Genomic DNA, 115,389 nt, shown 5'->3' with positions numbered 1-115,389 from the left:
ATGCAATACTCTATATGCAACCTAGCCAAAGTGCTATAAAGTTACATCATGACTTCCTGACCCTTATACTCAATGCCCTGACCAATGAAGACAAGCATCCGATATGTATTCTTTACTACCTTATTAACTTCTTGCCATTGCCAGATGCAATGTACATGGACTCCAATATCCCTCCGTATATTCATGCTTTTAAGGGTTTTGCCATTAACTTTCTTGCAAACTGATTAAACGCCCTCTGCCATTTCTCTGCCCATTTCTGCAGCTGATCTATACGCCACTGAATACTTTGACAGTCTCAATGTCCACAACTCTAGCAATCTTGATGTTGTCTGTAAGCTTACTAACCAATCCATCTACATTTATGCCCAAGTCACTTCTATACAGTATATCACAAACAAATGATAAGGATCAGGATCAAGACAGAAAAGGAAAACAAGCATAAAGGAGGAATGGAATAGGAAAGTACATATGGAATATTGGCAAGATAGAGCTGGAGCATACTAGAAGGGTGGGATGTATAGAATTTAAACAGGGATGCTGAAGTGATGTAACAGTTATGCAGGAAAAATCCAAAAAATGGACGACTTAGTGAGGAAGATTGAAAAGATTTGAATCATGTCTTCAGAAGAAATGAACCAGGTTTTTGTCAGAGATAGAAGAAATGTGAGAGGGATAGAGCATGGAATGTGGCTGCATCCAGAAATTTACATTGTGAAGATGACTAATGAAGAATAGAATGGAATGGAATCCTTTATTGTCACATGTGACGAGGTAGTGAAATTCTTTGCTGCATACCCAATGTATACAAATAGCAGCCACCTACGGTGCTGACAAAGTTACAACGCATGGCAGCTCCTCCTTTTCTTCTCTCCCCCCCCTCCCAACTGCGGTTCCCCCATGCTGGGTCCGCATTGTCCTTTGTTCTTACCCCCTTCCCCAATTGTCCAGTGTTCTCCCCCCACCTCCCTCACGGCGGTCCCCTCACGCCATGTCCTCCAACATGCAAGGAAATAGGTTTGAGCTAGAGACACAAGTGACTGCAGATGCTGGAACTATAAGCAAAAAAAACAAAATGCTGGAGGAACTCAATTGGTTAGGTAGCATCTTTGGTCAGAAATGGACCACTTCAAATCGGGACCCTTCTTTAAACATCCATTTCCTTCACAGATGCTGCCTGACCCGCTCAGTTGCTCCAGCACTTTGTTTTTTGCAATACATGTGAGGTACATTGGAATAGGAGTGCAATAGATGGACAAGGTGTAGGAGAAAGAAGAAAGGAGAAACAGATGCGGGAGAGATGGAACGGGCGTCAAGTGAGGTGATGTTTCTATGAAATGGCATCAGATGAGGTGATGAGGAGCAGGTGCATGAGGGGATCCCATATGTGTTTGGTGATAAATGAATTGTGTGAGAGATGGAATAACTATGGAGGAGAGCAGCAACAGGTAGGTAAAACATAAAAAGGGTGTATCGGAAAAGGGATCAACTGTGTGTGAATTGGAATGAGCATGCAGGAAGTTCAAATGCTGGGTGGAATAAATGTAACAAATGGAGAGGAGGGATAAAACTGATGTGGTGCAGAGGAATTGCCAACTGGGTTTGGAACAGATGGGGAGTGAGATGAAACCTGGAACAGAAGCACAGTTTAGATAGAACAAATGTGGCGAGGAGCGTAGAACAGTACAACACAGAAACAGGCCCTTGGCCCAAATTGTCTGTGCCGAACAAGATGCCAAGTTGACTAATCCCCTCTGACTGCACCTGATCCATAATTCCTCCATTCCTTGCATATTCATGTTCCTACCAAAAGCTTCATAAATGCCACTATTGTATCTGCCACCACCACCAAACCTGACCTTTTCTGGGCACCCACCACTCTCTGTGTAAAAAGCATGTCCCGTATATCTCCTTCAAACTTTGCTCATCTCATCTTAAAGCTATGCCCTCTGGTCTTTGACATTTCCACTCTGGGGAAAAAGGTCCTGACTGTCTATTTATGTCTCTTATATTTTTACATACATCTATCAGGTCTCCCCGCTATCACCAATGCTTCAGCGAAAACAATCTAAATTTGTCCAACCTCTCCTTATAGCCAATACCCTCTAAACCAGGAAGCATTTTGGTAAATCTTTTCTGCACTTTCTGTCACCTGAGAAAGAACATGTACATGTCAATGAGGCTTGTTACAGCTCTGTAGGAAATGGAATAGGCATGGGATGAGGTAGAACAAGTGTTTGGGGAAAAATAGACATAACCCATAAGAGCTGGAGCAGTTGTGGGAGAGAGGGGACTATGTTTGAGGTGAGATGGAATGGATTGGTGTTGTGATGGGACATCTGGTGGAGGTGGTGTTTGCTAAAGATGTAACAAATGTGCGAGAGATGGAGATATGGCAGTATATGGGAAGGATGGAAGGAGTAAATGAGAGATGAGTTGTGTGAGTTGCAGGATAAATAGAAGAGGCATATAGGGCAGTTGACAGTTGGAGCATGTCCACAGGAGATGTAGGATAGATGTGTAGAATGAGAATTAATTGAGATAGGTCAGGCATGTGAAAGGTAGAACAGGTTTGAGAAAGGTAAAACAGGAGTGGGTAAATTGCCAGTGTTGTGGTGAAAAGGGAATAGCTGAGTGGGATAGGATCGGTACTGTATATTAGAAATATGGAATAGGTTTGCAAGAGAATTGTAAGAGCTGTATGAGGAAAATTGGGCAAGTGTGTGGTCATGTTGGAACATGCATGTTACAGAGATAGATCAAGTGTGCGAGATGGAACCGGTGTGTGTGGAAAGGTGTAGAAGAGATGGAACAGTTATTCTGGGATGTAGCAAGTATGGAGACAGATAGAAATGCTATGGTAAGGACGAACCAATATATTGGAGAAAGAATTGGGTGCTTATGAGCTGTGAGCTCTTACGTTGTGCACTTGCCTTTTATGCCGTACATTATCAAGTGCCTTCTGGAAATCCAAATATGTTACGTCTCTAGGTTCTTCTCTATCAACTCAGTTTGTTACAACTTTGAGAAACTAGCAATTTGTCAAACCCGGTTTACCTTTCATAAAACCATGTTGACTTTATTTGACTACAATAAACTTTTCTAAATGATTACTAATTAATATTTTTTTGAGCTCCTTTGTTAACCATGGAGTTCATCTTTCTCATGAGATCCCTCTTTCTAAACGGGATAAATTTCCGCTGAGCATTATGAACTAGTTTAAAATCCCTCCACTGCACATCCAGTATTTTTTACTCTATTTACCATGTCCTTTCAAGGCAATCCTATCGTCATATCTTTTCAATGCCATATTTAATTTGAGGACTCTGGTGTTTGCCTTAAAATTGTATCTGAAAATCTATCATTTTGAGGTCACTACTTCATAAAGGTTCCTTAACCACAGGATCTTTAGTTTAGTTTAGTTTAGAGATTCAGTGTGGCAACAGGCTCTTTGGCCCACCGAGTCCACGCTGACTAATGATCATCTGTACACTAGTTTTATCCTATGCACTAGGGGCAATTAACAGAAGCCAATTAACCTACAAACCTGCACGTCTTTGAAATGTAGGAGGAAACGAGCACTGGAGGAAACCCATGCAGTCACAGGAAGAACGTTCAAACTCCATACAGACAGCACCCGAGGTCACGATTGAACCCGAGTCTCTGGTGCTGTATGGCAGCAATTCTACCTACTCTGCCGTGCCACTGTGCCACCCTCTCTTATTATACCTACTTCATTACACATGAACAGATAGCCTGTTCCAAGGTAGGTTACGTAATAAACCTCTCTAACAAACAATCCCTAATACATTCATGTATTCGTCTTCTTCTGTACCCATGCCAGTTTAATTAGTCGGATCAAATTATTATTGCCAAAGCTAAATGCAGTTCTCTTCTTATATGTCTTTGCTATTTTACTAATATCTCATTGAAATTCAACACTTTGGGGGCCTAAGATTATTCTGTTATTCACCTGTTATTCCTATTTCCACTGCTCTTTCATGTCAGTTTGGTTTTCATTCTCCCCTCATGTCAAACTTCTCATAAATGGAACCTTTCCCCCATCTAATTAGTTGAAAGCCATTGACTTGCCTTCCTCCATCAAGTGTTGTTCCCCCTCACTGGATTCCCCTTCAGAACAACAAGCTAAATTTGCAGGCAACAGCTGGCTAGTTGATAGTAAATAGTAACCCCAGTGAGGATCTATGGATTATAGTAATTACTCTTGTTGCCATGCTAAGTTGCTAAGATATACTTTATGGAAAGCACCAAACAACAATGTTAAATATAGACACAAAATGCTGGAGTAACTCTGCAGGTCAGGCAGCATCTCTAGAGAAAAGGAATAGGTGACATTTCAGGTTCAGACCCTTCTTCAGACCCAAAACCTTACCTATTCTTTTTCTCCAGAGATGCTGTCTAACCCGCTGAGTTACGCCACCATTTTGTGTCTATTTTCGGTGTAAACAGCATCTGCGGTTCCTTCCTACACAAACAACAATGTCAGCTACTTGGACAGAAATAGAAAATGTGGAGTTGCCTCTGCCTTGGAAACTATGGCTTGTTTCTATCTCATGTGATCAAGTTCTACTTGATCAGCAAAAATTGGAAATTGTACTACAAGTACTGAGGATAAACCAACCCCGACAGCAGTTCCAGGGAGACAATCTGGAAGAAATATTCCATCATTAACAGTATTAACTGTGAGGATGAACATAGCTGATTGTCAAGTTACCTACTTCCAACTGAATCTAAAATAGGTCCAGGATTGGTTTGGCTATCACAACTGATGCTAAGAGGGCTGATGGTTTTGGAGTGATCCTTCCATCTGAGTACAAGACAGCCGGAGCGTCTGAGTCTAGGACAAACCATTCTGGTTTAGCTCTCCCAGTGGAGTCTATATACTGTTATACTGGGCTATTTGAGCTGAGTCTAGCAAAGCTAATAGTTATGATGCTGGCTCTCATAGAGGAATCAGGGTGAGTTGATTTTGATGTGGCTTTCCCAGCTAAGTTGTCGAAGCACTGATGCTTCGGCTGTGTCTCACCCAGCTAAGTTGGTTTTGATATGTTTTATGTCAACTGTGTCTAAAGGTGGTGATAGTTATGGTACATTTATTTAGTTGTCATTTACTTTTTGTAGAATATCTTGCCAAAATGCAGGTTAAACCAAACCAAAGTGAGAAATAAGTAATTTGTGGACCAAGAAGGTAGTTTGATTTTAAACTTAATGTTGGCGTGGTGGTAGAATTTAAAAATTATTGTCGTAGGGGAATCATTACAAGAACTTAATATTCCTCCTGTGATTGTCACAAAACTTTGCAGGGATTAAAATCATTTTTCAATGTGAGGAAGTTTTTAAAGTACATCTTGTATATGCATGCTTGTCTTCCACAGTGTGGGCTCTGAACAAGTATTTACTACTCATATGACAATTGAATATGTTGTGTTCCCAGGTGCCAGTTTCACACTGCCAGATGTCATTCTGTATTCTTATACACTAATCTGATTTCATTCATCCATTGTATTTTCTCCACTTTTCCCCTCTCCCCTCAAATTACATGGCATTTAATATTTTGGGTGGGCATTCTGTGGTGGAGATGACAAGGAAACAAAGGAAACGAGTTTCACTCCAAGAATCCCACTATTTTAAGGTTTGATGGATTCATTAATCTTTTGAAGCCCATCAATGTCAAATGTTAAAAGAGAAATTTAACGGAGGAATATTTGGATTCCAAATCTTACTCAAACCTAGAAAAATAATGGACTCAAGTGCAGACCCATTATAAAATCACATCAACAAGCTTGTTCTAGAGACATTGTGTCTCTCATCATTGCTATGTTTTCCAATATTTTAACCAAGTTGTAGGAGCCATTCATGCTTGTCTGCGTAATGGGGCTGTCCCACTGTACGAGCTAATTCAAGAGTTCTCCTGAGTTTCACCTGATTCGAACTCGGAGAATTACAGTAATAGCCGCTCGTAGGTACTAGGGGCTCTCGTGGACATTTTTCAACATGTTGAACAATCTTCATGAGCTTACCGCGTTTCCTCGTTAGCATTACGAGCTGCTAAGAGATGTCCCGAGCTCCGACGTACCCAGCTACGTACATTCCCCAATGCAACATTCCACCTCTCCACCAATTCCAATATTGGTGGCCAGTGGGGGGGCTTTCTGGAGCGCTAGTATGGGTGTTGTGGGCCAAAGGGACTGGTTTCCAGAGGGCTAGTATGGACATTGTGGGCCAAATGGATTCTTGGGCCTGGTGGGCTGGCAGCTCAGTCACTCAGGCCTGGTGGGCTGGCAGTTCAGTCACTCAGGCCTGGTGGGCTGGCAGTTCAGTCACTCAGGCCTGGTGGGCTGGCAGCTCAGTCACTCAGGCCTGGTGGGCTGGCAGCTCAGTCACTCAGGCCTGGTGGGCTGGCAGCTCAGTCACTCAGGCCTGGTGGGCTGGCAGCTCAGTCACTCAGGCCTGGTGGGCTGGCAGCTCAGAAGCTGCCAGGAATTCTGCCCAAAACAGGTGAGAGACTGCATGAGAGAGAAGGGGGTGAGGGTGGAGAATCAATTTTAGACATTTTTCATATTTTTCTGCAGATCACAGTAATGAAGGCGGAAAGTCTATCCTGGCCTAGATCTCACAGGGAGCCAATGAAGGGAGGGAGAAAAATATTGGGGTGAGGTTTAATACTTGCAGGAGGAATACTTACTGATGGGCCAAAGGGACTCCTCCTGGGCTAGTACAGGCTTGATGGGCCGAAGGGGCTCTTTAAAAAAGAGTGAAATCTCAGTGAAAGGTACTTTTTCTGGTCTTTTCCTGGCCTGGCACAGGTCTTTTGGGCCAAAATGCTCCTCCTGGGCTAATACGGGCATTTGGGGCAAAAGGGACTGGTTTCTCGGCTAATAGGGTCCTTGTGGGCCAAAATTAGTGGTTTCAGGCATGCCAAACTACTAATTTCATTTCATTTCCATTGCAGTTTCAAGCACAGGGCAAGCCAAACAGCTCATTTGCATTTTCATTTCATTTACATTGCCATTGCAGTTTCAAGCATAGGGCAGGCCAAACAGCTCATTGCATTTTCATTTCATTTCCATTGCCATTGCAATTTCAAGTACAGGGCAGGAAGAACAGCTCATCGTATTTTCATTTCACTTCCATTGCCATTGCAGTTTCAAGCACAGGGCAGGCCGAACAGCTCATTGCATTTTCATTTCACTTCCATTGCCATTGCAGTTTCAAGCACAGGGCAGGCCGAACAGCTCATTGCATTTTCATTTCACTTCCATTGCCATTGCAGTTTCAAGCACAGGGCAGGCCGAACAGCTCATTGCATTTTCATTTCACTTACATTGCCAATGCAGTTTCAAGCACAGGGCAGGCCGAACAGCTCATTGCATTTTCATTTCACTTCCATTGCCATTGCAGTTTCAAGCACAGGGCAGGCCAAGCCAAACTGCTCATTGCATTTTCATTTTATTTCCATTGCAGTTTCAAGCACAGGGCAGGCCAAACAACATTTCATTTTCATTAAGGGCTAACAAATCATTTATTGCAAGTACATTGCAGACTCGCAGTTCAGTTGATTCACAGCCTAGAATGAGGGTCGTGGCCTCTCCCTCGCGATCTTGCAGATCAAGTAATGTTCAGGCATCCGGGGTTTTATAGTCTTGCCCCCCCCAGAAGGGGCGTTATCTTCATCACGGTGATTGACAGGCAAGAGGAATCAAAGTTTTTTTTAAACATTCATAACTTTTTTATTTTTCATCAATGGGAAAAATCCTCGGGGCGTGCTCAGGATTGGACTGTGAGTAAGATGGCCAAAAATCATAGCGATATATATTAGCGTTTTTTTCTAAAATCAATATACAGCGCAGACAGGAAGTGGTCAAGATGAGACTTTTAATTATATAGATTTTGTGTCTTGCTCTTTGGAAGTTTTCCTTGTGAAAAATATATTTGTACTAATCTGTACTGATTGGTAGGTATCTCATTGATATTCTGTCCAAAGGTCTGGGAGTTTCCATTGTCTCAGATTTATTTTCAGCTCCTTACTACACTGTTAACATAAGAAGAGCAATATAATCTTTGATTTTACAGTGCAACTAACAGAGGTGCAGATGTTTGTTTTAGTTTGGTTCCAACAACCTCTCTGTCCATCTGTCAGGATTCTCACTCTTTTAAAAAAATCCTGGTCAACTTCTGCATACATGTATTTATAATTACATTAGGGTATATCTCTGTTTCTGTTTGCGAACATCAGCCACTCCCTCTACCTTTCATTATTTCCCCCTAAGCTCAACAATTTCTCTATCTGGTTTTCTTTAGTTCTCTGACTACTGCTCTCTCTCTCTCTCACACACAGGCATACAAATATGTTTTTGACTATTTATACTGCTCTCAGATTCTCTTTTAACATTGATCTATTTGCCTTTCTTCCTCCTCTTTTCTCTTATCTCCTTTGCCTTTCTGTGTTCTCCATCTGTTTCTCAGTTTTGTTATAGTTATTGTTCTCCATCTCTCCCTCTCTCTATCCAACAAACTCATTCCCTTTCCTTTAATCTACCTTTTCCGCTCTCGTGCTTTATCTGATGCTGCCAGCATTTTTCTTTATGATGACCAATTATTTTGGTTTGGTTTGGAGTAGAAGCCGCAGCGACTGTTCTTCCTCACCGAGTAGCCTGGCTTTGGGTGATGCCTGTAACGTGGTTAAAGCCAGACCATGCTGTGTTTCTACCAGCATACTCTTGAGCAGTTCCAAACTGCTGAGCAACAGATGGTAAGTCACTATTTGTGACCTTTTCCAATCCAGCTATGCTTAGCAGTAATCACTTCAAATTATTTTGCAGTAACCCTGTAATCAACACAAACAGAAAATATAAAGCACATTTCTCAACCTCTAACATATTCACTGCTAATGAACTACTTTTGAAATGAAGCCCCCACTGCAAAAAATATAGAACCTGTTTGTGCACAACCAAATTCCACAATGAGCAAAGGGCTAATCATTAAAAAGGAATTTTGCTCCTCCTTTGGGATAGTTTATGGCGACCGAGAGGATAGGCCCTCTGATTAACTTCTCACCTGAAAACAAGCCTTTCTGATATTAAAAGATACCAATAGTCAATGGTATCTTAATGGTATGACTGCGCGGCCGTCTTGCCGAACACTTGCGCTTTGTCCGCCAAGATCTGCAGGATCTCACAGTTACTTCCCATACTGACCTTTCTGTCCTTGGCCTCCTTTATTGCCAGAGTGAGGCCACATGCAAACTAGAGGAACAACATCTCTTATTCTGCTTGAGTAGCTTAAAACCCAACGGTATGAAGATTGACTTCCCCAATTTCAAGTAATACCCTTCTCTCTTTCCCATTTCAGCTGTTCCCTGTTCCTTCCCCTTCCTTTGTACCCTTTTATTCCCTCCCTCTTTCTCTCTCCTTGTCCTCTTCCACTCATTCACCTTCCTCTGGCTTTACATTTTACTCCTCTTCTCTCCTTATCTGACACCCTATTGTCTCCTTTTCATCTCTAGACTTTGTCACTTAATCCATCCATCTGCCAATCAAACCCTCCCTCACATGTATCCACTTATTACTCGCCAGGCTTTGTCCCATCCCCATCTCGTTTCCAGCTTTCTCCCCTCTATTCCTATCAGTCTGAAGAAGGGTCCCAAGCCAAAATATCGTCTGCCCATTCCCTCCAAAAATGCTGCCTGACCCACCAAGTTTCTTCTATGCTTTGTGGCCTTGCTTAAAATGGTAACTTTAACTTGCTTTCTCAGGTGCAGCCTAATTATCTGTCACTTTGCCAAGAACTGGTTTAGCTGCTATGTGTATAAATAATCGTACAACCATATATACAGTGTTCAGTGAATAGATAAGCACAATGATGTAGCGATCTTAAGTTATAAGCTATGACTCTGGATCAGCTATGACTCTTAATTCAGGTGGAGCTTGTGTGGAATTTGCATCTTGTCTTGTTTACACTAAGCTGGGGGGCAGTGTTAGCTGTGAGGAGGATGCTAGGAGACTGCAAGGTGACTTGGATAGGCTGGGTGAGTGGGCAAATGTTTGGCAGATGCAGTATAATGTGGATAAATGTGAGGTTATCCATTTTGGTGGCAAAAACAGGAAAGCAGACTATTATCTAAATGGTGGCCGACTAGGAAAAGGGGAGATGCAGCGAGACCTGGGTGTCATGGTACACCAGTCATTGAAAGTGGGCATGCAGGTGCAGCAGGCAGTGAAGAAAGCGAATGGTATGTTAGCTTTCATAGCAAAAGGATTTGAGTATAGGAGCAGGGAGGTTCTACTGCAGTTGTACAGGGTCTTGGTGAGACCACACCTGGAGTATTGCGTACAGTTTTGGTCTCCAAATCTGAGGAAGGACATTATTGCCATAGAGGGAGTGCAGAGAAGGTTCACCAGACTGATTCCTGGGATGTCAGGACTGTCTTATGAAGAAAGACTGGATAGACTTGGTTTATACTCTCTAGAATTTAGGAGATTGAGAGGGGATCTTATAGAAACTTACAAAATTCTTAAGGGGTTGGACAGGCTAGATGCAGGAAGATTGCTCCCGATGTTGGGGAAGTCCAGGACAAGGGGTCACAGCTTAAGGATAAGGGGGAAATCCTTTAAAACCGAGATGAGAAGAACTTTTTTCACCCAGAGAGTGGTGAATCTCTGGAACTCCCTGCCACAGAGGGTAGTCGAGGCCAGTTCATTGGCTATATTTAAGAGGGAGTTAGATGTGGCCCTTGTGGCTAAGGGGATCAGAGGGTATGGAGAGAAGGCAGGTACGGGATACTGAGTTGGATGATCAGCCATGATCATATTGAATGGCGGTGCAGGCTCGAAGGGCCGAATGGCCTACTCCTGCACCTAATTTCTATGTTTCTATGTCCTTGTCCAGGTAACCCACCTCTATCTTTCTTCCCCTCCCCCTTCCTGCTACGTACCTCCCTCTGGCTTCACAATCCACAACTCTTCAAACCTCCCACTTTCTGTTCTTATCTTTGGCCTTTTCTTCCAACCATCTGCCTGTTAAAAGCTCATGTTTCATAATAACCAAGAAATCCTTGTGCAGGTATTTAATCACCTATTAAAGTGTCATACTGCAAGCTTATCAATGCATTATTTTAATATGTTGAAGACCCCAATATCTTACCCCTCCCAATTTGTCATAATTTGTAAATTTAGAAGCTGCAGTTTTCAATCAAAGTGCAAATCACGGATACAAATTTGCAGAATTTGCCCTACGAACCGACTGTTACTCTGTCTTTATCTAAACTTTCTGGTTTCTATTTTTCAGCCTGCCTACATTGTGACTTCCATTAGCCAATTATGGTACACTTTACGGAAGGCCCTTTGGAAGTTTAAATGTCTGACATCCATAATTGTTTCTACTGTTTTTAGTTGTTCACAGAAGTCAAGGAAGGCCACGACATTCAAACAAAACTTGTTCTTTTGAAATCAATGAAGATTCATCAAGGATCTTTTTTGGTTCTTACTATTTCGCTCTTTCCCCACCACCCATGTTATTTTTAAAAACATCCTCTTGTTAAAGCTTTGTAGAATTTTGATGGGTTGGTTGAGATTAATTTGTGATGAGATTGGTCAACAGTTGCATGTACATGAGAGTTCTGATCTGGTGTCATATAGAAACATAGACCTGATCTGGTGTCATATAGAAACATAGAAAATAGGTGCAGGAGTGGGCCATATGGCATTTCTCCATGAATCATCTTCCCAATGTAAATTGCTAGATGTAGCCACATTCCATGCTCTATCCCTCTCACATTTCTTCTATCTCTGACAAAAACCTATTCCATTTCTTCAAAAAAGAAGATTCAAATCTTCCATACATTTTTTTCAATCTTACATAGAAACACAAAAAAACAGGTGCAGGCGTAGGCCATTTGGCCCTTCAAGCCAGCACCGCCATTCAATACGATCATGGCTGATCATCCAAAATCAGTACCCCGATCCTGCTTTCTCCCCATATCCCTTGATTCTGTTAGCCCAAAGAGCAATATCTAACCCTCTCTTGAAAACATATGTGGTTCCTTCTCCTGGAGTTAAAATATGAAGAGTTCAAGTCTCACCTCAGTCACTTGAGCAGATCATATAAAACGATACGCTGCTGTACTCCGAGGAGGAATCGTATTCAAGAAACCCGGGCTCTGTCTGCTTTCCCTGGTGGACTGGATTTGAACAGGCGCAGCGAATTTGACGACAGTGCCCAATTTCTAGCCATTGACCGATGCCTCAAAACACTAACAAGTACTTTGATGAAGATACAAAGAACTGCGGATGCTGGTTTACAAAAAAAAGACACAAAATGAACCTGAAGAAGGGCCCCGACATGAAATTGTTACCTAGCCGTAGATAGACACAAGTGCTGGATAACTCAGTGGGTCGGGCAGCATCAGCGGAGGAAAAGGATGGGTGACGTTTCGACCATAGAGCTCCGGTCTATGATCTTTGGTTTCGACTTCTTCAGACTGTGAAGAAGTCTTTAGACTTTGAGCCTGAATAAGTCGAAACATCACCCATCCTGATTCTCCACAGATGCTGCCCGACCCCGCTGATTTACTCCAGCACTTAATGTCTATCTACGGTTTAAACCAGCATCTGTGTACCTACCTACACGTCACCTAACCGTGTTCTCCAGCGATGCTGCCAGACCCCGGCACTGTGTATTCTCTAGTTAGTTTAATTAGGCTGTGGGCCGAGGAGCTTTATTCTGCAGTTTCGTGACCCAAGTCACCAAACTACATGAAATTTTCACATATTGTGTAAAAATATTTATATAAATCACCCCTGAAACTCGATATGAAGACTTGCACATTTTTATTAAATTAGAGAAAAAACGGTAAAATGTCGGGAATTTTTTAGTCCAATCAAAGCACGTTTAACATTGAGTTGTCTGCCAGTTGGCCAATCACGCGCTTTGTTGCAGGCTAGCACACAAAATGGCTGAGGGGGCTTCACAGATGCCTGTTTTACTGGAGATTCCGATTTGTTGTTCTGTGGAATAAATGTCGTGGAAACTTGCAGCAGGTTAATTGTATTTAGTGGGAAAAGCATTAAAAAGGCTGAAGAAAGTGCTGCGAAGTGGATTAAAGTGCAAGAAAGCTTTCAAAGTCCCTGCTGATGTGCTGGAACACAAAGAAGGCCCCCATGAATCAACTCTAATTGAAAGGTAAGACTAAAGTCTGAATTTATGAAAATCTATCTGTATGGACTTTAATTAATTTAATTGCACCCTTTTATAATGTGAATAAATTAATTAATTCATTCATTCCTTATTCATTCATTCACTGACTCATTCATTCATTCATTCATTCATTCATTCATTCATTCATTCATTCATACATTCATGAAATTGAGGGCCTAAACTATAACATAGTCAATTAAACATTGTCACTAATGCCAGCTTGTAGTAGAGTAATAAGTCTTTAACAGCTAATCTCGGAGCTGCCTGCGAAAACTTACCAGGAAAAAGTGCTCCGATCGCGGGACCTAGGTACTCGCGGTAAATAGCGATCGATATCCCTCCGTTTTTCTCCCGTTATCGGGGTCTGAAAATGACCGCTACAGACGGCACTATGTACAGCCTCCCCCCCCCCCCCGTGCCCGCCCGCGGAGATGATTGCGGCATCGCGATCGCGAATCGGCCGCTTATTAATTGAGACTACGGCTTCACTATACCGCGAGTACCTAGGCCCCGCGATCGGAGCACTTTTTCCCGGTAAGTTTTCGCAGGCAGCTCCGAGATTAGCTGTTAAAGACTTATTACTCTATAACAGACTGGCATTAGTGACAATGTTTAATTGACTATGTTATAGTTTAGGCCCTCAATTTTATGAATGAATGAATAAATGAATGAATGAATGAGTGAGTGAGTAAATGAATTAATGAATTTATTCACATTATAAAAGGGTGCAATTAAATTAATGAAAGTCCATACAGATAGATTTTCATAAATTCAGACTTTAGTCTTACCTTTCAGTTAGAGTTGATTCATGAGGGCCTTCTTTGTGTTCCAGCCCATCAGCAGGGACTTTGAAGGCTTTCTTGCACTTTAATCCACCGCAGCACTTTCTTCAGCCTTTTTAATGCTTTTCCCACTAAATACAATTAACCTGCTGTAGTTTCCACGACATTTATTCCACAGAACAACAAATCGGAATCTCCAGTAAAACAGGCATCTGTGAAGCCCCCTCAGCCATTTTGTGTGCTAGCCTGAAACAAAGCGCGTGATTGGCCAACTGGCAGACAAATCAATGTTAAACGTGCTTTGATTGGACTAAAAAATTCCCGACATTTTTCCGGTTTTTCTCTAATTTAATAAAAATGTGCAAGTCTTCTTCATATCGAGTTTCAGGGGTGATTTATATAAATATTTTTACACAATATGTGAAAATTTCATGTAGTTTGGTGCCTTGGGTCACAAAATCCTATTTCTAGACACATTTTTGATGCTCGGCCCACAGCCTAAATGAACTGGAAGAGTCATAAACCGGGTTACACTAACCCGACTGGATTTTGTTCAATAACCACGAGCGGGGACGTGAACTAACTGCCGGCACCGCGGCCCCGCGCTAGCACCGTGTCCAGCACAAAGATCATAGATGAGAAAGTAGGGACTACCTGAAATTAGAGAAGTCAATGTTCATACCGCTGGGGTGCAAACTGCCCATGTGAAATATGAGGTGCTGCTCCTCCAATTTACGGTGGTCCTCACTATGGCCATGGAGGAGGTCCAGGACAGAAGGGTCAGATTCGGAATGGAAGGGGCAGTTGAAGTGCTGAGCCACCGGGAGATCAGGCTGGTTATTGTGAACCGAGCGGAGGTGTTGGGCGAAGCGATCGCCAAGCCTACGCTTGGTCTCACCGATGTAGAGCAGCTGACATCTAGAGCAGCGGATGCAATAGATGAGGTTGGAGGAGATGCAGGTGAACCTCTGCCGCACCTGGAACAACTGCTTGGGTCCTTGAATGTTGTCAAGGGTGGAGGTAAAGCGAATAAATGCTGAGTTTCTACAGCATTTTTGTCTACCTAATTCCTTCGCTCCATAGATGCTGTCTCACCCGCTGAGTTTCAACAGCATTTTCTTTCTACCTTCGATTTTCGAGCATCTGCAGATCCTTCTTGAACATCCTAGAGCTCTTTGGCCCAGCAGTTCGGGGCGCGAGCACGCCGAGAGCGCGCCCGGAAACCGGCCGTTTGGCGCGTGCACGAGGACGAGCGTGGTCGGCTGTTATGCGCGTGCCCGAGCCCGCGGCCCGGCGTCCGCCCGCCCGCCCTCGGCCCCTGGGCTGTGTTCATTCACTCGCTCCCACTCACAGCTCGTCTCCTCTTTCCGCAGCATGGCCGACTACCTGATCAGCGGCTGCACCGGCTACGTGCCTGAGGACGGCCTCACCGCGCAGATCCTCTTCGCCTCCGCCGACGGTCTCACCTACAAGTAAGAGTCGTGGCGCCCTTGAGCGCCTCCCGCTGGGACACGTTGCTCGCAGCCTGGCTCCACGATGCTCCGTCAGTCCCAGCCCCGTGGCGCACAGCCGGCTACACCGACCTTCCCCTGACTCAGGACATGGCAGAGGAGGGAGCAGGGGCTGAGTCGACGGGCAGATCCCCTCCGAGCTCCTTCAACCAGCTCTCAACCCCTCCATAACTCATTCTCACCCTCCTCAACTCCACCTCACCCCCCTCAACCTCACCCCCCTCCACTCCCTTACCCTCCACTCCATCACCCCACCCCCTCTCAACCCCACCTCACCCCCCTCAACCTCACCTCCCTCACCCCACCCCCACTTCACCCCCCCCTCAACTCCACCTCACCCCCCTCCACTCCCTTACCCTCCACTCCATCACCCACCCCCTCTCAACCCCACCTCACCCCCCTCAACCTCACCCCCCTCCACTCCCTCACCTCACCCCCCTCAACTCCACCTCGCCCCCCTCCACTCCCTCACCCCACCCTCAACTCCACCTCACCCCCCCTCAACTCCACCTCACCCCCCCTCAACTCCACCTCACCCCCCCTCAACTCCACCTCACCCCCCCCCCCCTCAACTACACCTCGCCCCCCCTCAACTCCACCTCGCCCCCCCAACTCCATCTCCCCTCCACTTCATCCCCCTCCACCTTACCCCCTCTCTCCACCTCGCCCCCCCCTCAACTCCACCTCGCCCCCCCAACTCCATCTCCCCTCCACTTCATCCCCCTCCACCTCGCCCCCCCCTCAACTCCACCTCACCCCCCCTCAACTCCACCTAACCCCCCCTCAACTCCACCTCTTTCCCCCCCCTCAACTCCACCTCGCCCCCCCTCAACTCCACCTCACCCCCCCTCAACTCCACCTAACCCCCCCCTCAACTCCACCTCTTTCCCCCCCTCAACTCCACCTCGCCCCCCCTCAACTCCACCTCACCCCCCCCCAACTCCACCTCACCCCCCCCCTCAACACCACCTCGCCCCCCCCTCTACTCCACCTCACCCCCCCTCAACTCCACCTCACCCCCCCTCAACTCTACCTCGTCCCCCCTCAACTCCACCTCGCCCCCCCTCAACTCCACCTCGCCCCCCCTCAACTCCACCTCGTCCCCCTCAACTCCACCTCGCCCCCCCTCAACTCCACCTCGCCCCCCCTCAACTCCACCTCGCCCCCCCTCAACTCCACCTCGCCCCCCCTCAACTCCACCTCGCCCCCCCTCAACTCCACCTCGCCCCCCCTCAACTCCACCTCGTCCCCCCTCAACTCCACCTCACCCCCCCCTCAACTCCACCTCGTCCCCCCTCAACTCCACCTCGCCCCCCCTCAACTCCACCTCGCCCCCCCTCAACTCCACCTCGCCCCCCCTCAACTCCACCTCGCCCCCCCCTCAACTCCACCTCACCCCCCCCTCAACTCCACCTCACCCCCCCTCAACTCCACCTCGTCCCCCCTCAACTCCACCTCGCCCCCCCTCAACTCCACCTCGCCCTCTTCAACTCCACCTCGCCCCCCCAACTCCATCTCCCCTCCACTTCATCCCCCTCCACCTTACCCCCTCTCTCCACCTCGCCCCCCCCTCAACTCCACCTCACCCCCCCCTCAACTCCACCTCACCCCCCCCTCAACTCCACCTCGCCCCCCCTCAACTCCACCTCGCCCCCCTTCAACTCCACCTCGCCCCCCCAACTCCATCTCCCCTCCACTTCATCCCCCTCCACCTTACCCCCTCTCTCCACCTCGCCCCCCCCTCAACTCCACCTCACCCCCCCCTCAACTCCACCTCGCCCCCCCTCAACTCCACCTCGCCCCCCTTCAACTCCACCTCGCCCCCCCAACTCCATCTCCCCTCTACTTCATCCCCCTCCACCTTACCCCCTCTCTCCACCTCGCCCCCCCCTCAACTCCACCTCACCCCCCCCTCAACTCCACCTCACCCCCCCCTCAACTCCACCTCGCCCCCCCCTCAACTCCACCTCGCCCCCCCTCAACTCCACCTCGCCCCCCCCTCAACTCCACCTCGCCCCCCCTCAACTCCACCTCGCCCCCCCTCAACTCCACCTCGCCCCCCCTCAACTCCACCTCGCCCCCCCAAATCCATCTCCCCTCCACCTCATCCCCCTCCACCTCATCCCCCTCCACCTCACCTCATCCCCCTCCACCTCACCTCCCCTCTCCACCTCGCCCCCCCTCAACTCCACCTCGCCCCCCCTCAACTCCACCTCGCCCCCCCCTCAACTCCACCTCGCCCCCCCCTCAACGCCACCTCGCCCCCCCTCAACTCCACCTCGCCCCCCCAACTCCACCTCGCCCCCCCAACTCCATCTCCCCTCCACCTCATCCCCCTCCACCTCACCCCCCTCCACCTCACCTCATCCCCCTCCACCTCACCTCCCCTCTCCACCTCGCCCCCCCTCAACTCCACCTCGCCCCCCCCTCAACTCCACCTCGCCCCCCCCTCAACTCCACCTCGCCCCCCCCTCAACTCCACCTCGCCCCCCCCTCAACTCCACCTCGCCCCCCCCAACTCAACCTCGCCCCCCACCCTCAACTCCACCTCGCCCCCCCCCTCAACTCCACCTCGCCCCCCCCCTCAACTCCACCTCGCCCCCCCCTCAACTCCACCTCGCCCCCCCCCTCAACTCCACCTCGCCCCCCCTCAACTCCACCTCGCCCCCCCCTCAACTCCACCTCGCCCCCCCCAACTCCACCTCGCCCCCACCCTCAACTCCACCTCGCCCCCCCCCCTCAACTCCACCTCGCCCCCCCCCCATCAACTCCACCTCGCCCCCCCCCTCAACTCCACCTCGCCCCCCCCTCAACTCCACCTCGCCCCCCCTCAACTCCATCTCGCCCCCCCCTCCATCACATCCTCCCCCCCCTCCATCACACCCTCTCTCCCCAGCCATCACACCCTCCCTCCCCAACCGCCTCGACCCACTTCCCAGCCGCCTCGACCCCCCTCCCCAGCCGTCTCGCACCCCCCTTCCCCAGCCGCCTCGCCCCCCCGCCCCAGCCGCCTCGCACCCCCGCCCCAGCCGCCTCGACCCCCCCCTCCCCAGCCGCCTCGCCCCCCCCCAGCCGCCTCGCACCCCGTCTAGCCCCCGCCCACCCAGCCGCCTCGCACCCCACCTAGCCCCCACCCACCCAGCCGCCTCGCCCCCTCCCCAGCTGTCTCGCCCCCCCCAACTGACCGGCACCCCCCCTCCCCAGCCGTCTTGCCCCATCCCTCCTCCCCAGCCGTCTCGCCCCACCCCTCTTCCCTAGACGTCTAGTCTCCCTTCCTCCCCAGCCGTCTCACCCCCTCCCCAGCCATCTCACCCTCCCCCCCCTCCCCCGCCGCGTCTTCTCTCTCCCCCCCCCCCCCCCCCCCTTCTCCCCCCCACCCATCTGGCCCTCCCCCTCCTCCATCTGACACTTCTTCCTCCCACACACCTTCCTCTGACTCTTTCACCTTGTGTTGGTTTTCAAAAATGACCCATTATAGCCCTACATATCCCAACTATTATCTATTAAAAAGTTCAAGTTTATTGTCATGTGTCCCAGATAGGACAATTAAATTCTTGCTTTGCTTCAGCACAACAGAATATTGTAGGCATAAATAAATACAGAACAGATCAGTGTGTCAGGCTATTATAATTCAGATTTTAGTTTGAGTTGAGATTAATAGTCTGATGGCTGTGGGGAAGAAGCTGTTCTTGAACCTGGATGTTGCAGATTTCAGGCTCCTGCACCTTCTACCTGAAGGCAGCGGAGAGATGAGTGTGTGGCCAGGATGGTGTGGGTCCTTGACGATGCTGCCAGCCTTTTTGAGGCAGCGACTGTGGTAGATTTGACAGTTCTTGTTCCCTCTGTGCTTACATGAAGTGTCATCCACGATTCAAGTTCTGGGATTGGTCTTGAACTTTCAACATTGTGACTCGGATGCGCGTGCTACTAATTGAGTATGTTGTGAACATTCTTTATTGTGAAATGTTCATCACATGTGAAATGTTGAAAGGTTCCTTTTTCATTTCATTAAAATGATGGTCAATTTAATTAATTAAATAACTGTCTTTAAGTATTAGCTGTAAGTAGATAAATTAGACTGGCATGAAATTCTACTGATCAGAAATAGTGGGTGGAGTGGTGAAGGGCAGGGCACTTTAATGTGACTTAAATGTAGCCAACGGACGAGGTTGGTAAGAATGTCAAACATTACTTTGAGTTTAGTTTATTATCAAGTGTACCGAGGCACAGTACACGTGACAAAAAGTTTGAAGATAGATTTAGAAAAAAAATGAATGAACTTTTAGTAATCTGGTTAGAGCATTTCATGAAATTCATAGTTGCAAATAGCACATTCTCAATCACCCACAAGTTAAAGCCAGAGCTCTCTTTCACTGCACTTTCAATTATTCCCTTGAGCTTCCAATAAGTCTCCTGAGTCCCCTGCTCTGCTAATTGGTCATCCCTTCTCTAATCTTGTTCTTTCCAATGTAACCATTGTGAAAGAAAGACCAGCATTAGTATGTCATCTTTCACATCTTTAAAATGTTTTAAACTTTTGAACTTGGTTATAAGGGGGAAATTTTAGTAACCTATTTAAGCACAGCAAGCGTTCAAAAATAACATTATGCTGCCGGACAGCTTGCCAACAGTGTAGAGCTTTCTAAAACCTGCACTGTTGAATCAAATGTTTGCACTCCTTCCTTGTATGGGACATTAACCAACAAAGTTCTGTCTTTAAGACAAATACTGGAATACTTTGTTACCTAGAAGGTGTTAAGCAATTTGATTAAAATCTGAGCAAGTTACTTCCTATTGGGAGCTTCAATCTTTGTCATCCCATTCTCTCCCAGGCTGGTCTCTGGATCACATGATTGTCTGGATTACGACTTTTTTGCATTTTGAAGTTAATAATACACGTTAACAGAGACGAGACTGCAGATGTTGAAATTTTGAGTAAAAATTAGACTGCTGGAGGAACTTGCTAGGGTACGAGCCACGAAGTGACAAGTGGATTCACACTAGGAAGGGATGACTGACAATGAGTCGGGTGGGGGAGAGATGGGTGGAGATTGCAACCAAAGCTGGAGGCGATAAGAGGAGAAGACAAAAGTGTGCGAATTATGGTATCTGATAAGGAATAGGGTGGGGAGGGGGGGTTAGTCAGAAAGAAAATTGGCACTGGGAGTAGGGAGGTGTTGGAGATGAGCGAGTAGAAGTGGGGAACTGAGTGACAGGAAGATGGGTGAACTGAAAAGAAAGATGTGGAGAGGGGGAATAACTATGGGGAGTAGATGGGAAGTGGGGGAAGGGGGGGTTACTTGAAATTGGAAAATGCAATGTTTATGCCATTGGGTTGTGGGCACCCGAGTGGATTATGAGGTGCTGTTCTTCCTTGAATGGGGAATTAAAGTTATAGTAAGCCGGAGCTCCATCAGCACCATTGACATTAAAACTTCCTTGTTATCTATGAAAATATTGAAGCAAGAACATTGTGCATTAAAAATGTAGCCCTTAAGTCTTGTACATCTCAACATGTAGCCCTTAAGTCTTGTTTCAGAGCTATGTTGTTTCACACACAAACCCTGCCAGTGCAAAACCATCATGTTTTATTTGTTAAGCAGTCTTGGTGATGATGACAAGTGGATGTATTTGCCATACAGAATGGAGAGAGAATTTGAACCAAAACCCTTACAACCCATTACTTCAGTAATTCTCATGGTGTGGCCACACCAATGTGTACTGTCCAAGAATAAATTGCCAGTGCAAAGACTGGTGACACACTTAGCGCTGCTAGTTATGCTCCTGCTTTCAGCTCTAGTGGTTGGGGATAAATCCTGACCTGATGCAAGTACAGTTTGCAAGTTCTCCTTTTGGCCACAAGGATTTCAAGTCACTGGGACACAGCTGGGAGAGCTGCTGTCTCAGCGCCAGAGACCCGGGTGCTGTATGTGTGGAGTTTGCATGTTCTCCCTTGGACCGCATGCGTTTCCTCTCTGCTTTGGCTGGCCTCTGTAAATTACCCCTGGTGTGCAGAGAGTGGTTGAGAAAGTGTAAAAAATAGAACTAATGTGAGCGGTTGTTGATGGTCAGTGGGCCACAGGGCCTATTTCCATGCTGAATCTGTAAACTAAACTAAGTTCTGAAGAGCAACTTTTTCACTGAATGAGGGAATCAGAAGGGGGTTCATTTCACATAGACAGTAGTGAGTACATGGAATACACATAGAAGAGTGGTGAAACCAGTGTTGCTGACAGCATTTAAATGTCTAGAGGAATATTTGAATTGCCTCGGCAAAGAAGGTGGTGGACAATATTCTGGAAGAGGGGATTAATGCATATAAATGCCAATCAGTTAGTGTGAATGTAGTATGCTGAATGGCTTGGTTCCAAACTGTTTGACTGATGTGTTGGTTGGTAGAGAAATTGACTATTGTAAATTGCCCATACTGAGAAGTTGAATCTGAAGGGAGTTGTTGGAATTGTAGAGAACAAAGTGAGATTAGTGTAGGATTAATGTAACTGGGTACTCGATAGTTGGTGCAGTCGGCAGACCGAAGAGCCTATTGGTGTTCTGTATAACGCATAATCTGTTGGAAGAAGGATCCCATCCCGAAACGTTTACTTATCCATGTTCTCCAGAGATGCTGCCTGACCCGCTGAGTTACTCCAGCACTTTGTGTCTTTGTGTGGCTGTCCTGTATGTCTCTGACTGTAAATTGCAATTCATTGAGGTGAAGATGCTCACACAATGCTGTTAGAAAAGAAGTTTGACTTAAAGGAAGTAGCCTATGCATGTCCAACATAGTGTGAAACGTGGTACTGTGCACCTATTCCCCTCATCCTTTTAGGTGGTAGTAATTGCATCATGTTAAAGCAGATTCCATCCACTTGTGTATGGGTTTTATCACTTATTTACCGTATTTCCCGGCAATGAAGACGCTATTTTCTAACCTAAAATAAGGCCCGAAAATTTACCTGCGTCTTGGAGGCCGAAGGTTAGATTGTTAGCCAAGAAAGATAGACTTGGACCAAATTGCTTTTAAAACATGGGGGGGACACAATGAGGCCTAACATCTAGGACAGGGGTCGGCAACCTACGGCCCAAGGGCCGGATCCGGCCCGTAACCTGAACTCATCCAGCCCGCAGGCGTATTTTTTTTCAATTAGTTTTCACAACCTGGGAACTGCAGCCAGTCCCAGGCACGCAGGCGACGTGGGCGCAACAGCCAGACCAGGGGCAAGCGAGCCGACCTGGGCGCAACTGCCAGACCTGGGGCAAGCGAGCCAACCTTGGAACTGCAGCCGTTCCCGGGGCACGCAGCCGTCCTGGGTGTCACGGCCAGACCTAGGGCAAGTGAGCCGACCTGGACGCTACAGCCAGTCCCGTGGCATGCAGGCGACCTGGGAACTACAGCCAGACCTGGGGCAAGCGAGCCGACCTGGACGCTACAGCCAGTCCCGTGGCATGCAAGCGACCTGGAAACTACAGCCAGACCTGGGGCAAGCGAGCTGACCTGGACGCTACAGCCAGTCCCGTGGCATGCAAGCGACCTGGAAACTACAGCCAGACCTGGGGCAAGCGAGCTGACCTGGACGCTACAGCCAGTCCCGTGGCATGCAGGCGACCTGGGAACTACAGCCAGACCTGGGGCAAGCGAGCCGACCTGGACGCTACAGCCAGTCCCGTGGCACGCAGGCGACCTGGGAACTGCAGCCAGACCTGGGGCAAGCGAGCCGACCTGGACGCTACAGCCAGTCCCGTGGCATGCAGGCGACCTGGGAACTGCAGCCAGACCTGGGGCAAGCGAGCTGACCTGGGCGCTACAGCCAGACCTGTCAGCCGACCTGGGTGTTACAGCCAGTCCCGGGGCAGGCGAGCCCACCTGGGCACGCAGGCGATATGGGAAATGCAGGTCCTTTGGCCCATCTTGTCCGCGCCGACCAACAATCATCCCATACACTAGCACCATCCAACACACTAGGGATAGTTTACAATTTACCGAAGCACTTAACCTACAAACCTGCACGTCTTTGGAATGTGGGGCAGGCGAGCTGACCTGGGCGCTACAGCCAGTCCCAGGCCGGCTCACTTGCACCAAGTCTGGCTGTAGCGCCCAGGTCACAAAACATGAGGGGGATTGTCCCCCACCTCTCGAAACATGGGGGGGGGGGTGCAGGTTGTTTCCTGCCCCCCCCCCCCCCAAGTCACTTGGCTATCCCTCAGTACAGCTGGGGGGGGGGGGGGGGGGGGGTTGGGGAAAGAGTTCCTTTCACAGTGTGTGGGGAGTCTGGCCCGGGTCAGCACGGCTTGGGCTGCACAAAGTAGTAAACCTGGCTGGGCAGCCAGGGGTAAAATTGCGGGGAGGGCAGGAGCGTTGAGAAGGAGGGGGTCGGGGATCATGCCAGCAATTCAGTATCTCGGGTGGCTGCGAGCAGCCGCTGGGACCGGACAGTGGAACCGGCCGCCACCTCAGATCTCCCTTAGCCAGGAAGTCCCCGTCCCTCAGGCCTGAACCGCACAGCGCATTATGGGACAGGTGAAGACCAAACTCTTGATCCTCTCCTGCCAGCCTTTTTAAAAACATTTAGCAACTCAAAAGGGGGGTGCGTCTTCGACAAGATGCGTCTTCATTGCCGGGAAATACGGTATGTCTGACCTAAATTGCCTCATCATCAAGGTGTTGAGACAAAGTATTTATCTGGTATCCTTTTAAGATTTTATTGCTGAGCTTTACTGCTGGAAGTATTTTATTATGAGTCTCAGTTGTGAATTATGTATGTTCCACAACCTTCACAGTGAAGAGTGTTTAAGTGGAAACAAATCTCTGTTTTATTTACAGGGCTCCAAAAGAGTAAGGGTAAGAAAGGCCCCTCACTTTGCAAACCCTGTCCTAAATAGTGATGTGGCTACATCAAGCCTAGGCTCTTAAAAGCCGAATGATGCAGCAATAAATGAAGGCAGGAATGAGTTCCCCAATTAATCCAGCTGCTCTGTTGTTTCCTTTGTATCTGCCAGTCTTATTTAAGAGTGTCTACAGGAGACAGGAGACACATTTAAATGCAACTTACTCTCGAAAGTTGCATTTAAATCTTTTACCATGATCCTTCAGACAAATCATTCCATGTCATCAGAACTTCATGAGTAAAGCTAATTCCTCCTCGCCTCCCCACAACTGCTCTCTGAACAGATATTTATAGTATGGGAAGATTCTTCAGTTAATTTGATTTTAGTAATTGAATGTTCCCCTTAGTTTCATGGCAAGAAGTGTCAAACACATGCTATAAGTTAAGGGTTTTTGCCTTTTGTCCCCAAGTTTCTTGAAGTTTTAGTAATGTAACATGGTACTTTATAAAACATTATTTCTGCTTCTTTACTGTTGAACTGAACTCTTGAGTGCAATGCTGATTCATTTTTCTGGACAGTGTTGGAAATTTCTCCCTCGAGCCTTCCTTATTAATTACAATTAACAGGTTTAAAAAAAAACCTAACAAATTATGACTTGACATCTTTTCTCCTTGAGTTGTCAGACCCTGAGTAGTATCACACGTCATGATCCTTTGCCCTCAGCACTCAACTGTAATCAGGCAGAAAAGAAGCAATTTCTTCGAGTCCTATCCTAACTGACATCAATTCCTCCTACAGTTTCCATAGAGCAGGAGCAATCTCTTTGAGTACATCCAGTTGTGTTTCTACCTACGTCACAATATACTACCCTTGCTTGGATCATGAATGACAGCCTTATGATGAACATAATCATCCTCATTCTTCTTGATCTTTTCACTCTTAACTGTCTTTCCAAATACTCCTAGGGCGGGTACAGCATGGACAGGGTGGAAATAGATAATGAGAACCACGTGTGAAACATGAATACCACAATTAACCATTTGGGCTGAAAGGCTCAGTTTGGTCACTTAAGAGAGGGCTGTCTCCTGTAGATGCCAGTATATGGCAGGCTTGACATTAACAATTATTTGTCCTGTCATCCTCTCAATTTGGAATTTATTGTGTAATGAATGTTGAGAATACTGATGCATGGCTTCAGTCAGCAGTAAGCACAAATGTTCACAAATGTTTGAGAAGCTTGTGGAAAACCCTTTTCAGAAGCGGGCAGCTATGATTTGATCTTATTAATGGGGTGTTATCTGCTGTGAGATTGTTGTCTTTGGCCACAGAAAATTCTCACAGTGTATCGGGAAGTGGAACAGCATGTTATTTTTAGACTTTATAAAACACAAACCCTACAAACAAAATGTAGGTTTTATTTAGGCTCTGGACTTGGCCTTGGGCTGTTTGTGTCTGGGTTGTGTGCTGAATCATATGACGGTGAATTCCAACCTGTTATAGGCACAGTAGGATCTTGTCCTGCTTCAGAGTTCAGCACCAAATCCAGGCTGGAATTCGATGAAGAATTGAGAGGACATTCCACTGTTTGAACACAGAACTGTGGGAATGCTGCACTGTTTCAACACCAGTCTTGAGCGAGCGATGCACTCTTTGAATGGCAGATCTGAGGGAGTGTTTCCAGACCTCTTCTACACCCAATCAATTTTTCCTTAACAATAGATATTATTCTATAAAATAATGCATCACTCTTCTGTTATCACTCAAAGATCTGGTGTTCAGGCACTGCAAAAGTTGCAGTGACTGGCCCATATCCAACCAACTGTAGCACCCTGATGCAATGACCAGCAGGCACACCATTTGAGTGCATCAGAATTTCTAACAACCATATACTTCAAATCTATAATTTTGGTTTCTACCTCACAAAACCTGTAGCCAGTGACTGTACAAGCAAACCGTGCATCTGGTCTTCCTACAGCAGTAACCCAGAAGATGCAATTAGATGAGGTACCGATTCATCTGATTGAAGGATAAATGTGGAACCCATCATAATTTTGCTGCTCTTTTGGATAGAATCATGGAATTTTTAGCATCCATTTCAGAGAACATATGACAGTTGGAAGAATTCAGTGCTTCCTTGCTATTAAATTACAATATTAGCTTGGATTGTAGACAGTTCTAGAGGAAGGATCAAATTTATAGTCTGAATTCGAGGCAATTGTATCATGTGCTTGGTATAATTTTATACAGGATGGGGTACTGCAGTGTCTTTGCAGAATGAATGTGCTCCTTCACATTCTGCACTATTCTCTGTTACATGAAGCTGACCTACCTTGGGTTTTGAATAAGATGGTCCTTGGTTTCATATGTGCAAACTTGTTTTCAAATCTGCCCACAGGCTATTTCCCCCCACCCCTCCCAATCTCCCTACTGCTATTATCTCTGCCAGCTCCCTCATTATTTGTGTTTTACTGCCATGCTATCTAATCAGATTTTCTTCCCAACTTCTCTTTCTGTTACTTTTCTCTGCTCCATTTAAGGCTCTTCTTAAAACCTAAAACCTTGCTTTGTTTGTACTGGGCGGTTGATACTGGGGGAAAATTCCTTATACAGGCTCTCAGGAATGTTCACTGCTGATGGTTTCTGACTGGTTTAATTCATTCTTGGTTTTTTTCCCCCCCAAATTCTCTATACAGTGACTTCCTGATTCTTCCCGGTTTCATTGACTTCGCTGCTGATGAAGTGGTGAGTTAAGAAAATCCTTCGTTTTCAATCAGGTGCAGAGAGCAGAATTGAGATATAAATTAAGCCAGCTAACGCCAGATCTGCAGGACACCATTAAAGTGCCAGATCAAAGGGTATCTCTGTGGCCCACTGTACCCACTCACTGTATTAGCTCCCTCCTGTCTCCTCTTCTCTTAGTTCTTTTAATCTGTCTCATTTCCCTTCCATCACAACTCCCCCCATCTCTGCCTGGTTGGAGATGGTTTCCTAAAATGTCTGGAAGTCTTTTATTGGGCAATCCAGTTACTAATTTTACACCTTACAACATACAGCATTCAACCAACTGAGGGAGTCTGTTTAGTTTGTCATGGATCTTGCAGTGAGAATACGGTTGAGGAGATTTTCACATTCAACCTCTGCAGTATGAGATTTGATATATTTAGTCTTTAGCTGAGCACCCTTTTCCTGTAGGGTGAAAGTCCTTTCTATATCGTGGAGAAATTGACATTTCCAAATATAACACGACAATTCTCTGCAATAACTTGTACCTTGTTTCCTGGGTGGTAATTTTTCTATGTATAAGCCATTTCCTGACTCCCAACCCCTTGATTAGATTCACGTCTGAATATATGTTATCCTCTGCATAAAAACCCAAATCGCTAAATTTAAATTTTGGCCCATAACTGGGTCATCTCAGGTGTTTAGTTCAATGGTGTATGGGATTTAGAATGCATTCCAAAACAAATAAAGCTGATTTAATTTGACTCAGATGGGTTGTATCTCACCAGAAGCATTTTCCCCACCAATAGGACCTGACCTCGGCTCTCACTAAGAAAATTACCCTGAAGACTCCCCTTGTCTCCTCTCCCATGGATACTGTGACGGAATCCAGCATGGCAATTGCTATGGGGGTGAGTATCGAGAAAGCAAGATTGCAGTACTTTCTACATGAATGTTACATTAGCCTTTAGAACCAGATGTAGCCAGAGGCAACATTTTTATGCAAGAAATTGCGATGTGGAATGCATTTCTTGAATGGCGGGTGGAATCAGAGTCAATCCCATTCAAAAGAAAATTGGATAAAGGAAAAAAATGCCATCGCTACAGTGAAACAGTAGGGGACTGATCTTAATTGGGAAGCTCTACCACAAAGATATTTTGGGTATGATGTGCCAAATAGTCTTTTAAACCCGGTCATCCTATGATGCTGTGTGACAACAATTCTTTGAGGATCCAGTCACTTCACTTTGACTCAAACATAGGAATTTGCTGGACTTTCAGCTAGCAACAAAGAGGTGTGTTACTTCTGCTTTAGATCTAGAAACAACGAGGAATGCTTTGCGACTGTTCCAACTGAAAATGTCCTTATTACCTTTCAAATCTGTCAATTACTCAGAATTTGCGTAGAAACAGATCTTCTGGAATATACTGGTCTTTCAGCTTCGGACAAGCCCCTTATACTCTTTTATATCTCATTCTTACTAGTATTTCAGTCGCACATTATGTTATATGCTCAGCCAGCTTCCCATAAGTTGGTTAAACTATTTACTAGAATGTTGCCTGGGTTTCAGCAACTAAGTTACAGAGAAAGGTTGAACAAGTTAGGGCTTTATTCTTTGGAGCGCAGAAGGTTAAGGGGGGACTTGATAGAGGTTTTTAAAATGATGAGAGGGATACACGGAGTTGGCGTGGAAAAGCTTTTCCCACTGAGAGTAGGGAAGATTCAAACAAGGGGACATGACTTGAGAATTAAGGGACTGAAGTTTAGGGGTAACATGAGGGGGAACTTCTTTACTCAGAGAGTGGTAGCTGTGTGGAATGAGCTTCCAGTGAAGGTGGTGGAGGCAGGTTCGTTTTTATCATTTAAAAATAAATTGGATAGTTATATGGATGGGAAAGGAATGGAGGGTTATGTTCTGAGCGCAGGTATATGGGACTAGGGGGGATTATGTGTTCGGCACGGACTAGAAGGGTCGAGATGGCCTGTTTCCGTGCTGTAATTGTTATATGGTTATATGGTTAAACAACCCTTTGGCTAGAAATGTTTCTCCTGAGTTCCCTTTTGGATTTATGAATGTGCATCAATCGTGACTCATACTTTTGGTCTCTTGCACAATTGAAAACATGTAGTCTATTGAAATCGTTCTCAATCCAGAGAAAAGTTTCCCAGTTTGTTCAGTCTTAAGACATTTTAACCTGTTTGAATATCATTCTTGTATCTTTCTTACATCTCTCTAGTGCCATGAAGTTATTCATATATTATGATGACCAAAACTGTGCACAGCACTCCAAGTATATTCTAACCAATGCTTGAGACCTTTCAATAATTGTCTGCCTTGCACTGATAGTTCACATTAATTCTACGATTGTTTCTTGTAATGCCAGTTTTGTAAAGTTAGGTGTTAGAGGAATTTACCGCAAATTAATGACCACTGCAAATTTCCCCTGGCACATAGGTGAGTGGTAAAATCTGAAGGTAGTTATTGGGAATGTGGAGAGCATAAAATAGTGTTAGTGTAGCATTAACATTGTGGGACCATGATGAACAGAGTGAATTCAATGGGCGGGAGGAACTATTCATGTGTTGTATAGCTCTTCCTCTGAAAATTGGGAGAAAGTACGTACCTCTTGGCTTTGGGCTTTGGAATAAATCCAATGGTTGAATAATTCCTCTTTCACACCAGTAGGCTGTGATCTGTCCTGGGCTCGTGTGCTCGGCTGGCGCAGGAAGAGATGGAAATGCTGCACAGGGCATGATGTCGGGATCAGGAATATTTGAGATATTCTGGGGAATGTTTTAGTGTGCATCTAACATCTGCTCTTTCTGTCATTTGTGTGTTTGATGGAGTGCTTCACAGAGAAGTGTAGAGTGTTTTTTCTTTATAAATCTGTTCACGACTCCTTTCCAGGTGGAGATACAGGGTTCCAGACTGCATCGTAGGGCTGCTTGATGCAAGATTCATTTGATATTATGTTTTATATTCTGTCTCTCTAGTTAATGGGCGGAATTGGATTCATCCATCACAACTGCACTCCAGAATTTCAAGCTAATGAAGTCCGCAAGGTTAAGGTGGGTTCCACTTGCATGTTTGTTTGGTTCTCTTTATTGTGACTGGCTTGCGATTTAGAAGATTTGAAAATAATGGCAAAATATCTCTAAATGATGACATCTTTGTCTCGTCTCTTATAGAAGTTTGAGCAGGGCTTCATCACTGACCCTGTTGTCATGAGCCTCCACCACACAGTCGGGGATGTTTTTGAAGCCAAATCACGGCACGGCTTCTCTGGAATTCCAATCACAGAAACAGGCAAAATGGGAAGCAAGCTAATGGGAATTGTCACCTCGCGAGATATTGACTTTCTTTCAGAGAAGGATTATGACACAGCTTTGAATGAGGTATAAAATGTGCAATGACTGAAAAGTTTGGATTATTATGCAATCCAGTAATGTTGAAAGTAAAGTATTAACTGGGCTTCAATTGTCTTTTAAGTCAGATGGTTGTGGGTTCAATTCCCACTGCGGAATTATAGTCTCCTGCTCCAGTAAGGTTAAATGAAGACCCGGATTACTCACTCAGTTGGACATAAAAGACAAGCAATGCATTATCCCTGGTGGTTGAAGTCTATACTTGTTCATCAGCTAGTGGAGCTGCTTCCGTACAGCTCCAGTAACCTGAGTTCAATCCTGACCTCTGGTACTGTCTATGTGGAGATCTCCCTGTGACCATATTTGTTTTCTCCCATGTCTCAATGGCACATGGTTACTTGGTTAGTTTTTAACATAGTAACTTGCTCTGGGTATCTTGGTGAGTGGTGGAACCTGAGTGGGGAGTTGATAGGAATTTGAAGAGAGTAAAATTGGATCAATGTTAGTGGAAACTGGATGGTCACCATGGACTCGGTTCCATCGGGTCTATTTCGGGACTGCATGAATTCTACCTTCATTTAAAAATATGTAAACCAATTATCTGGTTATTTTCATACTGCTCATTGTAGAAGCTTGTTGTGTGCAAATTAGGTGCCGTTCCTCACACATTTCAGGAGTAACTGTTTGGACAGGACTTAATTAGCTGGAGGGTATTATAGGATGTGCAGTGAATGCGAAAGCAGCCAAGTGCAGGCTTTTTGATGCTGGCATGAAGCTGTGCCATTGCACACAAAGTGAGTGGGATGTGCATGAGGTGCGATAAGGGTTATGTGCTCACTCGTGCCACCTTTTCTGTATCCAGGTGATGACAAAGCGGGAAGACCTGGTTGTTGCTCCAGCTGGTGTAACTCTCAAGGAGGCTAATGACATTCTACAACGTAGCAAGAAAGGTCACAATGCTGTAATGATTTTCTTATTGGGTGTGGATGGGGCCGTGGGAGTGCTCTGGGCTTTGGGAGTGGGGTGGGTGCTTATGTGGGAGAAGAAAATTCCAGGGAAACATAGCATAAATAGGATAGATTATCTTTCCTGGGGTGCAAATATCACCCCTCTGGAGGGCATAGCTTTAGAGGGGGGAATGTTTAAGGGTGATATGTGGAGAAAGTTTAAAGGAGATGTGCAAGTTTGTTTCTGCATAGAATGGCGGGTGCCTGGAACATTCTGGCAGGGGTGGTGGTTGAAGCAGATATGATAGTAGCATTTAAGAACCATTTAGATAAAACATAAACAACAGGGTATGGACAAGCACAGACAGATGCGATTAGTTTAATTTGCATCATGATTGGCACACACATAGGTGGAAGGGCCTGATCCTGTGCTGTACTATCATATCTTTTATATCTTCTATGTGCATGGGGAGGGGAGAAAGTCCATGGATGTAGTGTGATTGATGCATGTCCATGGTGAATGCTGTAGGGAGAGAGGGGAAGTGCTGCTGGCCTGTTCTTGGAGGCATTGGGAGACGGGGTCCTGCCGTGGTTTTTGCTGTTGATGCCATGGCTGTGAACACCAGCCCCTGTGGTGGCTTAAAGTTTTTATTCCTTTCTTTCAGGGAAGTTGCCAATTGTTAATGACATGGATGAGCTGATCTCAATCATTGCACGGACAGACTTGAAGAAGAACCGAGATTATCCATTGGCGTCGAAAGACTCGAGGAAGCAGCTGCTCTGCGGCGCAGCAATCGGAACACGGGAAGATGACAAATATCGACTGGACCTGTTGATGCAGGCAGGGGTGGATGTTGTTGTGTTGGTAAGAACAAAGCAGGGATTTGTTGTGGAGAGATGTCAGCTGCAGCTAAGTGGTCAGCAAACTCCTTTCATGTCCACTCCTTGACAATTACACATTGACTCTGAGTTGCACTCTGCCTTCTGAATTCAAAGGTCATAGGTGAAGCTCCACTGTTGTCATTCCACTCGGAGTGCTGCACTCTTGCAAATGTCCTCCTTAAGATGAACTGTTAAAACCACAGCCCTTTTTTATTTTCTCGTGACTAAAACAAATTCTCTTGTTGAAGGAGATTGAAGGAGGCGATGTTAAACACACTGAGTTTTGTAATCTTTATTTGCTATTGCTTTCAGGATTCCTCACAAGGAAACTCAGTTTTCCAGATAAACATGATTCGATACATTAAACAGAAATATCCAGAGTTGCAAGTGGTTGGTGGGAATGGTAAGTGAAAATCAACACTTTCTCCCTTTTGACCTTCGAAAGTCATTGGGTCAAACTCCAATTTAATCCTTTATTCAGAATAACATTTTGTTGCATGGATTGTGCACGGATATGGCCAGATTGTTTCTTTGGACCAAATAGCCTTTCTTTGCTCATCTCTGTTTCACAACAGCAAAATTACTTGATACCTCCTCTCCTCCAATTTCATAAATTAATAAGGAATCATATATCATAGTCATAATCATCATTATTAGCCAAGTATGTTTTGCGACATACGAGGAATTTGATTTGCCATACAGTCATACCAATAAAAAGCACCAGAACACACAAAATATATTTTAACATGAACAGCCACCACAGTGACTCCTCCACATTCCTCACTGTGATGGAAGGCGAAAAAAATTTCAATCTCTCCCATCTTTGTCCTCCAGCGGTCGGGGGCCTCTAACCTTCCGTTGACGGGACTATCTTACTCCCATAGCCGGCTGCGGGCCTCCTCGTCGGGGCGATCAAGCTCCTGCATTGGGGGGGAATCTCAGCTCCCCTGCGGGGCTGGTCAAACGTCGTGCATCTTTTGGAGCTTCCCGACGTCTGTCTCTTACCCGAGGCTGCAAGCTCTTTGATGTTAAACTCCGCAGGCCGTGATTGGAGCATCGATCCCAGGCAAGGAATCGGCTTCGATGGTAAGTCTCCGCCCCGCGATGGGCATCAAAGTCAGTCCCGAGCAAGGCCTCCAGCTCCATGATGTTAGGCCACAGAGCGACCGGAGATACGATCCAGAAACAATCGTAACTCCGGCAAGGTAAGAGATTGAAAAAAGGTTTCCCCCAACCCCCCACATAAAAGAAACCAGAGAACATTAACACAAACTTTTAAAACACACTAAAAATAACAAAAAAGACGAAAAGGACAGACTGTAGGCGAGGCTGCCATCGAAGCGCCATCGAAGGTAATAGGAGTAGAATTAGGCCATTTGGCCCTTCAAGTCTACTTTGCCATTCAATCATGGCTGATCTATCTCTCCCTCCTAACCCCATTCTCCTGCCCTCCCCATAACTTCTGTACAAATCAAGAATCCATCTATCTCTTAAATATCCATTGTCTTGGCCTCCACAACCTTCTGTGGCAAAGAATTCCACAGATTCACCACCCCCTGACTAAAGAAATGTCTCCTCATCCCCTTCCTAAAAGAGCGACCTTTAATTCTGAGGCTATGACCTCTAGTTTGATACTCTCCCACTAGTGGAAACATCCTCTCCACATCCACTCTTTCCAAGCCTTTCACTATTCTGTATGTTTCAATGAGGTCCCCCCTCATTCTTCTAAACTCCAGCGAGTACAGGCCCAGTGCCGACAAACGCTCATCATAGGTTAACCTCATTTCTGGCATCATTCTTGTAAACCTCCTCCGGACCCTCTCCAGAGCCAGCACAACCTTCTACAGATATGGTGCCCAAAATTGCTCACAATATTTCAAATGTGGCCTTCCTAGCACCTTATAGTGCCTCAACATTACATCCCTGTTTTTGTACACAAGCCCTCTTGAAATAAATGCTAGCATTGAGTTTGCTTCCTTTACTACTGATTCAACTTGCAGATGAGCTGCACCAGCACTCCCAAGTCCCTTTGCACCAATTTCTGGATTCTCATCCCATTTAGAAAATAGTCTACGAACTTTATTCCTACTACCAAAATGCATGACTCCACTTTGCTACACAATATTCCATCTGCCACTTCTCTGCCCACTCTCCCAACCCTGTCCAAGTCCTTTTGTAGAGTTCTTGCTTTCTCTACTCTAGCTGCTCATCCACCTATTTTTATATCATACAATTTTTGCCACAAAGCCTTCAATCCCCTCGTCCAAATCATTAATATATAACGTGAAAAATAGCGGCCCCACCACCGACCGTTGTGGAATTCCACTAGTCACTGGCAGCCAACCAGAAAAAAAAAACTTTTATTGCCACTCTTTGTCTTCTGCCATCCAGCCAACCTGCTATCCATGCTAGCATCTGCCCTTTGATACCGTGAGCTCACATCTTCCTAAGCAGCCTAATGTGTGGTACCTTATCAAAGGCCTTCTGAAAATCTAAGTAAACCACATCTACTGATCTCCTTTGTCTGTCCTGCTATTTACTTCTTCAAAGAATTCCAGCAAATTTGTCAAGCAAGATATCCACTTCACTAAGCCATGCTGATTTTGGCCTATTTTAGCAAACTTCTAAGTACAACATAACCTCATCCTTTATAATGGAAGATATGTTGGCCTTCATAACAAGAGGATTTGAGTATAGGAATAAAGAGGTCCTTCTGCAGTTGTACAGGGCCCTGGTGAGACCACATCTGGAGTATTGTGTGCAGTTTTGGTCTCCTAATTTGAGGAAGGACACCCTTGCTATTGAGGCAGTGTAGCGTAGGTTCACAAGGTTAATCCCTGGGATGGCGGGACTGTCAGATGAGGAAAGATTGCAAAGACTGGGCTTGTATTCACTAGAATTTGGATGGATGAGAGGGGATCTTATAGAAACATATAAAATGACTGGACAAGCTAGATGCAAGAAAAATGTTCCCAATGTTGGGCGAGTCCAGAACCAGGGGCCACAGTCTAAGAATAAAGGGGAGGCCATTGAGATGAGAAAAACCAACTGCGATGAGAAAAAACTTTTTCACCCAGAGAGTTGTGAATTTGTGGAATTCTCTGCCACAGAAGGCAGCAGAGGCCAATTCACTGGATGAATTTAAAAGAGATAGAGATTTAGTGGCTAGTGGAATCAAGGGATATGAGGAGAAGGCAGGCACGGGTTACTGATTGTGGATGATCAGCCATTATAACAATGAATGGTGGTGCTGGTTTGAAGGGCCAAATGGCCTGCTCCTGCACCTATTTTCTATGTTTCTATGACTAAAATCTTATCAACCGCTGAAGTCAGACTAACTGGCCTATAGTTCCCACTATTCTGCCTTGCTCACTTTTTGTGCAGCGGGGTAATATTGGCAATTTCCCAATCATCTGGGACAACTCCTGACTAGTGATTCCTGAAATATCACTACCAATACCTCCACAATCTCTAAAGCTTCCTCTTTCAGAACCCTATTGGTGCAGACCATCCGGCCCAGGTGACTTATCCACCTTCAGCCGTTTCAGCTTCCCAAGCACCTTCGTGGTAATAGCCACCACTAACTTCCACCCCCTGACTCTCTTGAATTTCAGGTACGTTGCTGGTGTCTTTCACTGTGAAGACTAATGCAAAAAAAGTTATTCAACTCCTCTGCCATTTCCCCCGTTATCTCTCTTGCTCTTTATATAACTGAAGAAACTCTTGCTATCCTTTTGTATTATTGGCCAGCTTACCTTCGTATTTCATCTTTTCTCCCTGTATCGTCTTTTTAGTTACCCTCTGTTCTTTAAAATCTCTGGCTTCCCACTAATCTTTGCTATCTAAGATGCTTTCTCTTTTAGTTTCTCCCCACCCCAGATTTTCACTCTCCTTTTCCCTGATCTCCCCTCTATTATGATGCCACTGATGAGGATTACTGATGAGGATCGTAGGCCTTTGGGAGAACCGATGTTTCCTTTGCTGTTGACCGCATTGCTTCTTTCTGTCTTTACAGTGGTAACTGCAGCACAAGCCAAAAACCTGATTGACGCAGGTGTGGACGCTCTACGGGTGGGCATGGGGTGTGGTTCAATCTGCATCACTCAGGAAGGTATGTCTGGGGAAGTTCTGTACAGGTACATTGGCTAGGATAACCAAACAGATCCGCCTTCATCTTAAATAGGAATCCAAACACAATCCAGGATTAAATAAATTAATGTGCACGTACCGGATACAAGGGTTGTCCTGTGCTTGAAGGTTCGGTTCCCACTGGTTTCTACCACAGCAAACAGCCAGACATAATTTAAAATTCCTAATGTGGAAGAAAAAACTGGTGATAGTTGATTAATGGGGAGGAGGTGGAAATTCAGCCTGCTCCACGATCATGTGAGATTGTGGCTATTCTGCAACAATTACCATTATATATTTTTTTTTATTAGAAGTACAGTAAGTTACAGTAGTACGTCACTTATATCTTATTACATTTATTGTACCCCTTCATTTTTTAAGCTTTAAGGAAAGATAGAAATAAAGAAAGTAAAGAAACAAAGAGAGATAGATAGAGTCGTGTTAGTGTAAAAGAGTGATCAAAAAGAAAAACCCATTAAACAAAGAATTAGAGAAGAAAGTTAAGAAATAGGCCATAGAAAAGAAAAAAAGAAAAAGAAACACAAGCTCTATTATAAATACCGCGCAAAAAGGGATATACCAACTTCATATTTTTCACCCCCCCTTACCAGAACCTGATACCATTTATTTTTTAAAGTATTGTTGCACCTTATACTTGTAGTAAGTCGATAAATGCAGACCACGTCTTTTGGAAGTGGTCTGATTTGCCTGCAAGGAGGAGTCTCATATCTTCCAGGTGTAATGTTTCAAACATATTTCAGATCCACATATTTATTGTTGGAATAGGAGCGTTTTATCCAGAATTTAAGCATAAGCTTTTTTCCCGTTATTAACCCATAATTATATAAATTCCTTTGAAATACATTTAGTTCAGGGTTACCTTCCATTGTTCCAAAGATAATCCATTCTGCTTTTGGTATCAGTTTTATTTTAAATAATTTTGTGAAGATTTCAAAAATTTCAGTCTAGAATTTTTATACAAAAAACAAATGAGTGTGCTATAGTAGCTTCTTGAGATCGGCATTTATCACAAATAGGTGAGACGTTAGGAAAAAGTTTATTTATTTTGTTTTTTGAATAGTATAATCTATGTAAGATTTTAAATTGAATCAGAATGTGTCTTACGTTAATTGAGCATTTATGCACATATAGTAAATGTTTATCCCACCTCTCTTTTGAAATTTTTATAGCTAGTTCTTGTTCCCAGTCTCTTCTAATACCGTCGGTTGATGGAATTTCTATATTTAGAATGATGTTATACAAGTATGATATTAAATTGTTCAAGAAGAAACTGCAGATGCTGGAAGATCGAAGGTACACAAAAATGCTGGAGAAACTCAGCTGGTGCAGCAGCATCTATGGAGCGAAGGAAATAGGCGACATTTCGGGCCGAAACCCTTCTTCAGACTGATGTTTATCCCACCTCTCAGTTTATCCCACCAGTCTGAAGAAGGGTTTTGGCCCGAAACGTCGCCTATTTCCTTCGCTCCATAGATGCTGCTGCACCCGCTGAGTTTCTCCAGCATTTTTGTGTACCTATGATATTAAATTTGCTGATTCGGCCTTTGTCTTCATTGCTTCGTCCAGCAAATCTGGTGGCATATTATAATAATCTTGTGTATATTTTTTCAGATAATCACATACTTGAAAATATTTAAAATAGTGATTATTTCTCAAATTATATTTTAATTGTAAATGTTGGAATGATAATAATTTTCCAGTTTCATACAAGTCTCCGAGCGTTTTAATTCCTATTCTTTCCCATTGTGTGAATGATTTGTCTATAATAGAGGGTTTAAACGACGGGTTATTAACTATTGGAGATAAAAGAGATACATTTCTTAATTTTAGATTATATTTTATTTGTTTCCAAGTTCGAATTGTACTATGTATAATTGTATTTTTATTGTATTTTGTGTTATTCAGGTTCATTGGTGAGAGGAGGATCGCTCCAATATTGGAAGGGGAGCAGTCCTCTCTCTCCAATACAATCCAATCCACCTGTTGGGCAGAATTGTCCAGCAGGTGAATCATATTTTTGATATTTACTGCCCAATAATAGCACATAAAGTTAGGGAGTGCTAAACCGCCCAATACTTTGGGTTTGCTCAAGTGTGTTCTTTGTATTCTGTGGGATTTATAGTCCCATATAAAATTTGTAATGTCTGAGTCCAGTTTTTTAAAAAACTTTTTTGGTAGGTATATAGGAATTGATTGGAATAGGTATAGAATTTGTGGTTAAAAAGATCATTTTTATAACATTTATTCGACCTATTAAAGACATCGGAAGCGTTTTCCAGAATTTGATTAAAGTATTTAATTTCTTAAGTAGGGGAACATAATTTGCATTAAACATAGCTTGATATTTTCTAGTGATTTCAATTCCCAAATATTTAAATTTTTCTGGAGCTATTTTAAAAGGGAATTTTAAGAGGTGTGTTGAGTCTTTCGGTTTTATTGACATAATTTCACTTTTATTCCAATTTATTCTGTAGCCTGAGAAAGATCCAAAATCATCAATTAGGTTTAATATATTTGGTTTACTAATTTGGGGTTTTGTGATGTACAATAGTGCACCGTCTGCGTATACGGATATTTTGTTATTTGAATATTTTGTATTATAACTGTGGATATTCAAATTCCCATTATTAATTCCATTATTTACTCCATGTTCTTTGATATTCTTAAATTCATAAAAAATCTGCCAAACTGTTTAGGAATGTTGAAATGACTCTTTGTGGAATTGTTGAAATATTGCCTACAGGCATTAGCTGCCTCATTTGTTAAGGATTTCAAATCGAATTGGTCATTGCACAATCAACTGAGAACATCCCCATAGATCTTATTATGGAAGAACATCTTTGATGAAACAATTGTTTGGGCCTAGTCATGTCTCAAGGAGCTCCTGCAGTGATGTCTTATGGCTGGAATTATTGATCTCCACCAAGCACAGTAATGCCGATCAAGATGTCCTAGAGTCCAACCTGCCTATATCCTTCTTTGAGATAATGATCACATGAGAAGGGAGAACTTCTGAAGTGATCTCAAAGTACATATATTTAAGGAGATAAATAATAGATATTTATTAACCTCCTTAAAAATATCCAGGCAAAAAATATGGGGAAGGGACAGGGATAAGCTTTTGTGATATAGGGTCAGCCATGATCAGATTGAATTGGGAGACTGGCTTGAAAGGCCGATTCCTCTATTTTTAGCTTCTGTTACATGATGTAAATTATACACAATGTAGCCGGAGATGATGTTGGGAATTGAGCCCCATGTCAGGAGTGTACAACAAGGGACTGTTGCTCTTTGCTCCAGATAGCGTCAAGCTTGTGATTGTTTAACATCATCTTGCATTTATGTAAAGTATCACCAATCCCAGGGCCACACCAATCCCTGGGTGGCAGTTCAGCTTGGTTAACTCTCTTCCATTATCCTGCTGATGAAATGGTGATTCTTTTAGGTGGGGTCAGGCAGTAGAGGCAGGAGCTTTCTCTCTCCGCTTGTCCTAGTGCAATAGGCATTACTTGAGTTGCAGTTGATCTAGGAGGCCAGCAATGATTCAGCTCAGGTTTCTGTTCAGGTCATGTGTGATCCAATAGGGCTAGAGTCTGATCTAATAAGCATGATTTGTTTCCATTGCAGTTATGGCTTGTGGAAGACCTCAGGGTACTGCAGTGTACAAAGTGGCTGAATATGCTCGTCGGTTTGGTGTCCCAGTCATTGCAGATGGTGGAATCCAGACAGTCGGGCATGTGGTGAAGGCTCTGGCCTTAGGAGCTTCAACAGGTATCTGCTCATTATTCAATTTGCCCATGCTTTGTCAAGGCATGCAATTTTTTTAAAAAGGACATTTTTCAATGTTTAAATTTCACAAGGCTTTGTATGCCTATATTAAAAACGAGGGTAACCAGGGAGAAGGTAGTACTGCTCAAGGATAAAGGAGGGCTTTTTAGCTTTGAGTCGGGGTGTAGGTGAGGTACTAAACGAGTTAGAAACTCCAGTACTTGTGTACTAAACAAGTACTTTGTACTGTTTTCACCAAGGAGGTGTTGCTTACAAGGTTGCTATTTATTGCCTTTCCCTTAATGCCCTTGAAAAAGTGGTTGCTCTGAAAGGGCTCTCACATTATTGGGAGGGAGTTTCAAGGTTTGCATCCAACAATGGTAGTAAAGTGATGTACTTCCAAATGGAGACGATGGGGGTAGCATGCAACTGATGGTTTTCAAATCCGTGAAGTCCTTGTCTAGGTGATGTAGGTGTTGTGTGAGTTGTGTAAGTGAGCAATTCAGCACATTTTGTAGATGGTATACAGTGTATACCAATGACTGGAAATTATGTTTTGGAAAAATTTGCAAGAGCATCAACCAAATTGCTTTTCCTGGATGGCATTGCTCATCGTGGATGCCCAGTTTTGAGCAGCCAGATGTGTGGTTGGTCAATGGTGCACCACTCGATAAAATGGAGGGTTTTCTTAACGTTAAGATGGGACCACAACGACTGTGCAGTGGTCACTTTATCAAGTACTTGTATCCATACTTGTATCCAAACTAAACATCTGCCAGAGGTGGATGGATGAAACCTCGATTAAGTTGACTTATACCTTGTGTTGGTTCACTCTCCACTTGCCACAGACCCAGTCTGGATGATATGTCAGCAGCATTTGGCCCATGCTAGGTGATGAACATTGAAGTCCCCTCCCAAAGTACCAACCGTGCCATTGCCATGTTCTGTCCTTCTTTCAAGTATTGTTCAACATGGAGAAGCACTGTCTCATCATCTGAGAGATAAGTGATAATCAGGAAGGTTTCCCTTTCCTGGTTTGACCTGATGCCATTAGACTGCATGGGGTTTAGAGCTAGTCACTCCTTCGTCTTTATCTGCCATCTCTGGTGGATATATTCTGCTGCTCAGACAAGGAGTATGATGGATATTTCTGGCACATAGTTATACTGGATTATACCTTAAAGATATTGTCAAATAATTGTTTGGCTAGCCTGTGATTCAATTCTCTAAATCTAAACACCATTCCCTAGATATTTGTAGGAATGCTTCCAAGGCCTTCCAAGAGGAAAATATGTTTGGAAATGAGCTAATAAGGGCTATGGTCTGAGTTTTCAGGGGCAGAAATTGGTGTATTTAAAGGAGGCATGATATTTGAATAAAGGAAATAGTTAACCGTATCAGTTAAGTTTGAGCTAGGAAGATGGTACGCTGTTTAGGAAATGGTATCTAGGGACGAGGAGTCATCTCTAGGACACAATGAGCTTTGAAAGAAACTAGTTATGATGCAAGTTCAGTACCACAGCGATGGGGAAGCATTGGGGCACGCTCAGCTTGACAGGCTGAAAGTAGAGAGATAAGAACCAAGAGTGCACAAACGGATGGTGTCAATCATTTTGGCCATCTGTTGAAGAGGGAGGAAGGAGCTTCAGGGATAGGTCTAAGAAAACTAGAGGTGAAAGGTCAGTGGTTTATACACCAGGTGACCCTGCAGTGTTGATACAACTTTACATCATTTATCACATACAAGATCTATCTTCCGGATTTGGCAGATTGTGTAAATGATTTACTTGCTAACTCATTTCTGCTCTGGGATGCTTGAGTATTTAATTTTGAAATCCTGATTTGCAGTTGCTAGGTCAAATGGTAATTTCAAATTTGTGTTTGATAATTTTACCCAAAGATGTAAAAGGGATGTGCAGAACTGATAGCAATGTGGAGATAAGTCTTAAGTACATTTGATTCGAGGAGTAAAATGGCCTTTTCTTTTCCCATTTTCTGTATTTAACGTCCTGTATCATTGCTTTTCACATTCATTGCAGTTAAGGTGGGATATAGGTAGAACTTAACTCACCAGGGAAAGCTCAATGCCTCAATAAGTTAATGTCGGCTCTTTCTTTACTTTTCTTTATATTCCACTCCTCCTTTCTTTCACATTCTCCAACCCTTCTCTCTCACCCTTCCCTCTCAGTGATGATGGGTTCATTGCTGGCAGCTACCACGGAGGCCCCAGGCGAGTATTTTTTCTCTGATGGAGTGAGGTTGAAGAAATATCGTGGCATGGGGTCACTGGACGCAATGGAGAAAAGCACAAACAGTCAGAAACGATACTTCAGGTAAGTTTGGGACCAACTGTCATGGACCAGGAGGCTGTGGCAGGGTGATATCTTTGTCTGCTGAGGTCAGGTTGATTCCCAAGTCCCATCCTCTCTGAAAGTAGCTGCAGTCTGTATCTGTACTGATTTATTTTAACTTAATTGTTAAGTGTGATTCAATTAAAAAAAACACCATAATCTTTGGCGACAAAACCCTCACATCTGACAGATATGTACCTAGGTAAGTTAGATCACCCCATATCTGCCAGGTCCCCTCACCCTTAGAGTGTATGATGTTTTGAAAGAATTACCTGCCTTGTGATCGTTAAAGAAACATTAAGTTAAATCTGATGTCACGTTCGTTTTTTTTTACCCCTGAGTTACTGCGGAAAATAGTGTTACATCCTTGCAGAGCCCTTATTCAGCAGAGGCTGGTCATAGAAGGCTGGAGAAATTTTGTCTCCTTTCAATCCCATACTTGTCCTTAATACTGATTCTGTCTTCTTGTGTGTAGTGAAGGTGATAAGGTGAAGGTGGCCCAAGGAGTTTCGGGATCAATTCAGGACAAAGGATCAATCCACAAGTTTGCACCGTACTTGATTGCAGGAATACAACATGGATGCCAGGATATTGGAGCCAAGAGCCTCTCTATCCTTCGGTGAGTTCTCCTTACCTGTGTTTTCTCCTTACCTTTAGCATATTCATCATTGTTTCACCGTTAAAATAGAAAGAAACAATTGATTCAAATTGGGGGGAAAAAACTAATGAGAATTAGTAATTTTAAGGCCCTAGGTAAAGCCCCCCAGTTTTCCTAGATTTTCTCTGATAATTTGAATCTTTTGCAAGCTTGCTTGACTGCAGAAGATGATGGAAAGGTTTTCTTATGATATTACAAACCAGCATGAGTGTGGGCTGGCTTGATGGGCAAGTTGGTCTTCCAAACAGACATCTTCCATTTAATGGTGATTAAGTTTAATATAGTGGGGCAGTTGACTGGGACTGTGGGGAAGAAAATTAGGTTTTCACAACACTCCTGCTTCAGATGATTCTGTTCTGAAAATTTGGACAAAACACCTTCAATACCTCCTAATCTCATATCACCCACCAACTCTTCATAATCTATTTGCCCTATTGCCTGTTTTTCAGGTCAATGATGTACTCAGGGGAGCTGAAATTTGAGAAGAGAACCATCTCCGCTCAGGTAGAAGGAGGTGTACATGGCCTGCATTCGTAAGTCTTCCAACATGTCTCCATTCTTTCTATCTGCTTTCATTTCTGCTTTTAGTGGTGGATTAGTGGCAGCCCATCCTCATCATCATGTAACCTTAGCCAGAATGGTAGACTTGCCGAATTGATCCCTTTGTTCCAGCAACAATTGAGAGAGGGGAGGAATATGTTCTCTGACTAACTTGAGGGGCAGTACAAACATTTAACTCATTGTTAGGCACCAGTTTGACCTTGTTCTCCTTGTCATTGATAGAGAAGAAGTAAACTTCAGCAGTACTCCTCCCTCAGTGTGATGTCATTTCACTTGTTTCTCATTTTCCCTTCTTAGTACCCCTGCATTCCTTTTCTCTACTTGTAGCTGCCGGCTGCCCACCCAGGCAGGCCAACCTCACCTTTACTCCCTGGCACAACTGTCCTCTCGATGTGTCCTCTCGATGTGTGCATGCCCACATTCAACCCACCTTCCATGTTTTAAAATGTTTTTCAATGCAATAACCAGAAATGTGGCAGTCAATTTGAGCACTTGGGGTATACCACTTGAGCCCTGTGTATACCACTGTCATTGGCAAAATATAATGTTGTGATGCTGACTGAAAAAGATATTGATCAGAACTTTGAACTCCTGGTCCCCTTCAGATAGTGTCATGGAATAGTTTCTTTGGCGTTGGTTGGATCCATTTACCAGAGCAGAATGAGTCTCAGCATAACATCTTTTCTGCACCGATGTATAGGCTTAAATAATGTGCATCCCTCTGAAATGGGCTTTCAACCTTAATCTGGTTCTTGTCAGAATGCATCTAGCAGAGCAATGAACAAAATATGATTATACAAACAATTGTTCTGACCTGATTCAGTGGCTACTTCCGAACAATCTTCTGGGTACTTTATTTATCTGAATCAGTATTTATAAAGGAAACACTTTGCGTATTGGAGCTGGTTCATTCAGCTGCGGCGGATGATGGTCATTTGACTGTTCCCTTGGTATATTTAATTTTGGGAAGGTGGATGGATTATATGAATAGGTGGACAGTCCTGGTGTATGTTGGAGACACCTGTCTTGACGGGTGTAGTGTCTTTTTATTCCAGGAAGGTGCACTGCAAGGAAGGAGTGGAAATTATTCAGGATCACCTGCACACCAAACTCCCTTTCCTTTAACAGCAAATGATGCTATCTCTAGGATCACCTAAAGTGCATGTAAATTGCTTGGCAACCATCTTCTGCTCATACGCATAGTAAATCAGGGTCACTGCTATGTAGGGTGTCAATAGTTTTACATTCTCCAGCTTCGTGAATTGGTAAATTTATTCTTGCTATGAGTGCATCAGGTGCTGCAATCTCCTCTCTTCTGTGAAACCTTACAAACCAGTGGCCTTGATTATAATACGAAAGGAGCTATGGGGCATGAGCTGTTCTCACCTGATATACTGTATCTGGCAGTTACATGTTAAGCTAGAGCTGTATTTTGCCATGATGGCAATTTTATCCACGCATTTTTCTTTTTCTTTCTCTCTTTTGCTCATGCAATCACGTATCAGATACACATTTTTACCATGTAAGTAAACCATCATAACCAAACATTGATTAATAGATTACTAGCATCCTAAATAGTGTCTGCCACAGAACGTTACTGAACAATTTTTCTACCCTGTATTTGAATGTTTGGTGACGCAACAAGTCCCCAGCTTGAAGTTTGGCTGCATGGAATATGGGGTTGTGCCTTTGGACTTGCAACACTCTGGACTCAGCCCTTGGTCTGGGTTGCTTTGTCAATGGGGAGTTTGTGAAATGGTCTCAGTGCCTACAAGACAATGGAGCTTAATGGGCCTGTCCCACTTAGCCAATATTTCAGCAGACTGAAAAACCAGGAACTGGAACGGCGACTGTCAGAGTGGACAAAAACACACACACACACGCGCACGCGCGCGGAGGGGAGCACTGTCTGAAATTCACACGGTGCAAAGCCAAGGTGAAACAGACACACACCGCGATTAACAGGAAGGTTGGCGCTGTAATTAAGACGATTAGCACAGTGTACGGTAAGTCCTTTAAAAGAGATGGGGGGGCAGAAGGAATGGATACAACTTTTAAGAAGTCAGACAACCTTTAATAAGCCTGTGATACACAGCTGTGAAGTTCAGCGGACATTTAACGTTGCCGGTCGGTTCTGAAAACTCCTGCTTATGTTTTTTTTTCCCCAATAAGTCAATGAAAATGACCGGTCAGCAAAGGCGATTAACTAAAACTACCTACGAATACCTCGACTACCTACAACTGCCTGGCGACCCCACTACAACTGCACCTACGACTACAGGATTATCGACTATCTCCGTGGCGACCAATTTTGACATGTGTTGAAAAATTTGCGGCGACCATGCTGAGGCCGCGGCTAGTTCCCAGAATGCGGGAACTCCTCGTAACCGTGAAGGAGGCTCACCAGAAACCACCAGCGAACATGTGGCGAGCACAGTCTCCTGCCCTCGCCTAAAAAGTCGCCTAAGTGGGACAGGCCCATTACTTTAAATGTTTGAAGAAATGTGAGCCTGAAGAAGAGTCTTGACATGAAAATGTCTCTATGTTATCCAGTGATGCTACCTGACTAGCTGGGTTACTTCAGCATGTTGTCTCTTTTTTAAACTGTCCTCTACTGTGTTTTTTCATATACTGAGAGGTTTTAAGATCTGGTATATCAGTGAGTACCCATTGAGAATTCAGCATTGTGTTTTGTGAAATTTTCAAATTGTACCCATGTGGCCCCTGGAAAAATTCAGTGGCACCTTTTCAAGGTGGTGTTCTGGCAAACATTATGCCTTTGTATAACCCTCAAGAACAGAGTATCCTCGTGTCTTTGAAGTGACTTCTGTTTCTTGAACATTTGGGATAATCCTGCTTCCTTTGCAGTAGTGACCGTTGTTGGTTATTCTCAGGGTAATTAGGTCTGCCCATTGCAAAGCTGGAATAAAAACGGGTAAGTCTTTCTGTTCCTCTGCAACTCTCTGATGCCGATCTAGTCTTCCTCCATCACATATCTCCTATCAGCCCTCTTTCATTGCTGACCTTCTGATTTCTCACTAATCCGTCAAAGCTATTGATGGTGGCCGTGATCCCTTTCACCCCATCTCACATTTCATCCAATGCCTAACAATTCCTGAAGTGTGATACAGAGAGCCCTCCCCCACCAATCCTTGACCAAGGCCCTCCTATCTTACTCACAGTTCAAGCCCCAATTCTACTTCCATTCTGTCCCAACGGTTCAATTCTCTGAGACACCCCGTGGAGCACTTAAGCTCCACCCACTGGTGTCCTTCCCCCAACTGCCATTAATCCAATGTTCTGCCAAGATTCTTGACCGTGATCTTGGGCCCTAAACCTCAGCCATAATCCTGCTTCGCCCAGGTCTCTCCATCACTTCCACTGAACACACTACAAACCTGTTTAGGTCTATGGTCACCATCTATTCTGAACTCATCCTTGTTCTCCGTTTCTAGACATTTAGCAAAACTGCAAAGCCCATGAGTTACTTCCAGGGCAACTAAAGCTTGCAGTGGGATACCCTTTCACCAAAACAAACAGTGACATTTACCACAAAGTCAGTCTCATACATTGGTATACATGTAAGCGTGCTAGAATTTGCCATTTTTACTTTGTCCGCCCAGTATCATACTTGTGCTGACTGCTGGAACAAAAGAGAAAGAATGAAAGAACTTATGTAAATTATGCTCACTATGCTTCAAAGGATCATCTCACTGTGCTTCAAAGGTTTCAGATCATTATCAATTGCAGTCACTGTGGTGAAGGCAGATACAATGAAGTCCTGCAGATGGCAGTGCAATGAACAACTAGTTGGTTGACAAAGTGTTGCAATTGATGGGTGAATAACTGAAGACTACTGAATGGTCAATAGAAGAAAGGTCAGAGGATAAATGGCCTTTCCTCCTGACTGGAATAGTGATGTGCTGATTTTCCAGGGATCCCATGATTACATTCTTTTTTCTCTTTCAGTTACGAGAAGCGGCTTTACTGAAGAAGGGAGTGTTACTCACCAGACCATGGCTCCCAACGTTCCATCCCTATTGGCCGTCAAACAGCAAAGGCACCCTTGAACATCTTCCTCTACCTGTTGAACTGAAGCAGCTGCCCTGTTTTGCGCCTTCTGGCTTGTGACGCACACTTTTTTTTACTTTTGTGTTTGGACTTTTGTAACTTAAGCTGTGAAGAATATAGTCAGAGAGGAAAAGAGCAACACAACAGCTGCCTCACCAACAAGACTAAGTTACTGGCGTGATGGGCTCCTATGTGCTTGTTATTTATCCATGGTCTGGATACAATTCTGGCACCTAGCTTTTACAGCAAGATTTCACTTCCATCTTTTCACTCAACAATCGGACTATAATTTTGTTTTTGTCGTCAAAATTGTTAATTTCTGCTTTAATTTAAAAAGAATAATTTTGATGGGGAAAAACAAAATTTGTGTTCCGTCCAAATGACCAGTGTTGTCAAGAGGTGGATACAGAGAGTGTGGTTAATATTTTGACCTTGTCAGAAACACCAATGCTGCATGAACTTAGCTAGTCAAGCAGCACATGATGGCAGAGTTCTACCAGAACATCTGATTTTGTTTCAAGCATCTGCAGTTTTGTGTTTTACACTCTTTGTCATTTAATACTCAATGGTTAATGCATTACTGCAACTGCTAGAAATTATTTATGTTTAACCACCTCCCTGCTGCACAGCAGAACATGACATGGGTGGTGGGATAGGAGAGGATTGTGGGCCTTGGGTGGGAGTTGGAAACTATTTCTGCTTTCTGGACACTTGGTGAGCTTCCAAAGTAGGATTCCATTAAGTATTTGAGGTCGCATCACACAGACCAAGTGCAGAAAAGGGGAGTTGTGATCGGTCTCTACTCCTCACAAAGCATGCCATCGTTCGGCTCGGCTACACTTGTGTGGCTATTTCCTATGATGACCCCGGACTGGACCTCATGGGGCATGTCCCAGCTTTGTTTACTTGAACTGTAGGAAAATCCATCAGAATAAATGAACGCGTTGTGACTTGCCTTCTTTTGCTCATTCAACTTCTCTCTTCCCCATCCTTTATTCACCAACTAGCAATCTTCCACTCAGTTACAAATGCTCAGACCAAAAGTCAGGATGCTTCAGTGTATTATCCACAAGTCTGGGTACGGCAATCTAGGCTGAGGCTAGGAGGAAGAACTCCATTCATGATGCTTACTGTTGGACAAAGCTTCATAAAAAATATTTTGCAAATCAATGCCTGTATAAAACAAAATCTGAGGTGGAGCAAAATGGAATAAATGCTTTTGGTTTTGAGACATTTTTACTTGTCATTAGCCTTTCAGTAAATCCAGAAAAATCTTAATGCTGAAAATCCCTTTGGATGCTGAGCCCATATTCTGGAAATTTTAGTTCACAGCTTTGCATTTCTAATTCAGCGATATAAATAGAAACAGAGCTCTGGAAATTTAAGAAGTATAAGCAGTTACTGTAGAGAAATGTTGAGGTACTTATGTTTCCAGATTCTGTTGGATCCAGCACCTTTGTCTTGCAGCTGAATTCTATTTAAATCACCAGTCTTGTTTGGAGGAGCCAGAGGCAGCTTGTGTAGGACAAGTATATTGCAATAGGGAAACTCTGGGCAAACGTAGAAGGTGCTTAACCTATAACAGGTGTAAGTGGTACAAAATGTGGTGTTTTCTTCCACACTGACCTGCCACCTACAGCTTGTAGCTAGAGGAAAGGCCATTGTTTGGAGCTCCTTTCGTCTTAATTCTCAGAACATTAATCCAGTCACCTCCTTAACATGGGGCAGTTGGTGTAGTTTTCCTATAGCCCTTGAGATGGGAAGCTACTCCCTTTTGGGTAATGCCTTCTAATGCAGCAAAATAAACCAAAGGTACTCTAAAAGGAGTGCAACCAGATGACATTTGACATTTAAATAACATTAAGGGAATGTTGTGACTGACCAAAAGATGAATCTTAAGAGGTGAAGATTTAGTGTGCACATTTTGGAGCTGGGGGCCTAAACAACCGAAAGGGCAGGCTGCTAATGCAGATGTTACATTTAGAGATGCACTGCAGGCCAAACGGGTGAGGTGCATGGGTCGGAAGGCTGTAGGATTGAAAAAGAATGCAAAGGAAGTGAGGGGATTGGGAAGGATTGCAATATAGAAATCTGATTATTTTTTATTAAATGTCTGAAATTGTTGCCATTGGAGTTTTAAGGTAATAATGTGGATACTGATTCCAAGAATAGTGGACAAGGAGTTTAGTCCAATGTTAAAATGTCAGTACAAAACCAAATGAATTATGCAATCGTAAGAAATTTTGCAATCAGAAGAACCAAAGAATCAAATGGCAAGCTCCCGCTGTCTTTATGCACAAGCACCGGTGATACCACTGGTCTCTCAGTCTTTATGCGCTATTTATTATGGATATTTTTGTGTGCTGGATAATTATCACCAGGCGTTGGCGTCTGGAGATGAGGTAAATGTGCCCATCAGGTGATGTTTCAGATGAGCAGTACCCACCTGTTCTGCCAGCAAGACGTAGGGTTTAGCAACATTTGAAATAAATATGGGTTTCTGATATCCTGGCCAGTATTTATCATACAAGTAACATCACCAAACAAATAGATGAGCTGGTTGCTTGCTAAGCGCACATGTACTTTCAATACAGAGCTGTACCTAGGATGTTCTGGGTCTGAGATGCATTTTGTAAATTCCTATTATCATTTTTTCACCCTTTTATTACTAAAATATGATGAATTGTCCTGACAAAGATGCTTAAGGTGTGTTTATATCTCTTCCCCAGTGACTCCTTATTCAGATATCTTCATTCATTCAGGTGATAGGATAATCAAGAATATTAGTAGTAGAGTCCGTACAACTAATCTAGAGTTTGGAGTGACATACTTAAAATTCTTGGGTTAATGGGAAGGAACTTGCATGGGGAAGGTCAGTCCAAAGTGTGAGTTCAAGTTTCTTATGGGATTTGAAGTCATATTTTGTAACCCACGGGCATAACTGGCCCCATCAAATCAAGTTGGCATCTAAACAGAACTGGGAGGTAGATTAAATTATAGATTAATCCAGAATGAAGCCCTTCAACCCAGAAGGAACCATTTGGAGTCAATCCCTATGTTTTCCCATAGCCCACCAAAATATACCCTTTCAATAATTTGGTGCAAGTTATTTAATTCGCTTCTACTACCCTTTAGGTCAGTACATTCCAGGTTGTAACAACTGACAGTTTTTTTTAAAAACATCTCCTTATTTTTTTGCCAAATATGTAACTTGAAGGTGTGCTTCGTGCCACTGGAAATATTTCCCCCTTTTCATCAACCCTTGCATTAAATCTTCCTCCAATGTTTTTGTAGTGTATATGAATGTGAGTATACCGTTATATATTGTGCATGTGATATGAATGTTGATATGTTGTTATCAGCCACTGCCAGTAGTTGACAACCTTCAATAAAGGATATACTTTGTTGGTAGCTCTGTCCTTGCTACTTGCCTCAGTGAAGAGCAACACAAAAGATTAGTTTGTCATTGAAGTTTGAGTTTAGTTTATTGTCATTGTACCAAGGTGCAGTGAAAAGCTTTTGTTGCGTGCTAACCAGTCAGCGGAAAGACAATACATGATTAATTGCTACTTGAGAGTATCAGGGTATTAATCAAGTGTGAGGCAATAGCACAGGGAATTCACTAGATTAATTGGTAATGATTGCAGGCAGCAGAGGTGGATAGATTTGTGTCCTTGAGAAGTCTCAGCCATTTGTTCTGTAAATGGAAGATGTTTCTGAACATGAACAATATTGAGATCCACAGAGAGAGGACAGAATCAAGAAATGCAGTTGTGCACAAAAAGGGAAGGTAATACTGTTTTTTTTAAATAGACAAAGTGCTGGAGAAGCTGGTTCAGGCAGCATCTCCAATGAACATGGAAATGCAATGTTTTGGGTTGGGACCCTTTTTTGTTTACCAGCATCTGTATTTTCTTGTGCCTACAAGGTTGTACTGTTGCTGAGAGTAGAATCAGCAACATATAAGACTTTTTAAATTTGTTGGCAGAGTGAAACATAGAAGAGGCCTCCCATTCTGAGAATGTCAAGGAGACACCATAACTTAATACTTGTAAAGATTTTGAGGTTTATAAACCGAAGATAGACACAAGCTATATACGTGGCCAGGTTGATACCTTGTCCTGCAAAGGGCACTGGCAAAGAGGTGCAACTTTGAGACCCTTTTCAAAGCAGGTGTTATGCGATGATTTGTAAAGCAGTTTGGAGATACAACATGGAAACAGGCCATTAAACCCACTGATCACACATTCACATTAGTTCTATGTAATCCCAATACTTCACCCACTCCTTACACACTGGGGGCATGTTACAGAGGCCAATTAACCTACAAGCCCGCACACCTTTGGGATGTGAGAGCACCTGGAGGAAACTCACGTGGTCACAGGAAGAAAGTGCAGACAGCACCAGAGGTCAGGATGGAACACTGGTCTGCCGTTGCAAGGCAGCAACTCTACCAGCTGCACCACTATGCTGCTTGTTTTTGATGGAATACTGGTAAGTTTGATATGGGGGCCCTGACCGTTGAAGTATATGCAGAGTTGTTTTTCTGTGGAGATGACATTTAAATGTTGATTACCGCTTTGCTTGTGAGGTATTTATTGAAAAATGCACTTTGACCATCACTTCTGAAGATACTACCTTTAATAACTTTCATGCTGGCACACATTTAACTCTAGGCATGGATTAAAAACCACCAGGAATTTTTGGACCAAAATCAGCCAGTTTGATCATGACAGCTGCATGACTGCGATAGGGGGCTGTTGTGTTTTTGCAGCTGCATATTCAATGTTAAAATGGAATAATAATCTGGGTGAACTATCTCAGCTACCTTATTAGCTACACCTCAACTTCCTTAGAAGGCTTAGGAAGTTTGGCATGTCCCCAACGACTTTCACCAACTTCTACAGATGTGCTGTAGAAAGCATTTTATCGGGATGCATCACAGCATGGTTTGGGAACAGCTCCATCCAAGACTGCAAGAAATGGCAGAGAATTGTGGACACAGCCCAGAGCATCGCACAAACCAACCTCCCTTGCATTGACTCCATTTACACCATACGCTGCCTCAGCAAGGCCACCAACATTCTCAAGGACGAGTCTCAACTTGGCCACTCCTCCTCTCCCATCAGGCAAGAAGTATAGAAGTGTGGAAACACAAACATCTTCCAAATTCAGGGGCAGTTTCTTCTCAGCTGTTATCAGGCAACTGAACCATCCTACCAACAACTAGAGGGCAGTCCTAAACTGCTATCTACCTCATTGGAGACACTTGGACTATCTTTAATTGGACTTTACTGGACTCTATCTTGCACTATACATTTTTCCATTTATCATGTATCTACACTGGGGATGCCTTGATTGGGATCATGTATTGTCTTTCTGCTGTCTGGTTAGCACAGAACAAAAGCTTATCGCTGTATCTCGGTTCACGTGAGAATAAACCAAACAAAAGTAAAATTATCAGGAGATAACTAGGTCCTGCTTAATGTGTCAGAACTACAGGTCATTTCCCCAATGTAAATATTGGGCTCATATTAATCCCAATGCATAGTCGTGACCCAAAACATGGACCATCCAATTACCAGTATGCTGCCTAACCCTTTCAGTTTCTCCTGCATTTTCTTTTTTAATTGGATTGAAGATGGGACTGCAGAGATTAGACCTCGATAGAGAAGGCAACAGAAGCCTGGTGAACTGAGTGGACAATAGCATAGTAATCCTGCAGTAAAACAGCAGACTTACCATCGGAGCCTGCGATCCCTTGCCTGGGATTTCACCATCGAGGAGCTCGCAGTCTCAGGTAGAGGCTGATGTCAGGAAGTTACAGTCCCAGAAGGTTTCGACCAGTCCCGACCCGGGGTAGATCGCTCGGCGCGGGGGGGGGCTGAGATTCCCCCCGAATCGGAGGGCCAGCTATGGCAGTCAAGATCGTCCTGTCAACAGAAGGCTCGAGGCCCCTGACCGCGGGAGAACAAAGAAGGGAAGAGATTTAACTTTTTTTCGCCTTCCATCACAGTGAGGAATGTGGAGGAGTCACTGTGGTGGATGTTTATGTTAAAATGTATTTTAGGTGTTTTGTTGCTTTTTATTGGTAAGACCGTACAGCAAATCAAATTCCTCGTATGTTGCAAAACATTCTTGGCTAATAAAGTCATTATGATTAAACATATCTTAACATTCCCACAATATCTAGCGTCTAATGGAGAGGTTGAATGTGCAGGTCAAGAAGAAACAATCAAGTGGCAAGTACTATCACTTAATTTCTGCTCAGTTATATAGCACGGAAACAGGCCTTTGACTCAACACCCAAAGTTCACCATCCCAACTAAGTCAGTTTGCTCGTGCATGGCCCAGATCCCTCTAACCTTTTCCTATCCACGTACCTGCCAAAATGTATTTTAATTGTTGTTATTGTACCTGGATCAACTACATTTGCCAGCTCTTTCCATATATTCACCACCCTCTGGAAAGAAATGTCCCTCAGGTTCCTATTAAAACTTTCCCTTCTCAACATAAACACATGCCATTGTCCTGAGACAAATGATTCTGTGCATTCAACCTATCTATTCCCTTCATGATTTCATACACCTCTATAAAATCACCCCTCAACCTCCTGCACTCCAAGGAATAAAGACCTAACCTGCCCAACCTTTCCTTATAGCTTAGGTCTGTACGGAGCTTATAAGTTTTTGGCCGGATGCTTCGGTTTCCTCTCATTCCAAAGACGTCCAGATCTGTAGGTTAACTGGCTTTAGTAAAGATTGTAAATTGTGCCCAGCAGGCGGACTGGATTGTAATGGAAAAAGGGGACTGCTCCCCGAGTAATATAGGAGCGACTATCCTCTCACCAATAAATTTGAATAATAAAAATTATAATAAAAATCCAATTATACATAGCACAATTAGAACATGGAAACAAATAAAACAGAATCTAAAATTAAGAAACCTATCTCTCTCAATACCAATAGTCAATAACCCATCGTTTAAACCATCAATCATAGACAAATCATTTATACAATGGGAAAGAATGGGAATCAAAACGCTCGAAGATCTGTATGAATTGGGAAAATTACTATAATTTCAACAACTACAACTGAAATATAATTTGAAAAATAACCAATATTTTAAATATCTTCAAATTCGTGATTATCTGAAAAAATACACAAAAGACTATCATAATATGCCTTCCGACTTACTGGATGAAGCAATGAAGACAAAGGCGGAATCAGCTAATCTAATATCGTACTTATATAATATCATTTTAAACATAGAAATACCCACAACAGATGGAATTAGAAGAGACTGGGAACAAGAATTAGCTATAAAAATTTCAAAAGAGAGCTGGGATAATCATTTACTACAGGTGCATAAATGTTCGATCAACGTACGACATACGCTCATCCAATTCAAAACATTACATAGACTATATTATTCAAAAACTAAATTAAATAAAATCTTTCCTAATGTTTCACCAATCTGTGATAAATGTCTGTGTCAAGAAGCTACCATAGCGCATTCTTTTGTTTTTTGTACAAAAATCCAAAAATTCTGGTATGAAATATTTGATATTTTTTCAAAATTAATCAAAATAAAACTGGTACCAAAACCAGAATGGATCATTTTTGGAATATCGGAAGGTATCCCTGAATTAAACGTGTATCAGAAGAATTTATTCAATTACGGGCTAATAATGGGAAAAAAGCTCATACTTAAATTCTGGAAAAATGCGCCCACACCAACAATAAAAATGTGGATATCAAATATGTTTGAAACATTACATCTGGAAGAGATGAGATTCCTCTTAGCAGGTAAAGCAGACCAATTCCAAAAGACGTGGTCTACGTTTCTGGACCTATTACAAGCATGAGGTGCAATAGTAATTTAAAAAAAAAAAAAAAAAAAAAAAGTATCAGGACCTGGAAATGGGAGGTGAAACAACAAAAACAGACTTGGTTGGTAGTCCCCTTTCTGCGGAGTTTAATGTTATAATAGAGCGATTGGTCCTACTTTCTTTTTCTTTCTTTTCTAGGGTCTACTTTCTTACTTTACTTCCTTCTCTAACTTCTTTTCTAAGGGGCTTACTTTTCCCAACACTCTCTTGCACTTCACGACTCTTGCGCACTTTCTTTACTTTCCTTACTTCTATCTTTTTCTTAAAGCTCAAAAAAACGAAGCGGTACAAAAAATGTATTAAGATATATGTGTTGTGTATTATTGTAATTTACCGTACTTCTAATTTTAAAAAAAAATTAAAATTTAAAAAAAAGATTGTAAATTGTCCCTAATGTGTAGGATAGTGCTAGTGTACGGGGATCGCTGGTTGACGTGGATTCGGTAGGCCAAAGGGCCTGTTTCCTCTCTGTATCTCTAAATTAGACTACTGATTTTTCCTGAGATTTCACAAAAGCCGCTTACAAACCCAATTATATCTTGTTAATGTGGAGAGGCATAGACAATGGAGTACATTAAACTCCATCATAAAGATGAGACTAAGCAATTATTAATACCATATGTAGTTCATTTAATGTAAAAGGTTCCATGGTGCTACAATTATCAAAAAGAATTTTGATATTGGCAGAATGACCAAAACTTCTTGTAAATGACCAGTGTGTATGTCTGTGTGTATCTGTGTTTAAAGAGCCTTTGTGTTCGAACCTGCATGTTTAGGGCAGGATGTTGTTTATCCATGTTTAAATCTTGATGATGCTGTCGCTTGTTCAATTGCTCCACCACTATCAAACGCACAATCTATTGGATCAGTGCCTCTGCTGATTCAGTGTGTTTTGGCTGAAGCTAATCCCTTGTCACATTATTTAAAAATTAGGTCAGGTCATTGTTTCTTAAAGGAGAACTCTAGTTAACCCTGCAGGGGGACCCACCACTTCATTTTCTTCCCAGGATTTATTTTCCCAACAGCTTGCTGATGACATTTGAAACCTAAAGTGTGTACAATAATGTTTGTTTATTACTTGAGTTGTAACGTGAGCCGTTGATATTTGGATCCCCAATACTACTCTTTGACCTATCTTCACCCTTCTCTGTCTTATAAGTACGTCCACCCAAACATGAACTGGTCTTATTCTTCTTCTTGCAAAGCAGTCAGTAATGCCACAAAGCAGTGACATGCAGCCCCCTTCAAGCCAAATCTTGCACCCTCCTTTGTACAAGGAGATGGGGAACAAAGGACAGGAGGAAAGGCAATCCCTTGGAGAATTACCTCTTTATTGCAGAGAGTTGCTCTCAACATCCATCAAAGAGACACTGGCCTGACCTTCTGCACATAATCCAACATCTTCCCTGATTTGTGCACAGAGGCAAAAAGAAAAGAGTGAACACTGAGAGTGAACTGTTTCCAGACGGCGGCAACACAGTGGTGCAGCTGGTAGAACTGCTGCGTCACATCGCCAGGTTCAATCCTGATCTTGGGTGCTGCCTTTGAGGAGTTTGCACATTCGCCCTGTGACCGTGCGGGTTTACCCTGGGTACTCCGATTTCCCCACATCCCAAAAGATGTATAGGTGGTAGGTTCATTAATTTGGAGGGTGTTGATGGCAATAAAAGAAATGGGATTAATGTAGGATTAATGTAAAAGGATGGCTGATTGCCAGTGCAGATTCAAAGGGTCTGCTTCTGAGTGCACTTGTCCATGACTTACTTCATCAGGTCATGCTGCTCCTAATATTTCTGAGCTGCATCATTAAGACCACTCATTTCTACATCTGTAACATCCAGATCTGTAACAACCATTTTCTCCACTCCTGCTGAAATTGTCATCAACACTTTTGCTAGCTCTGGTCTTTACCATTGCAACTTATTCTATCTGCAATCTATGGTCTATTTTTTTCTGCCTCCATAAACTTGAGACTACCAAAGATCTCTCTGCCAATGTCCTAATTCAAAGTCAATTCTTGCTCACCCACTTGTTAACCCATACCAGCTCCTGATCATGCAATATCTTAATCTACCAAGGCCATAAAATCAGTGTTCTCTGTCTTGGACCTTTGAACCCCTCTGTTTCTCCTTTTTACATACTCCTGAGAACCTATTAATTTGTTCGTAGCTTTGTTCATTTGCCCTAATATTTTCTCATGTGGTCAGTGTGCCAGAACATCAGCTGCTCACCAATAACTTATGCATTCTGGTGCCACACCTAGTTACAGTGAACCATTACAGTTACAGTGAGTTGTCAACATTTAGTCTATATCGACATTAGAACTCCGCCTCAATTGTAAAACATCCAAATACCAGTTGCAACAGATTATATTCTGAATTGATGTAGAGACATGTTACAGTTCCAGCCTGTAATAGTAAATCCTCATCAAAGTTACAGAACTCTACTGAATTATTGTTGCCATGGTTTTTCTCCTTTAAGAGAGTCTTATGCAATTAGAATCTGATTTTCTCTATCGGATTGTTGTGTTCAAGAAGGAACTGCAGATGCTGGAAGATCGAAGGTACACAAAAATGCTGGAGAAACTCAGCGGGTGCAGCAGCATCTATGGAGCGAAGGAAATAATAATAATAATAATGGATGGGATTTATATAGCGCCTTTCTAATACTCAAGGCGCTTTACATCGCATTATTCATTCACTCCTCAGTCACACTCGGTGGTGGTAAGCTACTTCTGTAGCCACAGCTGCCCTGGGGCAGACTGACGGAAGCGTGGCTGCCAATCTGCGCCTACGGCCCCTCCGACCACCACCAATCACTCGTTTCGGGCCAGACTGGGTCTGAAGAAGGGTTCTCTATCGGATTGTCTGATTGACTGCGTGTGTAACTGCTTCTATACCAATGCAGTCTGATTCCATTCTTCCAAATTATTCCAAATTTAAAACAAATTATTCTTCAATCCACACGCTTTTTAAATGTTTTGTTTTCGTTCAAATGTCGGAAACCTGCCAAATTTAAACTGTAGAAAAATGAAACAAATCCTGCCAATTTTCCACCCAAAGAATGCCATAAACTAGCTTGTGCTGAAAACTCCACGTACTCTATCTAGTAACCCCAACTCTAAATACTGGTAATTCCCATCCTTATCACTCTAAAAGTAGAGGCATTAGGAAAGGTATTGATGGAGTAAATAAGGTAAAATGATTTCCAAAACTAGCCTATCAGTAACCAGGGGTCACAGATTTAAGATAACTGGTGAGGAGGGGACGTGCTTTACTGTGCAAGTTATCACTGGTCATACATTGCCTGGGCAGCTGGTGGAAAGAGATTCAGCAGCAGCTTTCATTGGTGTATTGTATATTTCCTTATAAAATTAAAAAAAAACAGGTTCACAGGAAAATAAAGCAGAAGTGGAACTATTTGTGAAATCATCTGCTCAAAATTTATGGGATGAACAGCCTCCTGTGCTGAATAATTCTGAGCCTTTGAAAATTGAATTTGATTATTCTCACCTAATTCCCTTTTATGTCTTTCCTCTTATCACACACCCTGAATGATGACCTCCCATGTTCTTATTTCCCAATCTCCCACTTTATTTTCACTCTCATTATCTCCATTCCCTTTATTCTATCTTTACAGCCATTCTGCTCTTATTCTCATTGCTGAGATCCTCACTCTGTTAACCATTTATTTTTATTTGCATCTCATAACATAAACTCTCAACAATACGAACTCTCAAAAATCTTATGCAGGATTTGGAAAGGGTAGAGAGAGAAGCGGGTTCAAGATAGTCCCCACTAAACTGGATAGTTGAAGCACCCCTGCAAAAAAAAAAAATAACAACATGCCTAAAAGCATAAACAGAAAACTTCTTGAAATGGAACACAATGGAATCTTGTGCAGGAAGCAACTGCAGATGCTGGTTTATACCAAAGGTAGACGCTAGATGCTGGGGTAACAACACTCAGCGGTACAGGCAGCATCTCTAGAATCTTATTCAGGCTGTGCACTAGGACCCTGCAGACACCATAACCGTCCGACTGAATCGGTTGAACCTGGTAAAGCAAATACACCATAGTTACCTGATGCTACTGTGTTGACAGAGTAGTTCCTGTGTGAGTTGTGGAGGGCACAGACTCATTGTTGGACCTTCACCAGAAAGATGGTATGGATGCACCAGATCAGAAATTCAGTAATACAGATGGGAATGTTTTGAATCATCAGGAAGCTGGGAGCTCTGTGCCAAAGGAGATTATTTTTACATCAGGTGAGTCTGCCTTTCTCCATCAACTATCAGGAACTACCTAAACAAGTACTTGTTGTCGGATTTTATTTAACGCAGTCTGATTTTATTAATTGGATCTTAAAAACATTTTTTACCAATCCACGTGATTTTATTAAAAATATATTATTTTATTCAAACTATTGGAAAACTGCAATTGATTTAACCTGAAATTATTATATATTTTTTAAATTAAAAAAAACCTTCCCAGCTCTGCCAAATCATCTCATCAGGACAACCTCCTCTATGTACGTAACTAGTAACCCCAGCTCCATGCACCAGTAATTCCTAACTTGACAAGTCTAATTCGGAACCCCTAACCCACGATCTATAACTAGTAACACACAGTCCTATAGACCTGAAGAATAAATTCCTCACCTCGCACTGACGTTTTAATAAGGAATTCCAACTCCATAGATGCTCATCCTACCAAATCTTAATGAGTGGCCTCAAAAGCAAGAGCTTTAGCTAGTAACTCTCAACACAGCAGATTGTAACTAGTAACTCCCAATACCACCAACTCATGTAAGTCACTGTCATTACCATCGACTCAAGCTGATGACTCTCCATCCTCTAAAGAAACTTGGATCAGTCCTCATGTACTCTAATTAGTGACTCCAAACTTACTTCCCTTAGTAACGTTAACCATGCGAAATCTAACATTGTGTTGTTGAATAGAAATCACTGACTAAACATGGTAAATATGGTATTAACTGCCAGCCACACACATGAATACCGCAGAAAATATCTTGAGCACAGTAAAATAAGGTACATTTCATGGAGTCGTACAATGGTAGACCATAGACATTGTATTAATGCTTTGGGAGAGATATCTAATTAGTCCAACTTTGCTTATATTTCCCCATAACATTTACTTTTAAGTATTTTCAAGTATACAGACTTTGCCGCTGATTTAGCTCAGATGCTGTGGAGACCTGCATCATAACTGTGTGTTCCTCTATTCTTGACACGGCATGTTCTTGACACGGTTCCCCTGTTCTTTGCTTGCTCCAGAGTCTGCCTCAGCTCTGACTTACAACTCTCAACTTAAAACTCTCCACCTGATATGTGTTCATTTAATCAATCTGATTATTCTCACTGAAGTCTATTATCTAATACATTTATAATTATGCACTATCTACATTAAAAAAAAAAAGCCTGGGCCCTCAAGTGCAGGTAATTAATAAATATCAAAAACAATACCATCGTTACACTAGGCCCAGGAAGACCATCTATATAATTAAAAGTCTCATCTTGACCACTTCCTGTCTGCGCTGTATATTGATTTTAGAAAAAAAGCTACGATATATCGCTACACGTTTTGGCCATTTTACTCACAGTCCTCCTCCCCTGAGCAGGCCCTGAGGATTTTTGCAATCGATGAAATATAAAAAAGTTATGAGTGTTTAAAAAACCTTGAGATCCTCTCGCCTGTCAAACCCCGGATGCCTGGACGTGACTCAGTCACTTTGTAAGATTGCAAGGGAGAGGCCACGACTCTCATTCTAAGCTGTGAATCAACTGAACTGTGAGTCTGCAATGTACTTGCAATAAATGATTTGTTAGCCCTTAATGACAATGTCATGAATTGTATGGCCTGCTGCCCTGCCTGTGCTTGAAACTGCAATGCTTTATTTGGTCCGTCTGTGTTTGGAAGGAATAAATGCTTTATTAGGTCTGACTGTGTTTGGTTCAAAAGTCCCGCTAATTTCGTGACTTCCGCTTAGTGGACAGGTCGCGCTGATTGCATAATTTCCGGTGAGTGCAGAGGTCGCGCTGATTGCGTAATTTCCAGTAAGTGCAGAGGTCACGCTGGTTTCGGAAGTGTCGCTGATTCCGGAAGACCCAAAGTGGAGAGGCTGCGCTGAGCCGTGTGAGTATTCAAGAAGGTTTACTGCCATGTATATGGTATGTGAGTCAGTGAGTGTGTGTGTATGTGTTTGTAAATGTGTGTGTGTGTGTGTGTTAGAGTGTGTGTGTGAGTGGTCTCAGTGATTGAGCTGCCACCCCAAGAATCCATTCGGCCCACAATGTCAATACTAGCCCTCTGGGAACCAGTCCCTTTGGCACACAACACCCCAGCCCTCCCATGTGAAGCTGGGACTTAGTCTAGTTCTATATACATTCTATTTTGAAAAAAACAATTATTCTCTACTAGTCTCCGTTTTCTTAATTAATTTCATATGCACAATGTTACTCTCCCTTTAGTCCCATGCATTTCAATTTTACATATGAATTAGGAATAGGATTATGCCATCAGTCCCCTGAACCTGTTCCAACATTTAGTAAGCTCATGGCTGATTTATTTGTAACCCCAATTCTCTATCTCATCTTCCCAGGAATCTATATACCTCTGCCTTAAAACTATTCACAGACTTGGTTTCCATTATACTCTGAGGAAGAGAGTTGCCCAGACCCTCAACCTTCTAAAATAATTCACCTCATCTCTTATTTTTAAAATGACTCACATTATTTCCTCTCTATTATTCAGTGGTCAGCAAATTTGGCAGTCACATCTGTTGCTGAGTCTATTATGTGATATTTTGTCAAGCCCTTTTTGAAAGATCATATGTGTGATACAACTTTATTACCTCTATCTTTCTTCATTTCATCAAAGGACCCATTTAAGTTAAGTCAGGCCAGATTTGCTTTTGACAAATCTCTGTAGGCTGTTATTTATGAGCCTGTATTCTTTAAAATTGGCATCAATTTAGTCCCCAATTATTGTCTGAACCACCAATATCAGGTTAAATGTTACAAAAGACTCTCTCCCATTGGGGGGGGTTGCTTGCTCTCGGAGGCAAGGAGTTGGTCGCACACCGCCTGTTCTCAAGGGCTGCCAGGCTTTTTAGTACCTGATTATGCCGCCACGTATATCTCCCTTGCGTGAGGCTGGTCTTGCAGCCTACCATGATGTGTTTGAGGGTCGCTGGAGTTGGGCAGAGGGCACAGGTTGGATCCTCACCGTACCACTGATGGAGGTTCTTTGGTGATGGAAGCACATCATATGTCGCTCTGATGATGAAGCTGATCTTGCTTGCTTCCATTTCCCATAGTTCTTTCCAGCTGATGTCTAGGAGATAAGTCACCTGATGCAGCTTTGGAAGCAATGATCTTTGACATCTGTTGACTTTACTTGTTGGATTCACTTGTTCAATTCATTTTCATATTAGTTGTCTTTAAAAATTGCCGATCTTCTAGGTAGGTATGTTGCAAAACGTACCTGAAGCGTCGCTGAAAATCTGTCCCAGCCCGTGTGCGCGATTTTGGCACCGTTTAGAAGGGGGCGGGTTTAAAACGCGATTTTCCCTAGACTGTTCAAATCGAGGTTTTTCAGCCTAGTTAATTATTAACGAAAAATCGCTGGAAGATTCCCTCGCTTGAGCTATTATTAGTTTTAAGGGCTTTATTTAATTGTTATAGTAGGTTAAAAAATAACCTCTAAACCCCCGACCGTCGACAACGGGCCAGATCTCATACAGGGGAAAACGGAAGGTAGGCTGTTTATTTTTACGTTAAAAAGGGCTTCTTAAGATCCCTTTATACAAAGTTTAATGTTGCGAGGCTAATTTTGGGCCCATTATATCCCGCAGTATTTTTCTGGGCATTTGAGGCACAAATCTACCGCAATGTGAACGTTCTAAACCAGCGCATTCACAGGATCCCACTAGAAAGCTGATTTAAATGGACTTTAATTTACAGCAATTAAACACTAAATTCCTTCCATTTGGCCTATAAATTAATGTAAATGAGATTTAAAAATCATGTTTTATTGTGAATTGTTTGTGAATATTATTTGGACACTTAGGCTATTTAAAAATGTTAATCATTTATTAAGAAATGGATAGATGTTTAGATCTAGTAATTGAAGTTTGGAATTAGCTACAATTAGGTAACTAACTAATTATATGCTTTAATTTCAGGTCATCCAAGTAAGATTATTTTATATTTGTTTCAGAATACTTCAATCTATGATAACTGAAAATTTCATTCAGTTCTCTTAATTTTTAAGAAAGTTATGGGCTTTTGACTGTCCACGATCACAGCTTTTTTGTTATGTCCATAGAAAATCAATAGGGAACAAGATGCTCATTTCCCAGTATGAAAATGGTCATAACTTTTTAAATACTTGAGATATGAAAGTGAATTAGGTGTCAAATTAAACTTATTTTTATGCTTTATCTGATGGGATAAATTGCAGACTTGATTTTTTAAATCTCAAAATTTTGTAACATTGCTATTCTAGGTAGCTCATTTTCTCTTTATTCTATCCAATAATTGTATTATCTCCATTCTTGTGGCTATTTTGACAATATCTTCTATAACTAAGACAGATCTAAAGCACTCAGCTTCGCCATGGCGTTCGGCTCTCGTTGGTCCATCGGCCACACATCCTTCCTTTGTAGACCATTTTATCATTTATATTTTATTTAGTTTTCTTATCTAATCATTCTTCCCTTGCCTCTTATTTCAGATTCACTTCCCTTCTGTGCTTTATCCTGCATGATTCACCACTGTATTATGAGCTGTTCATGTAATATGTATTTTGCTTTTGTTTTATTTACAATTCTTTTGTCCAACGGTGACTCTTACCCCTCCGTTTGTTTCACGTGAATGTGTTTACTCTGTATTCTGACTTTTCCATGCTCAATGGCCACATTAGCCGCTAACCTTTTCTTCCAGCCCATCTGTAACTTCACTGAATAAACATCAATCAAAATGCAGTAACTGAGGAAATAAAACCCACAAGATTTAAAAAAAGTGTTTGATCTAATCATTTTGCTAATAAACACTTTAAAAGATTATAGATTGCCCACAAGAGTATTGAGATCGCAGCCTATTCCTTATCTTTTTAAATCGCTAATCAGAAATGCAACTTGTCTCAGGTGGCTAATAATTAACACTTTGAACAATGTTAGGTGATCAGTGAGTTCCAACCACATACGCACTAAACTGGTGATCCATCTTCCAATTATCCAGGCACTTCAATTTACCTATTCTAGCTCGTGATTGGCAGTCCAACTCATTGCACCTTAGTGTGTATAACAATAAACTGAACTAAACGAATTAGTTAAACAAAACTAGTTATACTGAACTAAACTCAGCTCCATTAACCCCCACTCACCTACTCCGGCTGGAGTCTCAGCAATATGTACCCTATCCTGAACTCACTGACCATTTGCTCTAAATAATGCTAAGCCCATGCATTCCTTTATTAGAACTGAGTATGTCCACAGTTTGTGCCAGGATTAAGAATGATTAAATATTTCATGTTCTGGATTCGGGGGGACTTGGGAATTACTTCTCAAAAGACTACCTAGAACAGGGAGAAATGAAATTCTACAGAGGGGCAACAAGTGGTTCAGGATCTTACCTGGTTCCCACACAATAGAAAATGAGTACTGTCACCAGAATATTAATGGCAATGTCTAATGTTCACTTTTATTTACAGATTTACAGATACAGATCCATTTTGTCTTATGAAATTAGATTTTCCATTTGATTTGCCAGTTGGAACATCTGGATCCCTTACTTCTTACAACAGGATTCCCAAATTATTGCATCTTGATTGACATTACCATCTTGACCAAAATCATTCTGCTGAGGAAGGGTCTTATACCTTTCGTGTTCCTTCTGCCATTTGCTGTCAAACCAAAAAATGTGCAATTCATTACATGGTCAGCAGGTGCAGGGTGGATTATTCTGCTGCCTGGAGCTGAAATGTTCTTCTTGAACTCTTCCAGCTGCCCAGCTTCTAGTCCGCAGATTGTTATTTCATTAACAGGCATAAATGTAGACCCTTGTTCCTATCTGCATATCATCTGAGAGGTGTTGATTCTTGATGGAGTACAGCTCCACGATGCTGGATCTCAAATATAGAACAGTACGGCACAGGCCCTTCGCCTATCCAGATCAATAGATCAGTGTTTACAGTGTCCTTTACTCAAGAAGGCAAAATAGAAATGGTTGTATTTAAGTTACAGCTTTCACAACCTTGCTTTTGATGTGCTCTTCCTGTGGCAATATGGGAAACACTGCAGCCCATTGAGGTCCCATAAACTGCAACAACATAAATGACCATTAGGTTGTTTTATCGCGTTCATTGAAGGCTAAATATTGGCCAAAATACTAAGCAAATCCTCTAGCCTTGTTCGAATAATGCAGTTATGTATCTTGCAACCACACAAGGTGGGCGGTGAATAGATGAGTTGCAATTTAAAGTATCATGTGAAGGTTCAAGTCAAGTCAAGTTTATTTGTCACATACACATACGAGATGTGCAGTGAAATGAAAGTGGCAATGCTCGCAGACTTTTGTGCAAAAGACAAACAACCAAACAACCAAACAAACTATAAACACAATCATAACACACATATTCTTTTACATAATAAATAATGGAAGGAAAAACGTTCAGTAGAGTTAGTCCCTGGTGAGATAGGCGTTTACAGTAGGTGTTTACTACAAAAAGTAGTAAACACTGCCCAGTCCATCATCGGCTCTGACCTTCCTTCCATCGAGGGGATTTATCGCAGTCGCTGCCTCAAAAAGGCTGGCAGTATTATCAAAGACCCACACCACCCTGGCCACACACTCATCTCCCTGCTACCTTCAGGTAGAAGGTACAGGAGCCTGAAGACTGCAACAACCAGGTTCAGGAATAGCTACTTCCCCTCAGCCATCAGGCTATTAAACCTGGCTCGGACAAAACTGATTATTAACAACCACTTTCTGTTATTTGCACTTTACCAGTTTATTTATTCATGTGTGTATATATTTATATCATGATGTATGGACACATTTATCTGTACTGTAGTAAATCCCTTACTATTCTTCTGTGTGCTTAAGCAAAGCAAGAATTTCATTGTCCTATACAGGGACACATGACAATAAACTCACTTGAATTTGAACTTGAATGGCCTCTGGGAAGAAACTCCTTCTCAACCTCTCCGTTCTCACCTCATGGCAACGGAGGCGTTTGCCTGACCGTAGCAGCTGGAACAGTCCGTTGCAGGGGTGGAAGGGGTCTCTCATGATATTGTTGGCTCTGGAGTTGCACCTCCTGATGTATAGTTCCTGCAGGGGGGCAAGTGAAGTTCCCATAGTGGGTTCGGCCGAACGCACTACTCTCTGCAGAGCCTTCTTGTCCTTGGCAGAGCAATTCCCAAACCAGATGGTAATGTTCCCGGACAAGATGCTTTCCACCGCCGCTGCGTAGAAGCACTGGAGGATCCTCGGAGACACTCTGAATTTCCTCAATTGCCTGAGGTGGTAAAGGCGCTGCCTTGCCTTACTCACGAATGCTGAGGCGTGTGATGCCCATGTCATATCCTCGGAGATGTGGACTCCCAGATATTTAAAACAGTTCACCCTATCCACAAGATCCATATTTATCCTCAATGGAGTGTACGTCCTCGGATGTGCCCTCCTAAAGTCCATGATCAGCTCCTTCGTTTTTTTGATGTTCAAGAGGAGGCTGTTATCCTGGCACCAGAGTGCTAGATCAGCCACCTCCTCCCGGTAGGCCTTCTCGTCGTTGTCTGAGATCAGGCCCACCACCACAGTGTCATCAGCAAACTTAATTATTGAGTTGGAGCTGAACCTAGCCACACAGTCATGTGTGTACAGGGAGTACAATAGGGGGCTGAGGACGCAACCCTGGGGCGATCCTGTGCTCAGGGTGAGGGACTTCGATGTATTCCCTCCCATCTTGACTACCTGGGGCCTGGCGGTGAGAAAGTCCAGGACCCAGGCACACAGGGAGGTGTTGAGCCCCAATTCCATTAGCTTCCCGGCCAGTCTGGTGGGGACTATCGTGTTGAAGGCTGAACTGTAGTCTATGAACAGCATCCTCACGTAGCCCCCCTTCTGGCTGTATCTCAGCGTTCATCTGCATCCTGACTGTACTAAAATCCCTACTTAGCTTGTCCGAGAAATCCGACTGGATTCTTTTCTCACTACAGACCAAATACAAGAAGACACTCATGCAATCAATTGAATATCAGATATCCTGGAATCCAATCACTCTGCACCATTGTGTGTTGCCTGCAAGGGCCAATGCTGATTGGATTCCTTGTAGCTGGCAGAGAATGCAGACTATGGACTCTCTTTTTGGGCTTACATCAGGCACCCCAACAATCTCTAGGACATTTACAAAAGTGATGTTTGCCCTCTTTCAGTTAAACAATGTATTTCAGTGATGGATTACTCATCACTGTGACTAGATACACTAGTGTCTGAGAAAGTCTAAAGCAATACACTGCACTGTCACAGTATTTAGGAAAGAACTGCAGATGCGGGAAAAATCGAAGGTAGACAAAAAATGCTGGAGAAACTCAGCGGGTGAGGCAGCATCTATGGAGCGAAGGAATAGGTGACGTTTCGGGTCGAGACCCTTCTTCAGTCTGTCACAGTGTTGCACCAAAGAGACACTTGGTTATATTTTGGCACCTCTCACACCTTCAGAATGCTCTAGTTTTGGAACCTCCTCTAAACTTGTCTTTTGCATTGTGGCCTCGTCTACATTGGTGAGATTTAACATGGACTGGGCAACTATTTTGCTGATTAGCTTCTACGTTACGTTAAATTAATCCAGCAGATATTATGTAGAAATTCAAATATAATAATGTAACATGTGAATTTAAACTTTTTTTTTGCTTCCCTCTGTCTTTCTTCTCTAATTCCATCCCCTCTCCTCAACTCTCCTCGTCCTCATGGCTCCTCGTCTCTTCTCTGTTCCCTTGGCTGATAGTTGATTGAAAACTTATCTATTTACACTTCTGGTGTCAAGCTATTGCTTAGTATCACCAGTGTCCTATCTTCCATCTGTGCATCTCTAATTCTGAACATCCTTCTTCACCTGCTCATTCTAGCTTAGAACTGTTTGGAACTTTCCACTTTCATCCTGGCATGACCCTGCAAATCCCCATCCCACGTCCCACTTACTCCCCAGCTCGAGAGAATCTTATCAAGGCAGTGCCGCCCCATTTGATCTGCTCTCTGGTGTGTGGAGGGAAGGAATGTCGATATGAGGGACCTGGTGACTGGACCTTGCAACAACAAGCAATCCGGGGTGTGTTCTCAGCATGGTAGGTCAATCACAGTATATATCCCCACAAGCATTGGTCAGAAACAAGTGAGCTGAAAGTAGAAAGTGGCCAGAGGGATCCCAGTTTGGCATTAGCTTCCCAGAGACAGGTACTAAGTGTCAATGTTCATTGAGAGTGATTGTTTTATTACATGGCAAAAGAAATACAGTCGCATAAATGTGCTTGGTATGTGCTGGGAATAATCAAAATATGGGCGTAAAACAGGGGAAACATTAAAGGGGTGGGTCCTTTGTCAATATGCTCATGGAATGAGAGAAAGCAGCTATTTGCCAGATATGCCCATGACAACTCTTTGAGAGCAATCCATTTGCTCTTTCCCTGTAGCCCTACGAATAGTTTCATTCAAACATCCAATTCTATTTTGAAAGTTGCTTTGAATATGCTTCTGTTAAAGTATATATTCCAACAAACTGCTACATTGTGTTTGCTCAAATCAGTTCTGCTTCTTGTGGCGGTTTACTAAGTCTGTCCTCATGACTGGCCCTGCACCCTGTGGAAACAGGTGCTCCTTCTTTATCAAAACCATTTATTATTTTAAGCAAATCTATTAAACCCCCACTTTGCCTTCTCTGCACGAAGGACAATAACCACAGTGTGGTTTATAAATGTGGGGAGCACCTTTATCATGGATGGATGATAATAAAATAAAAAAATGTTAATCTCTCTCTCTCTCTCCCTCTCCCTCTTTTTCTTTCTCTCTCTCCCTCCCCCCACAGGGTCACTGATAAGATCCTAGCTATGGCAAGACCATCCACACAACTCAATAAGACGTTCAGCATCATCAACCAGTTCAAAGGGTAGGTGTTAACAAGTGGAGGGCTGTGCATTTTGTCACCAGAGTCCGTTACATCTCCTTACTCTCTGCCATTTACCTCATACCCAGTTTCTGGCCCCTCGAGAACCTAGCCCCATCCTCTAGTTACCCTTCCCAAAATCCCATTGCTTTCCCTTTAATTGCTCCCGGTGACCTAATGTGGCGTCACAGTCTTTGGACTGTGAATGACAATTCTAGTCTCGTGTGCCTAGTGACAATATCGTTGGGACATTTTCTTATTTTAAGGGCCTAAGGTAAATTGTGGCCTCCCTGTCACAAAGATGTGATTCCAGTTAGCTACAAACTATAGGAACCAAAATTGTTTCCTTTCATCCCACAGGTTAAATATCAAGTCTCTGATAAATCTGCAGGTACCTGGAGAGCATAATCATTGTGGAGACCCCTTGGAGTTAAAGAGTGGATTTTCATATTTACCTGAAATCTTCATGGAGAATGATAGTAAGTTTTACTACACACCCTCTCAGCCCTCTGAATCTGGAAATTATTGTTACTAACTTTCAGATGGGGACAAATATAATGATGAAGCACATTGATTAGCACCTATAATATTAGCCCTGAAACTGCTTACATGGATCATGAAGCCAGACCTGGTTTGCTGAGAACCCACAGATCCTGGGCCCAGACACTCTCCAACTCAACCTCCTTTCTGGTGAGACCAGAATGTTTTTGGTAACCAAGCCAGTAACCTTGATATCTGGGAACTTGCTAACTGCAGCTCCACCCAGCAACAAGGGGTTTATCCTGCACTGCCTGCTTGATTCTACAAAACAAAAATAAATCTGGTAGTAAATCATTCACTTCATTTAATTATAGTTTAGATTTAATGCAGGGAATTAATGTCAGATTCACTTTAATTCACCTCTGAGTACTGGATGGGAAATGCATTTAGCCACAGCCCATTTCTTGAACTCGGGCTTCAACTCAGGTTCAGAAGCATCTTTAATGTAGGCTTGATTATGTTGAAAGCATTCTCAACCTGGGCCCAAACCATTAGTGTGGTACCAAGAGATGTTGGAAATAGTGTATTTTCGATGAGATTAAAGTGAGCCCTACCTGCACATTTAGGTGAAGGCAGCAGATCCCGGGCATTATTTGGGAGAAAAGCAAACCATTCCTGAGAGTCGGCCCGTGTTCACCCTCAGCAGATATCTCTGCAACAAATTTATTGGCAATTTATCTTACGCTTCCACACCAATTGGTGGATTATTTGCCTGCATTACAACTGTGACTGTGGTTCACCAGTAATTCATTCATTGCTTGTGAAGCAAATTTCTTGAGGAAATAAGTAAGCCTGAGATTTCCAATGAGGTGCGGTCCCTTCAACTCCTGTCTCGTGATGGATTAGGCCACAGGCTAGCCCATTCCTCACAAATGACAGGCACCTACTACCTGCTTCAGAAATGGGCCATGGACACCCCATTGGATGACTGTACCAAATGGGCAACATTGCATTGCCTGACTAAAATCATACTGGAGTCACAGTAAAACAGGGAGTGTTGATTAATTTCCAGGCCATTGCATATAACCTGGGCTGTAATTACTGGTGATGCTGGATAGTTGGATTGGGAAGTGTTCAACTTGCTAATCTTAAAAAGAAGTTCCAATTCTCTACTTCACTTGTGTTCACACAGCAAACAGGTTGTGCCGTCTGCAGTGAAGGATCACGTGTGACATTTCTGCCTGTAATTAAGAATCTCCGTTTCTATTTACACCTGGCTCAGCAGAATGGTACCACGTCTGAGGGATTGAATGCACAAAGCTAGCTATCACTTTTCCCCGTGTATGGGAGTTGGGGACTGAGGTCAGGCTGGTGACTGGGGACTCTGGTTGACACTAATTACAAGGACTGTAAAACTCATGTTTTATAAATGATGATTTTAATTTTGCACTGTGTATAGAATATCAAGATAATTCAGTGGTTTTATTGGAAGAGGCCTCCCAGAAATTACTCTGAATTTGCTGCTTTATTGCCGCAGCATCTGAATCTTATCAGGTTTCCGGGCTGTTCAGTTCAGTTCTGGAAAAAAAGAGAAGGGGAGAAAGTAATAGAGAAGCAAAAAGATAAAGAGAAAAAAGCTGAGAGAAAGAGAGAGAGAAAAAATGATACAGGCTCCAGACAGAATCTCATCAAATCTGCAAGAGATATCTTAAAGTATTTAATGTACAGAAATTAAACATGTAATGTGCATCAAAATATCACAAGCAATAATTAGATAAGTGTTGCAGCATGGAAACAGGCCTTTCAGCCCCTTGAATCTGTACCAACCATCATGCATCACGTACATCAATTCTACATGATCGGTTCATTTATTTTTGGTGATATTGGTTGTGGTTTAGTTTAGTTTAGAGATACAGTGTGGAAACAGGCCTTTCGGCCCACCGAGTCCACGTCGACCACCGATCACCACCCGACACACACACCAGGGACAATTTACCATTTTACCAAACCAATTAACCTACAAACCTGTATGTCTTTAGAGTGTGGGAGGAAATGAGAGCAGCCGGAGAAAGACCAGGCAGGCCACGGGGAGAACGTACAAACTCTGTACAGGCAGCACCCGATGTCAGGGTTGAACCTGGGTCTCTGACGCTGTAAAGGAACAACTCTACAGTTGTGCAACCGTGCCGCCCCTTGTGACTGGGAGTTTTTGAATGTGATGTCAATAAACTGTGACTAAGTATATGTTGTCACGTTAGAGGTACAGCATGCAAACAGGCCCTTCAGCCCACGAAGTCCATGCTGACGTGTCCTACATCTTTGGAGTGTTGGAGGAACCCAGAGTATCCAGAGAAAACTCATGAAATCGGGGGGGGGGGGGGGGGGGGGGGGGGGGTGCAACGTACAAACTCCTTATAGAGAGCACACGTAGTCAGGATCAAACCCGGGTCTCTGGCGCTATAAGACTGCAACTCTACCGCTGCGCCTCCGTGCCACCCACTGTGTCTGTTGATATGTTCATTGTTAGGCTGGCGTATATTAGACAGGTGCATGAGTGATTTTGGCTGATGATGAGATGAGTTACCGTGGGGATCTGAGCAGCAGAGTGTGAGGCCTCATATGATGGAGGCTAAGAGACAGCGAGCTGGGCTGCTGTAGTTCAAGAGGGTATTGTGGCACTATGGTGGAGCCAAACCCCACTTCATTAGCTGAGTGCTGCAAGAATAATCACTATGTTAGGAGCCTAAACATCCAGCTGCTGGTTCGTGGAAGGAATTAGCAATTCCCAATTAGCAGGCCTTTAATTTTTCCTCTCTTTTCCCATTTGCAGTTTACTTTTTTAACTTTGGAATGACAGATTTTGGAGTCTCTTCGCTGGTGCGTTTGCTGGATGTGGTGAAAGTGATATCGTTCGCAGTGCAGGAGGGCAGGGTGGCTATACACTGTCACGCAGGACTCGGGAGAACAGGTCGGTCAGCAGAACTATTCTAATAATGTCATGGGAGACACACGGCTGATTCATCAGCTCCTGAAACCTTTCATAACAAAAGGCTGTGGATACAGGATTAGGACTGTGTCTGGGGACTCTTATTGAGCAAGGCTATGGAGAGATGTGCAGCAATGGTGGTTGGAAAGAGCTGAGATACAGATCAGCTGCGATGCAGATGAGGAATTGATTCGAGGGCTGAATGGTTTGCTTCTGCTTGTCTGCACACAGATATGGAAAACCTATTCTATTCTCCTTGCATCAATTCTAACTCAGTTGGTATCATTCTCATCTGTGAATTCAAGTCCCAGCCACCTGAGCACAAGAATCTGGGCTGAGACTCGACTACACTGCTGCAGTGTGCAGGGAGTGCTAAACTGCTGGAAGTGCCAGCAATTGAAGAGATATTAATATTAGGCTGTGTTTTGCTGATGTGAAATATTGAATGGTCTGTCCATGCATTATCCCAGTGTCATAGTCATTGGTTATTCTTTAACGTTATAAAAGTGGCTTGTATGGCCATCATCTGTCTGTACAACCTTGTTGTATTCAAACTGGCAATTTTACTGCAGAAGGAACCTTTGCTATAGGGCACCTTTGGGATGCAACAGCCAAATAAAAATGTTAGCAACTAATCGCATTGACCAGTCCATACCCTTTGATTTATTACCAACAAAGTGTTACAGGTTCACTTGCTCTGCATAATAGAATCAACAGATTTGGTGATTTTAATTCTACAGTTGATCAAATTTCACAGTGCAGGTCCTGTCAGCTCCGTGTGATGCAAACGCTGAATACCCTGCTTCTACCTGCTGCTTTAATGTGTTCTGAAACACCGAGCAAAGACGGCAAATCAGTCACTGGGCTCTGGTGACTCGGCTCATGAAAGAACTTTAGAACGTAGAGAAATACAGCATGAGAACAGGCCCTTCGGCCCCCAATGTCTGTGCTGAACATGTTGCTAAAATTAACTAATCTCAATTGACTGCACATATCCTTCCATTGTCAGTTTATCCATGTGCCTGTGTAAAAGCCTCTTAAATGCCACTATCTTATCTGCCTCCACCACTACCCCTGGCAGCACATTCCAAGCACCCACCACCCTTTGTGTAAAAATAACTTGCCTGTTCTTTACCTTTAAACTTTGTCTCTCTATCTTAAAGCTATGCCTTCTTTGACATTTCCTCCCTGGGAAAAAGTTCTGACTGTCTATCCTAGGGGCGGGGAACCTTTTCATGTTGGAATGTCGCATCAAGTTAGCTGTAATCTAATAAGGCCGCATCCAAGAAACTTCAACTAGATATACTCCAAAATGTACATTATTTTGTTAAAATAGCCCTCATGACTTACTAATGTTTTAATTGCGACTGTCGGTCGGGGAGGATTATTTAATTGAATCTTCATTTACTCTTTGGTATTTTAAATACGTTCATTTTAAGATTAAAATTAAAATAATAAAAGACGAACAAAAACATAATAAAAAGAAAAAGATTTGTTCTACAAATATTGGATTCATTCAAAAGGCCGCACTTAATGGCCTGGAAGGCCGCATGCGGTGCAGGTTCCCTATCCCTGGTCTATCCTATTGATGCCTCCATAACTTTATATATACTTCTATCTGGCCTCCCCGCAACCTCAAGTTGTTAGACGGAGAGGCACTGAGGCATAAGGGTGAATTGGATGATTATAGATTTGTTAGTCTAATGTTAGATGAAGGAAAATAATCTGTGGTTCATACATTACATTACAATTAATATGTAATCAAGCCATTCAGTGCAATGGTTGGTAAATAGAGAAAATCTATTCTCTGTAGCTAATAAATTTGTAACCAGATGCCATAGATTAAAATTGTTGGTAGCAAATCTGTAGAGAGGAGGAGAAATGTTAATTGCTAATGATGAGTCTGCGTCATCTTTTCAATTTGGTCAGACTGAATACACGCATCATACGGACACATAGGCACGCTGGCTTGCCCTGAGCCTCCCTTTTGTTTATTGAGTCACTTGCATCAGACTCTCCATTCCCCCGCACATCTCACCCATAAACCTGCTCAAAGGTAGTCAACACCTGGATTACTCTGTCTGGGGCCTGCTGTCTCTGACTTCACTGGTGAATTCACAATCTCACAAGTCTCAGTCCGGAATTAAATTATAATTCGCCTGATTTTCATACAGAATCTTCTGCATTCTGCATTTAATCTCATACATTAGTTTCCTTTTCCACAGCATTCAACTACAGGAAATGACCATAACCCTGATGCATGCTTTATAATTTTATACAAGTCTATCATTTTACTTCAAATTCCTCTCAGTCTTAACAGAAATATTTCTGATTCTTTGAGCAATTAGAAGCATAGAAATATAGAAACGTAGATAAATAGTTGCAGGATAAGGCACTTCGGCCCTTCGAGACAGCAGTGCCTTTCAATATGATCATTGCTGATCATCTAAAATCAGTACCCCGTTCCTGCCTTTTCTCCCATATCCCTTGATTCCTTTAGCCCTAAGAGCTAAATCTAACTCTCTCTTGAAAACATCCAGTGAATTGGCCTCCACTGCCTTCTGTGGCAGAGAATTCCACAGATTCACAACTCTCTGGGTGAAGATGTATTTCCTTATCTCAGTCCTAAATGGCCTACCACTGTAACCCCTGTTTTTGGACTTCCCCAACATCGGGAACATTTGTCCTGCATCTAACCTATCGAATCCTTTCAGAAACTTTAATTCCTTCTTACTCCTCCTGTGTGCACATGAGCCTCAACATCCCTCCTATAGTCTAGACTCCAACACTAGTTGTGTTACTGAGATTTTATATGATTCACATGACATTTCAATTCAAAGTAACATTACTCAGAAGGACATTCAGCACAGTAAAATGCAAGTTAGTATTTAACAAATCTCTGTCTTTTGAGGATGTGAGCAATTAGATAAATTTATATGATTAAATTCAGGACAATTTCCACCCAAATAAGAACTGACACTAATATTGTTCACAAAGGCAGCATTTAACTCAGCACTAGATAAAAGTAAATGGAATAAATATAGAGAAATGTTTTGTGGCCTTTCACCAGAAAATCATTTTCTCAAGTTCCACTCCTCATTCCTGATTCCTATTACACCACTATAGGTTGCCAAGATCTAGTAATTAAAGGCATGGCCTTTAGACAAATCCTTCCCCATAACTATCAGGCACATCATTTCTTTGTCTCACCTTTTACGTGGCTTAGTGTCAATATTTATTTGATAAAGCTCCCATGCAATGGTAAGCTCATCCTGTAAGACAATAGACAATAGACAATAGGTGCAGGTAGGCCATTCGGCCCTTCGAGCCGGCACCGCCATTCAATGTGATCATGGCTGATCATCCCCAATCAGTACCCCGTTCCTGCCTTCTCCCCATAGCCCCTGACTCCGCTATTTTTAAGAGCCCTATCTAGCTCTCTCTTGAAAGTATCCAGAGCACTGGCCTCCACCGCCCTCTGAGGCAGAGAATTCCACTGAAAAAGTGTTTCCTCGTCTCTGTTCTAAATGGCTTACCCCTTATTCTTAAACTGTGGCCCCTGGTTCTGGACTCCCCCAACATCGGGAACATGTTTCCAGCCTCTAGCGTGTCAAAACGCTTAACAATCCTATATGTTTCAATAAGATTGCCTCTCATCCTTCTAAACTCCAGAGTGTACAAGCCCAGCCGCTCCATTCTCTCAGCATATGACAGCCCCGCCATCCCAGGAATTAACCTTGTAAACCTACGCTGCACTCCCTCAATAGCAAAAATGGCCTTCCTCAAATTAGGGGACCAAAACTGTACACAATACTCTGCAACTGTACAACTGCAGAAGGACCTCTTTGCTCCTATACTCGACTCCTCAAGTTATAAAGGCCAACATGCCATTCGCTTTCTTCACTGCCTGCTGTACCTGCATGCTTACTTTCATAGACTGATGAATAAGGACCGCCAGATCCCGTTGTACTTCCCCTTTTCCCAACTTGAAGCCATTTAGATAGTAATCTGCCTTCCTGTTTTTGATACCAAAATGGATAACCTCACATTTATCCACATTAAACTTCATCTGCCATGCATCTGCCCACTCACCTAACCTGTTCGTCACCCTGCATTCTCATAGCATCCTCCTCACAGTTCACACTGCCACCCAGTTTTGTGTCATCTGCATTTGCTAATGTTACTTTGAATCCATTCATCCAAATCATTGATGTATATTGTAAATAGCTGTGGTCCCAGCACCGAGCCTTGCGGTACCCCACTAGTTACTGCCTGCCATTCTGAAAGGGACCCGTTAATCCCTACTCTTTGTTTCCTGTCTGCCAACCAATTTTCTATCCATGTCAGCACTCTACCCCCAATACCATGTGCCCTAATTTTGCCCACTAATCTCCTATGTGGGACCTTATCAAATGCTTTCTAAAAGTTCAGGTACACTACATCCACTGACTCTCCCTTGTCCATTTTCCTAGTTACATCCTCAAAAAATTCCAGAAGATTAGTCAAGCATGATTTTCCCTTCGTAAATCCATGCTGACTCGGACCGATCCTGTTACTGCTATCCAAATGTGCCACTATTTCATCTTTTATAATTGACTCCAGCATCTTCCCCACTTGACTGGACAGGTTAACTGGACTGTAATTCCCTGTTTTCTCTCTCCCGCCTTTCTTAAAAAGTGGGATAACATTAGCTACCCTCCAATCCACAGGAACTGATCCTGAGTCTATAGAACATTGGAAAATTATCACCAATGCATCCACAATTTCTAGAGCCACTTCCTTAAGTACCCTGGGATGCAGACCATCAGGCCCTGGGGATTTATCAGCCTTCAGTCCTATCAGTCTACCCAACACCATTTCCTGCCTAATGTGGATTTCCTTCAGTTCCTCCGTCACCCCAGATCCTCTGGCCACTACTATATCAGGAAGATTGTTTGTGTCCTCCTTAGTGAAAACGGATCCAAAGTACCTGTTCAACTCATCTGCCATTTCCTTGTTCCCCATAATAAATTCACCTTTTTCGGTCTTCAAGGGTCCAACTTTGGTCTTAACTAATTTTTTCCTCTTCAAATACCTAAAGAAGCTTTTACTATCCTCCTTTATATGCTTGGCTAGCTTACCTTCGTACCACATCTTTTCTCCCCGTATTGTCTTTTTAGTTATCTTCTGTTGCTCTTTAAACATTACCCAATCCTCATGTTTCCCGCTCATCTTTGCTACGTTGTAATTTTTATGCTGTCCCTGACGTCCCTTGTCATCCACGGTTGCCCCTTACTCCCCTCGGAATCTTTCTGCCTCCTAGGAATGAACTGATCCTGCACCTTCTGTATTATTCCTAGAAACACCTGCCATTGTTGTTCCACTGTCATCCCTGCTAGTGTATCTTTCCAGTCAACTTTGGCCAGCTCCTCCCTCATAGCCACATAGTCCCCTTTATTCAACTGCAACACTGACACCTCCGATCTACCCTTCTCCCTCTCCAATTGTAGATTAAACCTGACCATGTTATGTTCACTGCCTCCTAATGGCTCATTAACTTCGTTCCTTTATCAAATCTGGTTCATTACATAACACTAAATCCAGAATTGCCTTCTCCCTGGTAGGCTCCAATACAAGCTGCTCTAAGAATCCATCACGAAGGCACTCTACAAAGTCCCTTTCTTCAGGTCCAGTACCAACCTGATTTTCCCAGTCTACCTGCATGTTGAAATCTCCCATAACAACTACAGCATTACCTTTGCTACATGCCAATTTTAACTCCTGATTCAACTTGCACCCTATGTCCAGGCTACTGTCTAGGGGCCTGTAGATTAATCCCATTAGGGTCTTTTTACCCTTACAATTCTTTAGTTCTATCCATACTGACTCCACATCTCCTGTTTCAATGTCACCCCTTGCAAGGGACTGAATTTCATTCCTCACCAACAGAGGTCTACCCACCACCTCTGCCCACCTGTCTGTCTTTTCAGTTCCCAGCCCTGACCCTCTTGCAGCCATGGCTCAGTAATTCCCACAACATCATACTTGCCAATTTCTAATTGAGCCTCAAGCTCGTCCACTTGATTTCTTATACTTCGCGCATTCATATACAACACTTTGACCTCCGTATTCACATTCCCCCTCGCACCGCTCGGAATTGGCCCTGACCTTACTCTTTTATCCCTTCTCGAACTTTCCTTCCCATTAATTCGAGAATCTTTTGTAATTTTTTCTGTAGCCACTTCCCCTTCAACTCCAACTTTATACTCCCAATTTGTCAATCCCTCCCCCGCACTATTTAGTTTAAACCCACACGTGTAGCCCTAGCAAACCTGCCTGCCAGAACGTCGGTCCCCCACCAGTTAAGGTGTAACCTGTCCCTTTTGTACAGGTCACCCCTACCCAAGAAGAGATCCCAGTGGTCTATAAATCTAAATCCTTGCTCCCTGCACCAACCCCTCAGCCACACATTCAGGTCCCCTATCTCCCTGTTCCTGTTCTCACTAGCACGAGGTACTGGAAGCAGTCCGGAGATAACCACCCTTGAAGTCCTGCCTTTCAGTCTTCTTCCCAACTTTCTGAACTCATGTTGGAGAACCTCCTTCCTCTTCTTCCCGATGTCGTTTGTGCCTACGTGCACAACTACTGCCGGCTGTTCAGATTCTCTCTCTCTCTCTCGAGGATGTTCTGAATTCGGCTCGTGACATCCTGAACCCTGGCACCAGGGAGGCAACAGATCATCCTCGCATCTCATCTGCCGCCACAGAATCTCCTGTCTGCTCCTCGCATAATGGAGTCACCGACCACTCGGTGACTCCATTCATAATCTTACGTCGACTGTCATCGACGTTGGTCTCTCCGGTCGAGTCCCATCTCTAGGATTGGACCCACCGATGTAAGATTAAAGGCACTAGATAAATGCATTGTTTTCTTGTTTAAATCCTAGCAGCACTGAGCATTATAAGTTATAAAAAGTATTAATTTGTATTTTCCCACCTGAATCAAACAAAATTCAATGTTTGTTCCGTTGCTTTCCGACAGGGGTCCTGATTGCTTGTTACCTGATCTATGCCACAAGGGTCAGCCCCAGTGAAGCTGTCCAGTTTGTCCGGATCAAGCGTCCCTTCTCCATCCAGACCCGCACACAGATTGACTTGGTATTTGATTTTGCCCAGTTTGTAGACTCTCAAAGAACAATCATTACAAATGTGAGCTTGCATGCTCAGCCCATCACCCTGCAGCAGCATCTTTACCGCCAGCAGCACCTCCTGCATGGTTACGAAGCACGCCGTCTCAAGTATGTGCCCAAAATGGTGGACTATGCCTGCAAGAGGCTTCTGCAGATAGCATTTGATAAGCAGGATGATGCAGCGGTGCAGGTGGAGAAACAAAAGGAGACGAATATCCACATCATGACTCTATTCATCAGAGAGACAATCACTTCCTTCATTTCCTTGCCAGCGTCTCACCTGGCAAACCAGGTACATGTGGATCCCGACAATGTGCTGAGACCTCCCGTGGGCACAACTAGTTCACTTAAACCGGGCACTCCCCAGTTTCAATCCAGCAAATTTGGCAGATTATCACGATCCCTCAGTGACTCCAATCTCTCCACAATGTCTTGGAGGCATCAAGCACAGGTAAACTGAGATATGGCAGAGCTTGGTCAGCATCAGGAAGCAGGGTCTGTACTGAGCTGTTTAAGAAGGAACTGCAGATGCTGGAAAATCGAAGGTACACAAAAATGCTGGAGAAACTCAGCGGGTGCAGCAGCATCTATGGAGCGAAGGAAATGGGCAACGTTTCGGGCCGAAACCCTTCTTCAGACTCTGGGTTTCGGCCCGAAACGTTGCCTATTTCCTTCGCTCCATAGATGCTGCTGCACCCGCTGAGTTTCTCCAGCATTTTTGTGTACCTTCTGTGCTGAGCTACAAGGAATGGGTCTGCGACTAAGTTAAAGAGTGAGTTACAAGCTGGGACCTGATCCATGTGTTCAGATGCCACTTGTAGGACAGCAAAATGTGCTAACAATCGATGGAGAGTTAAAAGTGGGTCATACCTCAGAGTAAGTGCAGACTAGGATCTGACTGAGGGGAACACTGAATATAGTTAAGTACATGTTAGGTGTAGGAAGGAACTGCAGATGATGGTTTAAACTGAACATAGACACAAAATGCTGGAGTAACACAGCAGAACAGGTAGCAACTCTGGAGCGAAGGAATGGGTGACATTTCGGGTCGAGACCCTTCCTCAGACATGTTAAGGTACATAGGCTAAAGCAGGAGACTAATTCAATGAGTGTTGGAGAGAAAATGTAGATGTATATTGGCTGTGGAAGAAAATTTAATTGTGATAGCCGCTCACAATATTTTTGGTTGGGGCTGAGGAAGAAAATTAAATGTTTCGGTTGAGTCTGTGATCGAGTTAAGTACACATGGCTGCAAAGGGATAAATAGGAGGGCAGAGTCCCTCTCTGGATAGAGTACACAGGAGTTGCGGTGATAATGATGAAAAGCAACAACAGAAAATGGTGAAAATACTCAACAGACAAGGTAATGTGGAGAGAGAAACACAGTTAACGTTTCAGGTCAATGATCGTTTGAGAGACTTTTCTACTTCTCTCACAACTGGTCTGCCTAACCCTGAATATTTCCAGAATTTTCATAAAATGCTGGAAATACTCAGTAGGTCAGACAGGAACTGTTGTGAGAGCAATAGAAAAGTCTCTCAAAAGATAATTTAAGGTTCCCAGGATCTTTTGCATTCTGCTTTTTGATAAGAGCTGTTGTCTTGATGCTAGTCTTGCCAGTCTCTTCTTGTAGCCATAATTCTCCCCTGCACTCTCTGGAGCCATTCCATTTTTCTCCAGTGTGGTGACAAGCATCGTACAAAGATTTTCGGAGTCATTTTTGTTGAGGTCAGCAGTGGCCAGTTCCAATAGCTGGAAGTGTGTAGATTTTGTGGTGCAGCTTCTGTGGTGATTTAGTTTAACATTGGTGCAGAGATATGAACGGTGCGGATGGTTTGATTTTCCCAGCACCACCTGTCCTACCACAATGAATGACTAAAGTGGCGTAATTTCTACTTTAAGGATCTCCATGGTCAATGGACTATATCGGTGGGTCAACATCAAATGGACACTTCGGAACAGTTCTTCAGTGGGCCAAACAATCCATTGAAATACTCCATCAGCTGTGAAGGGAGGAGCAACTTTGCAGGGGACAGGAGCCAGACACAGACTGACCAGGCAGCACAGCTCATCCTCCCTCGACGAACAAACTCTCTACTGAACTTCGGTAGCCTGGCACTCACAACTGACAAGAAGGTATGGACTGAATCAAGGTGTAGTGGTCAGACTAATTCCCATGCCGTGTAACATGGCAGCCTGCGACTCCCCTCCTGCACCCACTTCAAATGCCTTTCCACAAGACGAAACACTTTCCAGTAATTTCCATACCTCCTTCATTGAGGCTAGTTATCTCTAGCTGAGGTTACTCAGTACGAGCAGCATATCTGATAAGTTGTTAACCCATCTGGGGTGGATGTAAAATTGTAGAATTGTTTCAAATAGGTTTTTCGTGGTGTCCACTTCAATATTTTTTTGCCCAAACCAATATAATTTTTTTTTAAATTATTCGTCCTTTGCTGTTTGTGCGGTGTTGCCATTCTGAAGTATGTAATTGGCTGAAATGAATATTGGGATAACCTGAGGTAATAAAAGACATAAAAAATGTGTGATGGTCCCGCAAGTTGCATCCTTTGCAGCTGTGGTCATTGGACAATGTCTCTCCACCTCACGAGGAATTCCAATCCTCTTTGTAATCCCTTTTGTTGGCCATTTATATTCAACACACACAGCATAGACCAGAGATCAATCCTAGATTCTATGCAGTCAATGGATGAATATGTTTAATCTACACTGGTAAATTTTGTAGATTCCCGATTCATCTTTGATCAAAATATAATATAGGTATTTGCCTTTAAATAGAAATGTGGAATGCCCCTCAACCAGCCAATCTTTCACATTTTAAAATACTGCAAAATACATCACCTATTTGTTCACAGACAACAGTAAAATAAATGACCAGATAAATGTTTTAGGAATGATAGATACGAGATAGATTTTATCTAGGGGAGTGGGGAAAACACACCTTTGGGATATTTCCATTGATTAAGGATCAAGCCCATGTCAGTTTCAATTTATGCTCCAGATAACGTGCAAAGAGGTGGCAGAGTGATAGATTGGGAGGTCCCAAGGGAAGGGGCAAGGAGGACACTATCCAATATTATCTGGTCCATTTTAGTTCTAATGTTGAATCCCAAATACTGCTTACAAATTTGTTGAAAATAAAATGCAACATTTAGTACCTGTCTTTTAACTTTTAGTTTTATTCTTTAGGGTAAATTCTATGGAAACGTCTCGGTTAAAGAACGTGTCAGAAAAACAGATGGGTATTGGTCTCTTGTGGAAATGGTTGCCAAGGCAATGTCAGAGGGACCAGAGATAGACAATGACTTATTGTCCAAAGTCCACCTTTGGCAGGTAATGAACTTTTGGATGACCTCCGCTCTGGAATTGTTCATTCATTTAAAGGAAAACCATTTTTCTTTAGAAAATAATATTGTAGAATCTAGTGAATTAGTAATTTGAGACATTAGGTTTCTTACTTTAGCAGCTCAGGAGTGTTAAGTGACTTTGGCTCCAGGACTCTTGGTCGGCAGATCTTTCCTTCCCACCTGCTCTGTATTGGACTGATAAAGATTGCTTGATTGGTGTGATTAATATACAACTCCAGTATTGTTCATTGTAACAGATATGTAAAGCATACGTAGGAAAGGAAATGTGGTTGTATTTGTACTCATAGAGATTAGGGCTACAGATGAAGGGGCCTCAGGAAGTTCAGTATTAATATTAACTGGTGCAGACCATCAACGAATGCAGTGGATGCTGACCCATTGCTCAGTACATTTGATGAATAACTGGTGACGACAGAATGGAGGTCATTTCAACAATAACATCACTTCAAAAGCACTTTATTGGATGTAAAATCATTTTAGATGCCTTGAAAGATTTGTGAAAGGTACCACACAAATAAATCTTTCTTTTTCAAATAAGGATCACATTTTTAAGGCTGTAGACCAGGCCAGGATCATGGACATTTTCTATTTCTTCCCCTCAAAACTAGGGCCTCTCGTTGGGCAGAGTGCCCTCTACTGGCCACTCCAATGTTCACAATAAGCCAATAAAGACATTTTAAATTGCCTGAAAATAGTGGTGGGAGTAGTTGAGATAGTAGATTGAACAGGCCCTTTGACCCACCTTGTCCATGCCAACCAAGTTGCCTGTATTTGGCCCATTGCTCTCTAAACCCTAATAGGAGTTAAAGATGGCTCGGCCACAACGGCAAGGCCTCTGACGAGCATAACATCTTCTATTGTGCATTGTGTGGCTCCAAATGATTTCTCCCTTGATGCTCAATCACTTCAATTAAATTTCAGGGCTCCTTGTTCCCACACTTGCCCAAATGCTTCCTCAATGTGCAGGTCAATCACTCTCACCTCAATTCACCTTTTTGGTTATTCTTTGGACCAAGACTGTGATGTAATTTGAAACTTGTGGTTCTGGTGAAACCTGTAACTAACATCAGTGAACAGATTGTTGGTGAGTAAATTATGACTGCTAATGGTGTTGAGCATAGCTTCCATTATATTGCCGATGATCGAGAGTAAACTGTTTGGACAACATGTAGCGAGATTGGATTTGTCAGCCTTCTTGTGCCAGTTTTGTAAGTACGTTGAACAGCTTGGTTAGAGGTGTGGCCGGTTCTGGAGCATGTGTTTAATACTGCAGCAGGGATATTGTCCGGTCATGTGGCAGTTGCTGTAGGTAGAGTTGTCAGCCATTCCTTTGATAACATATGAGGTGAGATATACCATCCGAAGAATGATTTCTGTATTGGCAGTGATCTCAGGAGGAAACCTAGATGAATCATCAACCAAATGCTTTGTACCGACAACGTGGAGACTGCTTTATCTTAATCAATAGGACTCATGTGCTGGTCATCATTAACCATGAAGATGACCTTGAAGTTACCCCACTTGTTGGCTGTTTAATTGTCCACCACCATTTGTGCTTTAATACGCAGAACTGCAGGACATTCATCTCATCCAATGGTTGTGAGAGTGTCATATTTTATATGCAAAATTAAACTGTCCTATTTGCTATCTCATGGGTATAAAAGATCCAATGTCAGTAATTGAAGAGAGTAGAACAGTTTATCCTAACCCCACCCCCACCCCTACCCTGATCCTCAACCCTAATATCACCCAATATCCATCCCCAACCTGCACCTTAAAAGACAATGTTTGCTCATTTACTTCGTTGTTTTGACCACAGATTTGCCACTCTATTTTTCACTTTACAGTTTTAATTACACTTCAAAACTACTTTTTTTCTTCTCTTTCTGTCTTTCGTATTTTGCTCTCCCCACAGTTCCCCCCCAATGCCCCTTCTCCCTCCCTCCCTCCAGATGGGCATTTCTCAGTCATTCTTTCTTTCTGTGTTGAATTCTGTCCCTCACATTCTGCTAATGAAAATAGAAAGTGTTGGAAACACTCAGCAGGTCAAGCAGCATCTTTGCAAAGAAAAACGGAATTAATGTTTCAGGTCAAAAACTATGCATCAGAACTGGGAAACTCATTCTGCCAATCTTTCTATCTCACTTTCCATTAGTTCTCTGCTCGTCTGAACACCTCTCATTGTATCATTATTTCAATTTCAGACTTTCCTTCTGCCTCTCTCTGTATTCTCTCCAGCCATCCAGTCAGATAGCAATTTAATGTGTCTGTTCTTTCTCTTTCTCTTAAAGGTGGAGCTAAATGAGAATGAAGGGGCTTGGGGCCGACTAGGTGCAGAGGAAGACCCCCGGATTCTTAGTGCGCTGATGTGGTGCTGGCTTGAACATCTCAAGGTCATTCATCTATTTAAGTACAAGATTACTCAGAACGCCATGTCAACGTTGCTCTGGATTTTACTTATAGCTTCCACAAGCAGCAGCAACATGTGTACATTTCCCCTAAACTTTACACTCGATGGTCGAGAACAAAATCCCATATTTAATTTTAATCTTTCCCTTGATGAACACTGCTGGCAAAACTGGCATTTATTGACCATTTGTACCTGGTTTAAGAAGTGGTGCTGTTCTTGGCCTGCCTCCAAATATGGTTAAGGGGCAGCTATGGGAGTGGGGTGTGGAGTCACATGAAGGTCCAGATCCAGCAATAGCATCAGTTTCCTTTCTTGAGCAAACATGAATGTGCCTTTTGATTTGACAGCAGTCTGCAAATGTTTACAGATTTTTTATTCTCCTGATGTTTGAAATTGAACTTAAGTTCTCAAAGAACGAATAGTGGAATGTGAGTTCTTGTTTTCTGGGTCATTAGTGCAGGCCTCCATGTTTCTAGTCTTGTACCATATGAACAGGCTGCCTATGCTCGGTGGAAGCTACATTGTTTTGCAGGCATCATCACTTCTTGAAATTTCCGTTTGGTTCTGTGAAGATTTAATTACACACATAGACTGGTGGACCCGTACAGAGCTTTGAACTGTGTGTGCAGGAGGGAAGAAAATTGGGGTCAAGGGGAAGGAGGATTAGAGGGAAGTATGTGTTTGGTTCAGGCTATGAGTTTGCTGGTGATTAAATCCTCTTTATTCCCTCTGCAGGAGCCAGTGTTGAAATCAGAGGATGTAGTAATACTGTTGTCAAAACCAACAGACAAGCATAATCTTGTTGGCTTGGAGAAGGTGGGTACTTCTTAAAATTGGGTTAATGCTCCTCGTGATGCTGACTTTGTGCATATACAATACAATACAATACAATACAATATTTATTGTCATTTGAGCCTCAGTGAGGCTCAAACGAAATTCCGTTTCCACAGCCATACAAAAGACAATTTCCTACAGACATACACACAATTTAATTCACACAAACATCCATCACAGTGAACCCACTGTGATGGAAGGCAAAGTCTTTTCTCTCCCCTGTTCTCCATTTCTCTCCCGATGTCCAAGCCCCAGGCGGGCGATGATAAGTCCCACGGCTATTTTAGGCCGTGCCGGGCGATTTACGGCCCCGCTCCCGGTCTAAAAGTCACAATGTTGGAGCCCCCGGCGGGCGCTGTAATGTCCCACGGCCGTGAAGCCGCGCCGGGCGATGTACGGCCCCGCTCCGGGTCGTTCCAACCCCGCGACACGGGCTGGAGAAGTCGCGTTGCGGGAGCTCCGGGAAGTGGTCTCTCCACCCGGACCCGCGAGCTCCCGATGTCCCGACAGTCCACCGGACCTGCGGCTGCGTTGCTGGAGCCTCCGAGCCCCAGGAGTCGAGTCGCAGCAGCGAGTCACCACCGCTCCCCACGCTCCGAGGCCGGCCAGCCCCACGATGGTGAGTAGTCCGCAGCTCCGCAGTCTCCCGAGCCCCCGGGTCGTTCAGGTAGGAGGCTGCTCCACGGTGCTAGGCCCCAACGACAACGGAGACCCGACAGGGAAAAGGTCGGGTCTCCCGGACAGGGAAGAGATTTTAAACAGTTTCCCCCTCCCCCCCCGCCCCCCACATATACACATTTAAAACCAGTATTAAAAAACACCAACACTACATTTAACTAGACAAAAAATAAAAAAAAGACAGGCATAGGCTGTAGGGGCCACTGCAACGGGTGAGTCGCGCCGCCAATTGTGCATTTATTGCGCCAATTATGAAGTTACACTTGTCTAAGATTATTTAAACCTCAGACACTGCATAGGATGGGATCACACAACTCCCATCCTAGTTCCATGGATTGCAGTGTGAGGCTCTGGGGGAGTCTTGTAGAATAAATGACGGTGGAGACAAAGGTGAAGAGGGTGATGAACAAGATATTTGGCACACTTGGCTTCATCAATCTGAGTGTTGAGTACAGGAGGTGGGACATCATGTTAAAGTTGTCTAAGATGTTGACAAAGCCACATTTGAAATACTTGGTACAGTTCTGCTCACCCTGATGTTATTAAATTGGAAAGAGTGCAAAAAAGACATGAGGATGTCACCATCTGAATTAAAAAGAGAGTGTGTAGACTGCATCCCTGGAGTGTAGGAGGCTGAGGGAGAACTTACAGGGATTTATAATATCACGAGGGGCATGGATAACGTGAATAGCCGCAGTCATTTTTCCAGTTTAGGGGAGTCTAAAGCTAGAGGGCATATGCTTGAGGTGAGGGGAAAGATTTAAAAGAAATCTTCATAACACGAGGAGTTAAGTATGGGAGCAAAGAGGTCCTCCTGCAGTACAGGGCCCTAGTGATACCACACCACACATTTTGTGCATTTTGTGCAGTATTGTGTGCAGTTTTGGTCACAAAATTTGTGGAAGGACATTCTTGCAATTGAGGGAGTGCAGTGTAGGTTCACAAGGTTAATTCCTGGGATGGTGGGACTGTCATGCTGAGAGAATGGCGTGGCTGGGCTTGTATACTTTGGAATTTAGAAGGATGGGAGGGGATCTTATTGAAATATATAAGATTATTAATGGTTTGGACACGCTAGAGGCAGGAAACATGTTCCCGATGTTGGGGGAGTCCAGAACCAGGGGCCACATTTTAAGAATAAGGGGTAAGCCTTTAGAACGGAGATGAGGAAACATTTTCACACAGAGAGTTGTGAGTCTGTGGAATTCTCTTCCTCAGAGGGTGGTGGAGACCGGTTCTCTGGATACTTTCAAGAGAGAGCTAGATTGGGCTTTTAAAGATAGTGGAGTCAGGGGATATGGGGAGAAGGCAGGGGTACTGATTGTGGATGATCAGCCATGATCACATTGAATGGTGGTGCTGGCTCGAAGGGCCGAATGACCTACTCCTGCACCTATTGTCTATTGTCTGTCTGAGGGTAACTTTTTTCCACACAGAGGGTGGTGCTGGTATGGAATGAGCTTCCAGAGGAAGTGGTAGAGATGGGTACAATAGTGGCATTGAAAAGACACTTCAACAGGTTCATGGATAGGAAAGGTTTGGAGGGATATGGGCCAATTGAAGGCAAGTGGGATTAGCTTGTTTAGGCAACTAGGGTGACGTGGAAAATGGAAGAATTGGACTGAAGGGCCTGTTTCCATGTTGCATCACCCTATAACTCCATTGTATTTCCCCCACAATGTATTTTCTAAGTAGCTGGAGGTCGACGGTGAAGAAACAACACATGACTCAATGCATACCAAATTATAGAAGCAGTTCACCGTGGGTGGAACAAAGAAATCTTACAACCTTCGGATCAGATGAAGCCTCGTCAACTAGGCCACATCCTGATGGTGTAGTAATGAGCAGGACTGTCCATGAAGATGCTCAGGCCTGTGATGATGGAAGCACACATGTGTGACGAAGCTGAGATGGAAGCATTTGCAACCTGCTTCAGCAGAGCGAATGATCCATCACAACCTCCTCCTGGTGTCTGCACCATCATAGGGAACAGTCTTCAGCAAATATTACTCAATAGGATATTGAGGCTGTATACACTAATTACAACAAAGTTAGTGGGGTAAGGCAATGTCCCAACTGTAGTGCTGAAGACTTGTTCACAGCTATGCCTTTAGCCTGGTCCAGGCTGGTACGCTTTAACTTGTTGTCCTCTAGGCTGACCCTGGCTGGATTCTGGCCCAGAGTGTGGCGTCTAATTGTGTGACTTCACTCTCAATCTCACTACTTCACCATGTGCAGGCCTGGGAGAGTTGAGGTTGCACCCTATAGAGGCCATGGGCAAATACTCAGGAACAATAGTTACAGATCGGAATTGTGAGAAATTTATCATGCATTTTTGGGCCTCTGAGTTTTTCAGATTCAATTTTAATTTTAATTGTCATTGTCAGTGTACAGTACAGAGACAACGGAATGCATTTTATACCTAGTTCTGGAAATATGGGTTTAAATAATTTCTGCATCAAAAATCGAACAATGTTTTTCCAACACATTCTCTTTTGTCTCTCAGTGCCAGGATGGGACAATTAATGGCATCTTGGATTACATCAGCAAACTCACTGGTTTGCCCTCTTTAATGGAAGATGCCATAATTCACCGGTTGATCCAAGCACTAACTCAGGTAGGTACCTTCACAGGTCTGATGGGGAGCAGGAGCTCAGTGGGATGAGCCTTGATATTTCAACTCTGTGATCTTTCTTCACATTCATTCACATCCATGTACTGGGGAGTTACATGTGTCCATGTGTATGCACTTGCCTGCCCCTCTAATGCCCAAGACTGTCAAGGCTTGAACTTTTGATTCCGCTTATGGTATAACCTTGGTGATTGCTCTCTCAGTTATGGTTTCAAATGCAGCTTCAGAGACGTAAGCCAATAAACACAGTTGACCCACTCCAGTATTATTCTGAAGGAATATTGCAGTGTTTTAGGTACTTATCCTCTCCAATGAATAGTTAAACATTATATTTTGGAGAAGAGCCATAGAATCCTGTCTGGTGTCCGGATGAACATGTTTCCCTCAACCAACCTGCCTAAAACAGACTATCTAGTGATTTGTCCTGTTGCTGTCCACAAACTGATTGTTATGTTTTCCTGTAAGCAGAAGTGGCAGTGATCAAGCTATTTCTTACAATGAAGGAGACTTGTTCCACCAAATAATTTGAATAGTATCCCCTCGCATTTGTTTGATCTTTCTCCCTATCAATGGTGAATATTCTGACAACACAGCATCCTCATTTGACTTCTAGAGTCAAAATAGACATTGCATTTTGTCCTCTAATTCATTGTCCCACAGCTCTTGGAAGTATTGATATTTTCCAGGTTTGCCTTACTCCTTCAATCTGCAGTCTTTTAAAATCAAAATCTAGCAAAATCAAACTACCACCTGATTTAGCACTCTTTCTCTGTAACTCACCTGGAATTCTTCAATCTGACCCTTGACTCTTCACTTCCTGTCCTTCTCAACGGTCTTTGACCTTTTACCTGAGGTATTTTATTTTACTCTTTGACCTTTTGCTTGTTGTGTCATAAGTCATGCCCCATTACCAAAGCCCTTCAATGTGAGCCACAGGTCTTCCTCCTTGCAAAATAAGGAGGCAAATTTAATTAACTGGCTTTCTTGTTGCAGAGTGGGGAAGAGAAGGTGAAGCATTTTGCTGCATTCTCGCAGAAACTGAAAACGGTCATCAGGGAAAAACGCTCACATTTTCTTTTCACTCGGGGCATGGTAAAGACAACAACTGTTGTGAAGCTAGCCTCACATGGAAAAAACAAGTGAAAACAACATTTCCTGGTTTCCTGGTTCCTACAAACCTTAATTGCTGCCAAATAAAATGGGAATTTTGCAGGTATTTAAGAGCACACGGTGGAGGCAGAGGAGAAGTTGGCAGTTACAAATAAAGGTTTACTGAAATGTGGCAGATAATTTCTCGAAGTAGAAGGCATACTCAAGTGGGATGCAGATAAGCAAAGACATTGGCAGAGTTGTTTTAATTTCCCTAAGCTAGCCACCTGGTCATGCTTCCAATGTGTGACCCTTTGGCATAGTGGGAGGATTTGAACCTCTGGATCAGAATGTATAGGGTACAAATCGTTTCCCAGTGGTTCACGTGGGCTGGGATTGTATCTCCAACTCTGAGGGCTGGGATTTCAGGCTACGAGCTAACTATATCATGTGCTTGATGTCCATATTTCACCCAACATCTTGTAAGTTGCAGATGTCTATAAAACACTACTAATGCTCCTCACCGCTGCAGTGCAAGGACTGTTGGGATAAAGATAGTAGAAGAAGCATGATTGCAGATTCAATGGTTAGTTCGAAAAGGGATGAATATTACATGAGAATTCATTACTCGACTCACTTGGCACTTTACTCTGTATTTAACTCAACCTATACTTGCCCTTGGAGAATTTGAGGGCAGCTTATTCTACATTTAACCCTTGCTTCACCTGGAATAGAGTTGTAGAGCCAGAGATAGGGCACAGAAATAGGCCCTTTGGCTCATCAGATTTGCACCAACCATGAATCACCCATTGAAACCAATCCTACAGTTTTTTATTCATCTTGCATTGCAAGGAGAGTATCAGTGACAAACGTGGATTTCTGTTCATTTTCCTGCTCCTGTTACTGAAGTAATGTTGAGGGTATAACAGTAACAAGTTTAATATATATACACCTGGTTATTTTTGTGTATTATTGTATGAAAGAATTTGCCTTCATTGATGCATTTTATATTCTTACTTTGTAGTAATTTATTAAATTATGCTAAAGTTGACTGTTAATTAAATCTGTCAAACCAAATGTCACTGCCTCACTTCTTCAGAGTTAATTATTATCCTGAATAATCGATGAATCTGTAAAGTTACACTGTGAGTAATCTTTGCCTTCCTGAATAAATGAGAACTGGGTTCCTGTATTGCTTTAATCGCATCAGTTAATCCCATTGGGTGACTGACCTACTTCTGTTTAAGATAAATATCTATTTGTAGAATAGGATAGCTCAAGTTGTAACAAAAGTATCTATTCACCATCTGTATCAGATATTCATACTGCACACAATTATTGCTTGGATTATGTTTAGATTTATTATGTTCAATCAATAAACCTTGCCTTTGTGTATGATTAAATAAATTCTCTGCTGCTCTATGACTGGATTGATATTGGCTTATTATTGTCATGTGTACCAAGATACAGTAAAAACCTTTGTGTGCTATCCGGTCAAATCATGCTATACATGAGTACAACCCAGCCAAACACAAGTACTACAGATCATGCAAAGAGAAAAATATCCAGAGCTCAAGAATATAGTGTTCCAGGATTACTGTGTTACAGCAACAGAGAAAAAAAAGTGCAGAGGCTGCTATATATAGATCGGGAGATGTGAACTATACCTTTCATTTAGGAGCAGTCCGTTTAGCAGTACAGAAGAAGCTGTTCCTGCATACGATGATGCATCCTTTCAAGCTTTAGCTTCTTCTGCCCCGTGGGATAGTGGAGAAGAGGGAATGACCGGGGTATAACTGGTCTTTAATTATGTGGCTGCTTTGGGAAGTCAAGGATCCAGTCGCAGATAGTGTGCTGAGTCCTGGGTTCAGAGATTTGGAGATAAGCTTGCTTGGTACTATGGAGCTGAAATTGAAATTATAGTCAATAAATGGGAGTCTGACATAGATGCCTTGATATTCAAATATTCCAGTGACGAGTCCAGAGCCAGGAAGATGGCATCTGTCGTAGATCCGTTGCAACAGTAGACAAATTGCCGTGACTCCGGGCACTCCATGGGCTCACGCTCATAAAGGCTGTTCTGACATCTGCGACAGTGACTGTGAGTACAGGTGCTCCTGAGGCTGTGGGACAGATATTTTTCCACCGACCTTCTGTTCAAAATGAGCATAGAATACATTGAGCTCATCAGGGAGAAACAGGTTGTTGCAAGCAATCTTGCCTGACTTCACTTTGTTTTTTTCCTGAACAAAAATAAATGTAATCAATTATTGTAATAATATATACAATACCATACAAACCCACCAACATAATACAAAATTAGCCAATTATCTAAACAAATGTTCCTACATTTACACTCTTAACCAACTACTAGTGAGACCCATTGGATTCCTGTCACACAGGAGGCCTGGTCCTCCAACGCAACCCATTCCCCAATGCAATATTCCACCACTTGCCCAGAGCCCCCAACTGCGCAGGCACGGCTCATTTTCCCATATCCCCAGCACTCTCTCCCCTTCCTCGTCACCCTCCCTCTTCTTTCCCCTCTACTCCTCCCCTCCCCCAATCCCTGCCTCACCTCGCCCTCGCCCTCTCCTTTCCCCAACCCTGTCACTCCCTCCCTTCCTCCATAACTCCCCTCGCCTCCCTATCCCCTCCTATCCCTCTATCCCCCACATCCCCCAATCCTCACCTCCCCTATCCCCCCCACTATTCCTCCTCACCTCCCCCAATGCCCTCCTCTCTCTCTATTCCCCATCCTCCCCCACTCTCCCTCCTCCTTTCCCCTCTCTTCCTCCCCTCCCCATTCCCTCAGTCACTCCCTCCCACCCTCCATAACTCCTCTCCCCTCCCAAACCCCCTCCTATCCCTCTACCCCGCTCTTCCTCCCCTCCCCCACTTTCCCCTCCCTCCGTCAATCTCCCCAACCTCCTCACCTCCCCCACTGCCCTCCTCTCCCTCTATTCCCCACTCCCTACCTCCCCCACTTCCCTCTCCTCTCCCTCTATTTCCTCCCCTGCCCCTCTCCCTCCTCACCTCCCTCTTCTTTCCTCTCTCCTCCTACCCTGCCCAATCCCTCCCTCACCTCTCCTTTCCCCTACCCTCTGTAACTCCCTCCCTCCATAACACCTCTCCCCTCCCTACCCCGTCCTCTCCCTCTATCCCCCTCCTTCCCCCAATCTCCCTCCTCACCTCCCCATTTTCCGCTCCCTCTTCCACCTCACCCCCTCCTCTCCCTCAATTCCCCCACTCTCCTCCTCAACTCTCCAGGATCTCGAGGTTGCCGCTTCTCTGATTGGAGGTTGCTTTGACCGGAGGCTACGCTGACCGGAAGCTGCGCGGGGCAACGCCAGGCAGAGGTGGACATTTATACCAAGCCAATTTACCTACACACCTGTACGTCTTTGGAGGATGGGAGGAAACTGAAGATCTCGGAAAAAACCAACGCAGATCACGGGGAGAACGTACAAACTCCGTACAGACAGCACCCGTAGTCGGGATCGAACCCGGGCCTCTGGTGCTGCAAGCGCTGTAAGGCAGCAACTCTACCGTGTCAAATAGTCTCTTGTGTGATTTTTAAGTAAACACCTAATTTACATATTCAGCATTTCAGGAATACTATGAAAGTTCAAAACACAAATGAAGCATTTTCTAAGACAAGGAGAGATGGAGGATGGTGAGGTTAAGAGAGGGAATGGATTGAACATTCTGAAATGTACAATCTTTAATTTAACAGGCATGACACCCATTTTTAATATGTGCAATTAGCAATAGAGACAAAATGTTGAAGCCAACGTTCCTAAATTGTCAAAGTTGCTGTTAGTGTTAGTGCAAACATTGCATGTATCACAAAAGATCTCTCGTACTCACATGAATCTGGTCCTGCTGTGATAGGGGTCAAATTTAAGTATTACATGAGTCATTGATTGCTGAATCCATTCAGTTCCACAGTCCACAACATGGGGTGGTGTATTTTGTGAATTACATTCAGTTCAGCAATTGTTGGAGTAAGAAGACAGGTAGTAATGAGATCATCTCTATTTTAACTTTTTATTAAAATGGCAACACCTTTGAGTGATGGGTCTGATTTTACAAAATAGTGGCTTCTTATTTCCTTGCGTAGTATCATTGTAGGTCACAATTTTTATATAAGAAATAGATGGAACAAAACCAAGATTCTTCTGTGGCTCTGTAACTCTTAGTAAATTTGAGAAAATTACTTAATGAGAAATGTTTTCAGGAGAAACTCTCTTCTTGAAAAGTTTATTTTTAATTCCAAGAATACTAAGAATTTATCATGAGTACAAATACTTATTCAAAGGACCTAATTTTGTTTTTCGCCAGAAATAAATGGTACGGATTTTATTCTGTCTTATCTGTTTTTGTGTGATACGTTCCAGCAGGCAAAGGATTGTTGTATAATGCTAGAGAGCGATTGTTTACTCTGAGTATGTCCTAAATTAACTTATCTTAGCCATTGTGGACGAGGTAGCGACAAATTTGACTAATCGTTTTTAATTTATTTTAACCTATTTTAATGAGACACTTTCATAAATACTATGATGAATTATTAGAATGTATGAACAGGAGGTGCTTTTTGATTACAGAGGTTTTTAAGGTTATATTAGATTTAGAAACAGAAAATGTAGAGATATTTAGCCTTGTGTGAATACCAAAACAAGCAGTTATAAATATAATGGCAACTAATAGAATTTCATAAGGAATTCAGGAGAAACATATTTATCCAGAGAGTAATGGAGAACACATCGCCACCTGGAGCAGTGAAGAGGGAGGAGAGTAGATTAGGGAGAAAGCAATGGAAAGATATGGAAGATAGGGTTAGAAGGAGAAGAGTTGGTATTGACTCAGATGAGCAAAAACACCCGCTTATACCAACTAGATTAAATGGTTTTTCTGCATTGTAAATGTTTTGTAATTCCAAGTAACAGTTAGAAAAGAAATAAGGAATCCCTGCTGGGACAGAAATTGCAAATCAATGTTTGTAGAATAGGAGAGGCAAAAAAATTAAAAAAGATCAATAGGCAGATTGATTAATCAAGGAAAAGTTTAAGAAGCCCAGATTGAAGGATGTATGTGAAAATGAGAGATAATACTGCAACGCACTCAGCAGCACTGATAAAACTTTATTCCCTCAGCTTCTAACACTTTTATTTCTCAGTATTTGATCTTCAAGCTACTTTGAACCATCATTCAAAACGATTCACTCCCAACTTCTCCCGAGCAGTTAGTGATGGACAGTAGATGCTGCTTGGCAAATACTGCAAACAAATCTACAAAATTAATACTGTTGTTAATTAGCCTACCATTCAGCAGCAGAAAAAATTATGGAATGCATTGGTGAGTTAGTATTTATTTACCAATTATGAATGTTAATCACTGACACTAATTTTAGGTTTCTTTGTGACCACAACATTTCAAATCACATCACAGCTTCCTCCAAATGTGGATGAATAGCTGAATTCCAGAGGTGAGGTGAGTGCCCTTGATGTCATGGCAGCATTTGACCAAGTGTGGCATCGGGCACAGGTACAACAAAGCTATTGGCAAGTGAGGACTGTAATCCTGAGTATAATGTACGCAGTAAAATATACGTAATCATTGAATGTCTGATGGTTGTGAAGCTCCAGCAGGGGTCTTTGTGCATTCAAGGGTGCATCTGTCATGCTCTTTAGCAAATTACATTTTCGTGGATTCAGCCAGATTTGTGTTTGTAAACGTGCTTTTCACAGGCTAAAATAAAATAAATAAGCTTCCTAAATCATGAAGCTCAGCCTCCATCATTTTTGTATAAGAACAAGCATACATAACACTCAAAGTTTCAAGGGAAGGAAGATATTGCCCCTGACTTGTGTGCAACTTGTGACTTCATTAGGTGTGTAAAAGTTGTGACATCATTAAGTGTGTTTGATTTTCCGATGGGCCAGATTCACCTGGAAATACAAATGCCATCACGTGATATATAGATAGACACAAAAAGCTGGAGTAACTCCTGCTGCTGTTCCTCCAATTTGCATTTGGCCACACTTCCCATTCCCACAGTGACCTTTCTGTCCTAGGCCTCCTCCACTGTCAGAGTGAGGTCAAACTTGGAGGAACACCAAAATTGGAGGAACAGCATCTCATATTTTGATTGGGCAGCTTACAACCCAATGGTATGAGTCTTGATTTCTCTAACTTCAAGTAACCCTTGCATCCCTTCTCTCTCCATCCCTCCACAACTCAGCACAACAGAATATAGAAGGCATAAATACAGAACAGATCAGTGTGTCCATATACCATTGTATAAATATATACACACATCAATAAATAAAACAGATAAGGTGCAAATAAACAGATAATGGGCTATTAATGTTCAGAGTTTTGTTTGAGTTGAGTTCAATAGCCTGATGGCTGTGGGGAAGAAGCTGTTTCTGAACCTGGACGTTGTAGTCTTCAGGCTCCTGTACCTTCTACCTGAAGGTAGCGGGGAGAGGAGAAGGCAGGAGAATGGGGTTAGGAGGGAGAGATAGATCAGCCATGATTGAATGGCGGAGTAGATTTGATGGGCTGAATGGCCTAATTATGCTCCTATCACTTATGATCTTATGATGTTATAATTGATTCAGTTACGCATCATCTTTGGCACAAACATTGTGTGCCGATGGGCCCATTCCTGTGCTGTAGTGACTCTATCACTCTATGACTCTAAGAGTGTTACACTGTGTAACACAATGCATGCTATATACAAATATGTGCCAGAGGGTAACATTCTGTAAAAAAGTGATATTTATGCACGAGTATTGTAATCAAGTAACAGATAATGAATGACCTATGCGATCTCATTATGATGGTTGGTGGTCTGATGATATCACAAAGGTTACTGGTCTCATGTGTTCTGTTTCTATATTCCACCCAGAGATTGGATGAAGAGCCAAGAATAAACCACTGCTAAGTGCAAGGATTAGTGTTATTCTCAGCTCTTATAAATGACAGTCACAGGTAAGAATTTATTGCATTAACTTAATGTTTATCACAACAATTGAGGGCTGTACATCATCCTTAATCCTTTCACCGTAAGCTCAGATAAGGGATGACAGATCTCCCTTCTCAGCGCTTTAGCAAAAAATAGACATATCCTCCACATAGCTTCAAGGAAAGCTCCCTGATAGGGTGTTTTGGAGAAAAGGGAGGCTGGCCAAGGTGGGCTTAGTACAGCATGGGTTGGATGCCAAGTAAATCTGCTACAACACTGTCCCATCAAGCACACCCAGGCTAGGTACAGCTTAGCAACATGATTAGATGCAGTATGCAACTCACACTACACTGCACCAACTAACATTCCTAGGGTGCTACAGCATGGCTAGGATGCAGAGTATACCTCCAACTCTGTCCTTCCAATGCACCCCGGAGCCGGGACATCACAAGTTAGATGCAGAGCAAACCTCCATATACATCGTCCTTCAAACATTTCCTGTGAACTTACAGGAGGGATTAGCGATGAAGCTTGTTTTATTTGTTCCATCAATCTCCTTCAGGTACCAGTTATGGAAGATGCTGAACAAAAGCTCCCCCTCCATTATCCCATTGATATTTCATCATTGATCCATCACAGAATACCTCCTGTCAGAATATCATGTCTCATGTCAGTCTGTCCAGTAATCTATCTGCATAAGATTGGCAATTCAGTGCTGGTTCCTGCCCATTCTTTGCACTGTAACTAGCAATGTTACAACATTTTGAGATTTAAAAAATCAAGTCTGCATTTTATCCCATCAGATAAAGCATAAAAAGAAGTTTAATTTGACACCTAATTCACTTTCATATCTTCAGTATTAAAAAAAGTTATGGCCATTTTCATACTCAGAAATTAGCATCTTGTTCCCTATTGATTTTCCATTGACTTAACACAAAAGCTGTGATCAAGGTCAGTGAAATGGCCATAACTTTATTAAAAATTAAGAGAACTGAAAGAGATTTTCAGTTATTATAGATTGAAGATTTCTGAAACAAATATTAAACAATCTTACTTGGATGACCTGAAATTAAAGCATATAATTAGTTAGTTACCCAATTGTAGCTAATTCCAAAATTCAATTACTAGATCTAAACATCTATCCATTTCTTAAGGAAAGATTAACATTTTTAAATAGCCTAAGTGTCCAAAGAACATTCACACAAGAATTCACAATAAAACATGATTTTTAAATCTCATTGACATTAATTTATAGGCCAAATGGAAGGGATTTAGTGTTCAATTGCTGTAAATTAATGGCCATTTAAATCAGCTTGCAAGTGGGATTCTGTGGATCGCTCTGGTTTGGAACGCTGCCATTGCAGTGAATTTGAAGCCCATATGGTAATAAAAACACCGCGGGATTGAATGGGCCCCCAAGTCAGCTACTCGCAACATAAAATGTTGTATAAAGGGATCTTAAGAAGCCCTTTTTAATGTAAAAATAAACAACCTACCTTGCCTTGTCCCCTACATGAGATCCGTCCTGTTGTCGGGGTTCACGGCTTTAGAGGATGATTTTTAATCGACTCTAACAATTAAATAACCCAATTTAGTTTAAAAATACCTGCAGCGAACGAGTTTCACAGCGAAATTTCGTCAGCAACTAAGTAGGCTGAACAACATCGATTTCAACAGTCGAGAGAAAATCGCGTTTTAAACCCGCCCCCCTCTCAAAGGCGCCAAAGTCGCACACACGGGCAGCGGCAGAACTGCAGCGCCGCTGAAGGTAAGTTTTGCAACATACCTACTGTAACAGTGCAAAAATATCAACTGGGTTGAGACTGCCTTAGACTTGACTGAAGTCGAGTTCGGTGTGGAGGTAGACGGTATTACAACTGTAAGTTCAAAACTGAAAATTATTTGTTTCAGGTGGAACACACTGAAGTTTTACAGCAACAGCTTGAAGACAGTTATAGTATTGTTGGTACCTGAAGATAGATCCAGAGTTGGGCCTCAATGCCCACTATGGCCATTACTAATTAGGAAGTGAAATGAAGAAGATAGCATGAAGTAACTGAAAAAAATGAAGAGTGATGTAGAACTGGAAGTGAGTGTTGGGGACAGCATGGAAATAAGTATTGAGCTGGAGAACAACACTCGGAATATAAAAGCAGGTGATGAATATCAAGAAGGCTTCAGTGAAAAGATGGGAGGGACTAAGCAGAAGGATAGAATCAACATTGGAAGCAAAAGGCTAAAAGAAAACGGCCTGGATAGCAGCACAGGATGTACAAGATTAAGCGAAGAACTTGATGCTGAGGACTCTGTCAATGAAACTGAGTTTGTGCTGATTGAGAATTCCATTGGTAAAATAATCAAGGCATTCTTCCCTCTGGTGGAGAACATGTGGGCTATAAATTTGATCAGCACATTACTGTGTGCTGGCCTCTCCTGCTTCTGGCCAGTCAGAAGGATTTTGAATAACAGATCAATGATCCATGAAGAACTTAATTATGGTTAAACACAATTCATAAAATAAATAGTACAATACAGCCACAATAATTTCCGGCTGTTTATTTAGAACAAATAAAACTGAGTTTTCAATCTTAAACTAAGCAATGTTAATCAATGGGTTTAGATATTTTCTATACACAATTACAGCAGGGAGTGAACTATGGGCAGGGGTGTTAGTGGGAAGGCTTGATGTGGCTCGGGGGGGGGGGGGGGGGGGGGGGGGCACAGTTTAGATTAAATATGAAATAACAGGACCTGTAAATCAAATTTAAGCTAGATGATAGTGGAGTGGATTTGTATTGTGTTGGGGTAGAGGGTGGAGTTGGAGAGGAGGTTGTGATGGTATAGTAGGGGTGAAATGTTGTGTGGAAAAATGCATCAGGGAATGAATGTTAAGAAGTTTGGGAGAATTTAACCTCGGGATAAACCCAAGATAAATAGCTAATAAAATCAATAGTAAATGAATAACTCAAAATAAACCCAACAACTTAAGAGTAAATTGCTGTTAGCAATGTAATTTTGAAGTTTTAAACATAGAATAACAAATAGCATTCTGGTAAACCATTTCTACACCCCCCCCCACCCCCCCCCACCCCATACCCTCCACATCCTTCTTGTAATGGGTTGATTCAAATTAAGTAGATTAAGTAATGGTTATGATTTTCAATGGAGAATTTTCACGTCTGCCACTGATGCTGGGCTATCAACAGTTCCTTTGTTGCCTATTGCTCTCCAGCAAAACATTTCTATGTGAACTGTGAAGTGAGAATGAGAAATGTAGATACATTGGGAGATATAATTAAGAGAGCAAGAGGATTGGAAGGGAGGGGTCGTGATTCTACCAAAGCCACATGGCTGAGTTCTGAAAGTTGTATGATGGAGGGATCAGTAAAACTTAAGAAAATAAAGAATCAAATTGGTATTGGCCATAGAGGCCATGCCGTTGGGGTAGAGGAGGCATTTTTAAAGGAGACGTATGTTGTGTTGAATATTAATTCCATGTTACTGATGTGCTTAAAACCTTGTGATGTGAAAGGAAAGCTGTCCCTGGTGCAAATGCAAAAATGAATTGATTTATTATTGAAGGAGGCTGTACACCCTGCGCAATGGGGGTTGATATTATGACATGCTTGCACCTGTGAGATTTTCCTGATGGCTCAGTATGATCCCCACACATCTGGGCTATAAACCTCTGCGTTGAATACAGTCTGATCTAGGTTTACTGATTCTACCTGTGGGACTAGTGTAAATATGAGTAATTATATTCAGTTATCCCTAGGTTTGAACTAGGTATTCGGCATCGATGGAGATTAACGTAAGATCACTAGGAATTAAAACTTTAAATAAATAGGATAACTTGCATTAAATAGGCTAATCCTTATGAATTGAGGAGTGAATAAAGGGATGATTTTAACATTCTAGATCTCAGTGGAATAGATACTATGGTGTAAGAAAGATTTACGAGGATATTACTTAGTCTGGGGGGTTTCATTTATGAGGAGAGACTGGATAGACTGGGTCTTTTTTCCTTGGAACATAGAAGGTTGAGGGGTGACCTTGGATTTATATAAAATCATATGGAGCCAAGATAAAATGAATAGCCATGGTCTTCTCTCCAGGATAGGAGAGTCTAAAACTTAAGGGCATAAGTTAAAGGTGAGAAGGATAAGATTTAAAAGGGATGTGAGGGCAGTTTTTGCAGATTGAGAGGTGTGTATATGGAATGAGCTTCTAGTGGAAGTGTAGAGGTTAGTACAATTATACAGATACTTGGTAAGAAAGACTTGGACACGGACCGGGTGCAGGCAAGCAGGCCTAGGTCAGTAGGCAACTTAGTTGGCATGGATGCGTTTAGCTGCAGCGCCTATTCACGTGCTGCATGGTTCTATTACTCTATGACTCCATGTGTTGAGAAGGAGGGGCTTTAAAATCAGAGATGGATTCTTCACACAACTTAAGAAGGAAACCATGAAATTCTCTCTCCCAAAATGTATGGGAGTGAAAGTGGGGCTTTCAAGTCTGAAACAGAATGAGTTCATTGTTGGTCATAATATTCAGCGACATGGAATCAAAGTGATTAAATTAATCAAAGTTACAAATAATAATCCATCTGAAAGAACTGAACATCCAACTGTGAATCCCAAAGTTTCTATGAATGGAACTTGGACTATTCCTGATCTGTAAATAGTTCAGTCTTACTATTCCCTATCCATATTCCTCCCCGATGTTATTGGATCCATTCACACCAGGAACTTCCCAAGTTATTATCATGGCAGGCACTTGTATAAGAGACAAATTCCGGCTTTGAATTGGATAGCCATTTACCTGGTTCTGACCAGAAGAGTCATAATTTGAAGTCGGGTAAGAGATAAGTCTACAAAAATGGACGTTCAACTGAGCAATAGCAAGCTTTTAAAATAGCAAGTAGATTAGCATTTGGACCAGTTGACCCAGTTTGATTCTTTGATGGATGAATATACTGTAAGTCTCCATCTCAGGGGAAGCTTACTTGCTCTTCTTGGAACAGTATAGTGGGATCCTTTATATCTATGTGGGGGGATAGGCATTCAGTTTAACATCTCTGGAAGATTGCACTTAGCAATCTCTCAGTTTCCTAGTGCAATTTTATGCCCCGATTCCTGTTGTGGGTTTAAACGTTTGCCTCAGGGGAGAAAGTGATACCAATTGAACCATGGTTGACACCAAAGACCAGATGACCCACATAGCACGATATTGGTAACCAGTGGGAAGCTTATTTCCAAGTAAATCGAATCCTGGAAGAGACAATAATTTTACTAAATGGTCTCAAACTGCCTCTCCATTTCAATTCCCAGTAAAACACTCTTTTTTGAAATATTCTGCTTACTAAGGAGAGATTCATACTGAAAAATACTTGGCACTTTCATTGTAGCTTTGCATAGTCCGCCTGGTTTTCCAAACAAATATGATTCTGTGAATGCTGGCATGGTCTTATTATGCTGCAACGTATTGCTTCATTACTACTTGGTATGGGAAGATGATGATTTATCTTCTTGAATTGTAGTCTTTTTGGTGAAAATCCTCTGACCCATTGGGTAAGCAGTTTCAGAATTTGATCCAGTGATAGGAAAATGGTGAGAAATCTTTAGGTCATTGTGGCATGTCACTTTAGAGGTGACAATACTCCCATTCCTGTATCTTTAACGATATTGGAGGTGATAGAGTTGAGAGAGGTGCTGCTGTGATGATCTGGTAATGGAATCCCAGTGAGGAGACCTTCAGTTCATTAGTTCAGGCTTATGTTGAAGCCATGCTGCCAATAACCCTTAGACTTTATAGCAATGGAATAATCCCTGAATTGGTTATTATTGTGCTATGACATCAGTCAAGGAGTACAGACAACCTTGATGTCACTCAGTGTAACAATGGCGGCTCTTACATCACAGTGTAATAATAAGCATGGGCCGAAAGCCATTTCCCTCAGGTGAACAATATGTGCCTATGAGTCACATGATAAGCCCTGTAGGGTGGGCTTTGCAGTTTCTGCAAGAGATCGAAAGCATGCAATTATTGAAATCTGCCTTCTTTCATCTTTTCCTTCTGACCTTGAGTTGTGCTGCTAAAGCTGCTCAGCATAAAAACCTTGGTAAGTGGGAAACGGGTGAAGTGGAATATTGAGATCCAGGGAAGAGAGAACTGGAATGACCAAAGGCTTTGCAGCATATCTATCTTTCCTTATCGAAATCTGATTTGATTAACCTTGAGCGGGTGTCCTAGCTTGTGATAGAACCATGGCAGGGTAGATGATATGTTGTAGCTGTAGCATGTACATTCTGATGGAATTAATTCAAATTTATGATGACCACATCTGCAGCAAATGTCTGTAACTCAAGGAAGTTTGCCTCAGAATTAATGAGGTGGTGTCCAATATACAATTTGTTCAATTGGTTGGTCTAGAATGGTGGATGGTGTGACTTTGGGTGAAACAGATATAGGGATCTTGAAGCTTATGTTGCAGGGGCTTATGTTGCAGTTGTCCTACAGGTACAAGTTCTGTACAAGCTTGTGAGGATGAGAACAAAGAGTGCAGAATGTCCCGTGGCAGAGGAATCCATTCAAGTCGAAGCAGTGAAGAGCATTGCAATGATAATGGGAGGAGGTGGGTTGGGGGCGGGGTGGATAGTCAGAGGGTGTTATCTACACAGTGCCAGTTTAAGATTGTATCTTTTGGGGAAAGAGGTATGATGTGGCAGTGAAAATATTCAGTTGACATAGTTCACGTGGGAACCAGTGACATAAACAAGACACGGAAAAACGTTTTGTGGAAGGCGTATGATCAGCTAGGGGCTAAATTGAAAATTAGAACAACAAAGGTTATAATCTCTGGATGAGTATCAATGATACATGTAAATTGGTGGAAGGTGAATAAGGTCCGGGAATTTAATGTGGCTCAAATACTGGTGTGGGCAAAATCAGTCTCAATACATCAGGCACTGGTACCAACACTGGAGAAAGAGGGAGGAGTTCTTTTAGAAAAGATTCAATTGAGTTGATTATGGATCATTAATTTATATAACTGGCAATGTATATTAGGCTTTAAACTTAGTAACATGTAAGCTATGTGGGGTGTGGAGGAGGAACTGGGATAGGAATGTTTTGGAAAGGAATAATGTAGAAAATTAAGGGGAAAAGATAAAATGATAATGTCAGGTAGTAAGGGTATCCAGAATTTGCCAGGAAGAGATAATGCACACAAGCTTTAGAGCATACATCCAATTAGCACACATAGCATTCAAAACAAGGTAGTGAATTAATGGCCAAAAGGGTAATAAATGAGCATTATCTAATAGCCATTGCAAAGATATAGTTGCAACGGTTGTAAATAAAGTATTCTGGAATATTTAATCTTAAATCAAGATGAAAATGGAGACAGAGAAGACCTGATATCAATTAATGGCACAGAGACAGCAGAAAGAAAGGATCTTGGTTCAGAAAATCACAACACAGATTTGGTTTGGATGGAGATAAGAAACATTAAGGAGCAGAAAATATTGGAAGGAGTTCGATATCAACCCCCTGGCACAAATAGTAATATATACATTTAGAAGTTAGAAGCATATGTGACATATGAGTACGATAATCAAGTGTGACTTTACCTTACACAAATACGCAGTCCTGAGATTCAGGACAGAAATGAAAAGAAATTTCAGCACTCAGAGGATACTAAAGCCTTGGAATTTACTGGCCAAATAGACAGTGGATGTTCAGTGGCTGAATATATTCAAGATGGTGATCAATAGTTTTTCAGATATTAAGTGAGTTTAATGTTGAGGTAAATCTTATTCAATGGTATCGTAGTGACAAAGACCTGAATGGCAACTCCTGTTTCGATTTCCTATAATTCCTTTTCACTGTCACACTCAAATAGCAAGAACGGTGTAAATACCTTAGTTTCACACAGGTTAAAGCACAAGCATCTTTATTGTCTAGTTCATCATCATATAAGCAGTACATCACACGTTCAGTCTACTGCAGCTACTGAAGTCAGTAGGCGAGTTCTTACACTGTAAATCATACCTTTAGGTGGAGTTATAATTACTAAGCATTCTGATTGGCTAACATGCAATAGCCAATCTACATCTCTTCTTGTAAAATGAAAAAAGCAACTAAGACATTTTAAACGATAAGCCGAGTTAGTAATAATGGGATTAAACAGAATCGCCGTATATCTAATGGGTGGCCTGCTAACCCGCCCGGTCCTCATGCCCGAACCTCCCCCCCCCCACCCCCACCCCCCACCGTAAGCATGTAGGGTGGAGGAGTCTTTCTTCGTGAGTTCCGTGGTTCTTATCTTGCTGAACTCTTTGAGTTACATTACATTCACTTTGGCACCAGTATGGACTTTGGCATTTAAAGCCTTGTTGTTTATTATCATGATTAAAGCAGGATCCATCAGCTTGCCTGGGGAGCGCAGGTTGAGGGAAAGTACAGTTGGTGTCTGGGTGAGTTGTTGTCTGTGTTATCGGAATCATTCCTGTGGGAAGCATCGTCTTGTTCTTGGGAATCCGAATCAGATGGCTCTTGTTGAATCAGGTGCAGATTCGTCCTTGAAGCAGTATTCCCACGCGATCGACATGTGGCAAAATGGTTATGTTTCTTGCATTCATGACAAACATTCCCATGGGCAACGCAGAACCCACGCCCCCTGGAGTGGAAATAGTTGCAGTTGGGGCATCTCGTGGCAGGCACATTTGGACCCTTGCGGGACACATTTAAAATTTTCTGCAGAGAGTAGTTAGCTATATTTACGTTACGTTGCTGGTGAGGACTGGTGGGGTCAAAATCAGCCAGTGGGGCTATGGTTACTGCCATTCGACACGCATGAATGGCTTGATCTAAAGTCAGTTCAGCGTTCCAAAGCAGTTCAGCTCTTAGCTTGCAGTCGCTCATTCCTCCCACAATTATAATCGTGCACGAGCTCATTAGCCAACTCACCGAAGCGGCACCGTGTACTCATGTGTCGTAGATCGCTGATAAATCGTTGAACAGGCTCATCAGCCTGTTGCTGTCGGGCAAAAAATCGTGTTCTCTCGAGTATACGGTTCGATGGCGGGTCGCACAGTTCTCTAAACTTCCTCAGTAGGACTGTCGGGTTGTCGATAATTTCAGCTGGCACCAGTACCTGACCATTCGCGTCGAGATGTGCTGGGGCGAATTCAAAGGTGTCCGGCACGGATCATTGCTTCTGGACCCACTAGATTGAGCAGTAGCGATGCCTTCAGATCATCGGGGTCGTTTCGGTGAACGATGCGGAAATAGTGAGCATAGTCTCGCTCAAACATTCGCCAGCTCTCAGCTATGTCAGAATCAAACACAAGTGGACTTGGCTTTCGACAGGAGTTAGCCATGTCGTTAAAATCATGCACAAATAAAAACTGATAAACAAAATAAATCGCGGTTAACAGACAAGGGTTTGACCCAATTTTCTGACACCATGTAAATACCTTAGTCTCACACAGATTAAAGCACAAGCAATTTATTGTCTGGTTCATCATCATATAAGCAGTACATCACATATTCAGTCTACTGCAGCTACTGAAGACAATAGGCAAGTTCTTACATTATTAATCCTACATTTAGGCAGAATTATAATTACTAAGCATTCCGATTGGCTAACATGCAATAGCCAATCTACAAGCGGTATCTGTTTTCGACTAATAGGGGCAGAATTGTTTATTCACTAATGATCAATTTTCCCTAGGGTTTTATTCAGAAAGCACTTATTGGAGTCTCAGTGGCACTAAAGAATAGCTAATATCAGCTGGATCACATTTTATTTCTCTAAAGCTGCAGGCATATGATTGTAGCCTTGACATAGGGTATATTTTATACTTTAAGAATTAACTTTAATGGAAGGATTTTGAAAATTTTAATAACTATTTAAAAATGGTAACTGTTGTGGGACGTGCTATATCTGAGAAGGAACATAACTCACTCTGAACTTCACTGTGAGATTTCCCTGCACTAAATTGGATCTGATTTTTCATCCGTCCATCATTGGTTCACCCTTAACTCAAATGTTCTCTCAAAACGAGTGAGCCAACATCAACACTTCTCTGCCATGAAACTAATTTTCCTTGAACCTCATAGTCCAGAGATATTGAAGAGCTGGGCTTCACTGATTGCTTGGGTCCAGAGAGGTGGCCTTCACTGAGTGTTATGCCCCTGTCCCACTTAGGAAACCTGAATGGAGGTTCCCAAAGGTTTTTGTCAGTCTCCCTACCTGCTTCCACTACCTGCAACCTCCGGCAACCGCTGCAACCTCCGGGAACCGCACGGAAACTTTGGGTGGGGCGCAGAGTCTCCAGAGGTTTCCGTTCAGGTTTCCTAAGTGGGACAGGGGCATTAAGGTCCAGAATGGTGGGGTTCAAAGGGTATCATTGGGATAGCTTCAAAAGACCCGAAAGGATAGACATGCATTGGGTTTTAAATGGGCTGTTATTGACATGAATGATGAAATATTTAGAACTATATTAATAATGGACTGAGCAATTTCACTTGTGAGTTTAAGGTTTCATACCACACATCGAGAGAAATTTATCTATATTGATATGGGCATTCAAAAGGGCAAAAGGTACACTTGGGAGAGTAACTGAGAAGTAAAAGCCTTATAATGTATTACATAGAAACATCTTCAGCTCTGATGTTTTGCACCCATGTTTGCCAAAGACAAACCTTTGAACGTCATGCTTTGCTCACAATGATTCTCTGGGTAATGTATCTTTGGCCAGCTGTCTGACTTTCACAGCCAGGAAGACGGGAGGCAAGGGTGAGGAACATCCAATCAGCCGGAATGGAATATTGATTTTCTGTGAAACCCAGCAATGTAGATGACCCCGAGCAAAGCTCAGCAGCTAGGCTGTTCTCAATTGTGTTACCAGTTTTGAAAGTTCAAGCTGACAAGTGAAGGAAGATACTTACATTTATAAATTGCTTTCCACCCCTTGGAATCTTCCAAAGTGTTTTGCAGCCATTAATATACTTATAAAGTCTGCCCTATTGTAATGGACATGGCACATCAGTCAATTTTTGCGAAGTAAGCTTTCTCGAAAGGCTTACTTGGTAACATCAGATAAAGATTAAATGGCACCTGCGACACATGAAAATTCTTCCCATCATTTCTTGAACTATTACTTCTGAGGAAGCGGGCAGGGCTTTCAGTTTCAACATCCTATTTGAAAATCTACATTTCAGACAGTACTGCATTTCCTTAGAGCTCCACTGAAAACTGCAGATTCAGTTTAGTTTATTGTCACGTGTACCAACGTACCATTTGTCGCGTGCAAGCAAGTCAGCAGAAAGATTGTACGTGATTGCAATCAAGCCGTGCACAGTGTACAGATACAGGATAAAGGGAATAAGGTTTAGTGCAAGATAAAGTCTAATAAAGACAGATTAAGGATAGTCTGAGGGTCTCCAAGAACTCAGGACCGATCTCTTGTTGGTGATAGGATGGTTCAGTTGTCTGATAACAGCTGGGAAGAAACTGTCCCTGAATCTGGATATATGCATTTTCACACTTCTGTACCTCTTGCCTGAGGGCAGAAGAGGGAGTGTTCGGAGAGAGACTCATCCATGATTATGCAGGCAGCGTGAAGTGTAGATGGAGTCAATGGAAGGGAGGTTTTTTTGTGTGATGGTCTGGGCTGTGTCCACAATCCTCTGCAATTTCTTGTGGTCTTGGATGAAGCCGCCCACAAACCATGCTGTGAAACATCCTGATAAAATACTTTCGACGGCACATCTGCACAAGTTGGTGTGAGTTGTTGGGGACATGCTGAACATCCTAAGCCTTCTAAGGAAGTAGAGGCGTTGGTGTGCTTTCTTGGCCATTGCTTCGATATGGTTAGTCCAGGATAAGTTGCTGGTGATAATAACTTCTAGGAATTTGAATCTTTCAACCATCTCTACTTCAGTGCCTTCTATGTATACCAGGGTATGTGTACTGCTTTGTTTCCTGAAGTTGGTCTCTACCTGCTTTGTCTTGTTGATGCAGAGAGGTTGTTGTCTTGACACCAGGCAACGAGTTTCTCAATTTCTTCCTGTATTTGTAATAGATATCCGGCCCAATATGATGGTGTATGTAAATTGAATTTGACTTGGCTGCATAGTTGTGGGTGTATAAGAAATAAAGAAGAGGGTTGAGAACACATCCTTGAAGAGCAACAGTGTTGAGGATAATTGTAGAGGGTGTTTTGCCATCTATCCTCACTGATTGTGTTCTGTTGGTCATGAAGTCAAGATTCTAGTTGCAGAGAGGAGATGGCAGGACTTTCATATGAAGAAAGACTGGATAGACTCGGCTTGAACTCGCTAGAATTTAGAAGATTGAAGGGGGATCTTATAGAAACTTACAAAATTGTTAAGGGGTTGGACAGGCTAGATGCAGGAAGATTATTCCCGATGTTGGGGAAGTCCAGAATAAGGGGTCATAGTTTAAGGATAAGGGGGAAGTCTTTTAGGACCGAGATGAGAAAATCATTTTTTACAGAGAAAGTGGTGAATCTCTGGAATTCTCTGCCACAGAAGGTAGTTGAGGCCAGTTCATTGGCTATATTTAAGAGGGAGTTAGATGTGGCCTTTGTGACTAAAGGGATCAGGGGGTATGGAGAGAAGGCAGGTACAGGATACTGAGTTGGATGATCAGCCATGATCATATTGAATGGCGGTGCGTGCTCGAAGGGCCGAATGGCCTACTCCTGCACCTATTTTCTATGTTTCTAAGAGTCCTGACTCCAAGTTCCATGAGTTTGGAGATGAGCTTGGATGGAATAATGGTATTGAAGTAGAGCTGTAGTCCATTAAATGTAGAATAGTGTTGTCTGAAGTTCCTAGAATGGGCTTGAACCCTTTGCCCTTTGACTCAAGGCAGGAGCGACCACCCACAAAACCATGGCTGACTCTATGAATGTCTTTGTTGGAGGGTCTCTACTCGTGGTGGGGGAGTGCGGTAAATATACAATGGCCACAGTAGTCCCTTCAAAAGTAATGTTTCATTTTCTTTTGTAGTATGTAGCCACCGTCCAGCAGTGAATGAGGAAGAGGAAGACCTGAGTTCGGAGATTCTGGGGAATCATGATGCTGATGCAGGTGCATGGCCTTGGTTGGTTAGTGTACAGATATCTTCGAAGGATGGGACTTATGGCCACACCTGTAGTGGATCCATCATCGATAACTACTGGGTGCTGACTGCAGCTCACTGCTTCAAAGCCAAGGTGGCCAAGTAAGGACATGACCAGATTCATCTGTTACTAAGTCAGTCATTTGTGAATCAGATTGAAAATTCAGAATGGAAAAAGCAACATTAGTACTTAGTTAGAGCCTCCATGAGCCAAGGGATTTCTAGCTGTACCAGTATCATCCCAGAGGTCATACTTTTAGAGGTGTTATCTGTATCCTTGGCTGGGAGCTGCAAGTGTACTGTCACTCACTAGAGAGGTGTACCTGAATGGGAGCTGCACCAAGACTGATCCCTGTAGCAAGTTTTCATCCCTTATTTCTCTTCCAGTTTTCAACTTTCCAGGACATTCTGCCTTTTGTTGCAGAATGAAGCTTACATAAGCCTAGCTATGCTCTAGGTGACTTGCCCATGAGACAGATCAGTTCGTATGAGCTCAGGCAACAAGTGTCAGTAGCTGGTTCATTTAGGGGTTTGTCAGCATAATTAATTTTGTCCTCAATCAGAAGTGAAAGCACACAATGATTAGAGCAGATTGACACACCACAGTACATATTCTTCCATTTATTTGGATTAATATGCATTAGTACAGCACCTTTCACATTTCCAGGACACCCTAGTGGACGTTACAACTTTCTGCACTCTTGCAACCTGGAGAACATATAACAGCACAGCTCTGTGCCAACCATGATGCCAATTTATACTGTACATCTGCCTATCTATATTCCTCCATTCCCTGCAGGCTAATGTGTCTGTCATAATGCCTCTTAAACATTGCCAACATATCTGCTATCACTATTTACCATGGCAGCATATTCCAGGCACCGAGCACTCTCTGTGTAAAAACTTGCCTTGTAAATCTTTAAACTTTCCCTCAATCACCTTAAAGAATGCTCTTTAATATTAGACATTCATCACGAGTTAATTTGCAGACCGCAGACTCACATACACACCAGATGGCAAGAGATGAAGGAAAATATCTCCTTTTATGTGATTTTTTTTACCAAGGTACTCATATTGCCCAAAACATTGGGAAGAGCTCTAGAGAAATTGTGCTAATGAGAGATGGCTATAGTGTGAAGGAACCTTGTGTTCCATTCAAATGAGTCTGAATTAATGAATTAACTGACTAAAAACTGCAGCTGCATTAAGTGACGTGGAAATTATATGTATGGTTTGTGTCATTGTATGGAAAGGTCATGATTAAAAAGCTGTATATTTTGGACTTTGTGTTTGGAAGAACTGCTGTCCAAATACTGGTCCTACATCAGAACAACCCCATTCGTTAGTTTCTTCAAGTTAAGACGTGCAAATAATGGGGTGTTCATATTTAATCCTCACATGTGATTGATTAGGGTGTTAATTTTGAATTTGAAAAACTTGGCAGTCCTGTTGTGGTTGTGCATCCGTAACTACCAGTCAGAAACATGAAAGACTCAGTCATCAATCATCTCGGCACTCTCTTACCTATATTAATCTGTTTATCTTCTGCATCCCAACTTCCCCAGAGGTCACAGAAAGGGTCATGAGTAGGAAGCCAAGTTAATTCTTCCTGGTCCTGCAGGCTCAAGAATTTTCCAACCAAAACATGAAATAAAACTACAGATGCTGGAAATCTGAACAGAGCATGCTAGAAACACACAGGTGACACAGCATCAGCAGAAGTGCTTGGACCTGAAACACTGACTCTGTTTCTCTCTTCAGTGATGCTGTCTGCCCTGCTGAGTGTTCCCAGCATGTTCTGGTTTTAATTCTCGAGTCAAATTGGGATTAGTTAAATTAGAGACTGAGAGTGTAATGATGGAACTTCTAAATCTCAAATATTGTTGTGTGACAAGGTGTATACAAATAATCTGTGGTTTGGCCAAACAGCTGCTAAACATGTCCTTCTAATGTATATCAATCTCCTTATGTCCATCCTCCTTAAGCAACGTGGAGAAAATTATGCTGGTGTTTGGATTAGAACAGATCTCGAGGTTCAGTAAAAACACCTACGCCAGACCAGTGGCAGAAGTCGTCAAACACGAAAATTACAATCCAGATACAGAATCTAACGACATTGCTCTCATCAAGGTTACAGACCCTATTTTGTTCACCGACTATGTGCAACCAGTGTGTCTTCAAAACCAGAGACTTGATATTGCTGAACTCAAGCCATGTGTCACTGCTGGATGGGGCATGGTGGAAGGGAAAGGTAAATTTCTCCCACATACATTTTCTTGCTAACTGTTCAAGATAACATTCAGGTTTCTAAAAGGTTCACATTGGCATGTTGCATTATTAGTGATGGTAACTAGAGGTCAAGGGCACCCAATCCTGCCAGTGTCAACCAGGCTGAAGTCACTTGGTTCCCCATATCCCTCAGGATGGGAGCTTCTCCATCCTTCCTTATAAGCCACTCCAGTCTCCTGTTTAATCTGGAATGTCCTAGTCAGCCCCTCAAAATATCGTGCCCAAAAAAAAACAATTATTGCCATTCCCAGCACATTGGAAGCTGGAGGCTGAGCCTTGGATACATCATTCCTAGCCACAGGTAATAGCTGTTCAACCAAATGAAGCAAAGAGGCCTTGTAAGTATTAAATAATTTTCCAAGCAATCAAACAACTCGTAAAAACCAAGGTAGTGTCATTAAATTATTAAGAACTCTATTTGAAATTATAATTCAAATTGAGATAATCCTGATATCAGAATAGAGTAGCATAACATTGAGTGTTCCATTATGAATTAGGACCAATGCCTGCTATGAATTATAGAATATGACACTTGATTGCAGTGGTCAACATTATCATTGAGCTGTCTTGATCCTGGTGCGGGTAGTGGATGTTAGTACTGTCTTTTCAAGCTTTTTTAACTGAATAATAACACTGAAATAAAGCTCTCTCTGTCTTGTCCCATCAAACATTCCCAGGCCGAGATTAGATTCAGATCCCCATATACCTTTGCGACATGTCTGAACCCTTAATGCTATTGTTTTTATTGAAAATGTTTTGAATTCCTCAAGATTCTCAAATAATTAATTAATTGATAAGGAGACAAATCATTTTTAAGGAGACAGGTAATCTCCAATTCCCTTCTCAACAGTCAGAAAATAGTTATGCCATTGAACACGCAATTATGTAATTGAACACGAAATTGCAATGAATGGATTTTTAAATGGAAAAACCCCCTTGCAAAATGCGCTAGATGTCAGAAAAATAACAATTGACTTGATTTCAATCTGTAAAGAGGATTTAAAAAATTGAGTAAATCCTCAAATACTTGAGCATATAGCTTTATAGTAAGAGGGGCAACATTTAAAAGAGATGTAGTGGACAAGTTTTTTTATATGGATGGTGGCGAATAACTGGAATGCGCTGCCAGGGGTGGTGGTTGAAGCAGATACGTTAGTTGCATAGAAACAGCTTTTGGATAGGCATATGCAGGGAATGGAGGAATATGGGTTATGGGCTGGTGGTTAAGTGATGGTTTTGGCATCATGTTTAGCACAACATTATGGGTCGAAGAGTCTGTTCTTGTGCTACACTGTTCTGTTTTATTATGAATGAACAAGTTTATTGGCCAAGTATGTACACATACAGGAATTTGCCTTGGTGCTCCGAACGCAAGCAACAACACGACATACAGTAAACCATTAAGAATAAAACATAAAACGTTAA

At 42.8% G+C, this 115,389-nt stretch overlaps 2 protein-coding genes across 2 annotated transcripts; both read left to right on the top strand.

Annotated features, from left to right (window-relative positions):
- The first annotated feature begins 15,214 nt into the window (after positions 1–15,214).
- Positions 15,215–49,041, top strand: impdh1 (inosine monophosphate dehydrogenase 1). The gene is made up of 14 exons (XM_033040001.1): positions 15,215–15,466; positions 27,025–27,073; positions 27,862–27,963; positions 30,048–30,122; positions 30,243–30,449; positions 31,282–31,369; positions 32,032–32,231; positions 32,561–32,651; positions 36,264–36,359; positions 40,025–40,168; positions 42,354–42,498; positions 42,992–43,135; positions 43,624–43,707; positions 47,705–49,041. Exons 1-14 carry the CDS (start codon positions 15,369–15,371, stop codon positions 47,724–47,726), a joined length of 1,545 nt encoding a protein of 514 aa, XP_032895892.1. The 5' UTR covers positions 15,215–15,368; the 3' UTR covers positions 47,727–49,041.
- A 10,638-nt stretch (positions 49,042–59,679) lies between these two features.
- Positions 59,680–92,969, top strand: LOC116985300 (protein tyrosine phosphatase domain-containing protein 1-like). Its single transcript, XM_033040000.1, has 12 exons — positions 59,680–59,964; positions 68,729–69,065; positions 69,803–69,883; positions 70,241–70,359; positions 73,191–73,328; positions 80,367–80,965; positions 82,417–82,650; positions 83,725–83,868; positions 86,195–86,296; positions 87,049–87,129; positions 90,332–90,442; positions 91,451–92,969. Exons 2-12 carry the CDS (start codon positions 68,887–68,889, stop codon positions 91,598–91,600), a joined length of 1,938 nt encoding a protein of 645 aa, XP_032895891.1. The 5' UTR covers positions 59,680–59,964; positions 68,729–68,886; the 3' UTR covers positions 91,601–92,969.
- The last annotated feature ends 22,420 nt before the right edge of the window (positions 92,970–115,389 follow it).

The sequence above is a fragment of the Amblyraja radiata genome, chromosome 21 (genome assembly GCF_010909765.2).
Source record: "Amblyraja radiata isolate CabotCenter1 chromosome 21, sAmbRad1.1.pri, whole genome shotgun sequence".
Classification (NCBI taxonomy): Eukaryota; Metazoa; Chordata; class Chondrichthyes; order Rajiformes; family Rajidae; genus Amblyraja; species Amblyraja radiata.
This window is presented reverse-complemented; position numbering and strand designations above follow the sequence as displayed.

Coding starts and splice junctions, on each gene's coding strand:
- LOC116985300 (XM_033040000.1), top strand. CDS start 68,887: ATGACCCTGCAAATCCCCATCCCACGTCCCACTTACTCCCCAGCTCGA. Junction 69,066..69,802: donor CGGGGTGTGTTCTCAGCATG/GTAGGTCAATCA, acceptor CTCCCCCCACAG/GGTCACTGATAAGATCCTAG. Junction 87,130..90,331: donor ATCTTGTTGGCTTGGAGAAG/GTGGGTACTTCT, acceptor TTTGTCTCTCAG/TGCCAGGATGGGACAATTAA.
- impdh1 (XM_033040001.1), top strand. CDS start 15,369: ATGGCCGACTACCTGATCAGCGGCTGCACCGGCTACGTGCCTGAGGAC. Junction 15,467..27,024: donor GCCGACGGTCTCACCTACAA/GTAAGAGTCGTG, acceptor TTCTCTATACAG/TGACTTCCTGATTCTTCCCG. Junction 30,450..31,281: donor ATGACACAGCTTTGAATGAG/GTATAAAATGTG, acceptor TTCTGTATCCAG/GTGATGACAAAGCGGGAAGA.